The 129,474-nt window shown below is 51.8% G+C and overlaps 3 protein-coding genes and 1 long non-coding RNA gene across 5 annotated transcripts; 2 read left to right on the forward strand and 2 right to left on the reverse strand.

Annotated features, from left to right (window-relative positions):
- Positions 1-1,739: 1,739 nt before the first annotated feature.
- Positions 1,740-16,440, reverse strand: NATD1 (N-acetyltransferase domain containing 1). Its single transcript, XM_033089937.1, has 3 exons — positions 16,258-16,440; positions 7,736-7,854; positions 1,740-5,930 (listed from the first exon to the last, which is right to left on the reverse strand). The coding sequence occupies exons 1-3, from the start codon at positions 16,361-16,363 to the stop codon at positions 5,814-5,816; spliced, it is 342 nt and encodes a 113-aa protein (XP_032945828.1). The 5' UTR covers positions 16,364-16,440; the 3' UTR covers positions 1,740-5,813.
- A 9,523-nt stretch (positions 16,441-25,963) lies between these two features.
- Positions 25,964-26,462, reverse strand: LOC117013835 (ubiquitin-40S ribosomal protein S27a-like). Its single transcript, XM_033091331.1, has one exon. It carries the CDS (start codon positions 26,455-26,457, stop codon positions 25,990-25,992), a length of 468 nt encoding a protein of 155 aa, XP_032947222.1. The 5' UTR covers positions 26,458-26,462; the 3' UTR covers positions 25,964-25,989.
- A 2,813-nt stretch (positions 26,463-29,275) lies between these two features.
- LOC117013306 (uncharacterized) lies at positions 29,276-40,104 on the forward strand. The gene is made up of 3 exons (XR_004421303.1): positions 29,276-29,428; positions 34,630-34,917; positions 39,622-40,104. It is a non-coding gene; the product is annotated as an uncharacterized LOC117013306 (long non-coding RNA).
- Positions 40,105-40,406: 302 nt separating this feature from the next.
- On the forward strand, positions 40,407-67,599 carry MAP2K3 (mitogen-activated protein kinase kinase 3). Of its 2 annotated transcripts, none has more exons than XM_033090319.1 (12): positions 40,407-40,658; positions 54,712-54,778; positions 55,131-55,179; positions 56,198-56,311; positions 56,475-56,594; positions 58,069-58,185; positions 59,180-59,231; positions 60,595-60,722; positions 61,250-61,327; positions 64,870-65,009; positions 66,033-66,078; positions 66,677-67,599. In XM_033090319.1, the coding sequence occupies exons 1-12, from the start codon at positions 40,610-40,612 to the stop codon at positions 66,758-66,760; spliced, it is 1,044 nt and encodes a 347-aa protein (XP_032946210.1). In that variant the 5' UTR covers positions 40,407-40,609; the 3' UTR covers positions 66,761-67,599. The 2 variants fall into 2 exon arrangements, with proteins under 2 accessions (XP_032946210.1, XP_032946211.1); XM_033090320.1 differs by lacking the exon at positions 40,407-40,658 and adding an exon at positions 53,359-53,377.
- Positions 67,600-129,474: the final 61,875 nt, after the last annotated feature.

Genomic DNA, 129,474 nt, shown 5'->3' on the forward strand with positions numbered 1-129,474 from the left:
TGGGTGTGGGGGGAAGGGCCGCGTGTGGCTGGAGAGTGGTGGGAGATAAGGTCAGAGGTCATGGGGCCCAGGTTGTGTGGGACCTGTGGACTGGACCCTTCACAAAGCACACCCATCTTTTAGTTTTGAACCTAGATATCCCTTCTTCAAGACAGCCTCCCAGGGTCCTTCCCTGTGTATGACAAGAGGCTTGTCACAGAGTTTTCTTACTGCGTGTGTGCTTTCAAATCCCCACCCTGCACTGTGTGTCCCCTGAAGACGGAGCCCCATCTTCCTTGGTCACCCTTGTATCCTCACTGAACACATATGGGTGCTCAATGTGGGGATGGGATTGGTTTTTTTGCCGAAGTGTTTCCACCAGTAAAAAGAGGAGGGTTCACCCCTTGCAGGTGTGTTGGGAAATCTAAACAAGATGACCCGGTTTTATGACCTAGTCCATGCACTTACTTGGCCTTTCTGTCTTAGATGGCAGATTATTCCCCAATTCTCCTTTCTCTAAAATTCCAGAATGACAGTGGAGAGGCTTATTCCTACCCCATCTCAGCATCTTTCCACAGCTAACGTATGACTTCATCGAGTCTCCTCACAGATTAGAACAGCCTTCAGAAAGAAGCCTGTCAAGGGGGCCATCCTCTGACCCCCTGTGCTCCACCCTCTCTAATTCAGAAGATTGCCAGATCTCACGCAGCAGGTGGCCCACTGACAACCCGACGGATGGCCTGGAAGCATCCCCCCGACCCAAGTACATGCTCATGATGAGCCAGCCCACGTGGCACTAGTGTTGGTAAGACGGCATAGCTCCGAACATGAGCTGCCATCTGACAGCTGTCCTGCAGTGCCGGGCACTGGGGGTCTGTCGTCTCTATCGTGCTGTTGCAACCTTTAGTGTAGATGTATTGGAATAATGTCAGGTGCCCCGCTCCTAGCAGACAAGAATATTCCTTATTTTATCCCAACTATTTGCTGGCGTCCAGATCCCTTCCTCCCCCAGGTCACAAAGGGGCTAGATGCCTGCAAGCCACATTTCCCAGAGCCCTTACCAGTGTGCTGTCCGTTAATTTCTGCTGATGGGAGACAATGGCAGGACACTAGAGTTGCTGAATTCGGGGGTTTTAGTGGTGGCAGCAGTAGTGACAAGTGTGCATGACATCCTGGGTTTTGTTCATGCGGCGAGGTCCCAGCAGCAGCCCAGTGATCGTGGCTTTGGGTACCACTTCTGCTCCTCCAGCTCAGTGTGACAGCAGCTTCCTGAACTTACTAATATTTGGGTCCTCTCACCTTCTCACTGCTACTTTCACCCTTCCAACAGTTTTTGGAACCAGTCCCATGCACTACACCCCATTTGGAGCACCTGGGGCAGTTTCCGTTCTCCTGACTCTACACCGACAGTACTTGGTAGCAGGAATGGCATCCGAGGAACCACCTCTCAAACATGGACACCTGGGGTTGGTTATCCGACCCTACGGGGTCCCAGTAATGACTTCATCGCGCAGGGGAAATAGGACCCTGGAAGTTCACAGCACCAGTGGTAAAATGACTACGTTAATACCTCACTTATTTTAAGAGCCTGGGGAAAGGTGCTTCATGAAGGCAAAACTGGGAGACCGATTAGCTGCTGCCTGGGTCACTGTGGCTCCGGTGTGGGCTGGCTGCTGGGACCACACTGCAATCAGTAGACAGAAAACTGTAGACTCAGCTCAAGGCGCAGATACAAAACTAGACAGCATCTTTGACAGCCAGAAAAGAAACTCTTTAATATCCTCTAGCCATGAGAACGGTACAACAGAAAACATAACCCTAAATTTGATCCTGCAAGTTGAGGAGTTACAAGTTAAAGCCACAGCCTTGCTGGACCTTCGATATGAAATTTAGGGTGTTGATTTGGAAGGAGTGGGACCCTGAGAATAGTAGAGGGGACATTTGGGTGGACTTCAGCAGATCTGAGACCCCTGAACTGAGGAAGGAACATGAGGGTACGGTCGGACGCCCCACTGATATTCCCGTCACAACCCAGCTTCGCATGCAATGTTGTCTTTCCACATCTGCCAGGTATCCCTGACGAGCCACGTACCAGGCAGCTCAAGACAGAACCCACCTCAGCCTTCCAAATGAGCAGAGAAATTGCCGAAAGTGTGGTCTGTGTATTGCTCTCCAAAGCCATCTGTCACCTAAGTGGACATAGACCTCACGACACACGACACATCATTTTACAGAGAGGGTAGGAACTGGGCATGGATCCTGGTTCCCTCGCCTTCTAGCCACATGGGCAGCAACCGAATGCCTACTCTGAGCCTGTTTCCTCATCTGTAAGATCGGCGTGATGGCTGGTATCTCACGGACCTGCTGAGAACCCAGCCGGATAAACTGAGAAGGGCCCGGGGTTGCAGGGCCTTCTCTTCGTCCTTTGTCTGGGGTAGTGTTGTAACCCCAGGGTGGAAATTAAGAGGAGAACATCCCATTCAGGAAGGAGCCCCTCCATCCCAAGGCAGCCAGGGAAGGAGATGTGGCCCTGGGCCCAGTGCAGGCTGCTCTCCATCCTGTGACTTTACCCCATGAGCCTGCATGGGTGCCCCGCCTCCCTCCCCTGGACCAGAAGGCCCAAGAGGAGGCTTTTTAGGGGGGGGAAGGACACGTCTAAGAGAAGCTGATGCAAGGTGGTATGACGTCACAGTCTCTTGCAGGTAAACCCCTTCCAGCTGTTCCACAGGTGAAGGGGAGCCTGTGGCCTCAGACTGGCTTTTACTTCAGGTGGAGGCAGGAGTCATGCTGGGGACCCTGGCCAGTGGGAAATAAGCGGTGTGGAAGGCACGGATGGCAGTCTCCAGATCCTGATGCCACCGCTGTCACGCCATGAGACCTCAGCCAAACCCCAGTGCCTTTTAGAACCTCTTTCCCTACGTGAAAATGGGGGCTGTGCCAGCAACTAAATAAGAACAGAAGCAGGGATGGAAGAATGGGGAGTGCGCACCATTCCTCTCCTCTCCTTCCTCACATCCTGTGGGCTCCCACACCTTGCTGTGCCTGAGTATCTTCGTCAGTAAAAGCATGGCCAACAGATCACCATGGGGATGGAGCAAGGCGGCATGGGGACGGCAGCACCTGGCCAGAGAGCACCCACTGTGCCTCTTCTAGCAGCAGTCCTGGAGCCATGCACTAGGCCACAGCTTTTATCAAAATGTATGTCATGCAATCTGCTCAGGAGTTTGAGAAGTAACAAAGGGAGGTCTGCAGCCTTGGCCCAGACATCACCTGGGACAGGTCCTGAGTAGGAAAGGCACGTGAATCACCACCTATTTTGAACGGGCAAGAACGAGAAACCCACAAAGCGAGATGTGACAGGAGAGCACGGGACCTTTGCACAATCTCCTGGAAGGGTGGCCGACGCGGGTGCCCCTGCCTCCTGAGCATCCTGGGGCATCCGGCACAGATAGGGGACAGGCTGGGATACCAGACACATGGGGGAAGCACCAGGGGCAGGCCAGCCATGGCAAAAGTGGCTGTGTTGGCTGAGGGGGGCTGGGGTCTCCAGGCCGGGGTCTGCAGCGTCCCCAGCCCAGCAGAGTAGGCTATCACTGCTGCCTCGAGGCTCTGCTGGAACCTGGGGGCCAGGCCGGCCACAGCAGCAGACCCCCTGTAACGGGGCAGTGGCACTTTAAGGCAGCCAAGGAAAGGAGGCCAGGTCATACCTGCAGAAACTAGGGACAAGCCGTCCCTGGGTCCAGGGCTGCGCAGACCTCCCCATCACCCCCCAGACCCGGCACGGCTCCTGGTTCAAGTAACAAGTGTTTTGTGTGCATGCTGGCCCGGGCATGGCGAGTTGCCTGCTGTTAGCACACAGGTTCAGGCTGGGACAATGGGGACGGGAACTGGTCCCTCCTGGTGCCACCTGGCCCTCTGCTCCCTGAGCTCTGGTTGCCTGCTTGCCCTGGGCCCCTGTGTACAGGGCATCCTCCTAGCACTGGGTTACCTTATCCCACAGGCTGCAGAGGGAGACAGCACCAGCTCATGGAGCTGCTGAAGTTTCATGAAGGAGTCTGTGCTTAAACTTGGGGAGGAATGCGTGAATGGGGAGGGGGGTGGGCCTAGGGAGGGAGGGAAAAGGCCCAGACCCTGGGCTGGCTCGTTTGCCCCTCTTGGGCCTACAACCCACCCTTTTTTCAAACTGTGCCAGGAACTAGACGCCCCCAGCCTTGGAGGGAACCGAGCAGCTGAGCCCACCTCCTGCCAGAGAGTTCTTCCTGGCCTCCAACTACCAGCACGGGGGGGCCCAGAGGCTTCCCTGCCCCTCACAATAGCCCTTTGCAAACAGCTAGGGGGTGCCCCGGTCCTCTTGGGGATTCCTGGAGGCGAGAGTGCATGTGCACAGCGAGATGTTCCTGCCACTGTGCAGGAAGGTATCTGTGCACAAATGCTTGGGGTAAGGCCCTGAGCTGCTGTGGGGGGTGGGGGCTCGGTAGAGACTAGGAGTGAAGAGGTGAGTGGAAAAGGTGAGCACGAGTCAACATCTGCTGCAGCAAGTCGGATAAAGGGAGGAGTCACCATGGTAACCAATGTCCCCAGCACCCACATCTCGAGCCCCATCCCCAGCCAGAGGCCTGGACAGGACACATCACTCTCAGGGATTCACTGTTAACTTACGTCTGTGCTCCAAAGGGACCCTGACTCCTGGGTTGCTCTTTGACCCGTGAGGAGTAGGGCATAGGAGATCAGGACCCTGAGTCCCCAAAGCCCCCAGAAAGGCTGGGTGCTAAACAAAGGGTGCTGGGGTACGCCTCCCAATCCATTACCAGGAAGGTTGGTCTGGGAGGGGCCCTGCGACCCCAGACAGACTTCATCAAGAGAAAAATGCTCTGCTGTCTGGCGGCCACAAAGGAAATCTCTCCACAGAAATCTTTCTTTCTCTTGGGTGGTGAGGATGGTTTTTGAGGACAGTTTGCCTCCCACCCCAGATGCTTAGCTGCACCTGGAGCTGGCCCCTGGCAGACAGGCAAACGGGGAGGGCAGGGCAGCCACAGGGGTAGGGACCTTGGTTTCCTGCAGAGCTGGCAGGCAACAGGGCAAGGAGTTAAGGAAACTGGTACCAAGGAGAGAACAGCCAGTGCTCCCCCATCAGCCTCTCAGCTGAATCACAGCGTGGCAATCAGCATCCCGTGTGAGCGCGCCTGTGTGCGTGTGTGCAGTCGAGCCTGAGCCAGTGCCCAGTCTACCCACTCCTGGGCTCACACATCAGGGAGGGCTGCCCCTCGCTGGCCCCTGCCAGGGCACACAAGTCAGAGGGAGAGAAGGGGCAGCGCTAGTGGCAGCCACGGCTTGCGCTGTGTCCCTCGTAAGTTGGCACAGTTTCTTATTGCTCCTTTCAGCTCGGGACACCCTCCTCATCTGCAGAAAGGACACAGATGGAGAGGCAGTGTTGGTGGGTGGAGGAATCCAAGACAGCCCCCCTGTCAATCACAGAGCAGGGAACAGTAGGTGGGACCCAGACTGGCCACAGGGACGCCCCTGTTCCTGTTCTGGTCCTGGTGGAAGGCCCTTACAAGCCTGCTCACAACAGGCCGTGAAGCCTTTTGAGAAGCTGGCCAGCATCTGCAGAGCGGAGCTGCCAGACTGCGGCCGCCTGGCCTTTCCTTGGTCACAGTCACTGGACCGCTGCCCATCCTCAGCCAGCTGCCTCCACAGGCCACAGATGAGCGTCCTTACAAAAATAACTCTGAGTCTGTCCCCGTGGGGTCCAGGTTTCCTGAGAGCACTCAGAGGGCGGGGTGAAGGCCGTGAGGAAGGATCTGGCAGGAGCTCTCCCGCCCCGCGAGCCAGGGTCACGGCTGCAGGCGCTCCAGGTACTGTGGCAGCGGGTTCTCCTTGATATACTTCTGGATGTACCAGCACGTGAGATGGGCCTTCAGGTCCTCCTCCACCACGAAGTCCAGGGCAGCCTGACAGATGGGCAGAGAAAGAGCGGTCAGTGCCCAGAACGCATCCTGGGCTCATGGGGGCCCAGCCCCCACACCTCTCAGGCTATTCCATCTGAGGGCGGGACCGGGCTGCCCATGGCCACCTGTTCTACATGGAGGTAGGGGGTGCTGTCACCACCCCCTATTTCAGTAGGGGAAACTGAGGCAGAAAGCATTGGTAAATTGCCCGAGACATGTGTCATGGAAGAGAATGAGCAAGGATTGGATCCTGAGCCCTACTCAAAACTGCCCGGGAGGCGGCCTCTGTACAGGGCAACCAAGAGCCAAGTGGCAACATGGACAGGAGCTAAACCTGGAGAACGCCACCCCATTGCCTGTCTTATCTGTCCCACACCTACCCAGGCCTGTCTCCACAATAAGACTGCTTTCCAATCTCAGGGGCTCTGCGTCCGCTGGGTGTCTGCCTAACCTCCTCTTTTTTACTTATCCTTCACGTGACAGCTCACATAACATCTCCTCCTGGAACCTTCCCCTGGAGGCTGGGTCAGGGAGCCTCAGAGCTCCCACAGCCCCACAGGAATCCTGCACCCAGCGGAGGTCATACTTAGTTATTACAGGGCTTTCAAGGACAACGGTGAGGGAAGTGACGGGGGCAGTGTGTGGCCTCGGTCTACGGCTGGTGTCACTGTCTCCAATGAGCTCAGGAGAGGAAGAGCAAGGGCATGCCTGGTATACCTCCCTGCCCCCAGGGCCTTGCACACAGTTGGTGTTTAATAAATGTTTGCTGAAACAAAGTAAAGGACGGCCTGGGTGGGGCTGAATCTTCTGATGAAAAAGGAAGCAGCATCTACTGAGTGCCTACTAAGGGCCTGGCGCTGACATGGTTGGCCCGTGTGACTTTCCAGCAACGCTGAGCTGGCCTTTGTGCATCTCACTGTCCAGTCTGCACCTGATCCTAGGGTTTAAAACTTGAGACCTAGTGACAAGAGTCCAGTCTATTCTCCCATTTTGCAGATAAAGAAACTGAAAGCCCACGAAGGCGCCAGTCGAAAACCACATGGTAAGTGCCCTTGTGCCCTGGGCAGGAAGGGCTCAGGAAGTCACGGGCAGGAATCCCCAGAGTGAGGACAGGGCCCAATTCCCCTTTACCCAGGTCAGCAAATCCTGGTGTTTCCTCACTGGTCACACAGATGGCTCTCACAGACGTCACTCCCACAGATGGCGGGCACAAGTCCCCTGCCCTGGCCCAGACAGTACCAACTAAAAAAGCAGGCAGAGAGTGGGGGAGGAGCAGAGGCCTGCACTGGGGGTGGAGGCAGAGGGAAGAACCGGGGCCCCCTGTAGCAGCCCTCCAAGGAACTTAAGGCCATTGTCTGCTCCAGGCTGCAATTCCTTTCATTAAGTCCCAGCCCGCTCTCCAAGCATGCTGGGGTTTGAGGTGCTTTGGGGATGAAGGGAGTGGAAGAGGAGAATGGGGAACGAGCCGATTTATTTGAACATTCATCATTCACTTGTTCAACAAGAATTTACTGAACACCTATTATGTGCCAGATGCTGGGATCCCAGCCTGTGAGCTCCTGACACAGCGGGTGTCGGTGGCCCTGAAGGCTTAGCAGTGCAGAACCTGGGGCCTGGGCTCAGAACCACTGCCACCAGCCTGAGAGGAGCCAGGAGTAGGTGACATATGCTCCCTGACAATCTCCCAGCTGCAACCTGTTGGCAAGGTGGGCACCCATTTGTACTTTGGCCAAGAAACAGGCTGCGGTCAGCCACCAGGGCCATGGTTTCCTCTGGGTGGGCGTACCTCCCCACCCCCACCTCCCTACCTTGGCGAGGTGCTTGGCGATGCCACGCCCACGGTAGGCATCAGGGACCTCAGTGTGCTGCAGGTCCACGATCCGCTTTCCCACATACTCATAGAGCAGAACAGCCCGGTCGTGACATCCTGCAGGGGAGGGTGGTGGACACATGAGGCTGTGGAAACTCCAGGGGCCTGACCCAAGCAGAGAGGCCGGGGTGGAGCGACAGCCATCTGGAGCCTGAAGTTTGATCCCAAATAATCTCTCTGTGCCTCAGTTTCCTCATCTATAAAGTGGGAATATAATAAAACATCCCTCATTGGGGAGTTTGGAGGACTAAGTGAGGTAATCTGCATAAAAGGCTTAGAGCATCGCCCAGAACACTCAAGGCCCCATGAACCTATGCTGTTATTCTCAGTCTCAGCATCCCAAGGCCCCCAGGACCCCCCATTCTGTACCCCCATCTGAACACCCTCCCGAGGGTCTGGTGTCCCACGTCCAGCGCTGGATGCAGAGCAGGGCTTGGCAAGTCCCCAACTAAATCAGAGCCTGCAGAGACAGAAGAGCAGGCCGTAAGATGTGTCAGGACCACCCGCTGGGCCCAGGGAAGGTCAGACAGTGTGGCACCATCATCCACAAGAAAGTGACACTGGGCACATACGCAGGAACAAACTAGCTTTCGTGTCCGGTCAGGTCTGCCAAGACTGGAGCTCACCAGTCCACCCAAGTCCTGCTGGAAAACATTTAACTGGCGTTCCTCTAACCAGTCTTTAGTTCCCCATCTGCCTGCCCATCTACCTACCCAGCCATCCCAACTGGCCATGCATCTATCCACCCATCCCATTCAACAAATGTTTACTGAGCCTCAGGCACTGTTTCAGTTGCTGGGGACAGAGCAATGAATAAGCTAGACAAAGAGCCCTGCCCTCCTGGAACTCACTAGAAGAGAAGACAGAACAAACAAAGAAGCAGGCAGGGGTGGAGCAAGGGGTTATGCTGGGTGGAGACAAGACAGGAAGGAGAGGGAGTTGGTTACGTGATGTCTAGGGAACAGTGTCCTCGGCAGAGGGCACAGCCAGTACAAAGGTTCTGAGGCAGCAGTGGGCACGGGAGAGGGTGGAGATGAAGGCGAGGAGGTGGGGTTGGGGAGTGGGCAGGTCCTGCGGGGCCTCTTAAACCATCATGAGCTGGGAGCCACGGAGGGTCCTCGGCAAAGGAGGGACAGGATGTCATCATGATGTCACGGGACTCACTCTGGCTGCTCTGCAAACAGACTTGGGGCAGGAGCAGGGGGACCAGTGAGGTAGCTGCTGCACTAGTCCAGGTGAGCGAAGAGGGACACAGACAGGGAGGCAGGAGGGGCGTGGGGGGGGTCAGATTCTGACTGTTGGGAAGGTGTAGCTGGCAGGGTGTGCTGATGACGCGGATGTGGTGAGTGACAGAAAGAAGACAGCTCCAAGGTTTGTCATTTCAGGGAGTTGTGAGTGAGTGTATGAAAGAAACAAGTAAGCTGGGTTCGGGGAGAGACTGGGCCATTTAGCCAGCGGTAGCCAGGGGAGAACCCTCCAAGGAGAAAACCTCTGAGCTGAGGGCAATCAGGGAAAAGACGGCCAAGGGAAGGGCAGGGGGAGGACAGGCACGGAACACACAGCAAACTGAGGTTACAATACACAATTCACTGTCTCTAACAGAAAAACATGTCAATGCCAATTGTGTTTCTCTGATTTTTAAAAGCAAATTGTATTTTATGTGTTTTTCGCTTTAAAGTACCAGAGAGAATTCGTTCCTAAATGCTGTCTGGGCCCCGGGCCTGCGGGGAGTTTCCCAAGTATAAGACTGACAGACTGAGGGATACAAATGATGAATCCGGATACCAGGACAGGGTCCAACCGCAGTTAGGAAGCTTTCTGGTTCTCCAAAGCTCCAGGAGTGAAGGTACAATTCACCTCCCCATTTCCAGATGGGGAAACAGACCCACACATCCACATCCCACAGCAAGGTGGGATGAAGCTGGAACCTAGGCCTCCAGACCCAGAGCTCAGTCCAGTCTTTCTGCTCCATCTCGACACACCCTCCATCTATCTCCTGCCTCCAGGCCTTTGCCCGCTAGTTCCCTCTGCCTGGAATACCCTTTCCCCTTCTCAGATCCACCTGAGGGGGGCCCCCCAGCCTCACCTCCTCCCCATGCCTCCAAAGCCCCAGGACCTCCTCCTCTGGGCCTGATTGCTGCTCCGATGGGCCAGAGACCCAGCTTTGACCTCCACGGCCGCCTTCCCCGACTGGGCAGCACAAGACTCAGTGCTCAGCTCCTACCCCTGCTGGTGTTGATTCAGCTCACCCAGGACAGGAGAGCAGAGATCAGGAGGCTATTCTAAGCCTGACCTGGTCACCAGCGACCGAAGGAGCTGCCTGCCTGCCCTGGCCATTTAATTACCCCCAAAACTCATCGAGGGCCTACTATGTGTCAGGCAGGGTTTCCAATGCTAGGTGTGCAGCAGTGAAGAAAACTGACCAAACACTCCCTCATGGAGGGAGACAGACAATAAGCAATATCGCTGTAAACAGTATAAGATTCGAAGGTCATGAGCTGGAGCACAATACAGCAGAGAAGGGGTGAGGGGGCAGGGCTGACATCTTAAAGAGGGAGGCCTTTCTTGAGCAAAGATCTGAAGGGGGTGAAGGGTCCAAAAGATATAGGGAATGAACAGTCCAGGTGGCGAGAACAGCGTGTGCAAAGGCCCTGAGGTAGAATGTTCAAGAAGCAGTGATGGGACTGACAGAGCTATGCTGGAATGAGTGGGGGAAGAGTAGTAGGAAGCCATGATGGGGGTTCTGGGGCCACACCCCATAGGTCCTTGCAGGTCATGGAAACCACCTCAGCTTCTGGGCCACTGCCATCCCTGCAGAGGGAGGTGGTAGGGCCTCCAGCCCTTACAAGCTTGTTAGAATTCCTCTGTTCATTTGCTTACCCACTCTCTCGATCAATATTCCTGGAGTGGCCACTTGGACCATGGATGGACCAGATGCCAAGTGGCCTTAGGAAGTCTCTGCCCCACCATTTCCCCACCCATCAGCTCCTGGTGGTCACAAGGGCTTGGTCACCACTGCATCCCCAGTGTCCAGCCCAAGGGAGACACCCAAGAAATATTTGTCCTCCAAACAACTGCTGTTCTCTCTCTGCCAGACACACTACAGGGGTTTGAGGCTGACTTGTGGGCTACTGGTATGCTCGGCACTCTAGCCTTCCAGAGCCTGGCCTTGCGCCTTTGGGGAGACAGCAGACAGCAACAGCTGTGGGGCCCTGCCATGCGGCAGCCTCTGCTCAGCTCTCTCCACACACTAATCCTCATGAGAATCTTACAAAATGGGTAGAATTCTTAGAGCCCTGTTTACAGACAGGGAAACAGAGGCCCTAAGAGGCAGTGACACAGCTTCAGTGTGTGGAGCAGGCTGGAAATAGGCTGAGGTCACTTAGGAGGCTCTTCTGGCTGAAAGAGGAACAGAAGGGCTTCGGGGCCACCAGGGTGAGTGTGGGCTACACGTGAGAGAAAGAGAGTGTTAATGACACCGTCCCCCGTGTCCCCACTGGCCAGATCGTACCACACTAGCTGGAGGACAATCCCAGAGTGCCTGGCCTGTCGCCTGTGGCCTGGCACCTCGGCCTTAAAGGGCCCGTCAAGGTCACCCAGTCCCAACTGCCCACACCTGACATGGCCCAAACTCCCCTCCCCCTCCTCCAAACCCACCTGGAGAGCCCCCAGAAATGGCCAGCCCCTGTGGCTCAGGTCAAGACCCCGGAGTCCTCCTTGCCTTCTTTCTCTCAGACTCTGAGCTGATCCTGTGGCAGGCCCATGGGCATAACTCAAAACACGCTTGGAATCTGGTCACTGCTCACATCTCCGTGGGCCTCCCTGTATCGACCCATGGAAGCCGAGTCGGATCCCATCCGTCCTCAGCTCAGGGCCTTAATCCAGCCACAGCAGCCTCCTCCCTACTCCTCACGTATGCCCAGCTCTCCATCCCTCAGCTTTTGTCAGGTTGCTCCCACCTCCTGGTACCTCCCCCTCTAGAGCCTCCCAAGATTGGCTCCTTCTTATTATTCAAGGTGAGCCCAAACTTCACCCCCAAAGGCAGTGCTTTTAGTTACCCACTTACCCTGGGCACGTGGCCATCCGTCACCATCGTTTGGGCAGCTGGGCCCATGGATACTGATATCTCTGCTCAGAGCATTGTGGGCTGAGCCCCTGAACAAGGCCTGGCTGGACACAGGCCCTTTTCTGGGCTGGGTTCTGTGAGGCACCAAGAATCACAAGCCTCTGACTAGCAGAGAGGGTCAGTACTTGCCACTCTTGGGAGTCAGAGGCACAAGCCCAAGGCAGGGAAGGGCCCTGGGTTCCAGTCCCAGCTCTGCCAGGTGACCTTGGACCAGTCCCGACATCTTGTTCCCGAGACCTCTCCTGTCCTGGGACGACTGCTACCTCCCTCCTGGGCCTGAGAATCACATCAAGATCATGAAATGAACTAGTTTTGAGAAAAGTTAAAGCTGTTCAGGTAATGAGAGACCCTTCCCTGGTCTCTACCCCAGTACCCTGCACTGGCCCCAACCCCAGGACCAAAGGCCCCAGGGAGTTATCAGGAGAGGCAGTCACCAAGACACTATCTTCCCTGGCAAGTGGGGAAGAGGAGCGGGGGTTCTGGGTGGGAGACGTGGGGTCTTTGCAGAGGGCGTTAACCTCCAGCATCTCCACTCTGCCCACAGCGGTCCTAAGAGGAGGATCAGTGGATGAAAATGCTCCCTGTACCGATGAGGAGAGTGAGGCAGGGCCAGGCTGGAAGCAGGCCTTCCACTGCCTCTGGGGGCTGAGGTAGCGACCAGGGACAAGTGGGTGCGGAGAACAGGGCAGGCCCCAGAAGCACCCAGATGGTGTTTTGGGTGTCTCCACATGCAGAGCCTGGTTTGGGGAAGGGTCACATGTTGGTGGCTCACAGGGAGTTAGAGAGAAGGGGCTGTGTCCTGGGAAAGCTTAAGGGGCCCAGCCAACACAGCCAGGAAGCATGTGAGAGCAGACCCTGGGGGTTACCCAGGAAAGTCCACCCACAGAGCCAGTTGGTCCTCTTGCCATATTAGGCATCATCCCCTGCCCCCCAACCCTCCCCGCTCAGGGACAGGGCTCTAGGTGGCCATCATAAGGTGCTATGGGTCATGGGGGCTTCCTGGGGGGAGCAACATGGGCTGATGCAGGAGCCTCATATCCAGGGATCCAAATGCCACAAGACCTGCTGCTGCACTTTCAGCCCTGCTGCCTCTGGGGGTGCTGAGGGAGGCCAGAGGCAGACTCTCTGGGAACTCAGTCTTTCCATCAGCAAAATGGGATTGGGGAGGAAGGCCCCTGATTCTAGGATTCCCAAATGACCTTTCCTCTTGAAGCAAGTGAGACACTCAACCCTGGCTGAGAGGGAAGGCCTAGGCGTGGGGGCTCAGTTCTGGCTTCGCTGCCTACTGGCTGTGTGCCCTGGTTTCTCTACCTATGAAATGGTGATATAAAGCTAGCATTTTAGAAGCTGGTTTTGGAGGTCTGACAAGCCTGACCTGTAGCATTCTCTCACTGTGTCAGAAAGACCTATCCAGGCTTCCTTCAACATCTGTCCAGGAGCTAGCCATTTCTCTCCACCTCTGCTCACACTGCCTGGACTAGTGCAGTAGCCACCTCCCTGCTCTGTCCTACCTCACAGTCTATTTCCTTCAGACCAACCAGAGGGAGCTTGGAACATCTCGACCATTCTCTGCTCAGGAGCCTCCCATGTACCCACCTCACTAAGAGTCAAAGCCAATTCCTCACAATGCCTTCCAAGGCCGCGGCTCCATCTACCCCCATGACCTCCTGATGTCACCTGCCACGATTGTCCTGTCTCCGTTCCTCCACCCCCTGCTGCTCCCAATGCCCACAAGGCATTGCAGGGCCTTGCATGTGCTGCTCCTTTCACTTGGAACACTCTTCCCACTGTAGCTGCCGTCCTTGCCTTCTTTACTTAAATGCTACCTGCCCAGGGAGCCTCTCCTGGACACTTGATTCTAAATAGCAGCCCTTTCCTGACACACCTTCCCTCTGCCCTGCTTTCTTACCAGGCTCTTGTTTTCTAGGACACCTTACACTTGATTTATTGTCTTCCACCTTTGAGACTGTCAGTCCCACGAGTCCCCAGCACCTAGAACAGTGCTTGGCACACAGCAGGTGCTCAGTAAGGACTTGTGGAACAAATCCTAGCCCTTCAACTTCCAATGTGCAAAACCCTGGGAAGTCAGTCACTCGTCCATGCCTCAGTCTCCTCATCTATAAAACGGAAGAACAGTTTCCCCTCAACCTACCCAGCAGCGCTATGAAGATACGGTGAGTGGCTCTACGTGCATAGGGCCTGCCTGGAACAACGAGGACTTAATACAGCTGCTCAGACCTCTTCTCTCACACAGAACCAGAGCTTGCTGGAAGCTCATCATCCCAGCTTAGCTATGGGGACAGCCTGGGCACCAGGAGCCCTAGGGTGGCTTTGCCTCTCAGCCTCAGTGTTCACATCACTCGATGGACACGATGAGCCAGCCGCCAGGGCTGGCCTCGCGGTTCAGGAGACATTACAATAGGCTGTTCCCCTCCCCAGGTGGGGCAGGGTAGGGCCCAGACACCGATGGTCCCTCTCTCGCCCCCCTGCCCCCATGCACACCCAGACTGAGCCATCCTGGGCTGCACAGCCCCCGAGTACAGGCAGGAGAGGGGCTGGCAGCCTTGCACTGCTCCCTGGGTTTGGCTGGGGGATCCCTGGTCCACTTTATAGTTAGCCATCTGGGTAGTAGGTCCCAGAAGTGGCAAGTTTAGAAATATGGCTAGGCAAGTCTAGCCCTGACCATAGCCAGCTTAGAAGGGTGTCCTTTGGCTGGACTCATTTAGAAGAAAAAGAAGGGAAACTCCAAACATCCCCTTCTCTGTGAACGGATAAGGCTGCCTGAGCCACCAAGGGAAACAGAGGCCTCTCTGGAACCTCAGAAAAGAGGGTTTGAAAAGCCACGATGCCCCTCCCCACAAGAGTGGCCAGGGCTCTGAGAGTCATGGCCAGGTAGGCCACAGCTGGCACTACTGCGGTGGAAGGGCTTGCTTCCAGGTGGAAAGAACAGTGTTTGAGTTCCGGCTCTGACACTTAATGATGCTGGGCAACTCACTCCTGCCCTGTGGTCTGAGCCTGTTTACTCATCTGTAACGTGAGGGGGTGATGCCCACATGCCAAGGATGTTGTGACAGGAATATGCTAGGGCCTGGCTCAATCCCCAGCACAGCCTAAAAGGGAGTTGGAGAAACATCCTGCCCCAGGCCCTGGCCCTCCTGACTGCATCCAAGTGCAGATTGGAGGAGCCCAGTTCCAGGAGTCAGACCACGTAGGACCCTATCCCAGCTCTGCCCCAACTTACTACCTGACCTCAGGCAAGCCTCTCACTTTTCTGGGCCTCTGCCTTCCCTTCTCAGAAATGGGCACAGTGTCCTTCCAGCTCAGACACTGCCGCAGGGGGCTCAGCTGGAAAGGAAGAAAAAGCTATTAATGCAAAAGTGGTGGGATGAAGGGAACTCATGGTCCTTGAGTTTATCATTCTATTTCTGATCCCCTAGACCTCTTAGAAGGCGCTGTAGGCTAGTCAGTAGAGGAATCTTTCCTGACTGGTAATGAAGATTTGACTTTGCTTTCTGGTTTTAAAAAAAATGATCAGTACATGCTTATTAGCACTTACTGTGTGCCGCAGGCGCTGTTCTAAGCCTTTACTCTTATTTCAGCATTTCATTCTTACAGTCAGCCAAGAGGTATGCACTGGTGTTATTCCCCTAGTAAGGATGGAGAAACTGGGACACGCAGAGATGAGGCAACTTGGACGAACTCTCAGAGACGCTAGAGTCTGACGACGACACCATACCCCTCCCCACACCCCACACCCTCCCGGGCAGAAGCCCCTCTCTCGGTCATCTCCAAGTCTGCCTAGAGGATTCTTCCAAACCCCTCGGTGCAGAAAAGCTAAGGTTCCCAGGGGCAGCAAGAAGCCATTTAACACCGGAGAAGGGGAAGGTCATGGCTGACCCACTCTCCAGGATCTCAAACAGCAGCCGCCAGCGGTTGTCCAACACAACACCGGAAAACGGCAGGGCCTGAGCAGGTGCGGGTGCCCAGTGGCAGAGGGAGGGGCTGGAGGCCGGAGGCCGGAGGCCGGAGGCCGGAGCTGCCTTGCTGCTGCCTCCTCCCTCCCTCCCCGTGGGCCCGCCCGGGGTGTTCCGCGTGGGCCCGCCCCTCCCCAGCCCGCGAGTCGGCCGCGCCCCCAACTAGCCCGCGAGTGCACCCCGGGCCCGCGCCGGGAGCGCTGGGCCCAACGGCCGCCACCAGAGGCCACCCCGCGGCGCTCATTCGCGACGTCCCTCCAGGGATGTGGGACAGGAGTGCGCGCCCCAGCTAGGGGGCAGCCTTGGCGGGCCCCGCTCGCTCGAAGACAAAAGGCGGGGGCGGGCCGGGCACCGCGTTACCGTTCAGCCGGACGGTGAACTGGCGGCGCCGACGGTCGTGCTCCACGCGGATGGGGCAGCCCTGCTCCAGCGCGCCCAACGGCACGGCTGCCGCCGAGTGCGCCATCTGCGCGGGGCAGAGGCCGCTCGGACCCGGGGCAGGCGTCGGCTCGGCGGGGCCGGGTGCGCGGGCCTGCTACCGCGGAGGCGCGGAGGCGTTGGGACGACGGCGGGGGCGCGGGTCGGCCGGGAGCCCGCACCCGAGAGACCGCAGGCGGCGGCGCTGAAACTGACACTCGGCGGCGGCCGCAGCAAAAAAAAAAAAGAAAAAGAAAAAAAGGGGGGGGCAGGAAATCAGCTGTGAGGTCACGTGCGGCATGCAACCAGTGAGCGCGGGACCTTTTTGTTTTGATACATTCCATCCCACTCTTAAAGGGGCCGAACACCTCTCCGGCTGCGTTCCAATCGCAGTTCCAAACAAAACAAAGCTAGGGCATCTGTCCCGGGGCTACTTTTCCGTCTGGCGTTTGACCCACAGTCAACTTTGTGGCCTCCACACGGACCCCTTCTCAAGAAGATACAACGATCTGTAGGGAAATTCTAGTCATCCCCTCGCAGCCACCATTTATTAAGCGCTTGCTGTGTGCGCGGCCTGCGCATAGCAAAGCCCTAGTGAGACAGGAAGCGCTCTGTGAGGATTCACTGCGCTTAGTGAAAATTCTGTTCCCAAGGAATAGATGTGTTGGAGTCTATTTTTACAGATGAGGAAATAGACACCGAAAGCAGTGAAAGACCTTTGTGAGGCCACACAGCTGAAGCCCTGGGCGGATGTGTGAGGGCTGCGGATCCCACCCATGTGAGGCTGTGGCTGCTGAGAAGGGATTAGCCTGAGAAACCTTGTTTGGGATAGGGGCAAAATGCCACTGCTCCTCAAAAGATGCAGAAGTACAGGAAGAGACCTTGGAGATCCCTGGATCCACTCCTCAGATGGGTAAACTGAGTCCCAAGAGGGGCAGGCACTTGCTTGAGGACACACGGTGCTCTCCAGGACCCATACTTCTTTTCTGAAAGGGAATTGACCGGGCGCCCACTGCCACTGAACTTGCTCATATCTGAAGCTGCCCTTCCCTCCTACCCGTAACTGCAACACTGAATTACATGACTATAGGTTACTCTTTACTAGTTTGTTTATTAAGGTGTATGCTTGATGTTCACTCCCACGTGACCACCACCCAAATCAAGATACAGAACACAAGTGTTTCCCTCACCCCTTTCAATCAATGCCCCACCCTTTGAGGTAAATACTACCTTGACTTCTAGCATCATTGACTAATTCGTCTTTCCCAGAACTTCATATAAACGGAATCACATAGTATGTACTTTTTAGTGTCCAGTTTCTTCTGTTCCTTTTGTCTGTGAGATTCATCCATGTTTGTGTGAGTATCTTTTTCATCACTGAATACTATTACATTGTGTGCATTTACCACAGTTTATCCACCCACCTGTTGATGGGCATTTAGGTTTTTTTGGGTTTTGACTGTTCTGAATAGACCTGCCATGTACATTCTTGTCCATATTGTAGCACTCCTCTCGGGTGGCTACCAGGCATGGATTGCTGGGTCCCGTAGGACGTTCATCTTGAGTTTCATGAGAAATTGTCAGACTTTTTTTTCAAAGCGCTTGTACCATTTTACACTCCTACTGACAATTTTGAGAGTTTGGTGGTGTCAGTCTTTTCAGTCTTTTTAATGTTAGCCATCTGATGAGTGTGAAGTGGTCTCTCACTGGCTTTAATTTGCATTTGCCTAGTGGCTGATGGTGTGGAGTCTTTTTCATATGCTCCTTGGCCATTAGGAAAGCTACTTTTTTGTGTTTAAGTATTTTACCTATTCATCTTTTTATTTTTATAGTTTGGTTATAAGTCCTTTGTCAGATATATTTATTGAGAATATCCTTTTTTTTTTTTTTAACAAGCCGTGTATTGTATCACGGAGTTTGGAAACAAAACAAGGCTGAGGAGTGTTATTATATATATAAGAAGACAGAAAGGGATGCTGGGGTCAGAGGGGGTTTTGACCTCATCTGCATCAGGGCTGGCTTCAATCCTGAGCAAGCCAGATATGCTCTTGTGTTTGTCCCAGATGACTTCTTTATCTCCAAAGAACTTGAGTGGGGTGGGGAGGCCAGAATAAGTTTATGGAAATTCTATGAACAGGACGTGGCCATGCTGTTTCCCACTCTGGACCTTTGCGTGTGCTGTTGCCCAAACATCACTTCCTTTAGGAAGCCCTCATTGATGCTCCCCAGCCAGCCTGGGTCCAGAGGAGATTTCTCCTCTCCAACTCCCTGGCATATCTTGTGCAAGCCAGGCCCAGCATAAGAACCCAGGATCCTCTCCGTTTTTCAATTTCTTCTTTCTCTCCTATTTTGAAATGTCTATTAGTTAGTTGGGGTCTTTGAACCTTGCAGAAGTCCTTTGTGGAACAAGGCAGTGTATCAATAAAAGAATAAAGCAAGCAATTAGTGTTTGCTGAGTTGATTTGCTCTATCTTTTGACCCCAAAGCATGCTAGTCACAGAGGAGAGCTTGGTGTGGAGCAGGGGTGGGGTGGGGGTGGGGGTTGCTGAATGAATGTGTGACCCCTGAAATTAGAAAGCAAAGCTGGGTCCCAACAGCCTTGGGGTAGATGGACCCTTGGTGCTAAAAGCCCCATGACTGGGACCTGGCAGTGCCACAAAGAGACCAAGTCACATGTATATAGGATATCATTTATTCAATCATTAATTCACTTAGCAAATATTTATTGAGCACTTACTGTGTGCCAGTCACTATTCTAGGGGGTCACAACAGTGAACAAAACAGACCAAACTCCTTGTCCTTCAAGTGCTACATTCTAGGAGGGGGAGAGACAATAAGCAAAGAAGGAAATAGATACATGCTGAGGTGTGTTTAGAGAACACACTGAGGCCAGTGTGGCTGGAGCAGAGTGAGCCAGGCGATAGAGGGTGAGGCCAAGGGAATTGAGGGCAGATGGAGGGCCCTTGCTGGCCACAGTGAAGGCTTCAGCTTTTACTCTGAGCCAGGAAGGAGCTATGGGACAATTTTGAGCAGATCAGGGACACGATCTTAGGGTTTTGTTTTGTTTTTGTAAAACATTGGAAAATTTCAAACATATATGTAAATAGAGAGCATAAAATGATGCCCAGTATATACATCATGGCTGAAGTTTTTGTTTGTTTGTGGTTTTTTATTTACAAAATTTAAGGTAGTATTTACATGCAGTAAAAAGTACACTTTTTGGAGTACGGTTTTGACAAATGTACATCCTCATGTAGCTACCAGCACAACCAAGTTATAAAGCAGTTTTATGACCCCCAGTGCCCCGGTGCCCCTTTAACCCTCCCCCACTCCATCCCCAATCTATTTTCTGTTCCTATTGTTTTGCCTTTTCCAGCTTGTCGTATAAATGGAATCACGCAGCACGGGGCCTTCAGTGTCCGTTTCCTTTAGTCAGCATGACGCCTTTGCGATTGACCCACGGTGCTGTGCATGTCAGCAGTCCGTTCTACGGAATGGCCTATCAGCCTATGTTTTGAGGATCCCTCTGCCTGACCCATGGGGATGGACCAAGGAGGAGGAGGGTGAGAGGCCGAGGAACCCTGCACTAGTCCAGACAAGCAGTGGCAACAATGGCCAATGCCTGTTTTCCTGAGCTCTTTGGTTCGCATAGAAATGCTACGTGGATGATGCTGTTGTCAGCCTTCTTTTACAGATGAGGTTAAGTGACTTCCTTGGGTCACACAGCTGGCAAGTGGCAGAGTTAGATTCAAACCCAACACCTCCCTGCTCTGTCCCCAAGAGTGGGACGGTCTCTGTAGGGCATCCTGAGGCGCTCTGTGCACATTTGCAGATATTCTGACCCACTGTGGCAGGGCCAAGGGCCACCACCTCCAGGGAGGCAGCCGAGCTTGACCTCAGATCCTAAGAGCCAACCTCAACTGCCACCACCACCAGGGAACCCCACCATGTGCAGGTAGCTCAAGGGTTTGGCACCCACTGACACTACCACCCATTGTAGGAGAGGGGAACTGGAGCTCCATGAGGAGGCTCCCAGGAGGGCTATGTGACAGATTTAGAATTTGAACCAGTCTATCTCCAGAGCCTCGTTCTTAGCTCCTCTTACTCTAACTACTGGACCTCGGTTTTCTCATCTGTGAAATAGAGTTACGGGGTATGAATAACTTCATCAACTGTCCAATTGTCCTGATGTTGGAGGCTGAGATCTGAGCAGGCCCTGCTCTGTGCCCCCAGGCCAGTGGCAAGTCTTCTCTGACCCTCACCTTTCTTCCCGTGGCCCTGGCCTCACCAGGACCTCAGCTCTGCCAGGCCTGAGTGGAATGAATGTGGGTGGGGTGGAGTGGGATGCCTGCCCAGGTCACCAGCCCAGCGTTCTTCCCAATGAGCCCTCACCTCCTCACCTATCTGGACCCCGGCCACCCCATGCCCACAGGCGGAGCCTTTGCTTTTCTTTTTAATGCCTTCACTGTTTTTCCTTCCTTCTACCTAAGGGGTGCTCATTAAAAATTTTCAGCATACACGGAAATGAAGAAAATAAATGTCCCTCATAACCCACCTCTGAAGTCCACCACTGTTCACAGTTTGGTTATGTGTCCTTCTATACATCTTCTTTGTCTTGTGTTCATTCATTCATTCATTCATTTGCTTGCTTGTTCAATGCATATTGAGGAACTACTATGTATTGTAGATTCCGGGATCACAATAGTGAATAAGGCAGATAAAACCTTTCACATGGAGCTCTGTACACAGAGTCTCTTTTCCAACAGAAATGTAAGCACATTCACTGTTTTGTAGTCTTTCTTTTTTCCATTGAACAACATACGGTGAGCAATTTCTATTGTTAATATATAGAAAACCACAGAATCATTCTTCAAGGACAATTTTAATTTAGTTTTTGATAAGGTTATAGAGTTACATGTTTCAAAAACGAAAGCAATATATATACAGGCAACTGGGAACAATCTGCCTCATACTCCTCCTATCTTCCATCTTGTCCCTTCTCCCCACCACAAAAAGGGAAGCATTTTTACTTTTTTCTTACAATTTTCCCCCATTTTTCTATACATAAACCCACGTAAATACAAATACATAATCATTCTTCCCATTTTCAACCCAAAAGTTAGCATCTATCATGAAAGGTAATCTTACCACTTATCAGTACGTCCTGGAGCCCTGTGTCGGCACCCTGCCAGTGTCCTCAGCCTTCTCTCCAGCTGCGCCGTCTTCCACTGAATGAATATCATGATGTCATAACAGATGACAAGACCTAAACCATTCTCTTTGACACAATCCTTTATTGATGGCTATTTGAGTCATTTGTAAATATAGCATCTTTGTCTCAGCTGCTGATTCTTCCACCTGAAGGACACAATAATTATCTAACCAATTCCCTGTTGTTCGGCATTTAGGTCAATTTCCAGTTTGTCACGGCACTGAGGTGAATACGTTCATGGAGATGTTTTTGCCCCCCTGCATGATTGTCTGCTGAGGAAACTTGTAAGGCAGCAGCATCTACTGTGCGCTCCTTACATGGCAGGCAACGTGCAGAATGCTTCGTGTGCAGGACCTCATTCATCCTCACACCCGCCCTTGGCAGCTGGGGTCATACAAATGAGGTCACGGGGCTCTGGAGAGGCTGAGAACTGTCCAGTGTTTTCCTTGGTGGTAGATAATGGAGCCAGGATTCAAATCTGGGTCAGGCGAAGTCCAGAGTCTGACATCCGGGCGGAGGACAAGCCCCCAGAATGGGCCTGACTAACAGGACCCTCCTGAAGGGATGGGATGGCATCCTCCTGAGAAGACCCGGAGGCCTTCGGAGATCATCTGGAGAGGTTCTGGGGTTGAAAACACAGTGGCTGCAGGACCCAGGCAGGTTACGTGACTGAGGATATAGGCAGGGTGTCAGACAAAAGGGAACAGTGTGGAGTGTGGCAAAGTGGGAGCTCCCTGCCTGACCGAAGGGGCAGCTACTGCTCACTCTGGCTGACTGGTCCGTATGGCAGACCTGTTCTGGGTCCTCCAGTTTTTCAAATAGGAGCTGGAAATTAAAGAATAAAGTGAAGTCTCCTGATGTTAAAGTGATGGCAACTGATTAAAAACACAATTACGTGTGTCTGCCACTAACTCTTCAATGGTTAGGTGAGAGAGAGCATCTGGCAAACTATTAATATTAATAATTGATGGATCCAAAAAAAAATCCTTTGTGTATATTCATGGCAGGATTCTGGTTATTTTTCTGGAGATGTAAGTTTTTTTCAAAATACAAAGTTGGGGGAAAAAAGGGATAAAACCAAATAAAATATGCGAATCTTGGTTAGATCCTGGTTCAAAAAAATTCAGCTATATAAGACACTTTGGGGTTAATGTGGTAATTAAATATGGACCATATATTAGATGTCTGTGGAAATATAGCTTTTCTCTTAGGTGGGATAATCATACCATGCTTATAAGGAGAATGTATTTGTTTTCAGGGGATACATGCTGAGGGTTAAGAGCAAAAGGTTGTGTCAGCAACTTACCGTTAAACAATTCAGAAAATGATATATATCTACATGGGGAGAAAGAAAGGCCAAGAGTGAGCAATGGCCATCCCAAACTTCAGTTTCCCGTGTGCTTGAAGTTTTTCATAATAAAAATTTGGGGGAAAGGGGGGAAACAGCAACCAAGGGGGTAAAACAAAATGTTTGTGGGTGCTAGAAGTGTACCCCAGTCTGCCAGGTGTCATTTAGCCCAATTCACTCCCGCTGCAAGATGGGGAAACTGAGGCCCAAAGAGAAGGAGGGCGTGTCTTTTATTTCCCCACTGATTTACCTTCCTAATTCATTTTCCTCACCCAATGTGAGAGCTGGGTGTTTGGGCTGGTGAGGATGAAGCCGGAGTCAGCACTTCCTAACGCTTTGTTTTCCCTCTCTATTCCTAGAGCTCTATGAGGGTGATTCTGTTATAGCTCCACTTTACGGAGGTGGAAACTGAGGCCCAGAGAGGAGAAATGGATTGACTGATCAAGTTGGGGAGTGAAGCTGGTCCTCAGGGTCTCCCATCTTCCCTTCTGTCCTCAGAGCAAGAACACTGACTTTGGAGTCAACAGGCCTGCTATGTACTGGCTTTGCTGTGTGACCTGGGGGACTCAACTAACTTCTCTGAGCCACAGCTTTGAGTGATGAGTAAGAAGGCTCCTGACCCCCTGCCCTGTGCAGTCAGTACTGTCAGATGTCCCTCTGCCCCTGCAGTCCCTGAAATCTCAGCACATCCAGGTCTTGTGCCCACACAGGCTGCCTCCCAAGGCCAGAGCCCCTGCCTCCAACACTTCTTTTACCCCAGCCCCAGAGCCACCTAGCTGCCGTTCCCCCCAAGCCTCACCGCAGGTCTCTGTGTGTCCCCTCCTGTCAGGGTTTGCCACCACGTCATCCTGAAATTCAGTTTCCTCATCTGTAACACAACAGTAATGGCTCCAACTGCTTCGGGCTGTTTTCCTTAGTTAAATAGGCGTCCCTCCTCCAGCTTTAATAAGGTATAATTTACGTACAATAAAATTCACCAATTTAAGTGTGTGTGATGATTTCTGACAGATGTATAGAGTACCACAAGCATCATATAGAACCTTTGCCTTTTACCCCCAAATTTCCCTTATGCCGTTTTTGTGGTTAATTTCCCTTCCCCCCACCCCCCAAGGCCCTGGAAACTGCTGACCTGTTTTATGTCACTATAGTTTTGCCTTTCCCAGAACGGCATTCAAATGGAATCATACTGAACGTTGCCTTTTTAGTCTAGCTTCTTGGACTTGGCATCATGCACTTGAGACTCACCCATGTCGTTGCCTGTATCTGTAGTTCATTCCTTTTTTGTTGCTGAGTAGTATTCCATTGACTAAAATACCATAATTTTTCCATTCTCAAGTTCATGGACATTTGGGTTCTTTGTTTTAGTTATAATAAATCTACTATAGTCATCCAGGTTTTTTGGGGTTATTTTTGGTGTGTGCAAATATAGCTTTTCATTTCTTGTGGGAGTGGAAGGCCTGGGTTGTAGGTAGGTGTATATTAAATTTGATAAGAGATCGCCAAGCTGTTTACCAGAGTGGTCATGCCATTTTGCATTCCCACCAGCAATGTGTGAGAGTTCCAGTTTTATTTTATTTTTTTATTTTTAGTTTCAGGTGTATAAACAATGTAATAGTTAGACATTTACATCCCTTACAAAGTGATAACCTCCCCCAACCTACTACCCTTCTAACATCATATATAGCTGTTAGGACTCCATTGACTCTATTCCCTATGCTGTACTCCACATCCCATGGCTGTCTATATATTACATCATCGTTGACGTTCAATATTATTCAGCTTCAGCTTCAGGTGCACAGGGCAGTGGTCAGGCATCTATACCCTCCATGAAGTGGTCTCCCTAATAGGACAAGTGTCCATTGGATATCTTACAAAATCTTTACATTATTGATTATATTTCCCAAACTGTCTTTTATAGCCCCATGGCAATATTGTGGCTACTAATTTCTGCTTTCTAATCCCCTCACCTTCTCCCTCATCTCCACCCCCCTCCCATCTGGCAACCATCAGTGTTTTTCTCTATGTCTCTGAAACTGTTTCTGTTTAGTTTGCTCATTTATTCTGTTCTTTGGATTCCACATATAAGTGAGATCATATGGTATTTGTCTTTCTCCGTCTGACTTATTTCACTTAGCATAATGTTCTCTAGGTCCATCCATATTGTTGCAAATGGTAAGATTTCCTTCTTCTTTATGGCTGCGTAATACTCCATTGTATAAATGTACCACTGTTTCTTAATCCAGTCATCTACCGATGGGCATTTCGATTGTTTCCAGCTACCGATGGGCATTTCGATTGTTTCCAGGTCTTGGCAATTGTGAATAGTGCTGCAATAAACATAGGGGTGCATATATTTTTTTCCAATTAGCGTTTTGAATTTTTTGGATAGATACATAAGAGTGGAATTGCTGGGTCATAAGGTAGGTATTCCGTTTCCAGTTTTTTGAGATACCTCCAGACTGATTTCCATGGCTGCAATCCCACCAACAGTGCACAAGGGATCCCTTTTCTCCACATCCTCACCAGCACTTGTTGTTTGTTGATTTATTGATGATGGCCATTCTGACCGGAGTAACGGGGTATCTCATTGTGGTTTTTCTTTGCATTTCTCTAATGATTAGTGAGGTTGAGTATTTTTTCTTGTCTGTTGGCCATCTGTATGTCCTCTTTAGAGAAATGTCTCTTCAATTCCTCTGCCCATTTTTTAATTGGGTTGTTTGTTTTTTTTGGTATTGAGTTGAATGAGTGTTTTATAAATTTTGGATATTAACCCCTTATCAGATATTTTTGTTTTATTGATGGTTTCCTTTGCTGTGAAAGAACTTTTTAGTTTGATGTAATCCCATATGTTTATTTTTTCTTTTACTTCCCTTGCCCGAGGGGATATATCAGTAAACATATTACTAAGGGTAATGTCTGCAAATTTACTTCCTATATTTTCTTCTAGGAGTTCTATATTTTCAGATCTTACATTTAAGTCTTTAATCCTTTGAATTTATTCTCATATATGGTGTAAGGAGGTGGTCCAGCTTCATTTTTTTGCATGGGTCTGTCCAGCTTTCCCAGCACCATTTTTTTTTTTTTTAGTTCATGTCTTTTATTAACCCATATACAATTACGTATCTTCTGGTTTGTTGAAGCAGTAGGTCAGACGACATTTGCCACAATAATGTCTGTCAAAGTGGCTGGCCGTAAAAACTCCAGCATCACATTCATCTGAAGGGCACTCCCGATGAAGGCGACTGCTTTTGCCATCCTCATCCACCTTATAGTATTTCAGGACAGCCAGCTTAAGCGTCCTTCTCTTTTGCTTATTCTTCTTGGGAGTGGTGTAAGACTTCTTCCCTTTCTTAACACCACCACGAAGTCTCAACACAAGATGAAGAGTGGACTCTTTTTGAATGTTGTAGTCTGACAAAGTACGTCCATCTTCCAGCTGCTTGCCAGCAAAGATCGGTCTTTGCTGAGCAGGAGGAATTCCTTCCTTATCCTGGGTCTTGGCCTTTATATTTTCTATTGTACCCGAGGGTTCAACCTCAAGAGTGATGGTCTTCCCAGTAAGGATTTTCACGAAAAGCTGCATCTTGGCGGAAATTCCATTGTAGATGGTGGATTGGAAAGGAAGCAAATTTCAGTTTTTGCACATCCCGGCCAACATTTGGAATTATCGGTCTTTCAAATTTTAGCCCATTTTAATAGGTTGTAGTGGAATCTCATTGTGGTTTTAGTTTGCATTCCCCTAGTGACTAATGATGCAAAGCATGTTTTCATGTGCTTATTTGTCATCTGGATATCTTCTTTGATGAAGTGTTAAGGTCTTTTGAACATTTTTTTTATTGAGTTGTTTGTTTTCTTATGATTGAGTTGTAAGAATTCTTTGTATTCTGGGTACAAGCCCTTTATCAGAGATGTGTTTTGCAAATATTTTCTCTCTGGATTGTTTTGAGGATTAAATTACATAAACACTCAGTAAGTGGGTGCTCTTACTATTATTCTCACTACTATTGTTATTTTATGACTATGTTTTGTCATGTGGCTAGAAAGAGATCTCATGCCTCTCAACCCAGAACTCCCAGTGGCACCTGCCAATGGAGGCTCCTCGGTGCCAAAAACCCAGCACTCATGTCCCATTTACTGGAATTCCCTGAGGGAGACTCAGACTCTGCTAGAGCCCAGGACATCTCTGTGACGTTTGTTGTTTATAAGTGTCATTTATCAAAACCAACCAGCTGGCCTCAGCTGCTTGTCTGGGCCCAGAGGAGGCCTTGGAAATGGCCTCACCCTCCCTGTGCCGCCCATGTGACAAAGCTATATCCTTCCCTGTCTCCCAACCCACATCATGGCACCTGTGTGCCATGTATGCACAGACATGTCCCCCCATTTGAACCTAAACAGGATCTGGTTCTGACTTGTCAGATGAGACAATTGAGCCTTGATCAAGTGATGTGGCCCGCCAAAGTCCCACAGGTCTTTGGGTGCCAAAGGGGTGGCACAGGTCCTCTTGCACTGACATTGTCATTTGCTCACACCCGCATTCAGCAAACATTAACCCAGCTTGTACATTACTGCCAGGTGAGCAGAGAACTGGAGGCAAACAGTGACTATCTATTGAGCACCTAGTAGGTGCCGACCACTGCGCTCTGAATGAATTATCTCACTCAAGGGAGTAGCTGTTAGTGTTCTATTTTACAGATGAGGAAACTGACACTTGGAGAGATGAAGTGACTCACTCAATAAATTAGTGGCAGAGCAGGATTTAAATCCAAGCATGCTGTGCCCTCAGCCTGAATGCCTGACTGCAGGGCCAAACTCATGGCCTCTGTCCCTTCCATGAGGCCTGCCCCAACCGGTGCAGCCAGCAGTTCTAGGGGCTCTTAGGCACGGTATGTGCATCCTCACCAACCATCATGACAGCCCTTGGAAGTGGGTCATACTGTCCCTGTTTCACCCCCTTCCTTTCTCCTTTCAAACTCGTTATGACTCCCCATCTCTACACCCTTATCCATGATGCAGTACTGCTTCTTGGACCACCCTTCCCACCCAAGTATCACTCTGTTCTTTATAATCTTCCCAGTGGAAACAGGCTGACCCCGTCTGCTAGGGACCCTATGTGGAGGCAAGATCTGGCTATATTAAGATGCCCTTTGTCCCAGCCATCCCCCTTCTGGGACTATCTTCTTCAGATACACTCGCATGTGTGGGAAACAGTGTTTGCACGAGGATATTCATTGTAAATGCCAGAGACTGGAAGGCACCCAAATAACTGCATTATGGGCGTCATTTGGTGGATACTCTGCAGCTGCAAAAAGCATGAGGCTGCTCCCCTTATACTGAAATGGAAAGACACACAGGATCTAAGTGGAATGTGCAGTCACAGAGAGAAAAGAACAGACATTGCCTCATACATGCCAGGATGTGCAAGGGGCTGAGTCCTGGGAAGGTACCCGGGTGGCTGGGGGACAGAGGTAGAAACACTTTTCACTCTACACTTGTCACCTTTTGAATTTTGAGCTGAAATTTCCCCCTCTCTTGGGAAGCCACCTCTGATTCCACCATCTGAGGTGTTGTTTCACCATCTGAGTGTTGTTTTGAGTAATTTAGAGGTCTGCGCTTCTCTAAATCTGGCTGCCCCAGGAGTTTTGGGGAGGTGCCTCCCACCAGCCCTTCTCTTATGTGTCTTTGGGTCAGACTGAACACCCCTGAGGGTAGGCCAGGCTGAAGCGTGTCCTTCAGGAGAGCCCAGGCATGCAGCGCAGGACCCCAGAAGGCCACTGAGTCAGTGCCCCCAAGCCTCAGGAGTGGGCTGATCACAGCCAAGCCTCACGGAGTTCCAACTTTGTGCCAGGCACATTCTAATCCTCATCCTAACTCTTTAAAGGGAGTATCATTCAAAACCCCACTTTACAGAGGAGGAAACTGAGGCTCAGAGCTGTTATGAAATCCCATAACTCACCTGAGGTCACACACTAGTAAACGGAGGAGCCAGAATTCAACCCTGGCTAAGTGCATTGTGGGTGTCATTCGGTAGCCTGTTAAGGGATACTGGGAGGTCTCTCAGCCTGGAGGTACCTTTCTCTTGCCCTGGATGAGGCTGGGGACCCAAAGATGCCAGGGCTTTTGGGTTCCTAACCAGTGTGATCAGGGCAGCACAGGGGAAGAGTAATTCCGCCTGGAGCAGCAGGGAAGGCTTCCTGGAGAAGGTGGTACTGGCTCTCAGTCTAGAAAGATGAAGTGGCCGTCAAACCCTTCAATTTGACTCACCATGCTCACTATCTTCTGTTTCCACACTTATTGCCCCACAGTTATCTTTGTGACTGGCACCCTCCTCCTGAGCGCAGAAGAGATTTCAAGCCTCCCCATGACCCTGGCCTCCTCCCTCGGCTTCCACCCCATTCCAACTAGCCAGTAAGGCCTCTGCATCTTTCTCAGATCCTGTCCCCACCTTCCACCCCCACAGTGGTCCCATCTGGACTTGCTCCAGCCCCCTCACTGGAGGAGGAAGTCCCCACCAGGACCCCTACCCTGGGAGACACGCTGACACACTGGAAAGTGAGGTAGGTGGCTCTGTGAATGCTCACTGTCCACGATCAATTTCAGAAGGGGTGTGGAGGTTTTAAACAATGACTGAAAATTCTGTCATTTCTCCCATTTCAAGGCAGGGTCTATGTCTCTTCCCCTTAAAACTGGGTTGGCTGCTTCAACCAACAGAGTAAGGCAGAAGTGACACAGTGTGACTTCAGACACTCTATCAGAAAGTGCCAGGCAGCTTCCACCGGGGTCTCTTGCCACTCCTGCTCGGTGCCCTGAGGAATGCCTTGAGGCCACGCTGTGAGGAAGCCCTGGCCAGACACAGAGGTCACATGCAGATGCCCCAGGCCACAGACCTGGCTGGGCCCAGCCCTGGAGGCCTCCCAGCCCAAGTGCCTGACATAGAAGTGAAGGGTTCTCCAGATGAATCCAGCCAGAGGCAGACGCAGGACAGAGGCAGGCCACCCCTGCTGTGCCCCAAGCATTATAAAATAGTCACCTTACACCACTGAGTTTAGCGGGGGTTGTAACACAACATAACATAAGAAGAGGGGGGAATTTGTGACTTCTTTCCATCTCTGATCATCATTCTTTTCTCAACATGTGTCTGCTTGGACCTGTGCAGGGCTGGGGGCTGCAGAGGCAGTGCTGGCTCGGAACTCGGCCAGGGTCAGAAGCTAGAGCCACTGTTTACCCCTCCCCTGTGAAACAATGAGCCCAGATTAGGATCAGAGATCAGTAGCTGTGACCCCCTGCTATACCCAAACCATTACACATACCCAGTCCTGACACCAGTGGAGTCTGACGCCTTGGGTCATGAGGTCGTGTCAAGTCCCATGAGGATCTCAGTTTCGAGATCCAGGAAGGATGCATATAAGAGGCAGGATTTGAGTTGTAAAGAACAGACAGAGTTAAAAATAATTATGGCATTTGTTCACATTAAAATATTAAATTGACATTAATTATATTAACGAACTTCATCAATACCTTAAAATACTATATATTTACTATATATTAAAAATAGCAAGAGTCTTGCAGAAATGTTTGACTGAAAAAAGCATAAAGAAGACAACTACATTCCTTGTAATCTCCATGCTCAGAAATCACATGGCTGACTTGTTGGAGTATTTCTTACATTCCCACTCTGCAACTTGGACCAAACGTTTAGCCTAAACGTTTAGGCTAAAACTTCCCCTTAAGCTTCAATCAAGCCATAGATCAGATGGCAGAAGGAAGAGTTTCGACCTGCCGTGAAAGAGGTCATGTTTGGGGCATGTGGCCCAGAGGAAGATACTGGTTTGGTGCCCTCTTTCCAGCCCCCTGCACAGCTCCCAAGGTCAAGGTTATCACAGCACCTCCCTCTGCGGTGGCCCAAGCTCTAAGTCCTTCACAGAACAACCCGGTGGAGGGACACCTCCAAGTGTACAAGACCAAACATCTTTCCTGCCACTTATTGGCTCACTAGTCCCCCAAGCACAAAATAAACTATGCTGACCGAAATATAAAAGGGCCTTTCAAAGTGAGAGGCAACAAGTGTTTATTTGAAATCAAAGAATGCTATTCGGGAGGCACTGATTCAGGCAGAAGCCTAAACAATGTTCCGATGAGGAGAAAAGGCAATGGGCAAAGCGGAACAACTACATCAATAGAAGGAAAGCATTTCTTTTGGTGCAGATAAGCTAACTAGTGATGTTAACTCTAAACAATGTTTTTAATTTTCAGTCTAGTAGTCATCAGTCCAGTAGTCATAATAACTACTTTCTTGTTATCTTTGCAAACAGTTCTTTGGGACGCAATATTGCCCTAGGCAGAGTCCAAGGGCTATTTTGTCCATTGTTAACATTCCAAAGGTTTGAGGCCTAAATCATACAAGGCAATTCCTCTGGCGTGGCAGCTCCGCCTCCATTTTGAAGTGTCTCCCTTTATGTTATTTATACCTCCAGAGCCAGGGCAGTGGAAATCTATGCTTAGGAGGGCAAAGAAAATCACTTATCTAAGTGAACTTGGGACACACTGACCGCCCGCCCATAGATGTCTGAATCAGTCTGAGTGCTGGGCACCAGGGGAGGAAATGAATTCCTTCACTGGTGGTCTCCAGGGCTCCCCAGCACCTCACATTCCCCCAGGGGACAAATTCTTCTTTCCAGCTAAGAATGCTTGCAGTTTCCCAAGATCAACCTCTTCAACACCCCTTCTCCCCGATAGAGGAAGACCGGTTGGTTGCTGGAAAGGGTCTGGAAACAACATATTGGAGGCTGGAATGGCTGAGCTTTTGTCGAGCAAGCTGAGGTGGCAGCCAAGGGCATTTTGTGAGGCGGAGCTTCTCCAGCACAAATAGGTTAGCAGCGCCCTTGCCCAGCTGGTCAGGAGTTTTCTCCTGAGGAGACACAGCCTCTTCACTGAAGGGAGGTGGGAAAAGCTCCTGAAAAAAAATCGATATTGTTTCTGCTAGAAAGCGCTAGTGAGCTCTGCAAGGTACGATTCAGTTCCGGTCTGGGGCTTGACTTCGGGTCTGCAAGGCTGCTTGGCCCGGCTATCTCCCCAGCAGGCCCCTCAGAGAGGCCCTAGGCCCGGAGGTAGAGTCCCAGCCAAGGTTTGCACCAGCAGCTGGAACCCAGACAGAGGCCTCCGCCGCCCAGGTCCACCAGGGCCCCAGCGGATGGGATGGGCGTGTGGCCCTCCTTCACCTGCCCCGCAGCAGACACTGCCCTAGGGGCCCCTCCAGCTCCCCTCTCTCCCTAGCTGGACCGCCTCCACTAGAGACAAGGGACACGCCTGACCCTGCTGTCTCAGGGTGCTGGGCGCCACGTGACTGGGCGCAGCCAATAGAACCGTCCTGGGCTCCGCGTGGAAACCACCCTGGGGCCAGACGGGGGAAGAGGGGCGCCCGGCCCTTCAGCGGGGGCGTGGCCGCAGTGCCAGGCCTGGTAGTGGCAGCCACGGTGTCTTTTCCCACATGGCTTTCCCTCTTTTCCTGAGCATGTGACTTGCAGGCTGGAGAATCCCTGAATGACTCAAGATCCTCTAAAAATAGTCCTTTTTTTGGTTTTTGGCCTTCCACCACTTTACCTCATGTCTTTTCTACCTCTTGTCTCCTCCCCCTCCCGCTTGTGCTATGCTCTAGACACGCTGTTCTTTTAATTGTTCCCAAAAGTTTCCTGTTTATTTTTATTAAAGCAATGCATGTACATAGTGTTAAAAGTCAAAGAGCACTACAAGGCTTATAAGAACAACAACAAAGACAGCAGCTGTCTGCTCGCACCAATGGGGAAACAGCATTTACTGTGTACCAGGCTCTGTACTAGGCTCTGGGAATACAGCGGTGGCCCAAACCCACCAAATCCCTACCCTCCCACAGCTGATATTATAGTGCTTCCAACCCTTTTAGCTCTTCCTTATTTCTCAATCACATGCTTATATTGCTATTTCTTTTTTTTACTTCTTTTCAATTTTAGACAGTATCTGATGGTTTCCTACTACAGAAGATGAGGATTTAGTTCTCTTACACATGGATCCCTGCACTTCTCCCCCGAGTGGCCACTCTCATTTCACCATAACTTTTGGATACATCAGTATTTGGTGTTTACAATATTATGATTATGTAAATATTGTTCCCAGCTGAGCTGTGCAGTACTTTATGACCACATTTTCTATTTTGTGCTATTTTTCCAGGAGTTAGTAATTGCCTTGTTTTCTTCGTGCATCAAGCTGGGCACTCAGGATCTTTTCAACATGGGGACTCATGACCAGTGGTTCTGGGAAGTTGTAATGCATAACTCCCTTTACAAACTCTTAATTCATTTTGTTTACATCCTCACCTGCTCCTCCACCTCCAGAGGAACCTGGTGCCTTCCAGGCTAAGTGTTTCTAGGGGGCCATAGTGGTCTGGCCTCAGATTGGCTTCCTCCCCCTGCACACTTCCGCTGCACCTTCCTCCACTGTGCTACATTAGTTACCATGTTTCCATTTATCTTCCAGGTTTGAAAAGTTCCTAGGGCCAGCCTGGTGGCTCAGGTGGTTGGAGCCCGTGCTCCTGACTCCGAGGTCGCTGGTCGAGGTCACTGGTTCCATTCCCACATGGACCAGTGAGCTGTGCCCTCTACAACTAACATTATGAACAACAGCTGTCCCTGGAGCTGGGCTGCCCTGTGCTGCCGTGAGCTGCCCACCCACCACTGGTGACCGACTGCCTCAGCCGGGGGCGAGCGCGAGGCTTATAACACCAGCATGGGCCAGGGAGCTGTGTCCTACACAACTAGACTGAGAAACAAGGGCTTGAACCGGAGTGGGGCGGGGAAGCGGAGAAAGGGGGGAAAATTTTGTACATTCTTTTTGTGCCTGTCATTGACTTTTTTTTTTTTTTAAAGATTTTATTGGGGAAGGGGAACAGGACTTTATTGTGGAACAGTGTGTGCTTCCAGGCCTTTTTTCCAAGTCAAGTTGTCCTTTCAGTCTTAGTTGTGGAGGATGCAGCTCAGCTCCAGGTCCAGTTGCCGTTGCTAGTTGCAGGGGGCACAGCCCACCATCCCTTGTGGGAGTCGAACCAGCAACCTTGTGGTTGAGAGGACGCGCTCCAACCAACTGAACCATCCGGGAGGCAGACTCAGCTCAAGGTGCCGTGTTCAATCTTAGTTGCAGGGGGCAGAGCCCACCATCCCTTGCGGGACTCGAGGAGTTGAACTGGCAACCTTGTGGTTGAGAGCCCGCTGGCCCATATGGGAATCGAACCTGCAGCCTTCAGAGTTAGGAACATGGAGCTTTAACCGCCTGAGCCACCTGGCAGGCCCCTGTCATTGACTTTCTTGTTCTCTTTGCCCTGTGAATTTATGCCTTAAAGTTTTTGTTTGTTTGTTCGTTTGTTTAATTTTACTGTCATTTTAGTGGGTTGGGGAAAGTAAGGGAGATAAATATCCCTGTTCAGTTCACGGTTAACCAGAAGTCCCCCCACCTTCTGTCTGAGCATCTTCCGATCTTCTGTGTGCCAATGGACTATTTTAAGTTAGTTTCTACCCCCAGTTCACATGGCTCTTTTTGTCACCCCAGTCTGAGTTCACAGGACATTTCTTCCAGGAAGGCTTCCTTAACCACCCTCGTTAACGGAGCCACCCCAGTGCCTCTCTGCCACACCACCCTGCTGACTTTTGTGCATAGCCCTTATCACTATTTGAAATTATTTTATATATTTATTTTCACTGATGTATTTGCTTTCTTTTTCAACCTCCTCCAGGTTTGCTCCATGAAGACAGGCATCTTGTACACTTTGTTCTTCGCTGTTCCCTTAGCACTTAACACAGTGTCAGGCAAAAATAGATGCTTAAGAATTTATGTTGAATAGATGGATGCATTTGAGCTTGGGATCTCCAGGAGACAAACTTCAGCATAACTTAAGGAAGAAGCTGGTAATGGTCAGAATTTCCTGGGAATGGAAGACACTGCTAATGAGAGGGTGACACCCTCATCATGGGAGAGCTGTCACCCCAGGCTTGGGGATGGCTGAAAGGGGACAGAAACGTTGGTAAGAATGGATGTGATGATCTCCGAGGCCTGGCTGAAACAAGTGATTGGCTCAAAGTCACTCAGCTACTTCCTGAGGGAGCCAGGCCACCCCTCAGATTCAAATACAGCACTTTGCCGGCAGATATTGGGATGCACCCAGGTCGTGGAGCCAGCCTGATCTACATGCATTTTTGCCTCTCCTTTCCCTGTTGTGTGATCTTGAGCAAGTTGCTTATCTCTGTGTTTGCAGTAAGTCTCCCCCACGCCATGGTGATAAGAACAACCCCGCAGTCCTGGATTCTAGATAACAAGCATGAGCCTTCTAGTAAAATACCCGATACATAGTATGCTGTTCTGATGATCTGGATTAAAAGCCTGGTTTCGTCTTTCCTATAAGTGGGACCTGGGCAAGCTGCTTGAAGCCTGGGCCTCAGTTTCCTTTCCTGTGAGATGAAGGTCTAACCACACTGGCCTCATCAGGTCATTTCAAGTCTCAGGCTTGGAGTGCAACAGGTGTCAATCAATGCCTGTCGCCACCTCCCAGGCAGGAAGTGCCACATGTGAGGACCAGACAGGGGACAGACGGACTCTGAGCTGGGGCTCCTGGGGTGCCCAGAGCCCCAGGGGGCCTGGACAGGCTCCTGGGGCAGTTTTAGGGTTTCTGTGCAACCTTGCAGGGTATGGGACAGAAAAGACCTGAGGGCTCCATCAGAAGCAAAAGAGCTTAGCATCTTTCCAGAAAGCAGCACAGGGAGCTCAGGGGTAACTTGTTTTGCTCAGAAGGGTCTTGTAAACCATTTTACTGGAAGCATGTGCAGGAAAAGGCAGGGAAAACTCTCTCCACCTGACAGTTCCAAGAAAATCTCCACCATTACTAGTGGCCTCCGGCACCTCTCTGAGCCTCAGTTTTCCCATCTGTTTCTTACCTCGCTAAGATGAGGTGAGTCTTCCTCCATTCCACAGTTGTTCACTGAGTGCCTGCTGTGTGTCGAGGACACCTCAGTGAGCAAAGCAGTCACTGTCTCTATGCATCTTGCAATGCATTGAGTCCATGAGATAATGTCCTTTAAGGGATTAGCACCCTTGCTCTAAAAATGGTACTTGCTGTTTTGCTAGTAGAGCCATCTAACACGTATGAATTCACCCTTTGATATCTGGGCATGGTGACAATTTAAATAGAGCTGTTGAGCACTGCCCTCCCTTGCAGTTTTCTCCTTCGTATGCTGCAACTTCAGAGCCTGACCTTAAGAGGCTCACACCTCCCTTCAAACTCCTCACCCACAGCTTCTTACTGCCACCAAGCACTACCTGTAGCCAGCCCGAAGTTGGGCCAGAAGGTACCAGCCACAGCCCCTGCTTTGGAGCAGCACAAGTCTGACGGAGAGGCAGATGGGGATGTGGCCACTGGCAGAGCTGGGGTCCCTGGTGAGAGGGGCCAGAGTGGGGGTACTGAGAGTGGTAGTGCCAGGGAGAGTCTCCCCTCTTGGTTTCAGAACTGGTTGGTCCCTCTTGAAGGGGGATGGAATGAGTCAGGTGCAGAAGGCAAGGAAGGGCATTCCTGGCTGCAGAAAGAGCTTTTGCAAAGAAAGGTGCGGGGAGGAGAGCATGGGTTGGGAGTGGCTGGACTGGGTAGACGTCTGGGGCAGTTCCCCCACTTAGGGAGCCTCGGCAGGGTTTGGAGCCTTGTGATTTGGAAGGCTTTTTCTGGCTGCATTGTGGAGGAACTGGGGGCAGAAAGCACAGAAGAGGAGGAGGGGCAGAGAGGGTCGATGACTCTGCCCTGGGCTCCACAGGGTGACCAGCTCATGGCCAGCGCCATACAAGGACTGGCCACCAGAGGGCGCTGTGGGTCAGCAAGCCGGGGAATCCCCTGCAGGTGCCAGGGCAGTGTATGGACACAACGTGCATGTGCATTGTGTCTGCGAATGTACCTGAGCCTGTGTGGCACGCTCCGTGCATGTACACACTTGTGCACCACGCTGTATTCATGAGCGTGTGCATGTGTATTAGGGTGTGTGCACTTAATACAAGTGTGAAAGGGGGCATGTGAGGTTGGGACTGTGCAAGGGCCTGTGAATGAGCATGTGCAAGAATGCATAGGTGAGAATAGGGGCCCCAACATTTCCCACTACTCCAGCTGTACTGTTATTTCCCTACAAGCCACCGACCTCAGGGCCTTTGCACATGGTATTCCCTCTGCCCTGGCATGTCTATCCCCAGATATCCTCATGATTCCTCCCTTAGCTCTGTGCTTACGTGTTACCTTCTAGTGAGGCTTTTCCTGACCTCCCTCTTTAAAATTACAGTCCCCCATCCCCAGACACACTCCATGTCCCCTTCCCTCCTTTTCTCCATAGCACTTATCATCCCCTGGCAAACTATAATTTCACTTAGGCATTTTGCTTGTCTGGTTCACCCTCCAGACCATCACCTCCCAAGGGCAGGGAGTTGCGTTTGTATTATTCAGTATTGTGCTGTCTATAGTAGGCACACAGTAAGTGCTCAATAAATAGATGTTGAATGAATGAATGAGCTTCCCCAATTCTGGGTTCAGACCATTCTACATCCAGCCCTCTGTTACCCCAGCTCCTGCCCACCTCCGCTCACACCCACATCATGACTTTGGTCATATCCCTTTTCACTTGTGTCTCAGTTTCCCTGAATCTACACGTTTGGGACTTTTCCTCTACGAGTCAGGGTAAGGGGCAGCCTGTTGTGACCCTGTCAAATGCCCCTCCTGGTTTCTGGGTGGTTGTGGAATTCCCCAGCCTTAATGTGCTACTTAGAGGCAGAGGGAAGCCAACAGATGTTGCTGCAATCAGCAAGGAAGAGAAAAAGCAGCTCTCTGGTGGTACTCCCTACCCCAGCAGCAATGCAGCTCTGCATCCGAGCCTGGCCCTCATGTGTGGCCCCTTTCATACCTCCAAACCTTTGCAGGGAGACTCTTTCTTGCTTCTCTGCCTGACAAGCTCCTACTGATCCTTAAAGGTCCAGTCTCAAAGTCATCTCCTCTGAGGAGCCTTCCCTGACCTCACCCAGGTGGAGTCTGGGACTCTTGCTCATGCATCTATTTATAGCAGCCCACATGGAGTTTTGTGATTCTTGGGCTGTCTGTCAGGCTCCCTGACTCACCTTGTCAACTCCTCCAACTGGAGGGCCTTGTCTGAGTCATAGGGGTGCCTGGGAGGCTGGTATGGGACTAGAGTTGCTTCATCGATGTCTGTGGCATACCTTCCATCCTTCCTTTGTTCATTCCTCAAGTATTTATTAGGCACCTACTATGTGGTAGGCCTTGGGCTGTGCATCAGGAATGCAGCAGAGAGTGAGTTGGCAAAGATTCCTGCCCAGGAGGGGCCGACAGTATAGAAGGAGAGCCAGATTAAAAACAGTAAATAAAGGTGTTGGTGACACGAATACTGTTTACAGAATTAAGACCAATCTGGGATTGGTCTTAATTGGGAGTTCATTTAAGAGGAGGCCCGTAGGATGAAAGGGAACCAGCCCAGGAATCACGGTGGGAAGGTAGACTGGAAAGATGTTCCAGGTAGAGGGAATAGCAAAGTCGAAGGCCCTGAGGCAGGACTGGTATTGGTATGTTCAAGGGGTAGCACTAAGACCCTTGAACATAGCAAAGAGCAGAAAAGGTGAGGGGAAGCATGGGAGGAAGGGAAGTCCGAGTGGTCGGCAGGGGCCTGAACCCAAAAACCCCACCGGACCAGGCTTGCAGTACTGGTTGGGACATAGCTGCTGCTGGGTGCCCATTTTAGAGATGGATAAGCAGCAGGTCCTGAGGGGAAATGACTAGCCCAAGGTTACATGGCCCATTTGGGACACAGTGCTCTGGGCCACTCCAGACACCTAAGAGTGGGAAGGCCAGCATGGCTTCCTGTAGGAGGTGGCCACAGTGTGTTTACAAACATTTCCTGGGTACCTAGTGAGTGCCAAGCCTTGAGCCAGGCATTCCCAAGCCTGAGCTCATGAAATGATTTCAAAGAGGTCTCACTGTCCCCATGGGACAGGCACAGAGCTGTTGAGTGACTTCTTAAGTGGCAGAGTTGACATTCCAATCTATACCTGTCGAGTCCATAGCTCATGACTTTCTACCTATTGCCTGGAAAGGGTGAACAAGAGATGCAGGAAGAGATAATGATAATTATAAGGTCTCCCCTCCCCTTATCTCATCTGTCTCTCCCCATCATTGTGTGGGTGGGGCTCTGCAGGGATCACCCCTGTTTTACTAAGGAGCAAGCAGAGGTCAGCCCCCTGCTCCAAGAGTTTCTAGCAGGTGGTGGAATCTGCTTCCATCACGTGAAGTCCCTGGCAGGCCACACAGTCATGCCTGCCTGGAGGCAAGGGGCTGACTCTTTGACCTTTGCCAGGTGCTTCCTGCCCTCACTGGCCCATGGCTTTCAACAGTCTCTTGATCCCAGCACCAGATTGGTCAGTGGCTCCTGAAATCCACCAAGCCTCCATGTGGGAGCAGAAGGTAGCATTGGCCAGTCAGGCCATTATACAGATGAGCAAACTGAGGCCGTGAGAGGAGAGGAGAGAACCAAAGGCCCAGGAGACAGCCAGGATGAGACCTTTGTTAAGGCTTACGACTGGAGTAAAATGCATTGAAATGATATCTTACTCCCATTGAGACTCAGTTTCCCCATGTGTAGAACTGGGGACAGCAGTGACACAACAATTAAAGCTCATTTATTGGCTTCTCACTCACTAGGTAACACCAAGTTCACCAATGTATCACCATCGATCACGGCGCCTGATGCACAGCCGGCGCTCAGTGGATATTTGCTGAAACGGAATGAACGCGCCCATGCCAGGTATTATGCTAAGCTCTTTCCAACATTCAGTCAACAAACACTAAGTGACCGCGAAAGCCCGGTCCGGGTCTCATCGTCTGAGCCAGGAGGCAGGGCTGTTACCGTCGCTCTTTTACAAAGGCGAAAACTGAAGCTCAGAGGTTACCTGAGTTGCCCAAGGTCAAAGCTAGAAAATGCCAAGTCAGTATCTGAACTCAGGTCTCACTCCGGCGCGCACTTTTAATCCCTCCGCAGCACCCTACCTTCCGGCTTCCTGGGGCCCCAGCTGGGGCACTCCAGGGGATCTAGGTTTTTTCCTCCAGATTACGCACCCGGGGCGGGCCCACAAGGCGCACTGGCGGGGCGCAGCGGGCTCGGGGCGCGGGGGTGTAGGGACTAAAGCCCTACAGGCGTGAGGCGGGCTCGGCAGATCCGGGGGAGTGAGCCGGAATTGCGTGTGGAGAGGCAGAGTGTAGGACAAAGCTCAAACCTAGGAGGAGGCGGAGCCTCACTGGGCTTCGGTTTCCCGGGTGGTGGACCGGCTTGACAGACAATGGGAGGAGCCGGATTCCGGGCCAGCAGGGGGCGAGGCTTGTGCTTGACAGGCAGGATCAGACCAGAGTTTCATAGGCAGGGGACGGGCCCTAGTGACTGGCAGGCCAATCGACGCGCGGGGGCGGGGCCTGTGCCGGCGCCATCGGTCCCGGGCCCCCGCGGCGCTGCCCAGTCTGGCTCCGGCGCCGCCCGTCGCGGACGCGTCCTTGTCGCTGCTGCCACTACTCCACCCGCTTCTGCTCCTCCGCCTCGCCCGGGCCCCCTGCCCGCAGCCATGAGCGCTCTCCGCCCGGGTCGAGCCCGCTGCCCTCTAGATTAGTCTCCGCCGTCGACCCCGGACCCGCCTGCACCATGGAGTCGCCCGCCTCGAGCCAGCCTGCCGGCATACCCCAGTCCAAAGGTAGGAACGGCCAGTCGGGACCGCGGCTCGACCCCCGCGCCCTATCCGGGCCCAGGCTGCGAACTGCGACCTCTGTGTGATCCCACCCCAGCCCGTCCCGGAGCCAGACAGCATCCCGGCCCACAACTCCTCCCTGTTCGGATCTGGGTCGTAGCCTGGGACCTCACCTGGACCCCCGATTTAGGACTGCACCCAGGCCTGAACTCAGACTAGAATCTCGTTCTGATCACCCCGCTCCAGGTCGAGAACCTCACTCTGACCTTGTTTAGGCCTGAACTGCACCCTGGACAGGAACTCTCCCAATCTGGGTTCCTTAGCTGGACCCAGGTGGGATTCACTCTGATCCTGCACCCTTCCACTCCTGGGTCCCAGGGCTGTATCCAGGCTGGGATTTGACTGACTCCCCATTTGGACCCCAGCGGTGCTTCCCTGCTGGGGATCTCACTGTAACCTTCCGCCCCCTCCATGGGTTGCCCTGGCTACACTCCAGTTCAGAACTCCCTGTCCTCTTCTCCCCAAACTCTCGCCATCCTTGTAGGCCCCACATTGCCCCATCCCTGGCCATCCTGCATCCTGTCCTGCAGCCCTGTCCCCTGAAAACCGTTCTTGACCTCCCACCCTACCCTAACACACAGCCCTCTTCATGGGCTCCTCCTTGTCATGACTTGCATGCTTCTCTCTGCACTTGGGGAGCTCACCCTCCCTTGCGCCCCAGTGTCTCCAGAGTTGATTGCTACCAGGCCTGTCCTGGCTGTCTGTGGGTCCTGGGCCAGCTGCCAGTTCAGGGTGCTAGCTGTGCAATGGGCTTGCTCTTGTCTTCTCCAAGTAGCCAGCCTTCCTGGAAATTTTTATGAAGTGTCTGCTGCGGCGGCAGCAGAATTTGTCATGCGAAGAGGGGGGGGAGGATGAGACTTGGAGGGTGGAAGGGGGATTTTTTTTCAGGAAGAGGAAAGGATGTTTTTGGCATGTTGGTGTCTCAGCAGGCTGGCCTGTGTGAGAGATTTCCAAACCGGACATAGCTGTAATGAACAGGCTGCCTCACCCCAGCAGCAGGAGTGTAACTGGACCTCAGTTTCCTTATCTGTAAAATGGGAGTAATTGCACCTACCTTCTTTGGACTCTGAAATATGATGTGAAATAGTGAATACTAAAGCGTTTTAAGCAAGCGTGGGTGATGAGATGAGGACCTCAGTATGGTGCCTAATGCATAGTAGATGCTTAGGAAGGGACTAAGCAGGGCAAGTCCTGTTGTTACCTTTTTGTTGTGTTTTTTTTTTTCTGGAAAGGGCTCAGCCATGTGGAGTCAAGGCCTTGCCTCTTCTTAGGTTGCAGTTGCAGAGTTGGGGTGGGTGGGGAGAAAGGTAACAGCTTGCACTTAGTGGGTCCCTAATTAGAGATTGTCTCTGCCTCTTTTTCTCTGGAGGGCCCTGGGCAGTGGGAGGGTACATGGGGTCCTGGGGAGGGGCTGTGGTGGCTGTGAGCCAGAGCCCAACCATCGGGCGGGCAGGAGAATTGCGTCTTACGTAAGTGGGAGGTCGGATCCCTGACCATTGCCCAACAGATGTGCGTAACTCAGGAGGCACAGGAGATGGGAGGTGGCTGTGGAGGGACTTGCACTGCGCAGACCTTGTGGCGCTGGGCAACCAGGAAATCGGCAGCTTCTCCACTCTAGGGAACTGGGAAATCAGACACTTCTTTTCTCCAGCTCAGGCTCTAGGCTTGCCTCGGTTAGTGTAGTGGGACTTAGGGCAGATTCCTCAATCTCTCTGGGACACTATGTTTTCATGGGCAGAGGAAGAGGTTGGAAGCAGTGTTTGTTGTTGAAGGCCCTTTCATCAGTTCTTCCAAGCAGGTAATGCATCATCAATACTAAAGTTAAAGTTGCAGGGTTGAGAAGGGAGAGGGAGCATGGGTGTAAAGGGAAAAAGCACTTTGGGGAGACACTACTTGATCCCCCTTTGTGACTTGGATCCTGGCTTTACCCTCCCTGAGCCTCTCTGCAGAGAAAGGAGCAGGTTGAATGTCCTGTTTGTGAGTACAGGTAACAGTGGATGCTGGGTGGGTTGGATGGAGGGTCAGGCGTCTCCCCAAGGCCCAGGGACTCTCTCAGCCTCTTTGGGGCCTATGAAAGGATGTGGTAAGGGATCCACAATGCCCTGTCACCAAACATCACAAAAGCTGACACTTATTAAGCTTTCTTTCATGTGCCGTGACCTTTTTTATTTATCACAGCCCTATTGACAGACAAGGAAACTGAGATTCAGAGGAGGTCTGTGCCTTGTCACACACCACTGTGACAGATGGAGCTAGGGTTCCCCCCAGGACTGTGTGTCTCCAAAGGTCTCCCTAGTGCTCCTCTATTCCTGCGCCGGACGCTTGAGCTTAGCTGTGGAACACTCCCCCCATGCCATTACACCTGTGTCCGGTCAGTGTCTCCTCCAGTCCATGCCCAACCTGGAGGACAGACTAAGCCAGAGGTGGTGCCTCTTGCGTGCATAGCCCTTTACAGTTGGCACATTTCATATTCACTGCAGTTCCACCCATTTGACTGATGGCAAAAATGGAAGTCAGACTTGGGGGGTGGCTGGACTGAGTCCAGAGAACTAGATGCTCACCTGTGCCCTCCCCATCCTGGGCACAGGGCCCCAGTGTGGTGCTCCTCTCTGGCTCCTCAGAGGAATTTGAACAAAGTAGGGCGTGCTTGGCACTTGACCTTAAGGGAACTTTACCTTTGAACTTCCTGCCTTGCAGTGGGTGCCCTGCCTCATCCTCCATACCTCTGACCAAGGGAGTTTTCCGTGAGTGCTGGAGGCCCGGGCCCCACAGCCCTGCTGGCTTTTCCTGCCTCCTTGCCCACGTGCCATCTTTGGCTGGGATCAAAAGCGAAGGGCAGCTGGCACTGAGGCCAGTGGGCAGAAGCACATTTGGTTAGCATGGTCTGGGTCTGCTGCTTCAATCCACATTTGTCCTTGGGGGCACCACACATGTCCTGTCACTGCCGCACTACACCTGGGTGCTGCACATGTGGGCACTTATGGTTGATCTTCGTGCTGCTCCCAGCTGCCCGATGGGACACTGACGCTGCAAGAAGCACTGTCTGTGCTGGTCCTGCTGGCCGTGGCCGATGCCCTGCCTTCATCCCCCTCCCACAAGTCCTGTCCCTTCCCAGCTGTTGGAAAGACTGGAGGGTGCCACCTTGGGGACTTCCCCCACCCCTGGCATGACGCACAGGAAACTATCAGCCAGCCTGTGGCTCGGGGCCTGAAGGGATCAAAGTTCTCAGTTGTCTGTGTGGGGAGAGAGCCAGGACAGCAGGAGGCTTCCGGTGGGTGAGTCAGCCGGCACTGGGCGCTGAGTCACCCGCTGGGCATGCCAGCCGGCTGGCTGCTTAAAGGGGTGATGGCCTGCCGGCTGGTGGGTGAGAAGGAGCTGTGAGCCCCAGCCTCGCAGGTTGGCATCTGGCTCTGAGCTGGGCACTGGAGGTGACTGCCTTCCTGGACCTCGGACCCGGCAGGGACCCCCGGGCAGGCCCTCTTGGCCCCATGTCCGCCCCACCCAGGAACTTCCTCTGTTAGGCAACGGCCCTGCTTCCTCTTGCTCACAGAGCAGGAACAGTTGGTGGCGGCTGTTCACTGCTCTTGGCCCAGGGGCTCCTCAGAACCTGAGATGGGCGGCTGGGGGCTCTGGAGGCTGAGGAGCAGAGGTGGTGCAGGGTTCACCTGAGCTGGGAAGACAGGTAGGGAGAGGTGAAGACTGTAGTCACATCCCAGCTCGGCCCCTTTTGCTGTGTGACGTGGGACTAGTCGTGCATGATACAATCACTGCACTCTGTCAATGATTTCAATCCCCTGGGCATGGCCCACTTTTTGGGTGAGGGGCCTTGGTTTCCTTACCTGCAGAACTGGAGTGGGGACCACACCTGCCAGTCTTGCTGGCAGCCACAAGGATGAATGCAGACAAACTCATTCCACTCTTGCTAGGGGTCAGATACTGGGCACAGCAAGGTTGTCCCCTGCATACAAAGAGTCTGGCATGACAGGAAGTGGGGGCAGAGCCTGAGCTTGCAGGGTGGATGGGCCAGCATTGGTATTCTGACTCGCTCCACTGCTTACCAACTTCCTCACATGTCCTCTCTGACCCTCAGTCTCCTCTTCTGGAAAGTGGGTGTAAACATCCCTCCCTTGCAGGGTGGTCGTAAAGATTGGAGATAGTGTTTGTCAAACGAATGGCATCTGTTATTATTTTCTTACTGTTATGGTTATGGCAGTTGTTTATTGGAGGATGAATAAACTGGACCAGGACCTCTGATGATGGACTTAGAAGCTCTGTGACATGAGGATTCTCTGGTTGCAGGGTCCTCTACTGCCAGCCAGAATGTACCAGGCTCTTTCCCCACTGGTCTATAAGCTGGAGCTGGGGGCTCCCGTTGCCTCTTGGGCCTTCCTGGGGAGGACCCATGGGGAACAGAGAGAACTGGGTGCCACAGGTCTGCCTCCCCAAAGCATGGGGAGGCGTGGGATGGGGAATCCAGGAGGTTTGGAGCCTCTCGGGCCAGGGCCTCAATTGGTAGAATTTCGTTAGTGTCAGGCGCAGTGCTGGCTGCAGGAATACAGGGCTGAGCGAGAAGTGCCCTGACTCTCAGAGAGCTCCACCTGGGAAACAGAAGGCCTTGGGAATAGTGGTTCTGAGAGTAGAGACCCAAGGCCAGGTGTGCAGCGGACCGCAGGGTAGAGCTGAGGGACGCCTTAGCAACCATGGGCAGATTCAGGAGGGGTGCCTTGTCACCATTTGGTCCCAGAGAAAGAACACTGCGGAGCAGCATGGAGGGTGCAGACGGACAGGGTGATGAGATTGGCCTGCCGAGCTCCGGCAGGTCAGGTTTGTGCCTCTTGGCACTGCCCACATAAGTCAGGCCAGCTTGCCCAGCTACTTCTGTCGATGGCTCCACCAGCAGTGGCAGTGGCAACCTTGTAGGCCCCTCTGGAGCTCCCAGACACCAAGTTTGGGACCGAATCCGACTCGAGAGAGGGTGACGAGACTCACCCTGAAGTGGCTTTCGTCCCTCTCCCCCCACTCCTGGCACAGGTCGCTGTCACCCCCCTCCAGCCCTGAGTGTCTCTTTCTGGGGTATCATGACTTGCAGGCATTCCAGGGGCTGCCCTAGCTTCTCTCCTCTCTCCCAGCTGCTGCCCTGCCCCTGATGGCTCTGTGCCAACCCTACTGCCATGTCTGGGCTGGGCCTGGGCCCTGCTGTGTTGATCCCTCCTGGCCAAGCCCCCCAGCAAGTGGAGCCTTCTATTCCTTTTTAATTTTTTAATTGTAAATGTATCTCAGACACCAAAAAAATATCTAGAATGTACCTCTATATTTTAAATAATAAAAATACAATTAATCCTGTGTACCCAATACCCAGCTAGAGAAGTTAAACATTATTGTACCCCTGAAGTCCCCCTGGAATTGCATCTTCCTAACAACTGTCCTGACTTTTTATAGTAATCATTTCTTTATTATTTGTCTATTTATTTTATTTAAATATTTCATTTTATTTTTAAATTCCTTTTTTGAGAATTTTTATAAGAGTTTGAGCCAAAATGATGACATATGTCAGGGAGTAAGATCGCAAATGCTCCCTCGTTGTTTTTTTAAATTGAACTCTAGCTGCCATGTGGTACATTTAAGCTCGCTGTCCCGCGGAATCCCCGGGCCAGTGTCTACACCGTGGTCCATGGGGCTAGCACTGGTATGTGGTGGTGGGGAGGCTAGGGCCAGCCTGCTGGATTCAGGCCTGTCTCCTCCACTCATGAGCTGTGTGGCCTCAGTTTCCTCATCTGCATTATGGGGATGATACTAGAACTTAAATTGCAGAGTTGTTATGAGGATTCAATGGGTTAATATATGGAAGTGCTAAGTTTGGGGGCTGGCTCAGAGTTTGTATATGTGAGTGTTTGCAGCTGTTGTTGTTGCTTTAGGTGAATCTTAAATTACTGGGCCCAAATTGTGCAGTGCTCGGCCTGTGCAGGTGTACTGACAGCCTTGACTTTCTTCATCTGCATCATTGTGCTAATGACTCCAGCTTCAAAGGTTTGTCCTAAGGATTGCATGAGCCAGTGGGTGTGAAGTGACAAGAGAGGGGCCTTGGAATTCAGTGCAGGTGTCTGGGCACAATTAAGGAGTAAATAGGGAGCTAAGGAGCATTGTTGTACACCCAGTAAGTAGGTGCTTTGTTGGTGTTGGTGGTCAGTGGCTGCTGAGGCCTGGTCGGGAGGCCTGCCCAAGACTGCTCTGGGTGTAGGGGCTGGAGAATGTTCCCTGCCCTGTTTGTCCTTCTGTGTATCTGTGACTTGGCCTTCTGGTCAACCCCGTGCCCTCCTGCTACCAGCATAGCTCGCCCACCCCAGGTTGCTTGGGGCAGACCCTAGGATGGTGCCGTTGAACCCTTGGTGGGTGGGCCTGGAGGACCTCCAGGTGGGAGGCGCTGGTTCTAGGCCCAGCTCTGCCCCAACTCCCTTTGTGACCTCTTGAGTCTCACACGACCCAAGTTCTCATGTGACCCAAGGGAGTAAAAATACCCGCCTCTCAGGCCGCTGCTGAGGGTGAGAAGCAATGAGACCTGTCAAGTCCAGGGATACCATAGGTGCCCAGTCAGTGCTGAATTTGAACTTGTGCTACGTATTAGTGTTTTTACCACCAATAATACGTTTTTAGGTATTTCTCCCCCATCGACCCCATGTGTTGTCAGATTTTGCTTGGATACTGATGATAATAAAAGCAAGAATAGCATTTGTTAAAGAAAGGTACTTCCACGAACATTTTCCCCCGAGCAGCAGCGTGGGCCCATCAGTGTTCCCCGATGACCTGGGGTGGCCTGGCTGATCTCACACTGGCCCCACATGGAGACCTCTGGGGACTCATCCCACGAGCCTGCCCACCAGGTTCTGGGAAGGTTGCGGTCACTCAGGGAACAGCCTCTCCAGCCATAGCCTCTTGAAGCCTGGAACTTGGGTTCCACAGTCTGGGAACCCACCTAGCCCTTTGGGGGCTCACCCTGGCATCTGGGGGTTCACCCTGCTGACTGGGGGCTCTTCCTACCCCTGGAGTCCCAACCTCCGTTCTGAGAATCCACCTCAGTAACTGGGGGCCTTTGGGCCAGGGTAGCTCTGACACAACCCGTTTTGTGCCAGGCATTTTATATGCAGGATCTCATTTAGCCCCTCATGGTTACCCAGCAATGTGTGTGTTTCCCTCGCGGAGATTTACGAGTACACAGGCCTAGAGTAGGGACGTGACTTACCTGAGCTCACACAGGTCTGTCCTGGGAGCTCGGCTTTGTCTTACCAACTCCTGGCCTGTGCTCATTCTCTCCTGGAGGGCAAGGCCACTGTGCAGAGAGAGGGTGTGGCTTGCCCACGGTCACGCAGTAGCTCAGGCATCCTGATGCCAAAGCCTGTCTGTCCTCACTGATTTTCTGTTGGCCTCTGCCAGAGTGGCTTGGGGAATGCCTCAGCTGAGGTCACAGCTGAGGTGAGAGGAGCCAGGATCTGGTGGCCCCAGGAGAAACACTGGCCTAGGAGTTTGGGGCCTGAGTTTGAGTCCTGGTTGTGCTGTTGCCCTGGTGTGTGACCCTAGGCGAGTCCCAGGCCTCTGGTCCAGCATTTTCACTTGACAGTTTCTAAGGCACCATCCAGTTCTGAGCAGGCCCTGCTGCTCAGAACTCTGGGGAAGGACGACAGTGAGCCGGACTGCCCGCTTTAGATGGAGGGGGACACTGTGTCCCAGCCCCACAGCAGGGCATGGGGTTTAAATAGGGCTTTTCTTACTATTTTATTTAAATTACTTACATTTCAGTAGCTGGTACTGCATGTGGTTAGGCATCTCAAAGTAATACAAAAAGGCAGTTTCTTGCTTCTTCCGGACTCCTGTATGAAGAGACCAGCATTTTTTCTCTGTCACCAATTCTCCTCTCCTCCCCTTGCTCCTAATGTGCCTGAGACTCGACTCCATGTCACCACAGAGAGAGTGCTTGCCCGCCGTCCTGCCGAGGGGCCCACTGGACCCTTGCCACTCCAGGTGCCAGGCTCTTGATTTTATAAACCCTCGGCCTCAAGTGTCCTCATCTGTAAAAGGGAGATCCCTGTATCCCTGCCTCTTGGGGCTGCTGAAGGGATCAAATGGGATGTGATTCAATGTTTAGCACACGCCCGGCACACAGTAGGTGCTCACCAAATGTTGATAGCTGTTTATTTTTTTTATCTTATAAAAGAAGATATCTGAGGGATGAGTTCCTTGAGATGGGATTTCTGGGTCAATGGGGCATTTGGATAGTACTGAGTCACCCTGCAGAGTGGGGCCCTGTGAGCCCACACAGCCACCAGCACCAAGGGGGCAGCCCCGAGCTGCCCTCTGTGCCCCACTGGCTGACTGCAGCCTCTCCCCCTTCCCTCCCTTCCTCCTGGCCCAACCGCCTATGTGTTTATCCCCTGTGCTTGGACCATCTTTGCTCCAGAGCTTTCCATGGCTGCCTCCTCCTCCCCAAGTCATCCTCAACTCAGCTCTCCCCTCTCAGAGGTTCTGGAGATGTCCCGTGCCCTGCGCCCTTTCTTTTCAGAGCACTTAGCATTCTGTGTAAACATTACACACAGACTTTGTTGGTTCATTGTTTTGTGGCTAGTCGTTTTTTGGGGGGCTGGATTTATTCTCGGTTGTGAGGGCTGGGTGTGCATTGTGGGTTGTGGAGTGACATCTCTGGCCTCTACCCACTGGATGCCAGTAGCACCCCCCCAAGTTGTGACAATCAGAATGTCCTCAGATATTACCACATGTCCGTGGTTGGAGCATAGTCTGAGGAGTTCAGGGCCCTGTCTGCTCATTGCAGAACGGGCGGCTGCCGCAAGGTGGGCAGGCACAGAAGCCTCCCCACGTGCTTTGCAGATAGGAAAGTCTTGAGAGGTGGAGGGACAAGGAAGGGGGTGCCAAGGGCCTCAGAGGCCAGGGCCTGGCCACCACACAGCTGGGAGAAGAGAGGCCAGTGCCAAGGAGTTGAGCGCTCCCCGGGCCAGCCTATTGTTCACTTGTGGGCTAGGGTACAGATGGTGCCTGTGTGGCACATAGAGGCGCTCAGTAAACAAGAGAGCCCTTCCCCTCTTCCAGGATCTCTGGGAAAGGGCGCCCCATACCTGGGGAAGATAGGTCTGTCCTTGCTTCCCACCAGTGCTTCACTGTGGCGGCCCCTAAAGTCTCCAAAGGGAACTCTGAGAGGAGATACCGTGGGTCAGGGACTCGAGCCTCAGACAGATGTGAGCCTGATTGCCTGTCCTCTCTGCTCCTGTTTAACGGCTCTGAGCCTCGGTGGTCCTCCCTGTGAACTGGGTGCTCTGAGCACCTCACGCCGGTGGGGCTAGTGAGCAGAGACGATGAATGTCAGATGCTGGGTACAGGCTTTGGCTTGTCAAAGCCAATAAACATTAGCTATCCAGGTGAGTCTTGCCTACCTAAAAGCCTGCCCCTCCCCTTCTTGGGGCCTCAGTTTACACACCTGTGCAGTGGAAGTGGGCTGGCCTAGTTGATCTCTCTCTAAGGACCTCCACAGGATAGAGGTGACCAGATGAGTGGGGCAGGGGCTGTGAAGGGGCGCGAGGAACCTCTGGACACCTGGCCTCCCACATCTCCTTGGCAGTACGTGCTTCTTTATCTGATGGGCACAGACGTTCGGGGCCCAGGACTTCTCTGGTGGAATCAGAAACCAGGAGAAGCACTCTCAATGCTCAAAAGTGGGGGTGAGAATAATAAACTGGGGGTATTGCTTTCGTTATCGGAAACTGTGGGATAGGACTGAATGCAACGTGGAGTGGGGGGCTCTCTTTGTGAGTGTAGGGCCTGGCGGGGTCCATGGAGAGGGGTTGTCCCACTCCTGCCCGCCCGCCCCATGATGGACCTGAGAGAGACTGGCGCAGATCAGTCTACTTAGAATCCCCCCGAGGCCCTGGGGCGGGGATAGCAGCAGGGTTTAGGGAGGTCCCCTGTAAGGTTTCTGTTGATGTTTGGTCATTGGAGCCAGATAGACCTGTCTTCCTGTCTGCTTCCTACCAGACACTCACTGTGTGACCTCCATCAAGTCTCTCCTCTCTGAACCCCTTGGTACAACAGACACGACAAAACACTTCCCTCATGGTGCTGCTGAGAGTATTAACAGAATGGCCATCTGGGGCTGAGCGCCTGGCGTTATCTTGGGTACTTTGGGTTTCCGGGTGGCTAAGTCTAATCTTCCATGTGTCAGGCACTGGTAAGGCATGACACTGATAACCTCATTGGATGTTCCTGATAACCCTGGGAGGGCGGTTCCTTATCCCATTTCACAGTTGAGGCCATGATGCCCAGAGTGGTTAAGTCACTTGCCCGAGGCCACACAGCTAGGAAGTGGCTGAGATGTAATTTGAACTCAGGATTCCTGGCTCCAATCAGTGCTCATAAGCATTTGCTAGCTGCCTCTCAGATAGTAACTACAGAATGATGACTTTTGAGAAGTGACAGGAGAGAAGCGAGCTGGACACGAGGAGAGCTGGTAAGAAAGGGGCTTAGCTGGAGCAATCAGGAGAATCTCAGGTGAAAGGTGAGAATCATATAACAGCTGGGACAAAGTTGCAAGGAAGAGCATTCTAGGCAGAGGGAACAGAACATGCAAAAGCCCTGAGGTGGGAAAGAAGATGGCTTATTCAAAGAATGGAGAGTGGGAGGAGATGAAGGCAGGGCTAATGCCATGGTGGGAGTTGTGTCCAAGTCTAGGGCACTTCTCTACTCTCTGTGTATCTCAGGTCAGTGGCTAAATTCCTTGTTCCCTGCCTGTGGTACTGCTGGGAGGCTGGTGCGTGCCAAGGACACACAGATGCCTGGCACTGTGCCCACCTGCGCTGGGGGCCCTGCAAGCCTAGGCTGGCAGGCCTGTTGTGATTTGCCAGTGGTGGCCTGTGAACCTCTGTTTGTTGTGGTGACGGTCGCCACAATGGGCCTGCACCTGGGCAGCCCTGGGCTGCCTGGCCATCTGGGCCCAGTGCTGACGTCTGTGGCACACAGTAGCAGCTGGCGGCCTGCGACCTGTTTCTGGGCTGTCTCTATGGTGGCCACACCCTCTGTCTCACAGCTGGCGCGGCTGCTCCACCGAGCCATGTCACTCCAGACGTAGGCCTGGTGACCTTGACAGGCAGATGGGCGAGAAGGCCAGGACCACACTCCTCTCACCTGCCCAGCCCATGTGCTCTCAGCAGCCTGTGTCCCTCCCCAGACCAGGGGGATGGCAGATGGGACCCCACCTTCACTGAGTGCCTGATGGCTCCTCACATCGTCCTCACCCACCTGGCCCCGCCGCAGGTGTGGAAGCTCCCTTGATATATCGGGAAACTGAGGCTTGGTGAGGGGGAGTATATCTGATGACATTCTCAAATCCCAGGGCAGGAGATGTGTGTGCAGGCTAGAGGGGGGAAGGTGCGGGGCCACAAGCAGTGTGCGAGGGCTGTGGCGGTGAGCCCCGGCAGAACCCCAAGGGCTGTTAACTTTTAACATAAGATAGTTTACTTTCTAGTTACAACAGTATCAAGTCAGGAATAAAAGGTAGCTATAATTCTTACTACTTAGGATGAAATTTTTCACCTCTGTGGAGAGGCCAACAGTAACCATAGTGACCATTTCTGGTCCATTATAGGACCACCTACTGTGTGCCCGGCTCTATGCTGAGTGCCTCGCAGATGAGACCTCGCCTTCTTGGGCAGGTGCACATTTCTCCAAGCAAATGTTTTGGAGATTTGGGACCTGAAGTGCAGAGAGGAGGGTGCCCCTCTCTGCACCCTCTGCTGCCCCATGCCAAATGCAGGGTTGGCAACACCAGCCTGACCAGTGGCCTCCACCCCAGGGCCTGTGTCCCTACCCCAGAGGTCAGTGCTGAACTAGTCTGACCCAAGGGCAGCACAGAACTGGCCTCGGGAATTGACGGCCCTGATGCCTTGAATTTTCTGTTTTCTTCTTACTGTGTAGAATGTGTGGCCCGGGAGGCCCCTGGGGTCAGCATGAGATACCACAGTGCTTCCCATTGGGGAGTGTAGAAGGCCTGTCCCTCTGGCCACAAGGAGAAGCTCCCTGCAGGAGCGGGTGCTATGAGCCGCTGGCCTGGCCCATCTGCCTCCCGGGCCAGAATGCTGACTCGCTGTGTAGCTGCTTCACCTCTGAGCCTCAGTTTCCCCAAGTAAAGTGAAGTGAAGATCTCCTCCCTTAGGTTGTGGAGCATCTGGAATAGTTGGGAAGGGCCATGCATGTGACCGGCAGGCAGCTGCTTTGATGGATGAAGGCTTGGGAGTGAGACCCTCCCAGACCCTGACAACCAGCCACGTTGCCTCTTCTGTAAAGTGGGGTGAAGACACCTCACAGGCAAGGCTGTGATTAGGTGACTGGTATATCCCAGTGCCAGGGGAGCCAATGGCGGGTGCCCAGTGAGTACAGCTGCTGCTGCTGCTGCTATTAGTACTATTTGTGGAAACTGTTGTTTCCTACGGCCTCTGGGTCAGGCCCTGGACAGGTGCCATAGCTGTGATGCAGGCCGAGCGCTGTGATAAGTGCTTTATTCAGTAACTCTACCAAACAGGTGCTGTTTTTATCCCCGTTGTGTGGATGAGGATACTGAGGCTCAGAGAGGCGTGGGGAGTTATCTGAGGTTACCCAGTCTGTGTGGGGCAAAGGTAGGATTTGAACTTGGGGCAGAGAGCCCATGCTTTTGGCCTGACATCTGGGGGGTCCCTGGGGTGGCTTCTGTGGAGAGGGTGCAGGTGTCTGCTGAGCTCTGCCCACCCACATTATTACAGATGCTGGGACCCATCCCCACTGGGCTGTTTTGTTTCCTGGAGGCTCATCTGCCCCGAGGACAGCTGGACCTGGGCTTCGTCTTCCCAGTGGCAGTTACAACCCCTCCCATCACTCGACAGTGGTTGCCAGGCAGCCTGGCTGCTGGGCCTGGGAGTGTGGGGCCCCCATGCCAGATTCACAGATGAGGCACTGAGGCCACATGCTAGGGCATGGAAGAGGCTGGATTTGAACCTGGTTCAGAGGTGACTTTGGGGCTGGGGTTTCCCAGTGCTTCCTGCCCACCCATGGCAGGTGGCGGCAGAGCCTCGGGGGGTTCTTAGTTCCCTGGTGGCCAGAGCGCATTATCAGTAGCAGCGTTGGGTGGGCTGGGAGGGCGGAGCAGGTGGCAGGACAGACTCTCCTGCTGTAACAGGAAGGTGGGAGGCACCGTTTCTGCTGTGGGTGGTTTGGGGAGTCATGGTTGAGTCACAGCACTGCCACTCACAGACTCAGTGACCTGGGCAAGTCACTTCCCTTCTTTGGAAAATGGAGCCCCTCATTTGGGTGCTTGGGAGCAGGGGCTGCAGACTCAAGCCCGCCTCCCTCCTTACCGATAGCTCCCTGATATCGTCGAACCTTCGTTCCCACCTGTGAGGTGATGCTGCGCCTTCTTCAAAGGGTGGCCCCAGTGAAAGCTCCCTTTGTAGTGTCCAGCGCTCCATAATGCCGAGTCTTACTTAGCACCGGCCGCAGGTTGGCACCCGGCCACACGTAGCTAGGTGGAGAGGCATGGAGCTCAGCCACAGTGGGGCTCTGAGAGGCCAAGCCCCTCACGCATCCTCAGGGTGAGGGTGAGGGACGCCCCTACCCTGGGACTCAGGCCAGCCCTGCACCCTGAAAGGGGAGCCGGCTTCCTGAAATGTCCTTGGAGGGAGCAGCAAAGACAAGAACTATGGCAGTGGAAGAGAAATGAGCACTGCGTAACCTCCAAGCCTCTCAGCCACCCCTGAGGGGGGCGTTTGTGTTCTAAGGTGAGCGCTGGGAAAATCAACGCTCAGAGAAGGCGTGGGCTGCAGAGCTGGGACCTGAAAGGAGCTTTGCTGCTTCAGATGTCCCCGCAAGGCTAGCACCACACTGGGGGAAGGCGTCTGCCAGAACAAAGCACCAGCGACTGGAGGAGCTTCATAGAAACTTACTGTCTCACAAACACCGCACTGTCTCTCCCTGTTAGGAAAATCCAAGAAGAAGAAGGATTTACGGATCTCCTGCATGTCCAAGCCACCCGTGCCCAACCCCACGTGAGTCTGCCTCAGTTTCTCCCCTGGCTCAGCCTAGAGAGGCTTCCTGGAGGGGAGCAAGCAGCAGGAAGTGTGTCCCAGGCAGTGTCTCCTGTGAGCCGGGTGGGGCGGCCATGGGGGCCCATAGGCATTGTGTGTTTGCTCTGTGCCCCTTGCCCCATCTCAGAGATGGGAAAAACAGGTGTCCTGTGCCTAGCGCAGCAGATGCTCAGGGCCTAGGGTGAGGTGCCTTGAGGAGTGCCGCCTCTCAGGGACGGGACTTGCTTCTGGTCCCTGTGCCAGCCTGATTTGCTCCTCTCAGGGGAAGCGTGTGGTTCTCTCTGAGGCTCACAGGGTTGCTTTCTCCCTGCAGCCCGCCCCGGAACCTGGACTCCCGGACCTTCATCACCATTGGAGACAGGGTATGTGCTGGCTGCAGCCTGGGGCATGGCCTTCACGTTTCCAAGCCTTGGTGTCTTCATCTGACAGTAGGCCAAGCTGACCCCGTAGGGCCACTGGGAGGTAGCTGTGGGTGTCGGACAGAGCTGGGCTTTGGAGAGGAGCCTCGCTCCCCAGATGCTGCCTGTGTAACCCTGGGCCTCCCATCTAGAATGGGGACAGTGGCCTGCCTCGTGGGTCCCTGGTGAGTTTCCTGACTTCAGAGTGTGACCACCTGTGCCCATATCAGGCATGGGAACAGTGTGTGGAACATGCAGACTCCTGGCCTTACCCTTAGGGCCAACGCCTGGGAACCTGCGTTCCATACGTACCTCCGATAATTTGGGCGTCAGGGACTGAGAATCCTGGCTCAGGGATCGCATTTAACTCACCGGACATGCTGAGGGGCTTCAGGCAGAGATCTCACTCTGGAGGCCTCTCCTTGGCTGACAGCCCCTCTCAGGCTTAGTTTTCCTCCCCGACACGTATCACTGTTTGATGTCCAGCTCGCTTATTCCTTTTTGTCTGCCTCCTGAAGTAGAAGGCAAGAGAGAGAGTAGGTAGGCCAAGGTCACACGGCTCACTGTGAGGGCAAGGCCTTTGTCTTGTTCTCTCTGTGTCCCCAGTGCCTAAACAGGGACTTGTACAAAGTAGGTGCTCAGTAAATGAATGATTCAGTTTCCCCATCTCAGTGGGGGTGGGGGACAAGAGGGAAGAGGCATCCATCTCTTGAGCGCCCTGTGCCTGCTGGGACATCTTATTTATACCTCACAACAGCCCTTGGATATTGGTGCCTGTTTTATAAACGGTAAGGTAAGGCTCAGAGAGGTTAAGTGACTTGTCTCAGGTCACACAGCAGGATTTAAGGTTGGTGCAGGATTTGAGCCCATATCTGACTAACTGGCCATCTTCTCTTTCCACTGCCCCAGCTGTCTCCACTGAGGTGTTAGGGCTACCTCCTGACCTTTGGCCACCAACCCTCTCCCTTTTCTGTCCCCCAAGAACTTTGAGGTAGAGGCTGATGACCTAGTGACCATCTCAGAGCTGGGGCGTGGAGCCTATGGGGTGGTGGAGAAGGTGCGGCATGCCCAGAGTGGCACCATCATGGCTGTTAAGGTAAGCAGGGTCCCACCCTGACGGGGATCCCTGGGCCAGGGGATACCCGGGAGGCAGCCTGGAGGAGGTGTGGGGTCTGTGCCTGCCTGTGAGTCCTCTCAGAGCTCCCGGCCCTGCTCGCCCCCTGCTGTGTGGCTCCTTAACTACAGCCTCTCACCTGCAGCGGATCCGGGCCACCGTGAACTCACAGGAGCAGAAGCGTCTGCTCATGGACTTGGATGTCAACATGCGAACAGTCGACTGCTTCTACACCGTCACCTTCTATGGGGCCCTCTTCAGAGAGGTGCGGCTTTAGAGGGAGGGGGGGAGGTGGGTACTGGGCTAGGGGCTGGGGCTCAAGCTGCCCTGACCCCACCTTCAGTCTGCACACCTGCCCTCGTCCATCTAGCCTGCAGCCTGCTCTTGCTCCTTCCGGGCCCCCAGGAGACATTTGCTAAGTGCCCTTCTGTGCCAGGTGCTGGGCACGGAATGAAACAGGCCCTGCCCACTTGTGAGACAACAAAGCAGGGCTCTTGAATGCTCAGGCCCAGGAGCCAGACTGCCTGGCTCCTTAGCTTCCTGCCTCAGTTTCCTCGTCTATGAAATGAGGCCAGTAATTGTACCCACCTCACAAGGTGGTCATGAAGGTGAAATGATATGGCCTAGGGGCTAGCACTCAGTGAGTGTGCCACCAAGTTGTGTGACCACCTGCCTTACTGGTGACCTGGCCAGCAGGTTGGGGCTCGGAGCAGGTTCAGCGTGGAGGTGTGTGAGGGTTTGATTCTGGGTCTATGGAAGAACCAGATGGCTGGCTGGGAGAGAAGTCAGTGATGCCGAGAGGGTGTGGCCTGGGGGTGGAAAGATGGGCTTCTGCTGGAAGGCGTACAGGTCTGCTGTGGGTGTGAATGGACACCAGGAGCCTGGGTTAGAGGTGCTGGGTTTGCGATGGTGATTTGCCACCTACAGTTCAGGGGTGAGGTCAGGCCTGCCCCTGCCTGGCCTCACTCTCTGAGCACCTGCTGGGTCCCTGAGCTTGCTGGTGTGACAGGCCCACCAGTGGGTCCGTGCCTCATCATCCACTTGTCTGATTGGCCCAGCACCCACTGCAGGCCAGGTTCAGGCCATCTGTCCCCTTGCCACCGGGGGCACACACACCCAGCCTTGGCGCATGCTGAGTCGGAGCTAGCTGGGAGGCCCACGGGCCTGTGGATACCCCAAGGAGATACTGCACCAAGCCTTCCCAGAAAGCTGTCCTGAAGGCTACCCAGGAACTTGCTGGGGGCCTGGACGGGGTAGGCAAGGCATTGCAGGTAGAGGAAGGAACCATCCACTAAGGTCTGAGCGGGGGTGAGCCAGGTGTGTTGGGGCCATCAGGGCTGAAGCCGGAGGGGGCTGCAGAGCTGGGTCATGGAGCAGAGCTGCAGCCGGATCCCTAAAGTCCCCATTGGAGGAACACAACCAGGTGTTTTAATCACTTCTCCCTGGAAATTGCCATAGAATTAAGGATCAGATAGGGGCAACCAGAGACGCCAGAGCTGGCGGAGGCTAGTGTGTAGCCCTAGCAGTGGAGGCAAGCCTGGAAGGTGGAGAAGTGGGCAGGTCAAGAGATTTTGGGAGGCAGGATGGGAGGAGCTGGGAGCTCAGTAAATCTCTGTGGGTTGAAGAATGAGCAGATGTGTCTGCTGGAGGCCTGGCTGGTACTGGCACCAGGACAGGCTGCCCAGGCACAGGTGCTGCCCCAGGCGGGCATGGGCTGACCTCCGGGCATCCACCCACAGGGAGATGTGTGGATCTGCATGGAGCTTATGGACACATCCCTGGACAAGTTCTACCGGAAGGTGCTTGAGAAAAACATGACGATTCCAGAAGACATTCTGGGGGAGATTGCTGTGTCTGTAAGTGGCCTGCATGGGATCGGGAATTCCAGGTACATAGCTAGCGACCTCCGCCTGCCTCAGCAGGCACCACACCCAGTCTGATGGTGGTATCTTGGGCAGAACCGGGTTCCAGTATGGCCCTGAACCTGGGCTCCTGCCCCCTCCCAGGGTTCAACTTCTTTACCCTGTACCCGAGCCTTCTTGCTGAGGAGACATCGGAGTCGGGGGCTCCTGGAACCACACTGATGTGGCAGCTCCTGGGTCTCTAGGCTTTTGTGTGCCACACCCAAGATTCCTAGACCACCTTTAACAAGGAAGTTTTACAACTTCCTCATGCTAAAATGTCCCTGAGGGAACTCAAAGAGGTACAAGCTAAGTTGGAAAGGTTAGCATCCAAAATGTTTGCCTTTTGAGGGTGAACATAGCTAGAGGGCAGCAGCCCTGGGTTCAAGCATCCCAGCAGCCAAACCAACTGCATCTGGGACTGCATCTGGGACCATGTAAAACATACCCATGCATAGGTATTGAGTCAGAATCTTTGGGGTAATTGCCCAGGCTCCCCCACCATGTCTTCTTGAGGGGAACAGCTCAAGCATGTTGTCCACTGTCTCTGCTGACAAGGGGAGAGGAGCCAGGGAGGTTGCAGAATGGGTGGGTTTTACCCAAGAGCCTGGTGGTGATGGTGCCCTGGGGGGGGTCATAGGCCAGGGACTCTGCAGGGGTCTGTGGTGCATCATTTCCATGGTAGGGGCTTGGGCCCAAGACCCTGGCTCACTCAGGTGAGCAGGAGGCCAGGTGTGTCAGCACCAAGGTTGCCAGGCCACTGGGGCGAGTGTTGGGATTCGGGCAGGAGCCTGGGTTAATGGGGGGCTGGGTATGTAAGTGGAAGAGGGAGACAAATGGACACAGACGGCTTGTGGGGGGGAGGGGGTCTCATTGCTCTGTCATTGTTGATGTGACTGGAAGTAACATCAATCCTGTTTTCTCTGCTCCTCCCCGTCCTGCATGCCAGATCGTGAGGGCGCTGGAGCACCTGCACAGCAAGCTGTCCGTGATCCACAGAGGTCAGTGCCCGACTCTGACCGTCAGGGCGAGGCCCACAGTCTACTCACACACATGGTTTCGCTCTGTCCTGTGAGGCAGGTGGACCTCTCCCCTTTTACTGGATGACTCGGCTGAGGCTCAGAGCGGGGATAGGCAGGGATTTGCCTGCGGGGTCAGTTGAGCCTGCTTCCCAATTTAGGCCGCTGTCTACTTCGCCAAGCCATTTTCCTTGGCCTGCACCCCAGAACCAGTCCTACCCCCCAGCCACCTCCCCTTAGGATTGCTGGTACTTGGAGTAAGGACTGGATGGACTCTTGCCCTGGGAAGACTGACTCATTTTGTTTGGATGTATCATTTACATATTGTGAAACGCAAAGATCTGTAGTTACTATTTGGTGAATCTGTTCAGAGTTTATACCCATGTAACTCCTGCCCCTGGCAAGATGCAGTATGTTTCCATGCCCCACCCCACCTCAGGAAGTTTTCTTGGCCCTTCCTGGCCGGTCCCTGCCCCCCACATTCCTTCACGTTCCTTGTCTGATTTTTCCCACCATAGATTGCTTTTTCTTGTTCTTGAACTTCATAGAAATGGACTCACATGCATGTTCCCTCTGTCTAGCCTCTTTTACGTGGCCTAGTGTTTCTGATCCACCCAGGTTGTGTATGTTGTAGTTTTTTCTTTTTCATTATTAGCCGTGATCTTTCCCCAACGTATTGCTTTTTCACAAAGTTAATTAGATTAATCCCCCTTTGGCCACGCCATCCCCCAGCTCTCCACTGTTGGCAGTTCAGCATGGAACCGAACCTGTCAGTCCTTTTTCTGTGCATTTCTGTCCTTATGCACGTCCCCATGGAAAGCACATGGCATGTGTGTGTTGTGTGTGTGCGTTTGCTGAAAGATGCCCTGCTATGTCTCCTGCAGCCTGCTCTGGACCTGGAGTCGTGGGGTGGGCTCCATGTTTCATGCAGACGTACCTCCAGAGTTTTAGCTGCTGCCCTGTGCTTCCTGGCTGAATCTGCCGACTTCTCTGCGTGTACACTTGGGTGGTTTTTGGGCCTCACCCTGTCAGTGATCCCCGCCCCCAGCCTGGGAGGACCCCAGAGCGAGAGGTCATACTGGGAAGTGGGAGTCGAGTCCTGGCCGTGAGGTCCCTCGGGACCTCATGTCCAAAGTGCTGATGAGGGGTGCCAAGACGCCATCCTGCGAAGCAGCAGAACCCCGACTTCCTTCCCCACTGGTGGCTGGGGCACGTCCTCACTGTACGGCCACCTCTTGGAGCCTCAGTCCCTCGTCTGCTCCCTGGGCACTTGCGGTATAGGAGGAGCCTGCTGCCCTCCAGCCAGGGCTCCCAGAGCTGAAAAGGGGTGTTCTGTCTCTGGCAGATGTGAAGCCATCTAATGTCCTCATCAACAAGGAGGGCCACGTGAAGATGTGTGACTTCGGGATCAGCGGCTACTTGGTGGATTCTGTGGCCAAGACGATGGATGCTGGCTGCAAGCCCTACATGGCCGTGAGTGGTCCCCTGCCACGCCAGGGCCTCGGCCACGGCTGAGGGACAGGAGAGGATGTGCCGAGAGATAGCTATCAGGTCATGTCTTCTGTCCCTCAGGGACGGGGCCTCCCCGAGACCCTGCATTTCCTGCCACAGAGGGGCTCCCCTGCCACCTGGGCTGCCCAAGTAGCCCCTCTTACCCGTTATTAACTGTGTCCTGAAGTGTTCATTTGGATAAGTTTCATGGACACCCATGCGGAGGCGACTCGTGGGTTCTGTGCAGGTCCCGCCCAGTCCCTGGTGTCCTGTAGGTACTTCTCCCAACGCCCCCCACCCCCCCTCCGGCCAGATTTGGCCTTCACTACGTGACCCTAGCCCTCGCTGTCCTGTTTCCTCATCTGTCCCATAGGAAGGTGGGATAGAATGAGCACTGACCCCGCAGTTTCAGGTCGGGGAGGCAAGACCTCGGTGAGGGGGCTTGGGTAGCCCCTGGTCTGGCCCCTCCCCATAAGTGTGTGTTCACGCCTCACTGGTCTCTCTTACAGCCTGAGAGAATCAACCCGGAGCTGAACCAGAAGGGCTACAATGTCAAGTCTGACGTCTGGAGCCTTGGCATCACCATGGTACTGCCTGGGGCATGGTACAACCTGGCTAGTTGGGTGGGGTATCCAGTCAGTGAGCTTTTGGGGGCCTATCAAATAGTTCAGGCCCTGGAAGAAAGTGTTGGTTTCACAATCTGAGAAGAAAATGTGCCATCCCCAATTACAGTATATCGAAGGTATGTCACACTATATGTGACAGTAAGCCCTTCCCTAGTGTGAGGGCTGCTGTGCCCTTCATGAAAATTCTCAACAGCTTAGGATTACTTGTCTGTTGGACTTTCCCCAGAGCTCATGGTGCTTAAGGGACCTCATGGCCAGGACTCGACTCCCACTTCCCAGCCAACCCCAAATTAAGTGAGGCCCTGGTATAAAAAGAACTTTAAAAGGAAAATGGTAAAAATCGTTTTTCCTGATGTTGAAGTTATTATCATTGTAATCCTTGTCACTGTATCACTAACTTTAGAAGCTGTGTCTCTTTACAGTGACTGGGAAAGGGTCACCATCATTTTGTCAGTGATGTGGAACTGGGTGATACCTTCAATTTTCCTTAATACTGCTGACACATCACTTTCCAATTCAAGATTTTTCTTTTTGAAGCAGAAAGGAATATTCTCAGTCTAAAGGTAGATACTATACCTGCAGATAGAAGTTTTCCAACTCTTCATTTAAGAAATAAGAAGACCAAGTTCTTGCTGTATTTACAGGCGACAGACAACTGGTTGGATGTTAGAGACCCCACTCATAAACACCTCACACATACGCTCATCCCTGCTTGCTTCCCTCCTCTGACCCTCCCTTCCTTCCACCTCTCCATACATCATTATTGCGGACCCACCACAAGTTGTCACCACCTGTTGTCTCTGGTGCAACTTGGAAAAGTGTGTGCTAGGTGTATATTTCAGTTACCAAATGCTGCAGAACAATCCACTTCTGGACCTAGTGACTCGAACCAACAACTGTTCATTTCTCATGTTTCTGCAGTCTGGGCTGGACTCAGCTGGGCGGGTCTTCCACTCCACCTGGCTCTGGCCGGGGTCAGATGTGGGGTCACAGCTGAAGTCAGGGCTGGCCTGGGCTGGAAGATTCAAGAAACCGTTACAAAATGGGGATTGCACACGGCTTCTTTAGGGCTGGCTGCTCGCTGGGCGTCCTCATAGCAGGTGGTGAGGGCGGTTGAAGTCTTTCATGGTGACTGGCTTCCATCACAAGGGAAGTGCTATTAAGTGCTAGGCCGTGGACTGGCACAGCATCACTCTGCCTCATTGTGCGGGTCAAAACAAGTCACAGGCCAGCCAGGTTCAAGGGGAAATAGACTCCACCTCTGGATGGGGGCACTGGTGAGTGCACGCAGGGAGGAGAAGCCGTGGTGGCCACGTAGGAGGCTCGGTTCCCCCCACAAGTTACAAAGTAATAGAAACACAATATAAAAATACAGAGGATAAAAATACAAAAGGGACAAAAATCGCCCTGGTTGTTCCACTCCAGATACACAGACCCTTCTCCCATGTCAACTGCCAACACTCTGCATTTCCTTCTAGGTGTTTTTGCCTCTGTAAATGTATATACATATCTAGTTTATACATAAATACCATATGTATATATATAGTTTTTATTTTGCTGTTTTCAATTAGCCTCACATCGTTCATATTTCTCTGGATTGTTATAAACCCTGATAGGACTCTTCCAAAGACTTTACAACTATCTGCCACTGTCTAGTCAGCCAGTCTCCTAATTCGGGACATTTCACGTGCTTCTGTTTTATCCCTTTGCATTTAAAATCGCTGGTCATCCTGGGGAAACAACTGGTGTGCCAGGCTCGCCCCTGTGGGTGGTCTCCCTCCTGTCCTGGCTGAACCCACCCTGGGCAACTCTCTGCGGTCACTTGACCACAGCCACGAAACATAAAGGACACTTACCAGAATAGACACGGAATAATATTTGAGAAGGCTTTCAGCCATAATGAGTGTTGACCGAATGCTGATCACATGAACTCTTGTCTGTGGTGTCAGAGGACACACCTCACAATCACCGTAGAGACTCAGCTGCCCTGTAGTAGGCTGGTCCTTGGCGCTGGGTGTTTAGACTGCTTCTCAGTATTTACTATTACAAATAACCACCTCGTGCAACTCTGTGCCTCGAGGCTGTTTTTGTTTTGTTATCCATTTTTTTGAGCTCTTTAGAAAAAATTACCAGGAAATGGATTACCACGTCAAGGGTTTGGCCATGTTTCCATTTTCCTAATTATAAACTCTGGTAGGCCTCTGGGTCCTTCTCTGCCAGCCCATACAGGATCCTCACTTCTGTTTGTTGGAATCAGTGAAAATGCTGGGAAAGAGCAGACTGAACTTGTCCTGTGAAAATACACATGCAGAATCACACCCGGTGCGCATCCTCCATCTGTGTGGTGTGTCATCTGTGTGGTGTTTTTATATCTTGGCTGAAAGGGGCCTTTAGCCTAATGCAAAGGCTTTTTTTAGCACGATAATTAGTGATCTGTTCAGGCGCCAGTTGCCAACATGAAGCATTTGTTTGAGCTGAGGTATCGTCTGTTCATTATGGTCATTATGCCCTGTCAGTGAGAAGCCTCTGTGCTGTTTCAGACAGGGCCCTGTCTGTTTTTTTCATTTCGGCTCTCAAAATCAGAACTCTGAGTTTGTCATAAGCGAGCCAGTTTTTTCCATAAATGACTCCCAGCCCACTGCAGGCAAGGCACAGGGCTAGATGCCTGCCATGGGTGCAAACCTGGGTGGCCCCAATGTTGCCTGCAGGGAGGTCCAGGTCCAGCAGCACTGATGAGGCCATGGTGGCCACATGTCCAGGGGGTCAGGGAGAAACAGTGATGGGGCAGACGGGAAGGCTTCTTGGAGAGGAGGCGTTGGAGATGGGCCTTACAGGATGCCGGTGGGTGGGCAGTGGGGCTGTGGACGAGAAAGGGCTGCATACTTCAATTCCTGAGGGGCCTGGAACGTGCTGTTGCAGAGTGAAGGAGCCCATCACATGTGGGCCTCATGGTCCTCTACATGAGGACCTCTACATTCCTCTACAGCCTTGGGGGAGAGACAGGCATATGGACATCATTTCTTTTCCTGTTTGCCTCGTCTGTAATAACAGTCACCCAAATCAATGGCAGCAGAGACTAAGACATCATGGAGACATTAGGGAGGGGAGTGGCCTGTAGTGAGTGAACAGTGAAGCTGTTACCTGTCCGAGTTCCTCTGCTGACTGGTACCTTATGGGAAGGTGGCCCAGGGCTGCCAGCTCCTCTTAATTTTTTCCACATTAGCTGTAACCTGGGTTTTTATGTAAAATTTTCGGAATTCAGATTGTTTGAAAACCCAAGGATGGTAAAACCAGTCACAACCCGGGGCAGGATCTGCTCTATGAGCTATAGTCTGCTGACTGGGTCAGAGCAGCCAACTGCTGTGTCCACCTAGCTTTCATCTTTGGTTTGATGTCACATGTCAACTCCTCGACCTGCCTCTCAGCCCAGCTCCAAATACTGGGCCAGGACAGGTAGGTTCAGTGTGGATACATCTGATTCAGTGCCACTGTCCCCACTGCAGATCGAGATGGCCATTCTACGGTTTCCTTATGAGTCCTGGGGGACCCCGTTCCAGCAGCTGAAGCAGGTGGTGGAGGAGCCGTCCCCCCAGCTCCCAGCTGACCGTTTCTCTTCTGAGTTTGTGGACTTCACTGCACAGTGGTGAGTCTCCAGCCCTGCGCTGGCCAGGGCCCAGTCCCCTTCTCCTTTAGCAAATAACTCCCTAACAACATAGCATCAAAATATATAAGGCAGAAATAGAGCACAAGGAAAATAGGGCAAATTATGGTCCTTATGGGAATTTTAATACAGTCCTAGATGTGGAGAGACCAGGTAGACTAAAAAAGAAAACAAAAAGCTTGTAGGATTTGAATTGCATAAAGAAAGTTGCTTTTATTGATGTTTAGAACTTTGTACCAAATTAAAGAATGCCTATGGGAGCCTTATAAAAATTGTGTTTGAGGTTACATAGGAAATGGAAAAAGGAAAAAGGCAAAGTCATACAGACCACATTCCCTGCCATAATGAAATAAAACAAGAAGTGCAAAACTAAAGAGGAAAAAGCTACATGGAAATTCAAAGTAAATTCTTCTGACTCACTGTTGAACCCAAGAAAGAGATTTGACAAAATTACAAGATATTCAGAAGTGAAAGACAGAACATAAAATGTCAACATCTGTGGGTTGTGGGTAAAGAGATACTCAGAGGAAAAATTGTAGCCTTTCTTTTATTAGGAAATAAAAAAGACTGAAAACAAATGAGCCTGCAAACAGTCATCAGTCACTTTGACCCCTTTCAATTGGGGCCTTTCCTCTCCCAGGACCTGTGACACGAATTTCCCCTCCTGATTAAGGACACCAAGCATGCGATTGTTAATGGTAGCATTTCCATATCATTTTAGTATTAGGGTCATTGGAAATTTCCTAGATCGCTGTAGAGACAAGAAGGCTGTCACCCTAAGTGGCAGAGAACTTGGTCCAAGTCTATAGTTTGCATCTGCAGATCCCACCCTGCCCTTGGGAACTCCCCAGAACAGCCCCACCACTTCTTTCCTTGAGCCCCAGGAACACACATGTCCCCTTGCTATGCTGTCAGAGCTAAGCCCAACTGGCTTGGTCAGCCTGGAGGAGCTGGACTTGCCTCCTCTGTGCCAGCCTGACCCCAGCGTGCCCTGTTCTCTCCTAGCCTGAGGAAGAACCCTGCAGAGCGCATGAGCTACTTGGAGCTGATGGTGAGTGTGGGTGGGAGCAGCACTGGGCAGGCTCCCTGGGGAGAGGGCTGCATCCGCGAACTCAGCGGTGGGCAGCTCCTCTGGCTTGCTCCTGCATTAATTCACTCAGGTACTCAGTCACTCCTTTGCTCACGCCGACACTGGCCGCCTCCTTCCTCCTCCATGCCAGGCCCTGTGGAGGGGCACACAGGCAGTGCTGTGACAGACGGTGCAGAGGGATTGGGGTGGGGTCGGCTGGTTGACCATTTGATCCAAAAGCATCAGGGGAGGCTTCACAGAGGAGATGTGATTTGAACTGGGCTTGGAAGGATGACTACAGAGTTACCCACTGATGGAGAGGGTGTTCCAAGTGGAATGCCCGTCATGGGGAGAGGCCTGCAATGTGGGGAAGAGAGAGTTTAGTGTGGCTGGAGGACAGGCACAGGAGGTCCGAGGAGGAAGCCATCAACGTTGTCTCTGACAAGGAGGGCCGCCTGCGGGCGGAGGTCCCAGAGGGATGAGTATGAGTTTGCCAGGCAGAAGGAGCACATGGGCTGGGTGGGACTGGTTTGGGGGTTGGGGGCACCTCCACCTTATGCCTTCTCCTGTTCCCCACCAGGAGCACCCTTTCTTCACATTGCACAAAACAAAGAAGACGGACATCACTGCTTTTGTGAAGGAGATCCTGGGAGAGGACTCATAGGGGGCAGGGCTTTGGACCCCACTCTAGCCCTCTAGCACCCCTCTGCTAGGGCAGTGCTTGCCCACACCCATAAGCTACTGCCACACTGGCCTTGGGCATTCCAGGAGGAATCGAAGGGGCTGCTCCCAAGTGCCAAAGAACCAGACTGTCGGGGCCCCCTGCCAGGCCCACTTGGGGCCCACCAATGCCTCTGTCATGCTACTCCAAGGACCCCAAGTCTCCATCCTCGGAGGCCCTGAACTTGGAGGGGCCTGGATGCCCCTGCCAGATGCTGCTGCCCCTCACAGAGAAGGCAGCTGGTGCCTGTGCACAGGCCACTGCCTTGGCCCAGCCCTGGATGCCACCCAAGTTGTATATTTTTTTATCTCTCAACTGAATGGACTTTGCACACTTTGATCCAGGGTGGCCACACCTCTGTCCTGGCATCAGTAGGGGGGACACAGGGATGAGCCACATGAATCCCCCTGAGCCTACTATGAGGGAGATGCCAGAGCCGTCCAGGCCTTCAGCCAGGCAAACGGCCTCTAAGGGGCACCAAAGACACCTAGCCTCTGCCTGCCACCTCTAGGGGTGGTGGTTCACTTTTTAAAAAAAATGTTTCCTCTTCTTTTTTTGGTTTCTTTTGCTTTGTGGGTTTGGCTGGTTTTTCTTGCATGGTTTGGAGTTGGTAACTTTTCTGCCACCCCCTAGGGGACCAGCAGGCTGAGACCCACCCTCTCTGCTCAGGCTGGGGTCTCAGAGGATGGGCCCAAGGTGTCTCCTCGGAGAGGTGCTCTTCTTGGGAACCAGCTTGATAGGGGCTATGGATTTGCTTTTGGTGTTGTTTAAAAAAAAAAAAAGAAAAGAAAGAAAATATATTTTTTTGAAGAAAGGACTGCCTGTCCTGGGTCCTATCCCTGATGAATTGGGGCGGTTACCTGATTGCTGTTTTGATTTTAAAAACAAAAGTGGGTCAAAAGGTTGTGTGAGACTGTGTGTCACAGCGGCGAGCCCCACATCTCGGTGAAGGTCTGTGACCCCTGGAAGGACCCATTCCCCCTGGGACAGGGACAGGGCCGTGTGATCAGGGGAGCAGGGGCTTGCTGACCTGCCAGGGCCCTGCACTTGCACATCTGAGGACACTGATGCTCCCAGAGGACCGTGATGAGGCACCAGGCCCTGTGCTGGACACAGGCCCAACCACTGGTGGGGTGCCTGTCTCCCTGTCATTGAAGAGCGCTTTGCCAGAGGCACAGTGATGAGCACTGCTGGGCCTTAATGTTGTCACCTCATAGAGGGTGTTATGTTATTGTCTCAGGTTATTATGTTTTATCCCGTTTACAGATGAGGAAACAGGCCCAGAGACGTGAAGTAACTTGCCCAAAGCCACATAGCTTGTAAGATGGAGAAACTGAGTCTTGGGGACAGATAGTGGTCCCCTGGAGAGGGCTCTCAGGGGAGTGGTGGCAGCTCAAGGAAGGCCCTTCCTTGCCAGGGTTATCTGGGTCTGTCATCCTTGAAGCCTGGGCTGAGGCAGAAACGGTCCTCCATCCTACTTCAGCAGAAGGGAGTTTATTTGCTCATGGAACCAGAACTGTATGCTTCAGGTACAGTTGGATCCAGGAGCATGGTTAATACCCTGTAAAATTTGTGTCCACCTTAGCTCTGTTTTCTCTGTCTCAGTTTCATACTCATGGTGACAAGTCAGGACCCAGTGGCTCCCACCAGCTTAGCAAAGGGGTCCAGAGCTCCAGCTGAAGTCCCAGGGTTGGCTTACTTGGTGGGAAGGGGTCACAATGCACAACCCCAAGCCAATCACAAGCCAGAGGCTCAAACACGGGGGTGAGGAGGGGCGTCAGCCTCCCCACATCTTCAAGTCAGAGCAGGGCGTTCCATCGGAAATCGGGGCATGTTCCCAGGAGAAGGAATGGATCCCCTTGGAGTCCATCTCTCTACCTCAGTCCACCACTCCTCCCATCCTTAGCTCAGCCGGCAAACAGCCCTCAGTCAGGGACTGGCCTCTGCCTACTAACACTTCTGCAGCACAGCATTTAACAATTTCAAGGAGCTTTTCTGCCCGCCCCTTCCTCCATGATGAAGACTTGTTCTCACCTCCGGGCCTTTGCACCGACTGTACCCTCTGCGTGGAAACCCCTTCCGCACCATTCCTGGTCTCCCATGGCACCATCTCAGGGAGGCCACCCCCCACACCTGGTCCAGCCAGTCTAGCTAGTCTATCAGCTTTATCTGGGCAGATTTGATCTGCCACTATTGTGTCCCCAATGCCAACACCTAGTAAGTGCTCAGTCAACATTTGGTCAATGAAAACACGAATGAATGAATCCCGAAGCCGTCTGTGTGTGTGGGTGAGCACGTAGATGTGTGCGCGTGCGCGGATTGGCCCGCGTGCGAGTGTGTGTGTGCGCGCGCGCGCGTGTGTAATGTGCGCGCAAGCGGCTGTCCTCGAGCTCGCGCGCTCAGGGCAGGCGGAACCTGAGTCCCGGGGCGCGGCCCCAGTCGTGCCTCCTGCAGCCACCAGGCGGCGGCAGAATCCCGACTTTGACCCTCTGCCCCAAGGCTGTGGCCTTCCAGCGCTCCCTCCGCCAACTCTCTGCCCCCAGGATCCAAGAGGGGGCAGGGTCTCCAGGTGAGCCAGGGGCCTGCGCTGGGGTTCTGACCCGCTCAGCTCAGTTCTCTGCCCTTGCACCATAAGCCGACTGGCCCACCTGTGTGCGCGTCCTCCCCACCCCACGTCCATGCATAGGCCCTGTTGGGCTGATACAAGGTGACAGGGCGGGAGTTCTCATGCACAGATTTTCATGGGTGCACAGCCTTCTATAGCTGGCAAATACCTCTACAGTTTACAAAAGACTTTGCAGTTTGCAAAGCCCTGTACAGAATTACAAAGCACGTTATCGTTTACCAAATAGTTTACTGTGTGCCAAGCAATGGCCAGATTAGAAAGCACCTTAGGGTTTTCAGATTCTTCTCCACATTAGTTCAAACACTAGTTGTTTACAGGTTCAGTTACTATTTCATAGACCCTTACAGCTTTTACAAAGGTTGTCCAGGCATCCAGGTCGGGGAAGCAGTGCAGATTGCTTTGACATTTACACAGTACCTGTCCAGTCCTGTCCCTTGACAGTTTATACAACTAATGACCTGAGTGAAGGCTCCCCACCATGCGCCTTGTCCAAGTAGCAGGGCCCTCTTCCCTGTCCCCAGGCTGTGAAGTGTGGAGGTCACAGGCACAGGGGCTGGATGGAGCCCTTTGCCAGGCCAGATGTCTCTATTGCCCTCCTGGCAGCAGGAGTTGGGCAGCCACATGTCCCAGACCAGGGCTAAGGAGTCTTTTCTGGACTAACAAAGGGGCAGAGGCACGTGGACTTTCTGTTTCAGTTACAGTTGTGAGAACCTCCTCATTAGGCAACGTAAAAAATGCAACATTCAGGCCTGGTCTTGAGTTGGGAGGCAGCCCCTAAGGGAGGATTTGGTGAATTCCCTTCTGGAGGCCAGGGAATGCAGCCTCCTTGTTAAACATCAGCTCAGCCTCTCCTCTCTTCAGGATTGTGCTGTGGCTCCTCGCTTCCCCAGTCCACGCCTCCCAATGGCCCATAACGCCCACACCAGCTGGCCCACCTGGACTGCCCTCTCAGTCCTCTCCTAGTTGCTCCCTGATCTTCAGCCTCTCCGTGCTCCAAAACATCAAGCCCAGACCCGCCTCAGGGCCTTGACACTTGCTGTCCTCTCTGCCCAGAATGTCTCCCCTGGGATGTTCTGCTGTCTGCCTCAGACATCTGTGCTCAGAACCCACCTCCTCACAGAGGTCTCCCTGACCTCCCATCACTTTATCCCCTCACTCTGCTGTATTTCCTTCAGATTTATTTTGTAAACAATAATATAAATGGAGCCACTTCAAAATGGGGACAGCGCTGCCATGCCAGAGGAACTGCCTTGCATGTCTTATGCCTCAAACCTTGGAATGTTAAAAACAGGGCAAAATAACCTTCGGACTGGGCCTAAGCAGCTTTGTTTCCCAAAAAACTGCTTGCAAAGATAACAAAAAAGCAGATATGACTACAGGACTGATGACTACCAGAATGAAAATTAAAAACATTGTTTAGAATTAGCATCACTATGTTATGTTGTCTGCTCCAATAGAAATGCCTTATTTCTAGTGATGTAATTGTTCCCCTTCCCTTTCTCATATATACCCACTGCCTTTTCTCCTAATCAGAACATTAGTTGGGTTTCTGCCTGAATCAGTGCTTCCCGAATAGCTATTCTTATTGATCTCAATAAATGCTTGTTGCCTCTCACTTTGAAAGGCCCTTTTATTTTTAGGTTAGCAATTTATTCACATTGTTGTCCACTGTCCACCTCCCCCACTAGATTGGGAGCTCTTCTAGGGTCAGGATAAGTCTGTTTTGCTCAGAGCCTGACACAGAGCGTGCCATACTTAGGAAATGGCAAGCACAGGGAAGGTGCCCTCCAGCCCCAAGACCAAGTCCTGAACCAGGGCAGTGGGGTCCAGGGAGCTGGGTCTGGCTACTGTGCCAAGGTTTGGGCCACATTAAAGTTTATTCCCCAGCTCCCTTTTTAAAGCCTGTCCAGTAATTCTGGCCCAGGGAAGGGGGAAGGGGCCAGCAAGTGTCTTCACCATCTTTATCTCCAGCTGTGTGAGTAGGGGCAGTCAATGAACTGGCAGGGCTGGTGTCATCTCCTCTTCCAGCAGAGACTTAACAGCTCGGCCTCCATCTAATGCACAGATCCCTTCCCAGCCACACCCCCACCAGGACTGTAGAGTTTACACATGAGGCCCTCACGTCACAGGCCTCAGGGAGTAGAACCAGGACAAGAAAAATCTCTGATTCCTCCAGGAATCACGTCTCAACGGGAATGAGCTCCCCATCGGGGGAGGTGTGCAAGCAGAGGCTGCAGCCCCTGGTGGGGTGTTGTTGGGAAGGGATCTGTGCATTAGATGGAGGCTGAGCCAGACGCTGTTAAGTCTCTGCTGGGAGAGGAGATGACACCAGCCCTACCAGTTCAGTCAGTGCCCCTACTCACACAGCTGGAGATAAACCTGGTGAAACCACTTGCTGGCCCCTTCCCCCTTCCCTGGGCCAGAATTATTGGACAGGCTTTAAAAAGGGAGCTGGGGAGTAAACATTAATCTCAGTTCCTGGGACTCCTGTGAAATCTGCAGGCACACAAGGGAGCCTTGCCCTCAGACACAGAGCAAGGCCACCCCACGTCTGGGAGGTCCAGAGCACGTAGTCATTCAGTTCCTGGCTTTGGTGCTGCTCGCTGTGTGGCCTTGAGCTGGTCGCCTCCCTTCTCTGAGCGCACAGTCCCTAGTCAGTACAATGAGGGGTTTGCCTTGCTCCTGGAGAGTCTTCCCAGAACTGTTGCTGAGTAAACATAACTGCAGCCCCCACATGCCCTCCTGGAATGTTCTAAATGCTCATTTCTTTGCCTCTTGTGAAAGCCATTGTGAATCCTTTTGGAAACCAGGTGGGAGGGTGTATATAAACATCAGCTGTGTTACGTTTATCATAGCTTGTGTATCCTCATGCCCAGGGAAGTCAGGCTCTCCTGGAAGTTGCAAAGGCTCAGCCAGGGTCCAGCCCTGCCCAACTGTCATGCAGGGTCTCAGCTCCCGCTCCCTGCACAAGAACACAGGATACCTTGAGCCAAAAAGGAACACCCACGGGGCCATAGATGGGGGAGTCATACCACTATATTCTTGCGGCAGCTGCGTTGGAGACACAGGAAGCAGGAGCCACACGATCCACAATTCCCTGTCCGTTTCTCTGCCTGCCAACCAACCAACGCAGCCACAGCACTTATATCAGTGGCTAGATGGCTTACTGGTTATAGCTGACGGCCATCTACTACCCGAGCCAGCAACCTTCCACATGAGGCTGAGAGTCTGGAAACTGCTCTCTGGGACTCCGTTTCCACACCAAGGCACCCCAGATAGTGAGGTAGAGCCAAGTGAGCCCAGGAGTCCCAGGAGTCCTGCCACACTCCCCACCCCCCGCCCAGGCTTCACCCACCCCAGTGAGCCACCTGCTAAGCCTGGTTTAGCTGCATCCACCCCCTCTAGCCTCGCAGAAGCTGTGGACTGCTCTATTCCTGTCCTGGACCGGTCTTGTGGTGGGTCTTGTGTGGGAGGAGGCTTGGGAGGCAGCAGCAACTGTGATCTCTGGTTGGGGAACCCAGGAAGTTCTTCCCTCCCCAGCTCCCAAAACTTCCACAGTTCCCCCATGCCCAGGGATCCAGGGAAAGGAGACCCCGCATGGATTCTCTACAGCAGAGCCTTGTCTAGATTGTTCTCTACAAGGCTTGGCACATGGGAGCATCTACTGTGTGCCAGGCAGCATTCTAGAACTGGAGCTTCAGCAGGAGTAAGATAGACCTGGGCCTGCCCTGGCAGATGTGAGGGCATCAGACGCAGCAGAAGCAAACTCACGGGTGCTTTAAGAAGTGTCTTCTACTTTTTTTCATTACCACTCCCTAAGGAGAAACATTGAATTAAATCAGTGAATTAATTAAGTTATTTAAATTAATTAAACTTAATTACAATTATTTAAATTTAATATCTTCTTAGTGAGAGTTACAATACAAAGGGATAAGATTTTGTCGTGTAGTGCCACAAATAATTGTACCAAGTTTTTTTCACTCTCCCAAGAACCAACTTTTGCCTCCCTTGAAAATGGATGGCTACGAAAATTATCAACTACTCAGTGCTGTGAAAGAAAAGGGGGCATATGAGAGTGGGGTCCTTGCTGGATGCTGGTCATGGGAGACAGCCCACAGCTCCAGAAGATTTCATGTAAGCAGCTGGAAGAGTAGAAATTAAGTAGATGAGAAGTGAAGAGAGCATGCCAGGAACAGCCTATGCAAAGGCCCTGAGGCAGGAGGGGAATTGGTGCCACTGAAGAGAACATCAGGGGTTGGGGGGCAGAGCACACAGGGCCATGGCAAAGACTCTGGACTTTATTTTCAGGGCAAAAGGGACATCACTGGAGGGTAGATGTAATCTGATTTACATTAAGAACAGCAGTAACAGGATCACCTTTCTGAAATGTTCTTGCTCTGCCAGGTTGCCTTTCTGCTTCAAAGCCCCGCTCCACACCCCCACCTACATGAAGAGTTATCTACCCCCCACCTCAGCTCTTGGGTCAGACAGCTTTGACTGAACTCTGTCACCCATTGAAGATGTCACACCACCTCTCTGACACTCAGTTTCCTCATCTGCACATCAGGGGTACTACCACCGAACTTGCAGGGCTACAGCTGATTTCAATAAAACCCTGGAGGGCACAAAGGCCTATTATAAGCCTGGTACACAGTAGGTGCTCAGTTAATAAACATGTCCCTCTGGTTCCTGTCCTCCACCCCCGCCCCCTCTTGGGCTGCCCAGTACCAGAGAGTGGTGGATGAGCATTAGAAACTGTGTTCCTCAGGTTCCAAAGTCATTCTCCTTCTTAGACAGTTATCTTTTTTAAAAATGTATTTTTTTAAATTGGGGAATAGTGTGTTTCTCCAGGGTCCATCAGCTCCAAGTCGTTGTCCTTCAGTTTAGCTGTGGAAGGCGCAGCTCAGCTCCAGGTCCAGTCACTGGTTTCAATCTTTAGTTGCAGGGGGCACAGCCCACCCTTCATGTGGGAATCGAACCGGCAACCCTGTTATTCATAGCTCGCGCTCACCAACTGAGCCATCTGGCCACCCCAAAGACAGTTATCTTTAAAGCAAAACCTTACTCGCTGTGGTCCTCCTAGGATGCACATCTGTGGCGGACATAGGCTTGCCTTTTAAACCTTGGTCTCAGTGTCTGCCCTGGGACTGTCAGATTTCACAGGCTGCTGTGGCAGGTAGGAACAGACCTGCCCATCTTGGGGTCCCGGGGCCCCTGACTGGAGCAAGGGCAGAGCCAGTATCCGACCCTCTGTTGAAGTCCACTGGGTCCCCTCTGTCTGTGGGTGACATTCAGCAAGTCACCAGTTCTTTCAGGGCTCAGTTTGGTTAGTTGTGAAATGGAGTGGGGAGCCACCCCTCCCCCCAGCCTGCCTCCTTGGTTGATCTCAGTGACTCTCAATGAGAAAAGCTTGGGGAAGGGGGAGGATTGGGGTCAGAACTACTAGAGCAGTTGCTAATAGATACTATATACAATGTCAGAGGGGTGGTAGATTGGGGGGGTCACTTTGTGAGGGGTGTAAATGCATAACTATTACATTGTTTTAAACACCTGAAACTAATTTTAAAAAGATATTGATAACCTAAAAAAATAAAATCAAATCAAAGGGCCTTTCAAAGTGAGAGGCAACAAGACTGTATTTGAAATCAAAGAATGCTATTCGGGAGGCACTGATTCAGGCAGAAGCCCACAGTTGCGATGGGTGTTTGTGAGGAACGGAAGGGGAACAACTACATCAATAGAAGGAAAGCGTTTCTATTGGGGCAGATAAGCTAACAGTGATGTTCACTCTAAACAATGTTTTAACATTTCAGTCTGGTAGTCATCAGTCCAGTAGTCATAATAACTATTTTCTTGTTATCTTTGCAGTTTTTGGGAAATAAGGCTGCTTAGGCCCAGTCCAAAGGTTATTTTGCCCTGTTTTTAACATTCCAAGGTTTGAGGCATAAGACATGCAAGGCAGTTCCTCTAACATGGCAGTTCCGCCTCCATTTTGAAGTGGCTCCTTTTACATTATTATTTAGACTCTCTTGCGCTTTCTGGTATTTCTGCCAGAAATTCCCTCTAGAATTTTTGGTTGCAAGCCACAGAAGTGACTGTCACGCAGGACATCTTGCAGGGTCTCTGGTCCCACTCCCCACATAAGAACGCAGGACATGGTAAGGCCAAAAAGGAACACCCACGGAGCCATAGGTAGGGGAGTCACACCACTATACTCTCACTGGCGGCTGGGTTGGAGACACAGGAAACAGGAGCCACACAATTCTCAACCCTCACTGTACCGCTTGCAGGCTCAGCCACCATCTTCTTGCTAGTTCCCCCTTTTTCTGCTAGCCCAGCCACGGCAGTTATATTAGTGCCCAATGGCTCACTGGTTACAGCTGACGGCCAACTAGCCACAGCTGATGGCCATTTGATCGCAGTCGATGGCCATTTACTACCTGAGCCAGCACCTTTCTATGTGAGGCTGAGAGCCTGGAAACTGCTTTTTGGGGCTCTGTCCCCACAGTGACTGTGTCCATTCTAGGTAAAAGCAGGATTTCTTGGCTCAATCTCAGGGCTTACATAGTGGACAGGAGAACTCTCAGGGGCTGAGGAAGCTAGAGGGGCCTGGGCATCTCGGCTCATCTGGTCAGGACTCTGCTGTGGCCCGTGCCCCACATCTTAGGTTTAAGAGTCCCAGGAAGGAGTGGCCTGTTGACCAAACCAAAGTCTGGTTCGTTCAGCATCTGTAGTGGGAAATAGGACTGTCCACCTGGGATTCTACACAGGACGCTGGCTCCCAAATAAGAAGAAGTTTGGATGTTGTGCAGACACCCTACCCCAACACACATAATCGTTACACCTCCCCTTTTCTGCCTGTGAACTCCTGCTCATCCCTCAAAACTCACTTCTGCTGGCTCTACCTTTATGAGGTCCCTGTATCAGTCCCTCCTTTCTCAGGGTTCCCACAGCCTTCCGTCCCTCTTTGTAGCCCCAGTCACACTGGGTGGCCATGTCTCTGTCCAAGTCTTCTTCCTGCACCAGACTCTGCTCCCTTGAGACAGAGGTTGATCCAACATTTATTAAGCACCAGGAAAAGTTATGAGCACTTTGCACGGATTATGACATTGAATTTTCACAACAGCCATAGAAGGCAGATTCTGTTGCCTTTCTCATTTTACAGATGAGGAAAACCAGGCACAGAGATGCTAGGCAGTATGTCCAAATTACACAGCTGGGGTCGGGGGCAGGCCTGAGATCTGAACCCAGGTAGCCTGGCTGTAAGGGCTGGTGAGTGAAGGGGTGTCCAGCCCCCCAGGGCTTTCTCCTTCCAGGTGGGGTCTGGCCACTTGGCTGCTCTTCCTCTCCTAGGTATTTAAAGACAGTGATCATCTTCCCCCCAGGGTGGATTAATTGAGCTGAGTAAATAAAATGCCAATGTCTAAAGTAAAAGCTCTGCATCATTCACATCTTGAAGTTGATGAAATAAAGAAAGCCCACAGGTCTCAAAACATTGGCAAGTGCTATTTTTAGAACTAAGAGAGAAAGAGCTGGAAAGAGTTGAAAAGATCTTGTGCCCAGGGTCAAATAGGCCTGGGTGGCCATGCCTCCCAGCCACGTGCCACGGGCATTTCCTTGCCTCTGTGGGAGAATTAAAGTACCTACCTTTAGCGGGTCTGCCATGCCTGCCCCTGCCACAGTCACCGCAGCTCTGCCCGCGAGCCTTTTCGGGACCAGCGCAGGTCTGTCTCCTGGCTTCCTCAGCTGGATGGAGCTCCAGGCACCCCCAGGGGGAACCTTGTTGAGAGTACACCCTAATTGGCTCCTTCCAGCCCTGTCTCACTTCTCTGTGGGTATTTCGAAGAATTAACTTGGACTCAAATCCTTCTCTCAGTGTCTGTTACTGGGAGAACCCAAGGAGATGGTGCCTCTGAGAATTATGGTGGAGAATGCAGGAGATAACAGAGGTCAGGATTTTTAGTCCACAGAAGTGCTTGGTAAATGACTCCTGTTGTCATTCCGGGGTCCTCCAGAGCCACTGGGGCCATCCGCCCTCATAAGCTCTCCTGGCTCCCCACAGAGTCTGGGGTCTACTTCCCCCAGGGTCTCTCACAATTTGAAGCTTTTCTGTAACATTGCTCCTCCCCTTGCCCTCCCACCTCAGTCCCTCCACTCTATCTGTGTGGCCTTGAGCAAGTTACTGCACCTCTCTGATTCTCCAGTGCTCAGCCCCCTGTGCCGGCACCTCTTGCCTTCTTAGGGGAAATACTGACATGGTTTACTCAGCGACCCAGTCCCAGTTCTCCCAGCATCTGCCAGCACTCCTGGCTTAGGGTCCCAGGACAGTGTCCTTCGGGCTGTCGTTGTTCATCTTGCCTGGGCCACAGTGTGCGGAGCGCAGCAGAGGCTGCTGGGAATCACAAAGGCCCACAAGCCCCCACTCCCCACCACCCAGGTTCAGTGTCTAAAGATCTCTTCACGGGAACCTCACACCTAATGCACCTCCTCTGTGCTAGCAGCTGACAGCTCACATCGTAAGCCTATTTCAGAGAACCTCCCTCAGGCTTGCTTCACCCCGTGCAACAGAGTCGGAGTGCCTGGGAGATGATACCCGTATCCCTGGGCACTGCCAGCCACTCTACGATAGCACAAAAGCCCAGCTCCTTGCCTGAAGAGCACAAATTCAGAGGTGTGATCTACACACCGGAGCTCCCAGGGATCCGGCCTGGCCAGGACCAAAATGCATGCTTGCTGGGCTTCTCTTGCCGTCTTCTGTCTCTCTTGCTTCCTTACTGGTTTCTGCCAGGGGAACTTCCTTCCTGAAGCCCTCATACTTCAATCCTTGCCTCAGGCTCTGCTTCTGGGAGAACCTGACGTAAGACAACTTGCTGACACTGGACATCATGGGTGCATTTTAATAGAGCAAGTTTATTGGGTAGGATCTTAGGTTTGGCTGCTTGTTAAAAACAACAACAACAACAACAAAACAATTTGATGATTGTTTAAACCAGACTGATGACTATTTCTCTCTCTCCTGTAACAGTTTGAGGCTCAGTGGTTTATAGTAACAATGGTGGCTGCCTGGTGCTAGGGCCTAAATTCCTTCATCTTGTTGCTCTGTCATTCCTAAGGTGTTTGATGCCTTTATCCATATGACCCAAGATGGTTCCTGAGTGCCAAGCCCATGTTCTGGGTGGCAGGACAGGGGAAAAGATCAAGAGGCAGCACATCCCTTCTCTTGAAGGGCATAACCCAGAAGCAGTCCATCAGTGGTTCACATCCCACTGGCCCTGCTTCAGTCACGTGGTCATCCATAGCTGCAAGGGAGGCTGGAAAATGTAGTGTTTATACAGGCAGCCAGGTGCCTGCCTAAATACCAGAGGCTCTATGATTATAGGTGGGTTGAGGTGGAAATGGGAGAAATCTATCAATTCCGACCCAAAATAAGGACAAAATAGTACTTTAAAGCTGGAACAAAATTCTTCTTCCAGAGAGAACGGTCTTTGTTTAAGCAAATATGCTGAGGATTCTGTGAGTGTGTAAGGGACCTCCAGTCGGGGAGCTATGGGAAGCTGTGGAGTTTTCTGGAGACGTGTGGTACACCAGAGCATCCTGGAGAAAGGAGCTGGGGAGGAAGGGACAAAAAGTGGCCAGGGAGGAGCTGCCTGTAATGAGGAGACCCTTACTATGAAACACAACATGGAGAGGATTGCAGATCAAGGAAAAGGAGCTGTGTGTCCACGGGAGGCTTGCCAGGTAGGCAGTGGGAATGGCTGCAAAACACAAAGCCAAACTGAGAATGTGAGAGGCACAGGGCACTGGAGCAAGTGGGGCTTCAGGGACCATCAGCCTTCTGAGGGTGTCTGGAGGGACTTTGAGAAAGTCATATTTCCCCCATAACGGGTCAGGACATTTTAATTTAAAATATTAATGGGTGTCCCATGAGGCCGATAACTGGGTTCCATTCACTTTCCACATGTTTGCAAATCTGGGATCATGCCAAACATATAGATGTACATCCTTGGTTCACACACATTAAGTCTGAGGTGTTCTGTCCAATAATCACCATTTTGATGGCTGCTTAGCATTCAATTGTCATAATGTGCCATTCTTCACCAAGATAATTCCCTGTTGTTGGATGTAGCCTCCAACTCCACATTTTCACTCCTGTAACCCTGGCATGGGCATCCTTGAGCAGGCAACTTGGTTGGCGTTTCAGGTGTTATATGACTTCTCTGGGCACAACTCGCAGAAGAGAAGTTGGGCCAAGCAAATCACACTTGCCCGTGAGGGCCATGGTTTGTGCAGCCAAATAGCTCCCTGGCCTGTTTTTGCTGTTTGTCCGCCTGAGAGTCTGAGAGAAACCTCCTGTAAGAAGGGTGGGCTATTTTGGCTTAATCCTTCTTTCCTAGATTTTTAATGTGCTGTGTGTTCATTGTAGAAATTTTAGGAGATATTGAGCAATTTAAAAAAAATTTTACTTATAATCCCATCTGCCAGAATTATTTATGGCTAACATTTTTAAAAATTTATTTTTATTGAGATGTATTTGACATATAACATTGTGTAAGTTTAAGGTACACAGCTAGCATTTTGATTGATATCCTTTCAGCCTTTTTTCTCTTTATATATATTTTTCTACTGGGCAAAAATTTACATACATAAGTTTTTTATTATGAAAGTTTAAAACATATACAAGATTAGACCAAGTGATGAGCCTTCAGGTACCCAGCACCCAGTTTCAACAGTGATCAGCATATGCCAGTCTTGTCTCATCTCTACCCTCACCCACTTTCCCTCCCAAATTATTTGGATATTCATCTCATTCGTCCTAGACATCATATAATTTCATCCACAAATATTTCAGTATAGTACTGAAATATTAAGACTTAAAACACAATGCCAATGCCATTATTTAATATTTCACATGTAACAATAATTCCAGTCTCTGTTTAAATATAGAATCGTCTCAGCAATGTCAAAATGTACAAAAATGCTTTTCATCAGCATCTGAATAAGGTCCCCACATCACACTGGCTAATGTCTTTCCCAAGTGTCACATGTCTGAAGGTTGCCCCTCCACACTGTCAGGCCTGCAGAATTTCCCACTGTTTCTGCATTTCCTGTGAATTGGGAGCTGGGTCTAGACACTTGATGTAGTGGTGGGATTTTTTTTTAATTTTGGCAAGAATACTTGGTAGGGAGTCCTGTGTTTCCCTAGTGGGAGGCACGAAGTCCTACCATCTCTCTGGTGTTAGCAGCTGTTGATGCTAATTTATTAGTTGTAAACTGGTGATATCCTAAATCAGTCATTCCTGCTTCATTTGTTTGCTAAAATATTTCTATGGAGAGAAACTTCCCCTCCTCTACTATTTGGCTTCTTGGTGGTACGGTTTGTAAGGGAAAGGCAGGATAGATGCTTGCCTCGGTTGCTCTCACACTTTTGTAACTTGAATTGGTCTTCCAGTGGTGATCCAGTAGGAATGTAAAAATTATGTGAACTCATGGATTCAAAGATATTTTATGTTTCAACTGATTGCGATAATTACCCTTATTGAGGGTCTCTCCCTCCATGTAACTATTAGAAGAATACGGTTTATTCTTGGTGGCAGTTGTAAAACATGGCCACAATTCTTGGCCACTCATCCCATTGAGAGGTGTGGTCTATGTCCCTCCCCTTGCCTCTGAGGACTCATGACCGCTTCAGCCACACGTGACACTCAGGCCTTTGGAGCTGGGTTTGTTTATGACCTTTACACTTGAAAGTCAGTTTAGTTAGATTTACCATTCTTGGCTCATGTGTCCTCCTTTAAATGTAAATATGCTTCTGTTCCTTCTGGCAGGAAGTGTTGATGCAGATAAGTCTGATGCCAACCTGATGCTCCGGTTAAGTGCCTTTGTCTTTTTTGCCTGGATTCCCAAAGGCATCCACAGACTATGTCTTAGAATATGTCTATATGATGGATATTCTGGGTCAGTTTTTCCAAGAACCCAACATTGTTTCAAGTTATTTATTTCAGGGAAGTGTTTTTTTTTTTCTTTTTTGTTTTTTTCATTTATAGCATTTAGCTTCTGACTGATTCTCTAGCTTGGTTTCCTTCTTCAGTGACTTCTATTATACATATGTTAGCTCTTTTTGCCTGCTCTCTACATAGTGACTTTTTCTTGACTCTTATTTATCGCTTTCATTTTTTCGTTTGTTTAAAAATCTCCCACAATTTTATCTTCTGATTCTCTTAGGCATCATCTATTGTGATTATTTGCTCTTGTGTTCCTTCTAGTTTAGTCTTCAATCTTTAGTGAGTTTTTTCTTTTATTTCTGATTCTTTCCTCAGTTCTAGCACACCTTTTCTGAGGTCTCTCATTTTAATTTGTTATTCTTTTGTATCTTTTATTGCTTTCTTAATTTCTGTTGAAGCATTTTTGAGTATTAGGATACAGGTTTTATGTTTTGGGGCATGATTCTGTAGGCAGATATTTCTGGAATGCCTTCATTATCTGTAGGGACAGTGCTCATTATTCTTTCTTATGATACCTTTGTATGGGATTTTAACTACAATCTCTTTCTGATGCTCATTTTTTTTTTTAACAGGACTTTATTGGGGAACAGTGTGTACTTCCAGGACTTTATTCCAAGTCAAGTTGTTATGCTTTCAATCTTAGTTGTGAAGGGTGCCATTCAGCTTCAAGTTGTTGTCCTTTCAGTCTTAGTCGTGGAGGGCACAGCTCAGCTGCAGGTCCAGGTCCAGTTGCCTTTGCTAGTTGCAGGGGGCACAGCCCACCGTCCCTTGCGGGAGTCGAACCGGCAACCTGTGGTTGAGAGGATGCGCTCCAATCAACTGAGCCATCCGGGAGCTCAGCAGTAGGCTTTCAGCTCAAGGTGCCGTGTTCAATCTTAGTTGCAGGGGGCGCTGCCCACCATCCCTTGAGGGACTCGAGGAATTGAACTGGAAACCTTGTGGTTGAGAGCCCACTGGCCCATGTGGGAATCGAACCAGCAGCCTTCGAAGTTAGGAACATGGAGCTCTAACCTCCTGAGCCACCGGGCTAGCCTCTGATGCTCATTTTTATATAAAATGAATTTTCTGAACTTTCAAGAGGAGGGGTGGGTCAGAATCACTTTTTAAGCTTCATGGCTCGAGAGTTCCATCTTCTGTTGTTTTTAATGAAATGTTAAAAGAAAACAACAATGTCTTGTATCACCTCTTCCCTTTTATTTATCTAGACCCTCTCGTCCTTCCCTTCTTTCCCTCTCCTCTTCCTTCTCCTTTTCCTCCTCCTTTCCTCCTCCCCTTCCTCCTCCTTTCCCCCCCTCCTCCTCCTCTACCTCCTTCTCCTCCTCCTCATCCTCCTCCTCTTCCTCCTCCTCCTCCTTCTTCTTCTTCTTTTTCTTCTTCTCCTTCTTCTCCTTCTCCTTCTTCTCCTTCTTCTCTCTCTCCATGCTCTTTCTTTTGTTTCTATTTTTTGGTCCCTATAGTCTCTGTTCTGCCCAATTTGGATTTTACTCTCAGCAAATCCTTCACAGTGTGGGGACCTGCACTGGAAGGGAGCTTTCTTTGATTAGTATTGAGAATTCATAGGGCCTGCACTTTTCCCACCCCTTCAGACCTTTCCATGGGCCCCTTGCAATCACCCATACTTGGGAGTGTATAGTAAGTCCTGCCAGTTTCCACAATGCATGTCAGTTCCAGGCTGAAGCAGCTAAGACCTGGTGTGTGCACTTCCTCCAGCTTTGTTTCATAACTGTGGTCACCTTGGATGACATAGCTGCATCAGAGATGGAGGGGCCTGGACCCCTGAGTGCTGGATTCCCCATCAATCCGTATCAGACTTAATGTAAGCAAACAGTAAACTTCTAGAGTGTAAGCCATTGAATTTTGGGGGCTTATTAACACAGCCTGTCCTACTTTGACTCATACAGAAATTGATATGAAAGAGAAATTCTGCCATTACAAAGCCCTGAAATACGTGACACTGGCTTAGCAATATAGGGAGAGGTGGCAAGGAAACCAATATGAGAGACTGGAAAGACAGAGATCATGTAACGCAGAGGCAAACCATTTTGCAAACCTGTCTTCCACGACAATTTGGATGACACACCAAGTGACTCCTTAATTTATCATTCTAGGGGAGGAAGTTGGAAAACAATGTTACCAGAGAGTGGGCTGTTCTCGGAGTTGTGTCCATGTTCTTGGTGTCTCAAGCAAAGAATTGAACCAGAAGAGATATTTAGAAGAGAATTTTTTAGAAGAGATAGTGCACTCCAAAGAAATAGGAGCAGACCCGAGCAGCAGAGAATGGCTCAAGGGCCATTATTAGAAGAGAACGTACACTCCAAAGGGTTTGGAGCGGGCCCTGAGCAAAGGTAAGGCTCAAGAGGCTCAAAAGGGCCCAGACTTGCGAGGACTTGGAGTTTTTATCTTTTTTCTCTAGAATGGACTGTTCCTTTCTGGGCGTGGGACCGCTTGATTGACACCTGTGATTGACAAGTGGCTATTTACGGTGCAGGTGTGAGTGGCCGGTTTAATCTAGTTGGGTATTTTGTACCCATTTATTCCTCATAGGGGTAGATAATTACAATGAAAAGTGGAAGTTTTGGACAGTGGCCTTCTGTGGATTATGCAGGAGTGCAGAGACCCAATGCCTCTCTCTAACTGCCTGCCTTTGTTTTCCCCTTGAGACACATGATCCCCATAAAATCTCTATGGGAAGTTGAGGGACAGGAGGTCTTTTCTTCTGTATCTGCTTCCTGCTGGGCAGGGACGTAGAGCTGTCCCTACCTATTGGGAGATTCATGGAACTCTCGCCTTATCTGATCTCAGATGAGAGGACGGGGTCTCGAGATCCGCCTGGAAAACCGCATTGGCTTCTTTGGTTGCGACTGGCAAGCTTGCTGGGGCATCCTCTGCATCCCCAAGGGCCTTGAATGAGGAAAAATAGATTTTAATTAATAAATCCATTAGCTCTGTAGAGCCTGTGGCCATTCAACCAGTCATTCAGTTGTTGTTAATTGTCCAGGAGTCAGGCGGGGAATGGGTAGGAGAGAACATTAGGCGTCAATGATTACAATCAACAAGTATGAATCACAAGTTTTAGGGTCATTATCTAAAGCAGGGGCAGGAGATTTCTATGATTTACGTTAAAAACAATCTGTTATTTATGATTAAGGAACTAATGGAGTTAAAACAGTAAAAGAAAAACTTAGAGTTCTGTAGCAAGAAGCCCTTTCATTTGGCCCCTATCAAGATGTTGGTAATGTGTCTTCACTACTGTTGGCTGCATTTGGGAAGGATTACAAGACAGAAATCAGCTCAAAAGAATGGAAAGGATTTCAGATAAGTCAGAAGTTCAGGACAGAGCAGGGCTGAAACACTCAGCTGCTTCTGGATTCCTAACAGCCTGAGATGGTATTTAAAAAGCTTTGGGCCAGAAAACCAGCAACAGCTCTCACAGGATTAAGGTGCCTGAAGATAGATATTAGGTTAAGGGCGTGGCTTCCCACCTATTGTTTCAGGTAGTTTCCATCATTAAATTGAGAGAAAGCGGCCCACCGGTGATAAAGCAAAGGCAAATAGTAAGAACGTTCTCTTGTAAAGAAATTTGAATGCAGTAATCGGTGAATAAAACAGACCTGAGGCAAATAGATCAGATGCCTGCTAGGTTATTAAAGAGAATATAATTCCAATGAAATCCACGCCTGGCCTACAAAATCCTTTGATGATTTGAGACTTTAAATGGGATGAAATGACATTTGAGCCTTCACCCCTTCTAGGAGACAGGAAATGGGCTGAGAAAGTGAGTTGGCTCACTTGAGATATGGCCCAGAAGGAAAATAAAAGGGGGAGGGGAAGAAGCACACCTACAAAAGGCAGTGTGAGGGGACTGGGAGATTTTATTAGAGAGAGGACTCAGGGCTGAATTCAAGTCCCTTCTTACCCTCCAGGTGGGGGCTGCACAAAGTGTGCCTGGTGGGTTCTTAAGATTGCTATGAATTTTGAAATTCTAGATGTTTTTTATTTGTAAATCTAGATAAATTTGAAGTGTCTTGATGGGCTCCTGTGGGGACAGAACCCCCAAAAGCAGTTTCCAGGCTCTCGGCCTCACATAGAAAGGTGCTGGCTCAGGTAGTAAATGGCTATTGACTGCGATCAAATGGCCATCAGCTGTGGCTAGTTAGCCGTCAGCTGTAACCAGTGAGCCACTGGGCACTAATATAACTGCCGTGGCTAGGCTAGCAAAAAAGGGAGCTAGCAAGAAGATGGTGGCTGAGCCTGCAAGCGGCGCAGTGAGGGTTGAGAATTGTGTGGCTCCTGTTTCCTGTGTCTCCAACCCAGCCGCCAGCGAGAGTATAGTGGTGTGACTCCCTTACCTATGGCTCCGTGGGTGTTCCTGTTTGGCCTCACCATGTCCTGCGTTCTTATGTGGGGAGCGGGAGCAGAGACCCCGCAGGCCGCCCCGCACGACACCCTGCATGACAGCTCCAAATGGGAATCCTTACTGTGGTTATCTGATCTCTGTTCCACTGTCATATATTGGACAATCATTCAACTTATTTTAGACTGGGACGTGAGTATGAGATGAACCTTAGTTTGATTAAACTACCAAGATTGTGGGGTTTTGCTATCACAGTGCATCTTAGTCTATCCTGACCAACATAGATGTGTACTATTTTTTTACACAAAATTGAGACCCTACTGAGACAGGTTAGTTAGCATGCTGTTAGGTAAACCGGGAGGTCCCGGTGGAATAAAAAGGCAGCCATACCCTGAAACTCCAGGTTCTGGAATGTTTTCTTCACTCCAGGACAAAGATATGAGAACACTCCTTGAGGTTAATAAATTATTTCATAAATCCCTTTTTGCCGGACAAAGGAGCAGACCTGATAGATAGGAATGGGTTTATTAATCCATTTGGGGCGGGCAAACAGGACAAACCCGATAGGCGAATTCCGTTAGAAGGCCAAACAGACAAGGGAAGGTATTAAAAAAGAAAAAGTAAGAACTTTTGTCTCAGTCACTGGGCAACCTAGCCAGGACCCCCTGTTGTTCTGAGAGCCACGACTCTTTACTCTTTACTTTTAATAAACTATCCTCTTTTACAACTCACCTCTCCTTGGTCCCTGCTTCCATTCTTCGGTTTCACGAGACACGATCCCCCGCTAACGCACAGAAAAATCTCCTACATCATCTGGGGGCTTGCCATGGATTGAAGGAGAGCTCTTGAGATGTTGGTCGAGGGTCCCTGACCTGTGAGACCTCCTCAACACTCTCCGGTAACATATTTTGACAAGTTAGCCAGGAGGTAAGCCCCTTTTAGGGGATCTCAAAACTTCTTGTTCATTCTTCTGTAACCTCTGTTTGCCATCCTTTGCGGGCACCGGTCGGACAGTTAAATGCCATTAGAGCATCTGCCGCTTGAAGGCTCCCTTGACAGGATAACCCGGTCTTGGAACAGGTCATCTAGGACCTGCCAGGCTCAAGATAAATCCAAGAACCAGTGAGGTCTGTGTTTGTATGGCATAATGTGTCTCTGGAGACTTGATTTTTCATCTCTGTTCTTTCACCATCTCACTGAACTCCTCTGGGGATACAGTTGGCTGCTTCTCTGCTGCCTGGCTCCGCCCCCAGCTCAACGCCACTACAGCAACAGCAGATGGGGAAAAGCCGCAAGAGGGCAGCGCCTCCGGAGCACCGGGCCGCCAGGGCTCCGTGAGCGGCGCCCAAGCTCCTGTCTCCACCTCTACATCCACTTTTACATCATCTCTTCTTTTGCCTAACCTGATTTTCCTGCAGTCAATGTAAGAAAGAAGGCCTCCACTGACCTTACACATCTTAGCCATGTAACATCCCACAGGCAGGCTCCCTCCCTCCAGATCGGGGCCATTTGCTCCCTTGTCTCTACTCCTAGTTGGCCCACTCGAATTTTCGAGTCGCCCAGAGTCGAGCCATACATCCCTCAACTTTAAAGCACCTCATTATCGGCCACAACCTTTATCGGCCTGTGGGCCAGCGCTAAACAACCAGGCGGGGTCACCCACAGATTTGGGTAGGTGCCCACCAGAGGCCCGGGCTGGGCAGCCCAGGTAAGCGCAACTAACCCTGGCACGCCGTGTCCCCTTAATCACCCGGAACCGGTGGCACAGTCTCCGTGGCCCAAGATTTCTAAGGGACGCCCTAGACCAAGTTGTGGGAGATGAATTGCAAAGGGACGCCTTTCTGTTCTTCCTCCATTCCACATGGGCAATCAGCCCCCATGCGCTTTCACCCCCCTGGATTACATCTTGAAACAAATTTGACCCTCAGACTCTGAAAAACAGCACCTAGTCTTTTGTTCTGAGGTTTGGCCGCAATACAAGTTAGAAGATAGGGAAACTTGGCCTCCTGAGGGAAATGATAACTATGATACTATCTTACAGTTAGATTTATTTTGTAAAAGGCATGGCCAGATGTGCCAGGTTTCTAGAAACCTTCTTTGGGGACATAAAAAAGGGAACTAATTCAGGGGGGAAAAAAAGGAGCTCCACCCATCTCCTAATCCACCTATAAACAGAAATGCCTGAGGCTGAGGTGACAGAAGGAAAAAAAGTGGCACTTTTAAAACCAATCGGCTAATTCTCAAGCCAGACCCCTCCCCCTTACTCCACTGCTCTAAGTCCTGCAGGGACCACCTGCCCTGGGATTCATTGTAAGGGAAATAACCTTTAGACTGCAGTCCGAGACTTATTCTAAATAAGTCTACTTTTAAAATCCTATTAACAGATAAAATTTTCCAGTAATAATTAGTGTGGATGTTTGGACAAGGTTTCTCACCATCTGTTGGTAACTCAAAATTTCAATTTTACTAAATTGTGTCAAATGATAAAAATTATTAAATATGTAGGTATTTCAAAATAACAAAATGCTGAGGTGTTAATTATTAGGTAGGGCTAAGTTCATCTGTTTCTGGCTTCTTTTTATAGGAATGTTAAGAGATAAATTAAGATCTGTTAGTAAATATATCTTGTATTTTATTACAAAAGTCTATACTTTTGAAAGTTGCCAAATATATTTGTGGATTTGCCCCAGGCATATCATTTCTTTAGTGAAAGTTTTTAAGCAAGGTCTGACCACTGTGCTTCTATGTTCACACACTTTGAAATGAGCATAACCACCCTCAAAAGAGCACATAATCTTGTTAATTATCCTGTAATCCAATCCCCGCCTTGATCTCCCACCTCCATGTAATCTTTTTTACCTTCCCTCCTTAATTTCAGATGCATAAAAGAAACTGCAAAACTGTTGTTCTCCAGAGCATTTGAGATCTTGCTCCCAGGCATATGTCATCAGTTTGGCTCAAATAAACTTTCATAAAAGTTCTCTACAGGTTTGGACGTTTCTTAAATTGACAACTGTAAAATAAAGCAAAGAAATGATGAACACAGCATTCTGAAAGGTAGTTTCTTCTACAGGAGGAATAGGATGAAAGTGAGCAGGGACACTTAGAATTTCAAGTATATTGTATGCTCTATTTCTGCAGATGAGTGGCGGGCCTAGCATTCTGGTTTAAACTCTAATACAATCATTTTATACACCCTTTTGTATGTATATACTCCACATAGCATTTAAAATATTTTTAATTGTGGTAAAATACACATAACCAAGCTTACCTTCATAACAATTTTTAAGTGTACGGTTCACTGGTGTTGAATACATTCACCTTGTTGTGCTACCATCAGCACCATCCATCTCCAGATATTTTTTCTTTGTAAATCTGAAACCCTGCACCCATTCAACGCTAACTCCCCATTTCACACCCCCTCCCAGCCCCTGGCAACCACCATTCTACTTTCTGTCTTGATAAACGTGAACTGACATCTTAAGATGCTTAACCATAGAGCTGGAGGGACTATGGGTGGAGCTGGGCCCCTTGTTAATTCTAGTCTTGACTTCATGTTGAACTTTATGGTAACTTCCAGGGGAGGGATGCAAATACGGGGGGATGCCATATTGGTCTCAGCCCTTTTTTTTTTCCACATCGGTGCTTGTTGGAACACCAGCCAGCGAGTATGCTATGCGTATACACACACCTTGGTAACTTTGTTTCTTTTGCTTCTCAAAACCACTCTTTTGGTGGATTACCTGGAGAATTATTTGTCCAATGGACAGTCTCTATAAATTTTACTGCTATAGGTGCCTCATTTAAGTGTAATCATTTTGTGACTGGTTTATTTCACTTAGCATAATGTTCTTAAGGTTCATCCATGTTGTAACATGTCAGAATTTCCTTCCTTTTTAAGGCTGAATAATATTCCATTGTATGTGTATGCCCTATTTTGTTTACCCATTTAACCATGCTTGGACTCCACATAGAATTTTTTTTTAAAAAAATTAAAATGTCAACTCTTTGCTTCTACATTTGACTCTAATTTACTTACTAGGATGTCTTTGGGTTTATGGTGTGAGGTAGGAGTAGGCAGCCTACTTGGAATTTTGGAATTTCTCCACTTCTGAGAACTGTGAGAAACTCACTCCTTCATTTCATAAGCTGTAGTGTAAACTTACACATGTGTAGGGCATGGTGGGGATGCTAAAATAAAGCATCTATTCTTTATATATTCACCAAATATAACTTGAGTACCTGCTACTTGTCAAGCACTTTTGTAAGGTCTGGGAGTACAGCTCCTTGGATACAGACTCTGCCCTCACTCCGCCAGTGACTGCTGCCAAGTGCTAGAAGGCAGGGATCAATTTGGAATTACAGGAAGGAGTGGTCACTTCTGGCTTTGTAGGGGATCTTAAGAGAAGCCTTCTAAGGGAAGGTGTCCCTTGATCTGTGCCCTAAGATATGGATGGAATTTTGAAAGAGGTGAGAAGAGAGACATTTCACTTAGAGGGAGCAATTTACTCAGAGCCCGGAAAGTTGCATTCAGGTGTCAATTAGAAAGCATGCAGCTGTCGGTGACAGAAATTCCCAACGACAATGGTTGGAATAATAAAGACATTGAATTAACTCATATAAAGAAAAGTTCAGAGTCAGCTAGTTCCACAGCTCAATGCAGTCCCAGGTTCCTTGCATTCTTCTGTTTTGCCCCCTTCAGTGTGCGGGCTTTTGTTCTTAGGCTTATTGCCTTCTAGCTGCAAGATGGCTGAGTCAGCTCCAGCCATCACATCCTTTTACTACCACCTTCAAAGGCTGGAGGCAAGAGAGGTAGCCAATGTGTAAAGAGTTTACTCCTCCCATGTCTATCTCTTTATACCAGGAAGAACATCTTTCTTAGCCTTCCCTTATGTCTCACCGTTCAGAAGTCACATGACAACAACAGACTAATGTGAATAACAGTAGGGAATGAAATTCCATGACTGGTTTACACCGATCAGGATTGTGGGGACAGAGCCAGGAGTGCACTTTCCAGGCTCTCAGCCTCACATGGAAAGGTGCTGGCTCAGGTAGTAAATGGCCATTGACTGTGATCAAATGGCCATCAGCTGTAGCTACTTGGCCGTCAGCTGTAACCAGTGAGCCCTTGGCCACCAATATAACTGCTGTGGCTACGCTAGCAGCAAATGGGGGCTAGCAAGAAGATGGTGGCTGGCAAGCGCAGATTGCAGTTCGCATGGCAGAGTGCGGTTTGCGGATTGCACAGAAGTGGACATCAGCTTGCGGGTAGTGTGGCTCCTGCTTCCTGTGTCTCCAACCCAGCCGCCAGCGAGAATATAGTGGTATGACTCCCCTATCTATGGCTCCATGGGTGTTCCTTTTTGGCCTCAGCATGTCCTGAGTTCTTATGTGGGGAGTGGGACCAGAGACCCCACGTGACACCCTGCATGACAAGGATTTATGCTCTAGAGCTGAGCTGTGTAAGAAAACTTTCTACAATGATGGAAAATGTCTAGATCTGTGCTGTCCAATATGTTAGCCACTGGCCACGTGTGGCTATTGAGCACTTGAACTTTACATAGCCAGTGAGACTGAGGTACTGAATTTTTATGGAATGTAACATTAATTCATTTAAATTTAAATAGTTACATGTGGCTGGAGGCTACTGTAATGAAGAGCACAGCTCTAGAGGCTGGGCACTTTGCCTTTGGATGAATAAGGTCTGGTTTTGGTTCTTTGGGGAGAAGGGAGACGGCCGGTGAGAGGGTAACCAAGAGGCCTGCCAGGGGCAGCACCTGTAAATAGATGAAGATCCAGGTATGTGGTGGGGGAAGGGAGGGCAGGTGGGAAAGAGGCATTAAGGAGGCCTTTTTGACCTCAAACATTTCTGGTTCTTTCCCTGGGAGGGAAGCTGGAGAGAACTCACCCCATGAGTGGACTGGTGTGCTGAGCTCACCACTTCCAAGGCTTTCAGCCCCACCTTGAGCTCTGGGAAGCATAGCTTCTTTTCCAGCATCTCTGAGGACTCTCTGGCTTTGATTTCTGCTTCTGCTAAGTGTTCCAACACGTCTTCATATCTCTCCAGCTGAGGAACCCCTACTCCAGAGCATGGAGGAACTGACACAGAGCACAATTCCAAGTGTCCTTTATCCTCTCCTGAATCACACTCTTAACTTGCCCTCACCCCTCAGACCAGGGTGTTGGGACTGGAGGAGCCAATTACAGATGTGTCATCATGGAAAGTCGCACATGAGCCTTCAGGGAGGGGTGCCGCTAGCCCATTTCACAGTTGAGAAAAGTGAGGGCGTCCTGCTGGGCTGGAAGGTGGGATGTGCCTCTGGTCTGGCTCACCCCGAGCAGCAAAGTCTCCTCTGAGGCCTCTGGAGTCAGAGCTGGCAGCAGCTGCAGCCATAACTCAGGAAAAGTCAATGGAAACATCATTTGGGTGTATTTTTAACCTTGTTGGCTGTGAGTGGAGAGGAAGACACTGGTCTGTGCCGTTAGTGAGGATAGATGGGCAAGGTAGGGGCAGAGCATCTGGCTGACCAGGTCTTTTGGAGGTGTTGGGGTGGGCAATGTGCCATGACTTGAGGATGGGAAACTGAGGCTCAGAGGATGTTGACATGGCCAAGATCATACAGTGTGTGTTTAAGCGGAGAAAGGCAGGGCTGGGAGTTGAAGGACCACCAGACTCCAGTGCCCTCCTGCCTTGCTGGGGGAAGCACTTGGGCTCAAGAGCGAGGACTCGGCTCAAATCCTGGCTTCGCTCTGACCAATGGTATGACTCGGCAGTTACCTGACCTCTCTGCCTCCGTTTCCTTATCTATAAAATGGTATCACAACACTACCTCATGTAGTGGGGTGAGCCCCGCCACTGCCCACGGCAAATCTCAAAAACAATTCTAACATTTGTGTGGCCAGCTCTGTTCTAAGTATGATCTGTACCAGCCCACAATGAATCCCTGCAGTGATTGCATAGGCCGCAGCTATCTGAGCAGTGAGTACCCTGCACAAGGTCTCACACACTGGAATGGTGCAGGGTAAAGACCTGAGCCCAGGTAGTGTTGCTTCATGGCTGAGGCTCAGAACTGTTGCCCTTCAGACAAGGCTGGTTCTATGGCTGTTACCGGCAGCGCTGTTTTCCTTATCCCCCAATACCGGCTCATTCATGGCTACCACTCTCTGCTGAGGCCCCAACTCCCCACCCTCTCATCCCAGTGGTCTCTGCCTCCGCTCCTCGTAGACTTCCTTTCCTGCTTATAATCTCAGGAGGGGCTGAGTTTGGCTATCCATTCGTTTGTTCACTTACTTATCTGATATATATTTGCCAACCCCACTGTGAGCAGACCCCCTGTGGACGCAGCACTGAACACGATCTGCCTCTGAGGAGCTCAATCTGTCGGGGCGAACAGACATCCAAGAAGCAAACAATCATAATTACAGTCATAAGAGGCGCTCATGGAGAAGAATGAGGGCAGGCGTTAGCTTTTCCAACATTTGGCTGAGCTGACAGGAAGCCGCTCAGAGGAGGTGACATAAAGTTGAAACTTGAATAATGAGAAGGAGCCAGACGTGCAGGGAGCTGGGGGGACAGTGATCCTGGCAGGAAAATGTGCAAAGGGATTCTGGTGAGGTACAAGTAAGGTCTGTTGGAGGAATGGAGAGAGAACAGGGTGGCTAGAAAGAGCAGGCCACTGGGACATCCAGGCCAGCAGGGCTACCGCGCTTGGCTGTGGGCTGGGGGAGCAGCACAGAGCTTTGTGTTCTGGCCAGAGGAAGCACTGATGCCTGCTTTCCAATTGCTGATTTGGCTGGACCTGGCCCTCCCTGCACAGTCTTTATGGGGTCAGAGGGAGGCCCGGGCCTTTACAAACACCTACCTGGAGTGTCAGAGACCCCTCATCCCCAGTAGCCCTGAGATTGGGGAAGTCTTCCCCCACCCCCTCCTATGGTTCAGAGTCACCACGTGAACCCAGAGTGGTGATGGGACTTGCCCCAGGCAACATGACTAGTGAGGGGCAAAGCCAGGATTGAACCCGGATCTGAAAATCTCTGAGCCCAGTGTTTCTTCCTTGACACCTGTGGTTGGTAAATGAACTCATTTTGTCAACTTTTTCCCCCCAAGATTCAGCTTACATAAAGTGGGTGTACCTAAATACAGCTCGATTCATGTTTACATGTGTCCCCCCATGTGGTTACTACCCAGCTCAGGAAATAGAGCGCTGCCAGCACAACACCTCCACGGGCAGCACCACTTGGGCCACTATCACCCAGAATCGTGTGGCCTGTCCTTGAACTTCACGTCGGTAGACTTGTACAGTATGTGCCCTTTTGCATATGGTTTCCCTCACTGAGAATAATATCTGCGTGGTTCATCCACAGTATGGCTGCGTCTGCAGCTTGTCCTCTTCCTAGCTGTGTTGTATTCCATGGCACAAATGAACACAATGTGTTTATCGTTTCTCCTCTTAATGGCTTGCTCCAGTTTAGAATTATTCTGAGTAAAGCTGCAAGAACACTGTTATCTTCTGGGGGACACGTGTCCTTTGAGTTCACACCCAGGGCTGCACTGGCTTGGTCATAGTTTCTGTATATCTCTAGTAGATACTATTAGACTGCTTTCCAAAGTCGTCCTACTTATACTCTTACATGGAAATTAACAAGCCCATTGAAAGGAAAAAAACAAAACAAAAATTTGCCCATGAGTCCTGATATATAGAACGGATTGGAAGCTAGGTTCCAGATTCAAAGCAGGGAGAGAGCCTACACCTCACCCCCACTCACCCTGTGCCGCTGTAGATCCTAGAGTGCTCTGGAACCAAGTTTAAAAACCCTTGTTCTACACCAGCCAATGCGAGCCCTGCTAGCCAGTGGGAAGCTAAGCCAGTTCTGAGTCCCCCTGCTCGCCTCCTTTTTGTTACCATTCAGAGCACAGCCAACTTTGGGATAGAGGAGAAGCCTCCTCATGGCCCCCAGAGCTGGTAAGGAGAAGGCTGATGCTGGCCCTCTCACTCTCTCTGGCAAGGGCCAGGCTGCCTGCTTGATCAATGCGCAGCCAGTGCAAAAATGTCAGGAGCACTTAGAAGGCACCCTCGGCATGAGCTTTATCTGCAACAATATATCTTTATTAATGATGCTTTTAATAATGCAACCAAAACTGCTGGCAGATACTGTCATGGCCACCCATCTCTTAGGTGTGCACTTTTCATTCACTGCTGCTGCATCCCTTGATTTCCTCTTGATGGGAGAGTGGGCAGGATGGCCCTTTGCAGATGGAGATGAGGCCCATTGAAACTTGAATCTCCTCCCTGTAAAATGGTGTGTATTAATTAGCTATTGCACTGTAACAAACATCCCTGAAACTCAAGGATATAAAACAATAAATTTTACTTAGCTCGCAATTCTTTGAGTTGGTGCCTTGGGTTGGGCTCAGCCTTTCTCTACTGGACTTGCTCACTGTCTGTGACCTCAGCTGGGATAGGTGGACCTTGCTCTCCAAGAGGTCTCTCACTCTCCAGCAGGCCAGCCATGTTAGTTGTCACACAGGGTCTCTGGGCCCGCTCCCCGCATAAGAATGCAGGATATGGCGAGGCCAAAAAGGAACACCAATGGAGCCATGGATAGGGGGTTCAAACCACTAAAGTCTCTCTGACGGCTGGGTTGGAGACACAGAAGCAGGCTCCACGTGATGCACAATCTGCCGTCAGCTTCTCTGCCAACCAACCAACCCACCCACCCGCGTAGCCACGGCAGTTATATCAGTGGCTAATGGCTAACCGGTAACAGCTGATGGCCAACTAGTCACAGCTGATGGCCATCTACTACCCGAGCCAGAACCTTTCCACATGAGGCCAAGAGCCTGGAAACTGCTCTCTGGGGCTCTGTCCCCACAGCTGTCTGAGATTCTGTCCCCACATTAGTCCATGTGGCAATTGGATGGGTCTGCAGCACAACAGTTGAAGCTGCAAGACCTCTTGAGACCTAGTCTCAGGCCTGGCCCAGCATTGCCTTTGCCTTCTCCCATTGGCATTGCAAATCACATCTTAGTGCACCTATCCTAGACCAACTGGCTCTGAACTGGTGATTCAGTAGGTAAGGCATTCCCAGGTGAGTCCATGATGCTCCCAGGTCCCAACATGTAGGTGTGTGCGGATGTGCTGAGGGAGGCAGGAGGCTGGGGCTCGGGCATGGAGGCTGGGCCAGACCTGCCTGGAACCTCCAAAATACAGGCAGTAAGAGGGGCTATAGGAGGCACAATGGCCTGGGGCCCTGGCCAGGCCCTACTCTGTGAGAGGCACCTGCTCGCCAGCCCCCACTCTGCCTGCTTTGCTGCTGAGCTCTCCGGCTGCCCCACAACCTTCCTTTCCTTTCCTTTCTGATGTGTTTGTCGTGTATCAGTCAGAAAAAAGGGAGACGCACCCATCAATTGCTCCTTGTCACCTGGGGAGGAAGGTTCAATCTAAGGAGAAATACAAGGCCCTGTTTCCCAGGCTGGGGCCTGCCCCAGGGGCAGCCTTGGATTCCTGCTGGCGTCTCCTGGATGGTGGGGACTACGACAGCACCAGCAGCAATAATAGTAACAACATTGTTTGCTAGCACTGTCCTGGGCTTACCTCCTTTCATTCTCACGACAACATCCCAGGGTAGGTGCTATTAAGCCTGTTTGACAGATGAGGAAGCAGAGGCACACGAAGGTGAGTGGCTTGCCCAAGATCGCAGTCAAGGCATGGAGCGGGGAATTCTGACTCCAGCGGCCCTATTTGCTCCCGCTAAGCTGAGCAGCCTCAGGAGCTCAGACGTCGGCCTCCGTGGGTCCCAGCCAGCTTCTTTGTCTGTGTGATGGCACAGAACTTCCACAACCACGTCCGATGTGGGGCTGCTGTCACCTGCCATCTCAGAGATGGGGGAACTGGGACACAGAGAGGTACAGCAACCCACCCAAGGTCACGCAGATGGTAAGTGGCAGAGCCCAGGAATCAGTCCTAAGCAGCGGGAACTCTGTAGAGTCCTGAATCTGAGCTGCCGGGCTGGGAACGTTCCAGGTTCCAGGGCATGTGGCCAGACGCCGCTTGAGGAGTAGGGCTCCAAGGGACAAGTGAGGCCATCTTTCCTTTTAGGGAAGGTCCACTCTCCAAATCTTTGCTTGCTGGGGGTCCCCTTTGACCTGGCTATGGTAAATGCTTTGGCAAATGGGAAACTGAGGGCAAGAACAGAGGAGCCTGACCTGGCTCCAATCCATCTGCTCTGACGGGCCCTGGCTGTTTGGAAATCCTGTCCTCCACTCTAGGCAATGTGGGGTCTTAGAGACCCCTTAATTTATAGCAACAGCAGCAACAATAATAACATGGCTCTCGTTTCTTGAGAACTTCCTACTCGCCAGGTGCTGCCCTAAGAGTTTTGCACATGTGCCTCACTTCATCCTGGAAGCAAAAGCTGTGACTGCTCTCACTTTATAGAGGAGTAAACAGAGGCACAGAGAGGGTTAAGGACTCACCTACCCAGTTATCTAAGGAAGGGGCCAAGGATTGCTCTAGAATCTTGCTCTCTTCACCTCAGACTCTGCTGGGTAAACTGAGGCCCCTGGTCTCCCACCACTTGAATAGAAGAGAGAGGACCCAAAACCCCAGGTGACAATGATGATCAAGGGATGATGAGGGGGACCCCATGTCATGGGCAGTTCCTTTGTCTCCCCAGGCCTCAGTCTCCCCATCTGAAAGACGAGGTCTTAACAGCACCCGTCTCAGAGGAACAGTTTAAGAATGAAGAGAGTTAACACGTATGAAGTAAGCACTCATGAAAGCCGGCTGGCATGGTTTTAAGAATAACTGGCATGGCTGGCGTGCAGGGCGTGTGAATTCTCCCTGCGGCCTGATGGGGTGTCTGGTACACGCTCCTCAGTTTACAGACCTGCTCACAGAGGAATGGGGTTAAGGAGATGTCCTGAGGTTCCTGAGTGGGGAACATGGGCTGTGGTTGCAGGTGGTGGTGCCCAGCAGAGTCCCATGGGGACATGGCCTGGTTCCCCCCGCCCCCGCAGCCTTGCCATAGGGGACAGGCAGGACTGAATGTCCAGCATTCATCCACTGGGGCCATCACCAGTGTCTGAGTATCCTGTCACCACACTTCCTGGCCTTAGCCAGGGCTGGCCAGCCTGGTGGGGAGTGGACGTTTTGCCTTGGACACTTTAGGGCGCCTCCCTGGTGGCAAGTGGGTCTGCCCAGCAGTGACTTGCTCTGTTTCCAGATGAAGGGGCCCCCTTCATGTTTCACTGAGCAAAAACTTCACAACGATGATAAACGCTTGCATGGCCCTTACATTGTGCCGGGATTGATCTAAATGCTGTGTCTGCTCACAACCATGTGGGGCAGGAAAAAGTCAACCCATTCTGCAGATGGGAAAATTGAGCTGGGAGGCAAAGTTCCACAGCTGGTGAGAAGCAGGGCTGGGCCTTGAACCTGGGTAGGGGTCACAGAGGCCGCACCTCCACCCTACGGGGTGGGTAATTTTATTATTATGTATTTATTATTGGGGAAACTGAGGGTGTGTGTGTGTGTGTGTGTGTGTGTCTTCCCCAAGGCCACCCAGCCAGGAAGGGGTAAAGCTGTGATTTGAACCCAGGCTTTCTAGCTACAGAAGCTGTGGAAGTCACCATGACAACATAAGTCTCACCATGGTCTCTCCAAGACCCTTGCCTACACCCTGCTGAACCCCACTCTCTGGGGCCCAGCCAGCCCCTCTCTAGTAGGTCCCCTCCCTCTCAGCTCTACTGGCCACTTCGCACATTTATCTCAGGCCCAGGCCAGTGTGTGTGACTTTTGGTGTCGGGTGACGAGGCCTTGGTGTGCCCACCTGGGAAATGGCCTTGCAGCCCCTGTCTTGCAGCCTCACTCGGGGAAGGGCTAGGGGAAGATGGGGATGTCCAGGTAGGCTCACGTGCCACTCCCGGCTCCCAGACCCCTCCACAGCCCCTGCCTAATCCTCTTGGGCCAATCTTGGAAATTCATGGGGCTGCTAGGGCTCTCGGGGGACCCCTGCACAGCCTCGCACCCTGGACTTGGAAACTCACCTGGCCCTTATGGGATGTAGTGAGAGGCCCTTCCCATCTTCCAACACCCTTGTCTGCAGAACCTGCTCCCCACCTCAGGTCCTTCTCTTCCCTTTGAACTGTCTGTCGTGCTGTGGAGGAAGCTATTCATAGCCAAGATGATGCAAAATTTATAAAGTGTGGCTGGTTGGGCTGAATCCACCCCTGGCATAGGCCACACTACCCACCCCTCCTCCCACTCCGGGCAGCTCTCCCTGTGTGTGCGCATGTGCACGTGTATGTGTGTGAGGACCAGCTCCCCCGCCCCCGCCCTCTCCCTCAGCCTCCTTTCTTCCTCTCCTCCCCTCTTCCTGCCTACCAGCCTGAGTTTCCACTCCTGGGGGACCTGGCTTAGCACAGCCAGTCTATTTAGGATGGAGGGGCCATGGCTTGTGGCATCACATGCCAGCCAGCTGCATTCATGACCCCTCTGTTCCTTCACCTGAAGAAAGGGTTGTTGTAGGAATTAGACACGACAAGAATCCACTCTGTAGAGCCAGGCACTGCTCTAATGGACTCATTCAGTCCTCACAACACCCTACTAAGTCGTTGCAATTATTATCCGTATTGTGTAGATGGGGAAATTGAGGCACAGAGAGGCCAGCTGAAGCAACCAGATCCTGAGGGATGGAGAGTTGGGAAGTGGTGGAGCTGGGATTTGAAGCCTCTGCTATGGCTTAATCACCACTGCTGATCCAGTGCACAACGCTGCCTCCCTCTCCAGCACGCCGATTGACTGCCTTCCCTTGGACATCCCAGAAGCAGAAAGGCTCTGCAGCTAGAAGCTTCATAGAAGATCGATGTCCATCCCCTCCCCAGATAGGTGGGCAAAGTCCAGGGAAAAGATCCAAGGACACAAAGAGACAGCCACTCTGGTTCAGCTCTGGGCCATCGGGGTGGGGGCCATGGCCCCAGACATGGTCTAGGACAGGTCCGGAGCCTCAGCCCCCCTGGGCAGCCAGGCTTCCCATCTGGACTTCCTGCGCGTCCCGTGGCTCCTGTTTGTGGTGGCTGCAGATTCTTCAAGAGAAGAAGACTGACAATGCCTGGTGCTTCGGAGAGGCAAGCCTGCTTCTGGCACTCTCACACTCGCTCAGTCTCAGGAGCCCCAGAGCAGGCACTCTCTTTATCCCCACTTCATAGATGGAAAACCGGGGTTCAGAAAAGTAAAGGGATGTGCTCAAGATCACACATCAGGCAGGTGGCCGAGGAGGCATTTGCACCCAGGCGGTCTGGCTTACTACGTCAGCTGCTGTGTTTGCCGTGGTCCTGCTGTGTCCCCGGTGGTTCATACCCGCATTTATTAGGGTAAAATTCGCATAACATAAAATTACCCATTTTAAAGTGTACAATTCAGTGGCATTGACTACATTTGTAGTGTTGTATAAACATCTCTACTCTTTAGTTCCAGAACATTTTCATCACCCCAGAGGAACACCTTGCACTCATTTGCAGTCGCTCCCCATTCCCCTCCCCCAGCAGCCCCTGGCAACCTGTAGTCTGCTTTCTGGTTTTGTGAATTTGCCTATTCTGGACATTCTATAAGTGGAATCATATAGCATTTGGCTTTTTGTGTCTTGCTTATTTCACCAGGCACGATGTCCTCCAAGTTCATCCATGTTGTAGTGTGTGTCATAACTTCATTTCTTTTTATGGCCAAGTAATATTCCATGTGTGAATGGACCCCAGCCGTTTCTCCATCATCTGTGGATCCACACTGGGTTGTTCTTCCTCTGGCCATTATGAATAGTGCAGTTATCACAGTTCATGCACCAGTTTTATGTCAACACCGGTTTCAGTTTTCTTGGCAGAGACTTTGGAGGGGAATTACTCGGCCATATACAGGCCCTGGTGTTTTAAGGATTTGTTTTCTTGCTGGTGAGGCCTTGATCCCAGTCTTCATGATTAACACCCCTCCTTTGTCAGGTGGAAGCACTCTCCTCCCCTCTGCTCCCCTCAGTGATCTGACCTGCATGTGTCTTCCCTCTGGGCATGAGCTCTCTGTCTGTCCCCTCAAGGCTACACTTTGCTCCTTCCCTCCCTTATTTCTGGGGGCTCTGGCCAGGGGCCCAAGACCCACAGGGGAAATCAAGGCTCACAGGGGAAAGGGGCCTGGCCCAGTGAGAAGGAGCTGAGATGGGACTTGAGCCCAGGCCCATGGGACCTTGCACTGTTCCTTGCACTGTTTCTGCCTGTGTCGTATGGAACATTACCCCTGGAGAAAGCCAAGCAACAGGGCACTCATATCCTATCTTCTTGGGGCTTCAGCTTTCCAGGAAGATCTTGGGCAGAATGTGGCACTTTTATGTGAAAACAAACCTCAGCTAGATTCTGCATCAGAATGGTAACCTCACATGAATTTTTCACCCTCAGTCAGAGGTGTCCAAGAGCTGTCCCGGCTTGGATGCGCATGGCCGTGCCAGGGGGCCACTCCTCTGCAGCTCATGGATGTTCAACGGTGGGGATGTGATCGAAACTCCCAGACAGCCTCCTCGGGGCATGCATTTGTGAGGGGCCTTTGCTGTCCCCCTGCTCTCCCAAAGAGAGGCAGCAACCTCCTGCTGCTACCAGGCTGCCTCTCTGAAGTCCCAAGGCGGCAGGGAAAGGAACCTGCCTAGGCAAGAGCACAGCCCTTCTGCAGCCGGCTCTGGCATTGAGTGGGACTGTGGCCTGTATTTTCGTTCCTTCAGGAACCCTGACTCCACTCATTCTGCAGCCCTCTGCCTCCTCTTCTGAGCAGCAGTGGACACTTCATAAATATTGAAATGATCCATGGATATGTGCCCCTTGGGCTCCCACAAGTGCTCCTGAAACAGTGGTGATTGCCACTCCCCTCACTGTGCCAGTGAGGAAACTGAGGCCTCCAGTGGAATAGGGCTTATCCAAAGTCACCCAACGAGGCTGTGGGGTTGGGATGGGTCAGGAACCAGCTCCTCTGACTCCTGCCTCAGGCACAAGTTGGCCTCCTTACAGTAGCCCTGGGCCTGATGCCAACACGTTCTTAGGTCCTGGACCCTCAGTGTCCCTTTGGCCATGAGCACCCGCCCCCAAGTCAGTCCCCTCTGAGTGCCTCAGAATTCTGGGGAGGAGATGAACCACCCATTCCCTAAGTGTTTACTGCATGTCTACCCCATGCTAGGTAGTCCTGGTGCAGCCAGGGATGCATGAGACAGGACCCTGACCTCATGGAGCCGATGTTCCCATCAGGGAAACAGACTATACTAAAATGCCAGGTGGAAGTAAGTGCTATGAAGAAAAAGAATGCAGGGAAATGGGAAGGAAAAGGTCAGGGAAGGCTTCTTGGAGGGGATAACATTTGAGCAGACACCTGAATAAAGTGAGGGAGTAAGCTGTGAGATGTCCGGAGGAAGAACTTTCCAGGCAGAAGAGCAGCAAGTGCAAAGGCCCTGAGGTCTGCATGTGCTTGGCACAGTTGAGGAAGTTGCCTAAGAACTGGCAGGGATCACAGACTTGGTCCAGCCAGCCGACACCTTCAGTCTGGCCTTCATAGAATTAGTTCTGATGGTTTTAAAATTTTGAATTAGTGTCTAACATTTTAAAATCTGATATTTTTTGTACCCATGAACAATCCAGATTTCCAGCCTCTCTTAAGAAATCAAAGCTCTGACAACAATGAGCCCTCGTTTTGGAAATCTGGAGTCAGACAGCATCCACCCCTTTGCCTCCCATTTCTTCTAACTATGCTCTCTATCCTGAGTCCTGCAGGATTTGCATTGGTGGCCCCAGCCCAGGGTCATTTGTGCATACCACAGGATAGGGGCACAAATCACTTGGTCATCTTTGTTTCTCTATATTTCATCTGGAGAAAAAGCTGGTAACTGAAGCATTGCAGCACTGCTGCCACCGAATAAGGCAGGACTGAGAGGTCACACAATGTCATTTTCCTAGTTCTCTCCAATTCTGCAGTTCACAGCAATTTTCCCACCTCTGGAAAGTCAGGGGATACACTTGCTCCTTACTGTGTCTGTGCTGCCCTAACTGTAAAATCTTGGGCAGGTCATCTTGTCACTTAGTTAAGTTATTCCACTTCTCTGTACCTGTTTCCTTGCCTAGGAAATGGAGGGAGATAAACACTGACCTGTCTAGCTCAGGACAGAAATAGGAGAAGTCAGGGTCTTTGATGCTTTAGGGCCAAAGATCTTATATATTTTCCATTTAGGGTTAAAGAGAGAAGATTTGGGGATATGCCGGCCTTTAGGTTTAAGCCAAAGCCCTGGTATTCATGGTCCAGAGATCTGGGATCAAATACACCCTGTATGCTTCCTTTCCTTCTTCCCTTCCAGCCTGGCCTTTATCTCCCATTCATTGTTCAACACATATCTTTGAGCACCTGTTGTGTGCCAGGGCCCTGATGGAAGGCGAGCTGTGGCCCCCTCTCTCACCCACCTGGAGCTCGGAGGCTGGGAAGAGGGTGTGCGCTCGCTCCCTCTCTACCTTGGGTGGCATCTCCAGCAGCAGCTGCACCTTTTCCATGGCCTCAGCTGTGGCGTTTCCTACTGGTGTTGATCACTGGTGCTCACTCTGTGCCTTCACCACCCACATAACCAGTTCCCTAGAATCAATTCTCTCTGAGAGACCTGGAAGGGCTCTGTTTCCTGGCTGGATCCTGCCTGCCTCACCTGGCCCACATCCTGGCCACACAAACTAGAACAGTCTGGCTCTGAGTCTCTTTCCTCACCAGAATCGTGAGTGTATGGAGGATGAGGAATGGCTGCTTCCTTCCTAGGTCAGCAGAGTCCAGGAATGACATGGAGTAACACTTACATGTTATAACCATTTTCATCTCACAATTACCTCAGGAGTTGGGCACTTTATAAGCCCTTGCTGCATTTTAACAGGTAAGTAAACTGAGGCACATGCTCTTAGCCTAGGCTCACTATGCTGCCTGCACAGCTGGGTGTGGAGAAGGCATTGGCACAGGATTTCTTGCATGAATGGATGGATGGATGGATGAATAAATGAAGGAAGAAAGGAAGGAAGGAAGGAGAGAAGCAGGGCTGTGTGTGTGTTTGGAGAGCGGGAGGCAGGCTCAAGTCGCAGGCTTACTGGGGATTTGCCCACTATTGCGCGGCCCCTGATCCATGGCAGAGCACCCCGCACGGCCTGTTAGGCTGGAGCCTTTGGGTTGGGACAGAGATCAGGAGCAGCCAGAGAACTGACCCGGGTGCATGTGCTTGAGGCTTGTCCTCCCAGCTCCCATCCTGAGCAGCTGGGGCCCAGAGACAGGCGTGAGCTGGTCCCATAGTGAGACGGTGTCGTGCGGGGGACCTTGCTCGCTGCACGATTTGTAATGCAGGGCGTCATGCGGGGTCTCTGGTCCTGCTCCCCACATAAGAACGCAGGATATGGCTATGCCAAAAAGGAACACCCACGGAGCCATGGGTAGGGGAGTCACACCACTATACTCTCACTGGCGGCTGGAACCACACGATCTGCAACCTGCTGTCCGCTTCTCTACCTGCCAACCCACCGACTGACCAACCAACGCAGTTGCGGCAGTTGTATATATCAGTGGCTGATTGGCTAACTGGTTACAGCTGATGGCCAACTAGCCACAACTGACGGTCATCTACTACCCGAGCCAGCACCTTTCCACATGAGGCCGAGAGCCTGGAAACTGCTCTCTGGGACTCTGTCCCCACAGACGGTGACAGGGCTGGGACAAGGGCCAGTCTCCACCTCCTTTCCACCAACCTGCTGGAAAAGGCTTGTTTCTGTCCTAAGGATAAAGATCGTTACCCCTCAGACTGCCTGCCTCCATCTCCCAGGCCAGACCCCCTCTGCCCTTGCTCCACTGCGGCCTTCTCCCCTCCTTGAATACCCCTGCCTCCTTCCAGCAACAGGCTTTTGCCCTTGCTCTTTGCCCAGGTTGGGACACCCCTCTCCCAACTCCTACTCAAGCTTTAGGTTTCAGGACAGATGTTACCTCTTTGAGGGGGTTCTCCCCGATCCCTCAGTGTGCTTAAGGCACTCACCTTTGGGGGTTCACCCATCAGCACTCTTATCACTGAATGTGATTATATACCTGCATCCGCCCCACAAGTGCCAAGGGGCTGGGACCAGGCCCCCTTGTTCACCACAGTGCCGACCCAGGGGCCCAGACGTACATCAGGTGCTCAGTAAGTATTGAGGAATGAATGAAACCTACCAGGTACTAGGCGCCGGTACAAACAGCTCCTAAGTGCTCTAATTAATCCCATTTTACAGATGAGGTGACCAAGGTTCAGGGAGGCTCACAGACCTGCCTAAGTAAGTACAGTTGGAAAGTGGTAGAGGTCAAGGTGGAGCAGCTGCATTGCCATGACACCATAGGCCACTGAAGGGGGAGGGTGAGAATGAAGACTCTGTGGTGGTTTGGGGCCCAACTTCCAGGCCTGAGGACTGGGTTTTCTTTCCTTCTGTCCTGTTGGCATCTCCTATCTGGTGATCTCACAGCAGTGCCAGAGCCCTGCATGATGGAGCAGAGAGGGGCCTGCCACGGTCCTACCATTTGAGGGGTGACCCCACCTTAGAGAGGAGAGAACCCAGGTTCCAGGAGGACACCTGAATGTCCCAAGGCTGACAAGTGAGAAGGTCAGGGCTACAGACGTCAGCTGCGAGGGCGTGGGCTTCGAAAAGACCTCTGATGATGTCACATCTAATGACGTCATTTTATGTCATTTTTGGAGTGGATGGAGCCAGGGTAAGTCCGTTTTGAAGAGCCAGCCCCCGCCACCCCCCACCCTGCTCTGAGCATGGCCCCCGAGCCTGGGCCTGGCTTCCCGGAGGCCCCTCAGTGCCACCCCATGTGTGCAGGGCACATCCTGCCCTAGAAGATGCGCTTGCATGTTCTGAGGCCCAGCAGACATCTCTTCAGGTCCTAGTGTCTAGAGCTGGAGTATGTGCCCACCTAGCAGCAAGAGAGGCTGGGAGGGGGATCCGTGACCCTCCAGTCTCTGGAGCAGAGAAGACTGGCCCTGCCACCAGGGCCTGCTTCGATCTCTTTCTCCTGCTCCCTCGGTAGCAGATGTGATGGGCTCTGGTCCCAGACCTGGGACTCATCTTCATTCTTGTTCACAGACACTCAGAGCCCTCCTACCACTCAGGCCTGACTTACTTAAGAACCAGCCTGTTCTTAGGGCCCGGGGTTTGGGGGAGTTCAGAGGTCTGTTTTGTAGCTTAATCTCTGCATCTCAGGGCCTGTGGGTGAGGCTGGCAGGGCCTTCTCACAAAGGCTGCTCCAGGAATCTCGAAAGGTCCCGGCCTGTGGGCTCGTGGGGTCCTGTTACACACTCAGAGAAAGGCTGCTAAGAGGCTGAGCCACTTGCCTGAAGTCACACAATACCTGTCCTTGCTGTGTATCATTTCCAGACCCCTCCCAGGCCCTTGCTCCTTTTCTTTCCTCCTCTTTTCCCAGAAGCTTGGAACTTGGGGACTAAATGGGGACCTGAGGGCTCAAATTAAATGTGCCATTCTGCCTGTGGTCATATGGGATCTTGCCTGAGGTCACACAGCAATGAGCAGCAGGTGGGACTCCAAGCCAATGAGCCCATTGCCTCTGCTGGGCTGAGTCCTCAAGGGCACCGTGCAGCGCCCTGTCTGTGGAAGGAGGGGGTGCAGTGCAGTGTGTGGGGTGACTAGCTTTTCAAAGCCCCTGGTTCTGTCCCTCATCAGTCTCTTGCTGTGGGTGCGAGACTGGGAAATCTGATGGACATTTGACGGGCCGTGAACGAGTCGACTGGATGGCTCCAGGGTTGGCAGCCTGGAGGGTGGGCCGTAGTAGGGCCTGAGCTGGCTCCATCCCCGATGCCAAGTCCCATGGTGGGCACTGGGATGATCAGATGACCTTGTCCTGGAGGAGCCAGTCGGGAGGATACGCACAGGACAGCACACGGACACTCCTAACCACACCACATGTCGCCTGGGCTGTGTGGGGGCAATCTTAGGGCTGCCGTTGGGTCTCCGGTACAACCTGGCAGGTCAGTGAGTCTAGGGTATAGGTCTCTTCACCCCACCAGTAATATACATTCTCAAAAGCACAGAGAAAGCAAAAAGAAGAGATCAAAAACCTGGCCCAGGGATAAGCTTTGCTAACATCTGAGATGTTGCTCTTCACACACTTGTCTACACATTAAACACATCTTACTATTCTTCTTCTGCAATACCTGCCATCTGCTTTCCTGGTCACTGGCTGCGTGGGGCGCCTTCTGAGCCATCAGGTCCTTCTGTGTGGATGGCTGTCCCACCGCACACATTGCTGGACACTATCTACTCTTGCTGGGCATTGGGCCCTTTCCACCACTTAGACATTAAAACAGTGCTGCTGCAGCACCCCTGAGGTTACAATCTCCATGTACCCTAATTATTTCTGGAAGGTTTGTGCACTGCTGTAAAATTCCTGGGTCAGTGGGTCAGCAGGTTTCATTTTTATATTGAATTTGTAACGGACACACTGTGCACAGAGCGTTAGGGTATAGCGTGGATATCTCTTGCTCTTCTCTGTCCTCCAGGTACGGGGTTTCTTGTGTGTCCTTCCAGAGGCTTCCATACATACACAGCATTGGAACAAAATCTTTTGTGTATGTGGTTCTTATTTTGCACAGAAAATGTAGCATGTGTGAATGCTGTTCTATGCATGTGTCCTTTTTTTAACTTGATAACCTAGGAAGTTCTTATGTCGGGGAGATTGAGCTCCTTCATTCTTTGCCCACCTCTGTAACATTCCGTGGTACGACGCCACTGAGGTTTATTGCATTAGTGCCCCACAGTAGACATCCTGGTATCTGAACTTTTGCTCTTGCAAACAGTGAGTGTCCTTGCTCAGGTGTCACTTCATATGCATGCAAGGATTTCCATGAGCTAAACTCTTCAGTGGGTCTGAGGATCAGTAATTTCTGGCAAGTTTGCCCAAATGGCCCTCCATCGTGGTTGTCAGGCAAGCGACAGTGTGCTAGACTGGGGTCTTTGACAGTCTGATGCTGAAAATGGCAGGTATATCGAATTTGGTTTGCACTTTTTAGAGCTGGCAAAGGGAGGGCCTCAGTCAGCCGTCATGAGTAGGACAGCGACCATGCTCAGGGCGGGTAAGGGGCCCCATATGGCCCAGGTACATGTCGAGGGCAGGCAAAACTTCCTGAAAGATTGACTTCAGTGGGGCCGTGAGCTGGGTGAAGAATTTCCTCAGGTGAGAAAGAGAAGGAAGGGCACTCAGGCAGGTGAAACAGGACAAGAAAAGGCAAGGAGGTGTGAACGTCGGGTGGGTTCAGGGAGCAGTAAGGGTCATCGCCTGGGCAGGAGGGGACGAGAACAGGCCATCTTGCCAAGAGCCTCAGTTTGTCCTCTGGGTGATGGGGAGCCAAGTCAGGAGAAGGAGAAGGGAGGACTTGGGGAGAAGGTGAGCAAGGGTGACCCTAACAAGCGAGGCCTATCCCCCTTAGCAAATAATGAACCCAAAATGGAGCGAAGGCCGATATTTTATTCATGGCCACGCAGAGCCATCAATTACCGGTTCCTGCCACCCAGCCCGGCACCGCCTCCATCATCCTGCCATCCCAGGCTATTTTGGGCTTGGGCTTGGCCTTGACTCCCTGTCATCCAGGTCCCTCTCCCTGCCTGGAGTTGGGGGCGCCTGTCCTGGCTTGGAGCGATAGGCCAGAAGCCACAGGTCCATTCCCACTGAGGTCCAGAGGGGTGCAATGGCATGATGGGCCTCCCACCACTGAGGAAGACCAGGGCTTTCATTCCCCCCATGCAGGCCCTAAGGCATGTAGGGGGATGTTATTCCCACTTGACCCATGGAGGACCCATGGAGGTGCCAGGTGCCAGCCCAGATCACACAGTGAGCCAAGACTAAGCCAAAGCTGGAGCTGCTTCCCAGCTGTCACCACTTTTCCTGGGCTCTCTGTGCACACCAAGCTGCTTCTGGGAAATGGGCATTCGGGGCCCCCACTAGAGCCTATCTTCAGTGCTGTTCTCTCACTCATTCCACAAACACCCTAAAGGTCTCCTCTGTGCCCGCCGCAGGCTAGACACTGAGGCCACTGAGAGGGGCAGCTCCAGGGCCCTGCTGGGGCCTGAGAATGTCCCACCCTGTCCCTTGGTGCTCACCACAATTGGTGTATCATAGGAGTCCCAAGGGAGGGGTGAGCAGCCCCCAAACCCCAGAACCTCAGGGGTCCTGGCAGAGCTCCCTCAGAGGACTAATTAGAAGCCCCAGGCTCAGAGAGAAAGGAAATCCACCCAAGGTCACACAGCATGGCACTGATGGAGGGGGAACAGTAGAGGGAAGGAGCACATATTAATGTAATATTACTCTGTGCCTGTGGCTTTCCTGCTGCTCGATTTGCCGCACCTCAGTTAATCCTCAAGACAACTCCAGGTGGTCTTGATGATGAGACTGAGCCAGCCCCCCAGAGGAGCGACCCCTCCACCTGGGGATCCTTCCCTAAGACCAGGACACCCCAGCCCCCAAGCCAGGGGCTGAGGGGAGCCAGAAAAACAAGGAAACAAATGCCCTTGGTACCACGCATCTCCTCCTGCTGCTTGGAGAGGCGATGAATGGGCGCAGCAGCAGCAGGAGTCCATGGAGCCTGCATCACTCGGGCCTGCAGGCTTCTCCAAGGGGGGCTCCCCTGGGCTCCCAGGGTGTCTGGGGCACTTACTACACACCAGGTGTAGGCCCATCACATCCCCACTTTTCTGAGAAGCCGGAGGCTTGAGCTGTGGGCTTCACGGCAAGCCCTCCCCCACGTGATCTCACAGAGATGGTGGCAAGCACTGAGGTGCCTCATTGGTCCCGAGCTGTGCTCCAGAAGGCCAGTGCGGCTGGAGTGGAGTGGACAACGGGCAGGGCTGCGAGGTAGCCAAAGGGCTCGGCTGGATCGTCAGGGTCTTGTTGCAGGGCCCCAGCTGTACACAAGCTCCTGTGCGACCCCAGGCAGAGGGCAGGAAGGGTCCACCCCCTCCTGACCCCCCTTATCATACTAGCCCTGAGGTAGCATGGGTGGCCAGGGACTTAGAGGGACCCCTCGAGACTCCATCCCCCCTGAACTTGTTCCATGAGGATGTGTCACTGTGTCATTGTGTGAACAGCACTGAAGCTCCCTGCTAGGCTCTGCAGGGCTGTGCCGGGTACCCAGTGGGCTCCTATCTTCAGTCCCAGGAATCTGAGAGGAGACTCAGGGTGTCTGGAGGAGAAAAGGGGTGCAAATTCCTCTCTGTTTCAGTCATGAAAACCCTCCCTAAAGGGCTTAGGGGGAGGGCCCTCAGGGATGCGCCTGTCTCCATGCCCCCACCAAAGCACACTCTGCTCTCTGCACCCCCACTCACTCCACGTGCCACTGGCCCAAGGTGACTCTTCGTGTAGCACTGCCTCATCCCAGCCTTCTGGGCTTCGGGATCACGAAGGAGCAGTCCTGTCTCCCCCTACCCATCTCCTGCTCCAGAAGGTGATGAGCCAGCCAGCAGGGGTTAAAAGCTGGAGTCACATCTGACACACTGTTTTGGCTCTGCCACCCACTAGCAGACGGACAACCTCTCTAAGCCTGTTTCCTCATCTTTAAAGTGGAGCTGGGGCATTGACTAGGGTGAGGAGCACACGTGAGGCACGTGCTGGGCACACGTGTCCTTTCCCTGGGTTCCATCTGCCAGGGCCCCACCCTGGTCAGGCAGGCTCACATCCCTGGGCCTCCAGTGGTGCACTCTCCACCCTGGCCGGGCTGGAAGCCTCCGCCTCCAACCCCATTCGTCTTCTCTGACCCCTGCCCACCTGGCGGCCAGAACAGCCTTGGCCAGTGGCCTGGTCCCTATCTAGTCACTGGGATAGCCTGGGTCCTGGCCACCCTCCGCAGAGACTGTCCTGGATTTTCAGGACCTTCTGATCCCCTAGACTCCCCCAAGTCTAGATCTGGAGGGCCAGATCCTCCCCATGGGATGCCTGGATCCCCGTGGGGCCCCTGGTGAACAGTTGTCATGTCTCTGCTTACACTCGTCCACCAACAGGGAGCCCGCTGCCACAACATAAGCAAACAGCACGTTTTGGGGCCAAGTTCTGTTCCAAGCCCTTTGCTCACAGCCAGTCTGAGCCAGTGCGGCCTCACATGCTGGAGAATATATCTAGACCCTTGTGTGTTGGTGGGTCCTTCCCTCCACCAGCCCCCTCCCTCAACCACAGCCTCCATGACCTGTCACAGGGCTCTGCTCCCACTGCAGGTGCCCATGTTGTGGTTTGGGGCTGTCACAGCAACCTCATGGAGGCCCCATTTTCCAGATGTGAGCATGGAGGCCAAGACCTGGCTCAAGGTCTCCTGACTAGGGGGACCTGCTTGGGGCCAGGTCTGCGAGACTCACGTCCACCCTGGGCTCTCCAGGGGCTGTCCAACCCCACTCTCCACTCCCTCCACACTCAACCTTATTGATGCATTTACAGATGAGAAAACTGAGGTTCAGAAGGTGAAGAGGGAGCCTGAGGGCCCAGGAAGAAAAAGCAAAGCTGGCGGAGTGACCGCTGTGTCTCTCCCACAGTCCAGGGGCTTGGGCTATTCCTCCTACCTAGACTGTCCTGGCTTTGTGACTGTGGGTGGGCCCACTGCCCCACCCTCTCTGGACAGCGGGGACTAGAGGGGGCCTTGCAGGGGCTGTTGAGAAAGCCAAGTGTCGTACAGAGAGCGCAGACCTAGGCCCAGCACAAGTGTGTGCAGACGGACCGTGATGCCCCGGAGCAGCTGATGGATGACGTCATGGTCTCCACCACAACTGCCACTGACCAGGGAAAATGGGGAGGTCACCAGGGACAGGCTTGGAGGCAGGAGGTCAGCGCCAATGCCGAGGCTCTACCCTGAGGCTTCCCCTTCTGAGCCTCAGTCTTCCCATCTGTGAAAGGAGTACATTCTCACAGCTGTACTGAGATGATATGGGGTGAGCATGCCAGGCCTAGGTGATCACCCCAGCACCCTGTGTCCTGCTTCTTTCCTTCCTGACCCCGAGCACTGCCTGAGTCGTCCCATTTTCCATGGATGCACTAGCACATTTATCAGTTGTCTTCCCTGCTGGAATGTCACCTCAAGGAGAACAGGAACATTGCCTGACTTTGCTCACCTTCCCAGTGCCCAAAATATTGCCTGGCACATAGTAGGTGCTTAAGGGGAGAAGAAGAAGGAAGAGTATTATTGAATGAATGAATTTGATGAATGAATGATTGCCAGTTCCCCACTCACTGACTTTTGGCCCCCTAAACCCATTCTGTGTCAGTCTTCCCTATTCTATGACACTTATTGGGCACCCACTGTGTGCCAGGCCCTGTTTAAGGGGCTAGGAACCTCGTGGTGACAGAACAATGACCCCGCCCTTATGGAGTTGACATTCGAGTTGGGAGATTGATAAATATCAGGCAGCAATAGGTGCATTGGAAAAATAAGGTGAGGAAGAGGGGCCCATATTGCTGGGGGACAGAGGCTGCACTTTTAAATCCAGTGGTCCAAGAATGCCTCCCTGAGAAGGTGATAACTGAGCGAAGACTTGAAATGGGTGAAGGAGTAAACAAGAAGTCATTTGAGAAAGAGCGTCCCTGGCAGAGGGAACAGCAAGGGCAAAGACCCTGAGGTGGGACTCTTTCTGGCATTTTTTCCTCAGGAAGTGGCAATTCCTTACTTTCCCTCGTTCCCACACCCAGCCCCTCAGTAAATCCTGCAGCGCCTACCTGCTGAATTCCTAACCCAACCACTTCCTCTGCCTCCACTGTGACCATCATCGCTCAACTGGACTAGAGTCGTGGCTGCTTCATGGTCTCCCTGGGCCACATTCTCCGATCTAACATCCACTGTGCATAGCAACTGGGGGATAGTTTAAAGCACAGAAGAGACCATATCTGCAGGTACTGTGGAAAAGTTTTTTGGTTACACTTGGAGTTACAATAGGACCCAGCAATTTCACTCCTGGGTATAGTCCCAAGAGAAATGAAAAGAGACATCCAAACAAGTAGAGGTTCACACATGCTCATAGAGCAATATTCAGTCAGCACAAGTAGGAAACAAGCCTAATGTCTACCAATGGATGTGTGGATAAACAAACTGTGGTTTTTTATTCTAATACAATAGAATACTATTCAGCCATAAAAGTGAATGAAGTTCTGACACATGCTACCACATGGGCAAACCTTAAAGACATTATGCAAAGCCAAGAAAGCCAGACACAAAAGATCACATACCGTATGATTTCATTTATACATAATGTGCAGAATAGGCAAATTCACAGAGACAGAAATTAGGTCAGTAGTTGCCAAAGGCTGGGATGGAGGGGAGTTGGGAGTGACTAATGGGAGTGGGTTTTCTTTTGAGATGATGAAAACATTTCCGTTCACTCGTTCATGCATCCATCCATCCAACCATCCATCCAACCATCCATCCATCCATCCATCCACCTATCTATTCTTCCACAGACATATCCATCATCAGTCATTCATCCACCCATTCATTCATTCCTCTCAACCCACCTGCTCAACCCATCCAATTGTCCATCCTTCCCATACATACTCTCACCTGTCTGTTTACTCGTCCATCTGTCCACATGTCCATCTGTTTTCTTTCTTCATCATGCACTACATCTGTCTCTGCATTCATCTCTCATCTCCAGAGATTTTTCTAGCATCTGACTCCAATCTGCTCGGCACAAATACCTTCTTCACCTCCCAATGCTGACTGATCCAAACCCCAATTTCAAATTCAATGGGGCTTCAAGGCCCTGCGAAATGCTTGTCTCTCCTCTTACTTTTCCCACTGTTGATCCTAAAAGTTAGTGGGCCCTGTGTCTACTGTGCCCCGTGGGTGAGCTGTCCCCAGCTTTCCCCCTCTGGCCTGGGTTGGAAGCTCTTCCTGAGGGTGTGTGACTGGAGTCTTATAGCCCAGAGAGGGGAGGTAAGCCATGATCACAGGGTCTGTAAGGGAGGAGATGAATAGAAACAGATTGATGCACTGGGCCTCAGTTTCCCTACCTGTGATGAGGGGATGAAGGATGATGACCTCCCTCAACATTCTTAGGCGCTCCCTCAGCTGCCTGAGTGCCATCATGGAGAGGGGTTGCTTTGCTCTTCCCTTCCTTCCCTGACACTTACCCACTTAACAGCTGAGGACCTTGGTCCAGGAAGGGAGGGCCTGCTGCAGGAGGGGCATCTGTTAACAGCCCTTGGGGAATCAGGGGGCACCAGATTGCAGCTGTAAGGCCATTAGCAGTCCATTAGCCCCCTCCCCCCTCCCCCAACCCCCCACTTTACCTCAGGACCTGCCCTGTACTTCCTGGCAGAGCTTCTGGCCCCTCACACCAACCCCAGAGGCCTCAGAGGCCCCTATCAATTGTCCAGGCCCAGTCAGCTGGTGCCTCATCAGAGCTGTGGAGGACAAAGGTGAGGGAGAGCCTGGCAGGTGGGACCCCATTGCTGGACCCACTAAGCAGGTGGTGAGGGCAGGTAGAGAGGTATGTCCCGTGGGGCAGCAACTTAGCACGAAGTTCCCTCTGTCCCTTTGCCAAATAGGAGTAGTGAACCGTTCTCTGCTTTCTCGCCCCAGCCTCTGTGAAGTACATGTCACTCAGGAGGAGCTGTGCCAGGTCAGTAAGTCAATGAACAAAGATCCCCTGAGCTAACAAACATCAGAACTTGGGCGGGAGGGCACAGATTTAGACTCTCCTACCTGGAGAATTCATTCACTCACCAACAAATATTTACTGAGCACCCACTCTATGCCATGCCTTGGGACACAGCAGTGAGAGGCAAGCATCCAGTGGGGGAGATGGAAAACGAACATGTGAAGAAATTAATTAGACAATTTCCTAAAGGACAGTACCACGCAAGGGATAAAGCCCAGTCATGTGAGACAAAGGTGGGGTTGCCACTGGAGAGAGGGAGAGAGAGGTGGGAGAGGACATAGGGGAGGGAATAGGGGGCCTGAGAGGTTTGGATTCTTCTTGTTAGGCAAAGGACAGCTGTTGGAGGGACATGACTTGGCTCAAATTTCACAGAATTCCTCTAGCTGTGCTTGGGGTGGAAAGGGGGCAGCAGGGAGCCCGTCCTGGTGAGCCAGATGATGGCTCTAACCCGGCTAGGAGAGTGGAGAGTTGGGGATGAATTTGGATCTGCTTGGAGTCTGAGTCACCAGGAATTAGAATCCTCATGAATCTTAGAATTAGACTCCCCTAATTAGAACTAGACTGAGAATTAGAATCCTGGCATTAGAAGCTGGCAGGAAGCTCAGGGCAACCTGATCCATCTCCTATGGTCTCAACAACCCAGCCCCACCTCAGCCTCTGCCTGAAAGAGCACCTGCCCCTCGACCCAAATATACCAGTGGCCTTAAAAGACCAGCTGCTGAAAGACTACATCCCCCAGCGTCCCTCCTAGCAAGGGCAGCCACGTGGCCTAGTCTGTCCCATGCTAAGGGCTTCACAATATTACTTCATTTGCTTCTCAGGACCTGATGAGACATATGTCATTATTCTCCCCATTTCACAGACGAAGAAACTGAGGCTCAGAGAGGGACGAGATCCTGCCTCCACTCAGGGCCTGGCCTTGGGGTAGATAGAGCCGTAGAGGAGGGGGAAGATCTAGCAGAAAGAGCAGCGCCTGGCGCAGTGTTTTCAGCTGGCTGCCTGCCCTGCCTGCCAGGGGAGGGGAATCAAAGACATGGGAGGATGAGCGTAAAGTGATGTCTTAATTGGGATTCTCAAGGAGAAAACTTGTTACAAGTGCTCAATGATTGTATAATGAGCTCACCAGTGTGAGGAGAGTCACAAACATTTGCAAAGCTGAAATATGTGTGTGTGGTGCTGACGTCGGGGGTGGGCGGAGGGTTGAGGTTCTTTTTCCTGGTTGTGAGGCGTCTGCTCGATGTCTGTGCCAGGAAGGTCCTTTTGCCTCACAATTCACTCACCTGATGAGCCACTGCTGGAGGAATTTCAGGCATTGTGCAGGACTGTTTGGTGAGGATTCAGAAGCTCCTTGCCCCTGCTAGATGGAAAAGGGGCATAGATGTAGGGAGTTGGGCTGTTGCAGGTGGGGAAAGAGGGACACCTTGGAAGAACAGACCCACATTTATCTGTCTCGGTCACCACCAACTCAACACCCTCTGTGTCTCCTCATCACCCTCCTGTAACTTCCCAGCTCTGCTGGCCTAGGGGGTCCTCTGTGACTTGCCCTGCTGACTCCCCTCAGGCCCACTCTCATTCTAAACCAGGTCTGACAGCTTCCTGCCTGCAGGTCTTTGCACATGCAGTTCTTGCTGCCTGGACCACCACCTGTGTTTTGTTCACAGCTGAAGAACTTTATGTGGTCTTTCAGGGCCTGAATCAACTTTCTCCTCAGTAAACCATCTAGTGTGTCACCTGCCTCAGCCAGTCCCTAGTATGTCCTCAGTTACCTTGGTTAAATCAGCCCCAGTTAGCTCATCTATTCAATGGGGGTCGGAGTGAAATTTAGGAATTTTGAACTGCCAGAGCTGGGAGGGTCCAGGATCCCCCCCACACAGAGAGAAGCCATAGGCCTGGAGAATTTTTCCACAGAGGGTCTGACAGAGATGAGACACTCCCAGGGTCTCCACCCACAGAGCCTGGCCCTTGGCAGGTGTGTGGGCCAGCGAGCAAAACAGACATTACTGTTACCATTTGACATTTAAGAATTTTAATTTCAAACCAATTTTTTTAAACATGATTTTGTCTTCACAAGTATATCTGAAAATGGCCAGTGGCTGGGAAATGGGAACCAGATTGCCGGGGGCTCTCAGGAGCTGGCCCCAGAGGCCCCTACCTCCCCATCGGTGAAATGGAGATGCTGATTGTCCTGGTGGATCTGGGCTCTGCTCCCATCACAGAGACCCAGTGATCCTGACAGTGGCTGTAATGGTCTGGGGGAGGGGTGGCTGGAAGCAGCCTTCCCTGGGGCCCTTCCTAACATTGCGCCCTGGCCCAGGATCAGGCTTCTGGACGGCTGTGTAGCAGTAGGAAAGGGGCAGGCACAGGAGCCTGCAGAGGAAGGAAGGCTGTCCGGAGCCCACGTTAGCTAAGGGCCGCAGTGGAGCCTGCCAGGGGCCCCCACAGCCTGCAGCCCTGGGACAGTGTCCCAGACTACAGGTGGGCAGTGGTGACCTCAGAGGTCAGGGAAGAAAGGAAGGGCGAGGAGGAAGAGCAGAGACTCTTAGCCTCTGTCCTCATTCATTCATTTACTCATTTATTCATTTATTCTCTTGTTCACGTCACCCTCTTCTTCCCTCCCTTCTTTAATTCAGTAAAAAGGTTCCCAGCTCCTACTGTGAGCCAGACTGCTTGTTGAGTGCTGGGGACAATGGGACAGACATGGGCTCTGCCCTTAGGCTCTTCCAGTCAGGATGGGGAGGCAGACACCTTCCAGGATCTGTGCGTGAGAAGCCACCATTACAGCCACCAGCCATCCTGAGGGGCTTGGGGGAAGAGTAGAGGGGCAATGCCAGTCAGGCTCACTTGTCTGCTCCAGAGGCCTCTCCTGCCTCCCTTTTGAAACTTAAGTCAGCTTAGGTCACCCTACTGCTCTAAACCTTCTCCTGGCTCCCTGGTCCCTCGGAGACCACGGCAAAGGTTTCCTAAGGCCTCAAGGCTCCGTATTGACCAAAGCCCCCACTCCCTTGCCCATACCCCCTGTGCGGAGCCACATGGGCTTCAGAGGGAACTCACCAGACAAGTCCTATCTCAGGACCTTTGCACATGCTATTCTCTCTGCCTGAGCTGCTCTTCCTGCAGATATCCTCATGGCTCCTCCAGCACCTCCTTCAGGCCTTTCTCAATGAAAACTTTTGTGGCCCAACCTAAAATTGCAAAGCCCCCAACTCTGCTTTATTTTTCTCCATAACACTTGGCATTCTGATTCCTCACTCAGCTTGTTTATTCCCTGCCTCCTGACAAGGGCAGGGATTCTGTCTTTCTTGTTCATTGCTTTGTCCCCAGCAGCTGGCGCAGTGCCTGGCACACAGTGGGTATCCAACAAGTATTACTTGAATGACTCATTTATTGATTGGTTGGTTGGTTGGATGCCTACAGTTACCCTGCTCCAGTCTGGAGAGTAAAGGGCTGAGGATGGGAGGCTCTCCTCCGTCCTCCTCTGCCCTACTCCTCCACCATGTAAGCCCCAAGGCCTCTGCAGGGCCCGATATAAAGGATGAAGACCCAGCTACGTTTGAAGTTTGGGTCTGACTCTGTCAGCAGTGGTAGGAAGAGAGGGTTTGTACTGGGAAGGTTGGGGTCAGATGCTAGAAAAATCTCTGGCTATGAGAGATGAATGAGAAAGCTGATGCTATAAATGATGAAGAAAGGAAACAGATGGATACACAGATGAATGAGAGGGCAGGTGGATGGAAAGAAGACGGATGGATGGATGGATGGACAGATGGATAGATGAATGAGTGGGTTGATGGATGGATGGATAGATGGGCAAATGAATGAATGGTCAATTGATGGGTGGTCAGATGGGTGGACAGATGGCTAGGACGATGATGATGATGATGATGATGATGATTAAAAGCACCTATTATTTATTGAATTTATCCTGTGTGTCCTGCCCGCACTTCACATACTCAACCTAATTTAATTCCCATTATAATCTTATGAGGGAGGGATTTATGTCCCCATTGTACAGACGGAAAAACTGAGTCTCAGATGTGAAATGACTTACTAAGGCCCACAGCTGAGGAGAGGTTGAGACCAGATTTGTACCCCAGTAAACTTAGCCTTCAAGGTTGCCTTGCTCTTCAGCACTGGGTGCCCACCACATGAGTGGCCACCTTTTGGGGGCAGGCAATCTGTTTTGGCATCTCCGAAGCTCCCACCAGTTGGCTTCTGCAGGAGGAGGTCTCTGTCAAGATCTATTGGCTCCAACCTGATGTTTATGGCTACATTCGGCCCCAGAGTCACGAGACTGTGGGAGCAGCTCAACCATAATCCTCCACACTACACTGGCACCAGGTGGCACCCCCTACGGGGGAGGGGCTGTGGGTGGGTGAGCAGCTGGCATGATTCACTGCAGACAAAAAGAGCTCCCTGATTCTCAGGGTTTGTGCTCTAGCCGTCCCCTCAGACCCGGGGCTCACTGCTCTGAGCCTTGGTGCCCAGAGTGTAAACGGGCGTCCTAATGTCCAGCTGGCTCACTGGGTGCTGGGAACGTACAGAGAGATGATGAATGTAAAGTGCTTGGCACGTAGTAGGTACTCAGCTTCTACTGATGATGATTCCAACCAGCTCTCCCATGTTCTTGCAGGAGATCCTGGGCAAGTCAATTCTCCCTGAACCTTAGTCCTCTTCTCTTTAAAGTTGGGAAATGCACACGGGCCAGCCAGTGAGCTGTGGCCTCCACCACTAGATTGAAGACAAAGAGCTGCCACTGGGTGGCTGGTAGGCGGCCGGATGGCTCAGTTGGTTAGAGCACGAGCTCTTGTCAACAGGGTTGCCGCTGTGATGCCTGCATGGGATTGTGGGCTGCGCCCCCTGCAACTAAGGTTGAAGGACGGCGACTTGACTTGGATTTGATGGGCCCTGGAGGGGCAATATTCCCCAATATTCCCTAATGAAAAAATTTAAAAAGGGGGGGAAAAATTGGGAAATGGATGCCTACCTTGAAGTTTTGTTAAGATTCTATTCTTTAAACAAAGCCTTAGTTTTTCCCAGGCATATTCTAGGTGCTAGGGATACAGCAGTGAATAAAACAGACAAACATTCCTGCCTTTGGGAAAGACAATAAACATAAACAAATAAATTACACACCATATTATGTGAGGATAAGTGATATAGAAAAAAATAAAGCAAAGGAAGGGATGATGGAGTAGGGAGGGGTACTATTTTAAATACAGTATTCAAAAAGGCGTATCCCCAAGAAGAGACATTGACAGAGACTTGAGGTTGGCGAAAAGTGAGCCATGCAGAGGGCGGAAGAGCATTGTGGCAAAGGGAGCAGCAAGTGCAAAGGCCCTGGTGTGCTACAGGAATAGCAAGGAAGTGTGAGGAGAGAGATAGGAAATAAGATCAGAGAGGTGGTGAAGGCCTTGAGTCTGTGACTGAGCTGGGAGTCATGGATGGGTTCGGAGCAGAAGCTTTTCACAAATTCTTAGGCTGTGATGTAAGAGGAAAGGCCTGCATCTCTCCAGCGGAGCAGCGTTTCTCCTGGGCCCTTCAGGGGCTCAGCCCTGCCTTCCCCGCCCTCTGCTCCATCTCCCCCCTGGATGCTCCTGTGGAGGCTCCAGGGAGCTGGTGGCTGCCCCAAACCAAGCCCCAAGCACAGGCCAGAATTAGGAACACAACAGCTGGGAGACAGCCCCGGACCTGAGACCCCAAACCGGGGCTCCCGGCTCCAAACATAGGAAGCTGTAGATGGGAAGGAAGGCGTGTGCCAGGAAATGACACCAAGCTCACATTACTGCCAATGTCACCTCTAGAAACTTTATCTTTTCTATTTGGAAAGTTTGTGGTCCAAGTTCTTCCCATGGCAAAAACCCCTAAGGATGCTTGTAGCACAGCCAGGCATAAACTGAACTTGTTTCAAAAGCAAAATGATAAAAATCCTATTCAACCTTCCCCAAATGATGCTGAGGGGTGGGAGTGTGTTTCTGAATTTCAGAGTCCCTGAGACTGGTGAGGCTGAAAGGGGCCCCTCCCTGGGTCAGAGAGCCCAGTGTTAGGGGCAGTACCGGCCTTGCCCTTCGTGAGCTATGTGATGACAGCCCTGAATTCCCCATCTTCCTTCCCTCCCTGCACCCATTATGTGGCTAAGCCCTGGCTCTGCCAAAGGCCCAGGAGGGATCCCAGGACAATGTGCCCCGACTCTGGCACTGACCTTGTGGCTGTTCCTGGAGGGGCCTGATCTCTGCACACTCCCTCCATCCCCCCAACACACTAGACAAGCTGACTAGAGTCCCCATCCAGACATTCCAGGCCTGCTGCTCCGGGACGGAAGGGTGTTGGCTATTTGCACATCTCTTGTGATATGGCGCTCACTACCTCCCTGGGCAGCCATGTCTGGGTTTGAGCTGCTCGAATCTTAGGAAAGGTTGTTCTTTCTTCTGCACTAGTGCAGAGAGACTGAGCTTTGGCCTCCAAGAGTCCTCAGTTCCATTAGCCAGACACACCCCAGTTCTCAACACCAGCCTGTGCGCTTACTGCCCTTTCTGCTCCCATTCTGACTGTAGTGCTGGACCTTTATGCACCAGAGAACTTGGGGGAACTTAAATCCTGAAACTACTTTCCTCTGCAAAGGGAGCACCATGCAGTGGTTAGGAGCATTACTCTGGAGTTGACCACTTCAGGGCTGTGTGCCCTTGGACTTAACATCTCTGTGCCTCTGTTTCCCTCATCTGTCAAACAGCAAAACGTTCTAATTAGGGGAATGGAGATGTGGGTGGAGAGGCTGCCTGGGGAATTCGGTGCATTGGTCCCAGGGATGAGCTGAAACACCCTGAGGTCTTCAGGCTTCGCCAAGAGGCAGGATGTTCCGTGCCCCCGTGTTCTGCCAAGCTGCCAACTTTGGAGCTTTGAGGAGGGGCTGCTTTCTTCATGTGTCCCCCATTTGAGAGCCCCTTATTGAGAACAATCCTGCACCCTCAGCTCTCACCTCCTGTCTTGTACTCCCAGCTCTTCTTGTCACTCCTCCCCTTCCTCATCTTTTAAGCACCAGTGTCAGGGGTTGGAGATGGTGGGCTTGCAGGAGCTTCTGGATTGGCCAGAGGTTTAGCCAGGGTGCTGGAGAGGGATTGAGCTGCAGCTGGTGGTGAGAGGGCTCTCCAGGCAGACTTGGAAATCAATGCTCCAGGAGTGAAGGCATGAAGCCTCCCCAGGGTACGAGGGGGGCAAAGGCACCCCCAACCACAATGCCTTGCCTGGCTGCCCCTGGCAGGGGCTCAGACCTCCCCATCTTGGTGTGATGCCTCTTGAAGGGTCATAGACATCCTGGAGCTTGTGCAGATAGATGTGCAAGGCCCAGAGCAAGGAAGATCCTATAGAGACAGGCCCAGGACTGGAGTTGTGCAGTCTTGGCAGGAGGGGTCCGTAGGTCAGTGGGTCCAGCACTGTCATGGTGCCATCCCACTGACCCTTTCCTGTGCCTCAGACCCCTCCTTAGAATTCTGATCTTATATGCATCAAATAGCACATAGGACCTCAAAGGGGTCAGTTATCATAATTGTTAAAAAACATTTGTGATAAGGTGGAATATGTGCTTCTCTATGGATGCATTGGTGATAAGGTTGAATGACAGATTTAATCCCAACCATAACTTCAGGTCAGAAATGAATACAAATGACATTTGGAGAGCGGCCGCAACTCTAGGAGTGGGATATGAGCACATTTGTGACTTTTCTTGGCGCCAAAGTCCCAGGAACTGCTGATAATACCAGGGTTTGCTGCCTCAATTCACAGTTGAAGGAAACACTAAATTCCAGCTAGAAGTTAGTGAAAATAATGATATTTTCCCCATTCAAATATGTGGACCCTGAGTCTCATCTCACATTTCCCCTGCTCCGGCACTCCCTGACAAGAACAGCAAGAACAGGGACACCAGTAACACCACGTTCCATGACTGATGGTGACAAAGAATGGTTGCTGGACTTTGTGGAGGTCTTGCATCGTGCCAGACACTGGGTGAGTGCTTTTCCCCCACCTGAGCCTCACCACAGCCCTGCAGTGTAGGTACCAGGGTAGTCCCCTCTGTGCAGAGGAATAAACTGAGGCACAGAGAGATTAAGTAACTTGCCCCGGGCACACAGCTTGGGTGTTGGTGTCAGGATTTGAACCCAAGTCTGTCTGACCCCAGATCCTGTGCTCTTACCCTTCCTCCCACTAGAATGCCTGGCACACAAGTGGGGTTTAATAGATATCTGGCCCATTTAAAGTGTCATTGCTGAATCCTCTTCCTTCTTCACAAAGGGACATTCTCTGGGGCTGGACTGGGTTCTGTGGATTTACAATTGATTTTATATTTATCATCCCCTTCCTTAGGCAGGTTACCGGATTTTAAATGGAGTCAATACTAATTGCCCCTGTGCTGTAGATGGGCCATCCTGAGGGTAGAGTTTGCTTCAGCTCTGGGACCAAATTCCTTAACACAGATGAGCACTGAACCTGTGGTGAGGACTTAAATAGGCAGAGATGCAGATAGGGAGGGCGCTCTGGCTGGCTAAGGGAACAGAGTAGGCAAAGGCACGGTCATATGGACCCTATAGCCCTACTGAGGGCGCTGCAGCGGCCCCTCCTGCCTGTGAGTTCTCCTGGTCCACGGCACAGAGCAAGGCTCTCCCCCAGGAGCTTCTGTGAGATTCAGGTCATCACAGAGTGTTTATTAATCACCACAGGCAGGATGGGGTTGGACAGCTCCACAGGGAGTCCAGAGCGGGAGGGGAAGCTCAGGACAGGCAGTGGGGGCTGGGGCTTTCTGGACCAGCCTCCCAGTCTCCCTCTTCTGTCAGCTTTGGGTTATTTTAAAAATTAATTAATGTTGAGGACACGTGGAATCCTTGAACACGGTATAAAGATACAAACAGCTCACCTCCCTACAGCTTCCCCCAACCTTCCAGTTCTCCTCCTGGTAGCAAGTTTCCGTTGTCTCTTTCCAGACCATTCTACCAAAAGCACATAGATGCATGCATATGCATATCCCACTTTTTAAAAAAATCCCAGTGATGGCATCCAGTACCTTCTCTTCTGCCCTGTGCTTCTTCACTGTGTCTTGGAGAACTATCTCTACTAGAATCATTCAACAAATATTTATTGAGCACCTACTAAGTGTTATCATGTGCCCAGACAGGTCAGACCCCTGTTCTCAGGGAGTCTGGGTCCTCACTTTCTCACAGATGCACTGATGTATATAGGTGCTGGGTTCACCTTCCCCGGGAATGCTGTGCAGGTTGTTACTATTACAAAGTGAGTAACTTTGGATGTATGTCTTGCTACCAGTGTGCGAGCATCTCATGGAATAAATTCCTAGACCTAGAATTCCCAGGGTAAAGAGATGTGTCTTCTTAACTTGGCCAGCTGTCACCAGATTGTGGTTGAAAGTTCAGGGTTTAGATGTGGGCAGGGAGGTGATCCAGGCTGGAGGTGGGATGTGCTTGGGGAGGGAGACCAGAGATGCCACCTTAGCCCTAAAGGAGCCCTTAGTCTGAGGAAAGGCAGGATTGGAGAGGGACAGTGACTCTGGAGAGCTGTGATGGGCAGTGCAGGAGGCTGTAGGTGCCCAGAGGAGTGCATCAAGCCTGGGAGTGGATGGCATCCAGGGAGGCTCTCAGGAGGAGGCTTCTTCCTTGAGCACCCACTGTGCATCTGTCCTGCGCCCTTCCCACACATCGGCCATTCCCCTGTGCAATGTCCAACCCCAGGGCCTCTGTAGGCAATGGCCACTGTATTAGGGAAGCAGCATATCTGTTCTACAGCTGATGAAACTGAGGCCTGTGCAGAAAGCAAGAACCGAGGCCCCTGAAATCTAGTCTCCTTCCTCCCTGCTCCAGTCCCTGAGAACGGCCCAGGCTGTGGGCGTTCCGATAAATAGGAGCTTCTGCCATGCTTCCTAGGAATGGGCCTCAGGACACCAGGAAGCTTTGTCCACCCTGTCTCCAGGCTGTTACACTTTATTACATTGACAGGATAACTTGACTTAAAAAATTGCTTTATTGTGCAAACCTCAGAAGCCATGAAGCTGTAGGAAGTGCCCACGTGTAACATGCGCCCATACTCTCATTCCTCACAACCCACCAAGCAGAGGACTAGGAGGGAGGCTGAGCTCCCACTGAAGTCTCCATTGGCTGGTGAGTGAAGGGTCGGGGATCTGCCCAGGTGGGCCTAGTTCAGAGCACTCGGGAAGCAGATGTAGACATTTGCCTACACACAAAAGTGAATGAGGAGCAAGGTCCCCTCCCAGGAGGACCACCAGCAGTATCATCTGCAAACTTCCAGATCTTTTGCTTTGCTAATGCAAATAGATGAGTAGTTTTTCTTAACATAAATAGGACCATGCACTAGGCCCTATTCTGCCTCTTGATTCTTTTTTGGCGGGTAGGGAGGGAAGACAGTGTGTCTTGGCTAATGAACTCGCCATTATCAGGCTTTAGAGATCTACCTCATTCTGTTTCAGAGTCAAGCCCACTTCAGAGACGCAGAGACTGAGATTGAGGGCTCTAGCCCTCCCCCCTCGTGCGGAAGAAAGGGTGAGGGGTTGCTCCCGGGGCAGGTGCTGGGGACAGAGGCCGCATCCCTGGAGTGATGGTCCCACATAGGGATCTCAGTGGGGGTCGCAGGGAGGAGGCAGGCAGTGCCCACTGGGGTGGAGGGGGGCTGGGTGATTGGCCCGATTATCCCAGCTGGGAGGCCTCCTTCGTGGAAGCTATTTTTAACCGTGAGAGAGGCTGAAGTGACTTCCCTCCCTCCCTTTACTGCCCTTTATTCCTATCATCCTGGTGCCTGCAGGCCCTGCCCGCCTTCCTGGAAGCTCTGTCCCTTTAGAGGAAGGGAGAACGTGAAAAGGAAGGGAGGCAGAAGATGCCCTTGGCCTGTGTCATGCCACAGCGTTTACCCCCACACAGTTCTGCCAGGCAGCTCTCATGCACTCCCTGTTAGAGAGGGGTTTAGAAGAGGTTCAGGAGGTCTGAGAGACATTTCTCAGTCCTTGCTATTCTTTTTACATCCATCAGCTCCACCAGCAGCCCCTTGAGGGTATGGAGAGGAGTATTAGAACCCATCTCAAAAATCTCTGAAGTTAGTTAGACAAGAGATTGTTTAGGTTGCAGAACTCAAAAGTCCAGGGGTAGATCTAAGGGTCCCAAAGGAGCATGTCTACACTCTTGTTTCTCTCAGAATCTCAGCTATCCTCTCCTCTGTATGGGTCTTGTCTCAGGTGGGTTCAGCCCATATAGGGGTAAGGAGGTCCCCAGTAGCCCCTCAGAAATAGAGCTCCTTTTCCAGATGATCCTGCCAAAGTCCTAGGGCTGGTCCTCATTGGTTGGCTTCAATCACATGTCCATCCCTCAAGCACTCACAGTAAAGCTCACAGCTAGGCCTGGGTCACTTGCCCACCCCTAGGCTCTGGGGATGGTCCCAGCCCCCAAGGAAGCACATGGTAGAGAATATGGGAAACAGGTGATGAGTCCCCCAAAAGCGAGGTTCCCAAAAGAATGGCCTAAACACTGGGAGGACATGGACCACTGATGCCTCTAAAGCCATGCAGCCAGGACAGAAAACTCCAGATACCCAGGACAGGACAGGTGGTCTGGGGCCTAAAGTCTTGGCCTTCAGCCCCATTGCTGGCCCCTGGCCGCCCTCAGCCCATCCTCCTGACAGATGAAGCACCAGGGGAGTCAGAGAGGAGGGGGGAAGGCAGTGTGGCGGGTGTCAGAGCCTGTGCATGAGGGAAATAAGTCAGCTGGGCAGCTCCAGGCTGAGTGATCAATGCCTACTTCCTGACAGGGTGGGAGTGACTCAGTGTCCTGTTTCCAGGGCCGACAGCCATTCCTGAAGTTCTGCTCTCCTCAGATCAATGCCACAGTGTCAGCCAGGGACCTGCGGGAGGGGTGTGTGGCCTTGAAGGAGCAAGGCAGTCACTTTGTTGTCCTCTCTGCACCTTTACCCCCTTCACAGCACCCCTGACGAAGGGCCACCAGGGTTCGGCAGCTCAAGTCCTCCCAGGCAATGCCTTTCACCACAGGAGCTCAGACCCATCGGGGCGTCGTTTCTTCATCTACCAACTGGGCTGGCATCTACGTGCCTGACAACTGGAGCGATTACATCATCCTTCATCATGAGTTCATGCAGTAGACATGTAACCTGGAGGCTGGCACCGGCCAAATGTGAAATCAGCGTCATCCATGGTTACTATCATTGTCGTTATTCTTGGGGAAAATGGTGTTGAGGGAAGGGACAGGGCTAAGAGCAGGACTCCCAGGCCCAAGCTCTGCTCTGCCACTCACGGCCTGAGTGATCGGGGCCTCTCCTTCTTCCTTTGCCCTGGTGGAATGCAGTCCGGCACCTTTTGACTTCTGGCCAGGGTTTTGGCCATCCATCCAGAAATCATACACTGGACCAGCCAGGCACAGGCTCTGAACAACTTATGGAGGTGAGAGGCGGCGTAAGCCCCAAACCCTGGACACCTGCCTGGAGCAAGATGCCAGGCTTCTGCTGAGAGCCGACCTGTGATCTGGGTCTCTCCATCCTGTGCCCCTTTGTTTTCATTCCGCAGATTCACAGCAGGCTCACTGCGTGCTGGGCCCTGGCTATGTACACTCCGGACAGATGTGTCCCTGCCCTTACAGAGCCGACATACCTCGGCTCTGTGCCAGGCCCAGGTACAGTAAATGAGATGCTTCAGAGAGTGGCCAGTGTGGAAAGGAAGTCAAACAAGCTATGGGAGACGCCAGTGGGCCTTTACAAAAAGTGCTGTCTGAGCTGTCACTGAATGAAGAGCAGTTTGGGGAAAAAACCCCATACTAGAATTAAGGTGATGGCCTGTGAGGGTCTGGATGGTGGGCCAGTGTGTCTGGAAAAGGAATGCCAAGAGAGCTGGGCAAGGTGAAGTCAGGCAGGTCCTGGGACTTAGGGACTGTGGATCTCACGTCTGCCCTGGGAGAGTTTGAACTGGGCATGCCATGAGCCCATGTTATGTTTCAAGGGTCTCCTGACTCAGAGGCCAGAGCTGGGGCGAAGTCTAGGTGGGAGAGGAGAAATCTGCGTGGGCTCCTGGGAGGAGGTGGCCCTCGAAGCACTGGGAGGATTCTGGGGCAAACTGGTATAGCTGCCTGTGGGGCCAGACAAAGAAACACCAGTGAGGGACTATCTGGTTTTCACATCTCAATCAATGATTAATTTATGACAGAAACAAATGCATCGGCTTTGTCATATTAAAACATGAATATTATAAGAGCCAGCAGCTTTGAGCCAGCTGCCCACTTGGACCAGCAAACCCCATCTAGCAGGATGCCCTCTCCACACCCTGACAGCTTTGTGGCCTTGGAAGCAACTCCCCTGACTGGGCTTTTCTTTCCTCAAATGAAGGAGTGGTTCCAAATGGGCTGAGGTGCTATTTGGCCTCCCAGCCTGTGGCTCTGAGGATACCCAGGTCAGCAAATGTTTTTTGAGTAGCTATTATGTGCCAGGCCCAGGGCTGAGAGGGACTGTGCTCCACCCTGGAGGAGAAGAAAGATAATTTTAGATTAAGAGGAAGTCAGGTACAGGGGCACAATGAGAAGGGGTTGGGAATGTATGTATGTTGCTAGAATCCCTACTGCGTGGGGGACACTGAACTCCCTTTCGTCTCATTGGCTTCTCCAGGGGCCTCCGGAGGGGCATTATTTTTCTCATTGTTGTGGCTATTACTATAACCCCCATTTGACAGAGTGGGACCTCAGCTAGAGATCTGTCCAGAGTCCCCTCCCACCTCGCCTAGCTCCGCCTCCCTTCAGCACTAGAGGGTGGAGTGATGCCTTGGGAGGGTGGTGAGTCCCTCTGCTCACAGACAGGAAGCCTTGGGGTAGGTGTGTGAACTGGTTAAACAGACAGCAGTGCACGTCCCTGCCCCTCTGTGCCTCAGTGCCTGCATCTGGAACATGGGCGTGCTCCCTGTAGAGAGGCTGGCACCCCACGTAGTCCTGCAGAAAGCCATGTGTCCAGGGCCCATAACAGCTGCTCATGGGATGTGATTATGGTTGAGAATTCCGACGTAGTAGGTGGGTCAGGAGGGTGGGAGTTGGAGCCTAAGGGCAGTGGCCTGGGGAGTCAGACCTGAACCTCTGCAGGGACGTTCTTTGCTGGTTGACCTTGGGCAAGACACTTGCTGTTTCTGTGAAAGGGGTCTGATAATGGCTCTAGGGAAGGCCTGGGGCTCAGGGAGAAGATCTGGCTTACCTTCCACTGGTCCTCTTGGTGAGCAGCAGGGTGGGGGCTGTGTGTGGAGGGGGTTCAGGGTTGAAGATGCCCTGGACCCACCCGCTCGTCCTAAGAGCTGGCAGACTCCTAGACACAGAAGTACCCCAGGGGCTCCTGTCCTTTCCCCAGCCAAGACCTGGTCTCCCAGCTGAGGGGATGCAGCTGCTCCGCTGGGGGCCCATGATAGGTGGTCACAGGAAGGGTGTCTTGGGGCCCATTCTTTCTGGGGTGGAACTGGGGACGCCATGTTCTGGAAAACGGGGCAAGGGAGGGTAGGAAGCTGAGTCACTTCCCTCTTTGGTCACTTTGAGGGAGAAGGAGGAAAAGTTTCCTGAGAGCTTTTGGTCCCCTGGGAGGTGGGTCTCGAAGGAGGAGGAAGAAACCAGGACACTGTATGCCAGTCAGGGGCAACGTGGGGTGTTGGGCTGGAATCTCTTGGGATACCCTTCTCTCCACTGCAGCCCTAGGTAGCTGTCCCTGGCAGGGGGGCAGGTCTCTCGTTCGGGAGTTCAGACCTGGCTCTAAGTCCTGGCTCCCCCTTCAATAGCTCTGTGACAGGCAAGAAGACCCCTCTCTGTGTCTCAGCTTTTTTTACCTATAAAATAGGGCCAGTGACCAGAAGGTCATAATGATGGTGAAATAATTCTAGCCAGCTCCTTAGCCCAGAGCCTTGCGAGTGTTGAGTGCTTCCCCCACCCCCCACCCCCAATCAAA

Source organism: Rhinolophus ferrumequinum, chromosome 21, assembly GCF_004115265.2.
Source record: "Rhinolophus ferrumequinum isolate MPI-CBG mRhiFer1 chromosome 21, mRhiFer1_v1.p, whole genome shotgun sequence".
Taxonomy (NCBI): Eukaryota; Metazoa; Chordata; class Mammalia; order Chiroptera; family Rhinolophidae; genus Rhinolophus; species Rhinolophus ferrumequinum.

Excerpts from the sequence above, each read along its gene's own strand:
- NATD1 (XM_033089937.1), bottom strand. The coding sequence starts at position 16,363 with ATGGCGCACTCGGCGGCAGCCGTGCCGTTGGGCGCGCTGGAGCAGGGC. Across the intron at positions 7,855-16,257 it reads GTTCACCGTCCGGCTGAACG|GATGTCACGACCGGGCTGTT; the intron begins GTAACGCGGTGC and ends CCTCCCCTGCAG. Across the intron at positions 5,931-7,735 it reads TCGCCAAGCACCTCGCCAAG|GCTGCCCTGGACTTCGTGGT; the intron begins GTAGGGAGGTGG and ends CCCATCTGTCAG.
- LOC117013835 (XM_033091331.1), bottom strand. The coding sequence starts at position 26,457 with ATGCAGCTTTTCGTGAAAATCCTTACTGGGAAGACCATCACTCTTGAG.
- MAP2K3 (XM_033090319.1), top strand. The coding sequence starts at position 40,610 with ATGGAGTCGCCCGCCTCGAGCCAGCCTGCCGGCATACCCCAGTCCAAA. Across the intron at positions 56,312-56,474 it reads GCACCATCATGGCTGTTAAG|CGGATCCGGGCCACCGTGAA; the intron begins GTAAGCAGGGTC and ends TCTCACCTGCAG. Across the intron at positions 65,010-66,032 it reads GTGGACTTCACTGCACAGTG|CCTGAGGAAGAACCCTGCAG; the intron begins GTGAGTCTCCAG and ends GTTCTCTCCTAG.